General features: G+C 36.7%; 4 protein-coding genes across 5 annotated transcripts; 3 read left to right on the plus strand and 1 right to left on the minus strand.

Moving 5' to 3' along the window:
- Window positions 1-10,653: 10,653 nt before the first annotated feature.
- Window positions 10,654-43,837, plus strand: LOC129271133 (zinc transporter 7-like). The gene is made up of 11 exons (XM_064106284.1): window positions 10,654-10,850; window positions 20,083-20,184; window positions 21,097-21,210; window positions 23,330-23,417; window positions 24,792-24,912; window positions 29,169-29,300; window positions 31,081-31,152; window positions 31,380-31,515; window positions 33,521-33,611; window positions 39,229-39,378; window positions 39,852-43,837. Exons 1-11 carry the CDS (start codon window positions 10,774-10,776, stop codon window positions 39,897-39,899), a joined length of 1,131 nt encoding a protein of 376 aa, XP_063962354.1. The 5' UTR covers window positions 10,654-10,773; the 3' UTR covers window positions 39,900-43,837.
- A 2,311-nt stretch (window positions 43,838-46,148) lies between these two features.
- LOC129271637 (diphthine methyl ester synthase-like) lies at window positions 46,149-53,489 on the minus strand. 2 transcript variants are annotated; one of them, XR_010295023.1, is made up of 7 exons: window positions 53,269-53,489; window positions 51,989-52,113; window positions 50,832-50,940; window positions 50,060-50,220; window positions 49,012-49,118; window positions 47,211-48,312; window positions 46,149-46,587 (listed from the first exon to the last, which is right to left on the minus strand). XR_010295023.1 is itself a non-coding variant. In XM_054908938.2 (6 exons), exons 1-6 carry the CDS (start codon window positions 53,401-53,403, stop codon window positions 48,092-48,094), a joined length of 858 nt encoding a protein of 285 aa, XP_054764913.2. In that variant the 5' UTR covers window positions 53,404-53,489; the 3' UTR covers window positions 47,158-48,091. The 2 variants fall into 2 exon arrangements, 1 of the variants encoding a protein (XP_054764913.2); XM_054908938.2 differs by lacking the exon at window positions 46,149-46,587 and having other exon boundaries at window positions 47,158-48,312.
- Window positions 53,490-53,701: 212 nt separating this feature from the next.
- On the plus strand, window positions 53,702-62,329 carry LOC129271134 (U6 snRNA-associated Sm-like protein LSm4). The gene is made up of 5 exons (XM_064107081.1): window positions 53,702-53,831; window positions 59,717-59,758; window positions 61,059-61,157; window positions 61,671-61,842; window positions 62,259-62,329. Exons 1-5 carry the CDS (start codon window positions 53,829-53,831, stop codon window positions 62,327-62,329), a joined length of 387 nt encoding a protein of 128 aa, XP_063963151.1. The 5' UTR covers window positions 53,702-53,828.
- A 36,303-nt stretch (window positions 62,330-98,632) lies between these two features.
- Window positions 98,633-102,465, plus strand: LOC135155900 (metalloprotease TIKI1-like). The gene is made up of 2 exons (XM_064106285.1): window positions 98,633-99,384; window positions 100,517-102,465. Exons 1-2 carry the CDS (start codon window positions 99,268-99,270, stop codon window positions 101,096-101,098), a joined length of 699 nt encoding a protein of 232 aa, XP_063962355.1. The 5' UTR covers window positions 98,633-99,267; the 3' UTR covers window positions 101,099-102,465.
- The last annotated feature ends 39,983 nt before the right edge of the window (window positions 102,466-142,448 follow it).

The following is a 142,448-nucleotide window of genomic DNA, read 5'->3' on the forward strand; positions in this document are numbered from 1 at the left end:
TTAAGTGGGGTACTGCAGTCAGTGAGAATAAAAAACATGGTTTTTCTCAGAATGGTCCAAAGTGGACCTAACCCCTTTTGCAACTAAACTCAATTATGTATGTATATACACTGTAAATGTGTTCTCTATATGCCACACCAGCATCTTTCAGTTAAATGCCTATCATGAATTTGTTTGATGGCTATATATTGTAATGGATTTGTTAGGATTACAGTAAATGTCAATATGCGAGTGAGCGAAGCGAGCGGGAAAATTTTCAATAGTTGGAAGACAGAATGATGACCGAAATCGTATTTCAAGGGGTGTGTAATTGTGGGAGAAATGCAGCGAGTGAGCATAGTGGGTGACCCTTGAAAAGTTGCTTTAGTCGTTTAATGATTATAATTACAGCTGATGATAAAAGTATATTATCAATAAATTAAACTACAGAAGAAAATGACAAATAAATATAAAGAGCATATAAGTATTAAACAGTCCATCCATATTGTGTTCAATAAAAACTCATTTGCTCACTGCTGATTAAAGGTGAGATGATAATGAAAAAGGGAATCATTTTATTATTATCGGGATTATGACTATCACAGGCAACAATATTATACTATATATCATACTGTAAGAATGCTTGTCTGTAAAATTGTATTTGATTTGTATTACTTTATATTACTTTGTATTATGTTTTGAATGGAAATGGAATAAAGAATTGAATTGAATTGAAATATTGCAGAAAGGAAAGATGTTGAATAATCTTTAATATTATTTCGAGAGGCGATGCAACATTCAAAATTTGGAACGGAATGATTTTGTCTATGTCATCATGCAGTAACTCGATCATCGCACTCTTAACATAAAGTATATAGTATACACATGGAGCTATTATAGCTCTATGGTATACATATATTTTTTGTACATTATCAGCCGCTTCCACAAAGATGCTAAAGGATAGTACATTCACGCCATTAAGTGTATTCAAAGGATGTTTTGATTGGTTTATGATCAAAGTTATAACCATATTTAAAATACATTGGTTACATATTATACAACTCATAAAAAATTGACGTATTATAACAAACTCTGATGATGCAGGGATAACATTTGCAATATATGCTAAACGCAGGGATTTGTCATGGCCAATGAACATCTGGTAAGATTAGATTGAGCGCGGGAGCGGAGCGACCGCGCGAGAAATTCTGCATTTTTAGATCCAAAATTGGGCAAATTTAAGCACTTTGACTGCATTTGAAGGTAAATCCACGCATTAACAGTAGTATTCATTATTTTGATGATTAAAAAATATCCTTTCTGTCTTGAAAAGTGGGTGGGGGGATGATTGTACATGCCATCCCCCCTCTCCGAAAAGTTTGGGGGATGTATTCCCCCGGAATTACGCCCGTGGTTCAGTTGAACCAGTATACTATATAGGCTATCTGCATAGTTGAACATAATTATTCTCACGCAATCTTAATGGTCAAAATATTCTATTCCCGGCGTGGGCGGCACCATAAAGACCCCCCCCCCCACACATACACACTTTTTGAAGCATTGAAAAGTCTTACGCAAGAAAAATGCCCTCTCGCGAACGTGTACAGTGTCCCTTTCACCTGAGAAGGACCCATTTCATATGTATGAGCAAGTGCCCCTTGCCTTCTTGTAAGTGCCCTTTCTCGAATCAGTACCCCTTTTTACCAAAGAAAAGTGCCCCTCACGTACGTGTTCTGTGCCCCTTTCATACCTGAGAATGACCCGTTAGCAAGTGCCCTTTTGCCTTGTACTATAGGTGCCCTTTCTCGTATCAGTGCCCCTCACGAATGTGTTCTGTGCCCCTTTCGACTGAGAAGGACCCGTTTTATGTGTGAACAAGTGCCCCTTGTCTTCTTGTTAGTGCCCTTTCTCGAATCAGTGCCCCTTTTTACCCAAGAAAAGTGCCCCTCATGAACGTGTTCTGTGCCCTTTTACCTGAGAAGGACCCGTTTTATGTGTTAACGCCCGGCGTGGGCGGCACCATAAAGAACACCCCCCCCCCCCCAATACACACTCTTTTGAAGCATTGAAAAAGTGCCCTTCTTACGCAAGAAAAATGCCCTCTCACGAACGTGTACTGTGCCCCTTTCACCTGAGAAGGACCCATTTTATGTGTATGAGTAAGTGCCCCTTGCCTTCTTGTAAGTGCCCTTTCTCGAATCAGTGCCCCTTTTTACCAAAAAAAGTGCCCCTCACGAACGTGTTCTGTGCCCCTTTCATACCTGAGAATGACCCGTTAGCAAGTGCCCTTTTACCTTCATAATAATTATATAGGTGCTTTTTCTAGTATCATGTGCCAGTGTTCTGTGCCCCTTTCGACCGAGAAGGACCCCCGTTTTATGTATGAGCAAGTGCCCCTTGCCTTCTTGTAAGTGTCCTTTCTCGAATCAGTGCTCCTCAGTTTTACCAAAGAAAAGTGCCCCTCATGAACGTGTTCTTTGCCCTTTCACCTGAGAAGGACCCGTTTTATGTGTTAACGCCCGGCGTGGGCGGCACCATAAAGAACCCCCCACACACACTTTTTGAAGCATTGAAAAAGTGCCCTTCTTACGCAAGAAAAATGCCCTCTCACGAACGTGTACTGTGCCCCTTTCACATGAGAAGGACCCATTTTATAAATATGTATGAGCAAGTGCCCCTTGCCTTCTTGTAAGTGCCCTTTCTCGAATCAGTGCTCCTTATTTTACCAAAGAAAAGTGCCCCTCACGAACGTGTTCTGTGCCCCTTTCAAACCTGAGAATGACCCGTTAGCAAGTGCCCTTTTGCCTTGTAATATAGGTGCCCTTTCTCGTATCAGTGCCAGTATTCTGTGCCCCTTTCGACTGACAAAGGACCCGTTTTATGTGTGAACAAGTGCCCCTTGCCTTCTTGTAAGTGCCCTTTCTCGTATCAGTGCCCCTTTTTACCCAAGAAAAATGCCCTCACACGAACGTGTCCTGTGCCCCTTTTACCTGAGAAGGACCCGTTTTATGTGTTAACGCCCGGCGTGGGCGGCACCATAAAGAACCCCCCCCCCACACACACACTTTTGAAGCATTGAAAAAGTGCCCTTCTTACGCAAGAAAAATGCTCTCTCACGAACGTGTCCTGTGCCCCTTTCACCTGAGAAGGACCCGTTTTATGTGTTAACGAGTGGGACCCGGTCCTTTAGAAAAAGAATAACAATATTCTAATGTTTATAATTTATGTTACTACTTAAAAAAAAACTTATAATATAGGTACCTTAAGTTTCATGAGTCATGTGAGTAGGGCGGATAAGGAGTGGCGTACAGATGGGGGGGGGGCTTGGGGGAATAGCCCCCCCCAAAAAAAAAAATTCATGACCAAGAAAAAGGAGAAAGGAAAGAAAAAGAGATGGGCGAAAATGTGATTTTCTGAATATTACATATGTCAAAATCTATCACAATATTGGATTTTCGTTATAAAAATGTCAAAATTTTTGCTCGCTCGCTTTGCTTTCTCGCAACTGCTAATGAATTTAATGTGATACGACATACCTAGCTGCCTAAATTTTTTGGGCTCATTTCGCCACTGTAATTAAGTTATTCGTTTTCTTTCAAATTCGCTCCGCCTTCCATGCGTCGATCATGGGTATAAACCTACATTATATAAGATTACCCCTTATACTCTTCATTCTTCCCTCCCGTTTCTCCTCTTTCCCCCTTTTCGCCCCTTGAAAAATAGGTGTGGGGGCGGCGCTCTCCCCTCCTCCTGAAATCGGTTGGACCGTTTGGACTCTAAACAGCTGTGCTTTTATACAGTGGTTATGCGGTCATTGAAGGTACCAGGCCGGGGGGATACAAAAGGCAAGTGATCCCAAGGCCCACTGCCCCCACTGGAGGGGGCAATTACGTTTTCCTTAGTGCCGACCATGGTGGGGTTTTTTTAAGACCACGAGAACAAGAATTGACCTCAGATGTTCAAATCTTTAAAAAAAGTTTTAACAATTTGTAGATCATTCTGCAAGGGAGCTTATCGACCAAGCAAGATTTTTTCGATGAAGAAGGAAACTTGTGAAAATGTGCACCAGAATCTATTTTAGATCGCGATGAAAATGAAAATATTGGCACTTCCACAAAATTACTACATGGGCTTGTATGCAAGAAAGCGGTGGCTGAGCAAGAACATTTTGTTGTTGTTGTTATTTTTTTTTAAGAGACCGTGACTCAGACCTCTTCTTTTAAACCTTATTTATTCTTTCTTTCCCCCTCTCAGTTTTGTTTTTCTCCACTTGTTTCTCATTTTATTGTTTCATACTATGCAGTCCTGATTGATAGATCACTTCGCTCGCATCAGAAACCTACATATTTTGGTAGCATTATCCAGCAAGTTGGGATGGGGGCAAGGACGCCGACTAGAAAAAAAAAGTGTTTTGGAGAATAATAGAGTGTAGGCCTATTTTAGAGCCTTACATCAGCTTGAATGATTCGTAGTTTATATATTGTTTATTTCTTCACTTCGATCATTTTTGGCAAAATTTCGAGGGCGGTGCATGGGGGAAAAGTAAAGTCACATTCGCCAGAGGATAATGATTGAAATTTACGTTTTTTATTAGATGCCTTGGCACAAAACTGGCAATTATGTAAAAAGGGGCATTTTGGGTGCAAACAGAACAAAATGAGGATGGCAAGAAATATTACACATATAGGCCTACTATAGGTATAGAAATGCTGATCGAAATCATGTAAAATTGTTTTGGATGAGGATATCGCCTGTTTGCATTTTCCGATTGTGCAAGATATTCTACGTGTAGTACGGGAGCCAGCAGGGGTCAGCATAGCTGAAAAGGTAGACAATTTTCATGTTAATGACGTGATTCCCCATATCACACAATGCAATGAATGGGGCGTCTGCCGTGTCCTAAGTGGTGGGTGTGGCCGTAGGGGCCCTAAAAAGAGGCCCCTAAATTGAGCTAGATCAGCTGGAAAGGTAACCACCTGAAACCAATGGGAAAGTGTTCGGCATAGTTCACTTGCACATGAATGACACTTGACTGACACTTTAAGTGGTGGGGCACCCCCGGCAGACGCCCCCAATTGGGGGCCCCAAATTGAGCTAGATCAGCTGGAAAGGTAACCACTTGAAACCAACAGGATAATGTTCGGCATAGTTCACTTGTACATGATTGACACTTAACTGACACTTTAAGTGGTGGGGCGCCCCCGGCAGACGCCCCAAAAACCCCGCCCCTCAATTTTTTTTAGTTAGATCAGCTGGGAAGGTAACCACCAGAAACCAACAGGAAAATGTTTGGAATAGTTCACTTGTACATGAATGACACTTTAAGTAGTGGGGCACCCCCCCCCCCCCGGCAGAAGCCCCCAATTTAGATCAGCTGGAATGAAATTCTTACACTATTCCTATCCTTTTCTCGTTGTTAGTTGTAGAACCCATCCATCTGTGTGCTAGTGATATGTGGGTGAGGTCCGGGGCGGAGCCCTCGTTACCTCTTTATATTAAGCCATTTTAAACCTTATAGAACAAATCCCAGGTATATCATTTACACAACACATTACTTCAACGCAGTTGCATAATAAACCTAATATTTTGAGGCGGCACAAATAGCAAATGTGGGAAATTGTTGCCAACGAGCAAAGCGAGCCAGAAAATTGAAATAAAATTCTAATTATGTGATAGTTTTTACATTATATTCAGCAAGTACATATATCATAGTTATTTTATTTTTCCCCAATCCATTTCCTGTCATTGTCATCTTAATTCATTTTCTTCCCCCTTGGCTGTGGAACCAAGCCCCCCATCCCATATACGCCGTGCTTCAACATAAAGCTCAATGCAGGAAGGTCCATACAGAAGCCCCATTATAGGGCCCTTTGGAGGTTACAGATGAAGAGCCCCTGCTGCATGAGGTCTGGGGCAAAGTCCCCGGTAGCTTTTGAGATTGTAGACATTAAGAAGCTTTTTACGGTAACTTTTGCCAGTGTAAAGTTTTACTTAAGTAGGGATATATAACATATATAGGAGGATGTGTCTTGACCTTGGCCTAGGACTTTTTTTGTCGTGGTTTAAAATTGATCAAGTTTATAATAGACTTCATACACAATGTTATACGGCATCCATTTTTCTTCACGTTCTTTGTTTTTAATCCTTGGCAGACCGGTCGTGTTATTAAGTTCTCTTTTTTTTTCTTGTCCCTTTTCTTCATTTTCAAATTTAGCTTTTGGCTCATTCCATTTTACCTTCATTTTCCGCTTATTTTTGCCTCTTTCTTTTCCTTTTATGTCAAATTTTTGTCATTTATTTGACTTTTTTACCAAACATGCTAGTGTAGGCTATTAGTATTTCGTGATGATTTGTTCTTTTTCATGAGTTTTCTATCCTTTTCCCGATTTCCTATCGTTTTTCCCTTTTTTATGTTCTTGCTTTCCCTTTTTCTTTAATTAACTTTTTCCCTTTCCCTTCTCTCCCCTTCCTCTTTTCCCCTTTTTCTTTCACTTCCCCTCCCTTTCTTTTCTTCCTTTTCTTTTTTTCTCCCTTTTCTCTTCCCCCTTTTTCCCCCGGTGAAATCCGCCAGGGGGCAGCCTGCTCCCCCTCCCCCGCCTGTTACGAGACTGGAGAAATTGCCTTGCGAACTACAAACAAATTAAGATTTGTGTGTGTCTGTGTGAGTGTGTAAATGCAATAACACAAGAAGGTTCATGGATTGTGATATGCTGTTGGTTTTTTATCTTCATGCATTTTCATTCTGAAATCGACTGGACTAATTTCTAAGTTCAGATAGTCGTTTCATAATTGTATCATTTTTTTAGTTATATTACTTACGACTTTTATGTAAGTCGTAAGTGAAAAAAGTATCTCTTCTGCCTTTTCTGTTTTCAGCCACTTCTCTTATCTGATATTGATACTGACTGTACAGTAGTAGAGCTGAACCTCATCCACAATATACATATATATGATTTTGGTTATGATCACCAATACGTTCAGGGCATTTTTACAGAGAGAAAAAAAATCACTGGTGCCAATAATAACAATTAATGATAGTGAGTATTCACCTGAAAATGTTGTTATCGTGATAATGTGATGATTCAAACTGCCACGGTATTCACAAGTTACTGGTAAATAATTGTTATTAACCCTAATGACGCAGATTTATCACATTACCTCAACATTCTCAGGCAAAGTATTGTTGAAATTGATTTTTTGTCTACCATATGAGGCTGACTAAAATGATTAGTTTTTTTGTCGAATTGTTGAGTTTACATTTTAAGGATGTTCCACAGTTAAAGTGAAATCCATGTCACTTTTACCAAACTTTGCACAGAGATAATTTATCACCTAAATATTCCAAATATGCAAAATATAAAATGGATCCATGCGCTTGATTTTCTGCTATAGAGCTTCAAACTTCACCCAAATGGATGTTTTTAAGAATTGCGCATTTAAAAAAAATTGCATTTTTAAACTCAATACAATCATTTTAAACCTCTATTACTCAGTCAAAATCCATGAAAATTTCATCAAATTTTGAAATATAGTTAATAATTGTATGCTCAAGATGGAGAATCTATTTATATTGCTATTTGTTTGCTCTTTTAAATCTGAAGTCTAAACAGCACTGTCAGTTCTTAAAAATGATGTGAATGATAACAAAAACCCAGTCTGTGAGACTGAGATTTCAGTAACAAACTTGAGAACTGAAATACAATAAATGCTGCACTTTATTCAACACCCATGTCATTTTCACCAAACTTTGCAAAGTTGTAGAGGAAATCATACCTAAGAGGTGCAAACATAAAAAAATAGGGGTTCATGTGCTTGTTTTCAAACTATCAGCACATTTTTTAGAGCAAATGTGCTTTTTAAAACAACAAAAACGTGGCAAATGCTTTGTATCCGTGTGAGGAAAAATTTCAAACCACTCTTCCATTTATTCAAACTCGGGGTAATATTCACTATACTTTGCAGCACTACAGAGTAAAGTTTTTTTAATTTGTAAAAGTATTGTTGGTCTATGGAATAATTCCAGTTTATTAGCTTCATAAAATAAAACATTGGATCAGCAGTTAGAGTGCATAATGAGAAAAATCGGCTCATACCTACAGCTGATTAATCACCTGTCCATCCATTGTGACGTCAGCGCGCAAACATAACTGTGGAACATCCTTAAATGTATTTACGTAACATGTTTTGATGTGTATATAGGAATGCATTTAAGCATTCAAAAAATTAGATATGTTCCTGCTGTTTTCTAATGCAGGGCAATATGTTTTATCAGAAAAATTAATTGATGTTTGACTTCTTTACTTCTTTCAAGGTCATGTCGAATTTCTGCTTTATTCGCATTCATTTCTGTTTGCATTGAAGCAATCGACACATGACTTTGGAGGTATGAAGGTTATTTTTTTTTATTATTTTTCTTTTATGGTTTCCTCTTATGTTCCGTTTCTCTTTTTCCATTCGTAATCTCTTTCTCATTCCCTTCCTTTTCCTACTCCTCTTTTAACTTATCATTGTCTTTCATTCTAATTCATACTCATTCATTAAATTATTAAGTTATGATAAAATGAATATGTATTCATTCATTTTTCATAAAACGTTTGAGCAAGTAGCATAGGTGTCCTCGTATTTGATAGTGGAGTCGAGTACATGGGAAAAATGGAATAGATAAAATGAAATTGAAAAAAAAGTATAGCATCAGATTCAGTCTCAATCTACTACCCCAAGCTCCTCTACAGCTTATGTAGAACATTTTCTAGTTGGTTTCATCATGGACCTATACTAGGTCCATGGTTTCATGTTGTTAATAAACTGATCTAGCTCAATCTCAGGGGGGGGGGGGGTGTCGGGATATGGGGGCATCTCCCGGGCTCCCCACCACTCAAAGTGTCAGTTAAAGGGATGCTCCGTGCTGAAAATATTTATATAAAAGTAATTCACAGAGCACAATGCTGAAAATTTCAACAAAATTAGATAGCAAATACCTAAGTTATTGAATTTTAAAGTTTAGCAATATTTTGTGAAAATAGTTATACGCACACCATCATGAATATTCATTAGGTGGGCTGATGTCACGTCCCCACTTTCCTTTTTCTTATGTTATTACATGACATCTTAATTGTTTAATTTGTTCATGACATGTATGAACAATGTGTCTCCTTTATAATGAAATGAGTTGCAGCTATGGATATAAAATGCCTTAAATCAGTTGTCAATCCAATTGTTTCAGTTCTTGGTAGAAAAAAATTTGAATAAACCTAATTTTATATAATAACACATAAAAGAACAAGTAGGGATGTGGCATCATCAATTTACTCATTGAATATTCATGAAGACATGCCTAGAACTATTTCACCGGAATAATGCAAATTGTCCGATTTTGATCAAATGTTCAGTGTTTTGTTTGTTTTATTTTTCTTTATCTGTTTAAATCATATTATTTTCAGCCGGGAGCATCACTTTAAGGGTAATTTATTCATTGTAACAGTGAACTAAGTGTCATTCATGTAACAGTGAACTGTCAAACATTTTCCTGGTAGTTTCATGTAGGAATTGCCAGCCGATCTAGCTCAACATTGGGGGGGGGGGGGGGGGATCAGGATTTTGGGGGCGTCTGCCGGGGGTCCCCCACCACTTAAAGTGTCAGTTAAGTGTCATTCATGTACAAGTGAACTATGCCGAACATTTTCCTGTTGGTTTCAGGTGGTTACCTTCCCAGCTGATCTAGCTAAATTTTTTGTGGGGCGGGGTTTTGGGGGCGTCTGCCGGGGGCGCCCCACCACTTAAAGTGTCAGTTAAGTGTTATTCATGTACAAGTGAACTATGCCGAACATTATCCTGTTGGTTTCAAGTGATTAATTTTCCAGCTGATCTAGCTCAATTTGGGGCCCCCAATTGGGGGCGTCTGCCGGGGGTGCCCCACCACTTAAAGTGTCAGTTTTAAAGTGTCATTCATGTACAAGTGAACTATGCCGAACATTTTCCTGTTGGTTTCAGGTGGTTACCTTTCCAGCTGATCTAGCTCAATTTAGGGGGCCTCCTTTTAGGGCCCCTACGGCCACACCCACTACTTAGGACACGGCAGACGCCCCATTCATTGCATTGTGTGATATGGGAAATCATGTCATTAACATGAAAATTTTCTACCTTTTCAGCTATGCTGACCCCTCCTGGCTCCTGCTCTAGTGGTAGCTAGCAATCGAAATCGACAACAGGTGAGAGGGGAGGAACCGAGGGGGGGGGGGGGGGTAAAGGGAATGATGAATTTGTTGGATGTTATCGGGATGTTCAACTACTTAGTATTCCATTAATATCAAACACTAACAGTAAAGCAAATGTCATCAATAATTTTATTGATATTCTGAGAAAGTCGGAATGCGACAAACCAGTGCAGAGGAAATGACTTAAATAATTATTCTACTAATTCATACGTCTTTTACTTAAAAAAACCGTTTAGATAAGTCAATTTGTACATAAACAAGGATATCATATTATCATGCAAGAGTTTTTTTCTATTAAAAAATATTGAAAAATATCGGATTTAATCAAATATGATAACTTTTGTGCAAATGATCATGTAATTTTTAGGATAGTTTAAACAGGGATTCGGTCAATAGCCTAATCGCATGATGTCAATACACGACCGGCGAAATAGCGGAAGCATTTTCATGCAACGTGTGCATACCGTAATATACCGTATACCATAAGTGAGGAATCCATTCTGCTTTCTAATTCTATACAAGCCGAAAGAGTTGCTGAATTCGAAATATCTTCTGTCTTTTTATAAATTTCAAAGGACTCATGCTACCTGTACACAAGAACGATGAGCTATACAAGCCTAGATTCAAATTATGGGCGAAACTTCAAGCGTGGTGGACGTAAGTATCTCATCGAAAATGTTAACTTTGCTTTCTCAACAGCTGTGCTTTTTTTGGTAGTCCTCTGCATGCAAGACCCATGGCCATGCCAGCGCCAGAGTACGGTGGCAGCCAGCCGGTCCCGACGGGGTAAAGTCCCATCGTGTGGTGGCAACGATTCTGCTGCTAATAATAGATCGATGTGCATGTGTGATTAGCCTGGAGGCTCCTAGTTCTGGAGAGTAAAAATCAGTCTTAAGTCTAGGCGGATCCAGGGGAGAGGCCCGGGCCCCCCTATTGGCGGAGCAAAAAAAAGAAAAAAAGGAAAGAAAAACAAAAAGGAAAAGAGAGGAGAAAAAAGAAGAAGAGGAAGACGAGTGAATAAAAAAATATTAAAATGAGGGGAAGACTTGGAAAATAAAAATAATCTTTCATGTCACTATATAAATTGTTCGCTCGCGCTCGCATTGCCTGTTAGGTCATTTACTTGTTCAATATGGAGCTTAAATACCAAGTTTGGAAATCAATATACAAAACATATTTCACCTTGGAAATCGAACTTTTAGTTGTGTGATTTACAAATTGATTTTGTTGTTTTGCATCACTTTATTGTGCGAAAAGCAATAAAGGAACAGTGTAAGAATGACAAAACGTATACATTTACAGAACAAAAGAGAGCCCAGCTCAGGACATGGTCACATTACTGACACAAGCAGGGCAGATTGACATAATGTTACAGTTACATAGTTAAACTACCAAATAAGATTAAAGTGCTCCGTAAAAATATCAGTTTTATGGTCTGAATATTAAAATTTTCTGCTCGCGCTGCGCGCTCGCAAATTTTGATTTATCAGGTACTTATTATTTTTGTGTATTCCATAAAGTTGTCAAAATATCAATTTTCAGGTCTGATTGTCAAAACGTATCAGCTAGCGATGCACGCTCGCATTTTGATTGGCGAGTTATGTGTTAATATCGATTACACAACAAACTACTTAAAATCTCCTTTTCATGGCAGTTTATCAACAATTTCGGCTCGCGATTTGCACTCGCATTATTTCCGCGCCCTCATTATGCATTAATAAATAAGATATCAATTTAATAATTAAATTGCCACTTTTGTTTCATCTCGCGCTTAGCAAGAGGAATAGAAAAATAGTCATCATTTTCATATGATTACATGTCCTAAGAATGTCCCGGTCCTATGTCAAAACTAAAAAATAATAATGATGAAAAATAGGCCTGACTTGAAACGGATATTTCAATATTCGGATACCCGACACTGAAAACCGGACGGCGGACGGGTATCCGAAATTTTACCCTGAAATATAAAAAATAATATCCATTTGCACTTATTTGAGTTATATTTAAGATTTTCAGTTATATTTGAGTTTTGAACCTATCCGATGATGGCGAGAGTCAGCGTGCGCTAATTAAAATATTTCTGAAAACCACGAAATTACGAGAAGCTGAATATTTTGGGTTGAATCTGTTTTGCAATCGGATTTGACTAATGTGAGTTAGTGTGAGGCTACGGCTACAAATGTAGATCGTATGACTGTGTAAGCTATGAGTAAATGACTATTATTTGAGTTATACAAGTCGGGCCTAGTTACGATCCCATTAAATGGTTGCGAGAGTATGTGTGTTTATTTTTTAGTTCCGATCGAATGAAATAAGATGCAATGAATTTGACCGAGGCGAGTGTAAGAGCGAGTCTACTATTACTAAAAGTTTCAAACCAGACAGGCCTACATCATTCAGCTCACGCACGTGCTGTCCTGTCTGGATGTGTCTGGAGTGAATCGTCCGATATATATTTGGTCACATTACACTCGCTACACCTTCAAATGGGATCGTACTTGGAATATTTTCATTTTCATGTTGGGTTTCTCCCCATTCCCCAAATTATAGCCAAGCTTCTCATTTCTCAACTTCTGAAACATAATCACACTTCTAACAAAGATTCAAGACAAGATTTAATCACAGTAACAGTAACTAATCACTTACATTCATCACCAGTAAGTTTTACTGCAAAACACGTCGATCCACAACCTACCACAATAATCATTATTAATGACAGTTCAAGAAAGAAAAGGGATGATTCATTATTTCGGATTTGATAAATAAATCAAAAGAAACAAAATAAAACGACCAATCAACATGTATTTGACGTTTACATGATTTCAAAATTATCTTCATTCTTCATTCATATCGAAAGTTGATGTTAGAAAAAAGTACTGAAAATGAATATTTTGTTACGCATTTCAATTTAAATGAATTACAAAAAACAACATGACACACGCAGCCAATATTCATTCGACGTTTTCATAGTTTAAAAAATAATCATCTTCATTTGTAACGAAAGTTGTCGTGAGAAAAAGGAGAATTCATTTTGTATTTGATGAATAAATTACAAGAAACAACATGACACACGCAATCAAAATTCATTCGACGTTTTCAACTTTTCATAGTTTCAAAAATAATCATCTTCATTGGTAACCAAAGTTGCTGTGAGAAAAAGTAGAATTCACTTTGCATTTGATGAATAAATTACAAAAAACAACATGACACACCCGAGTAACCCGATCAACATTTATTTGACGCTTAAATGGTTTCAAATTATCTTCATTTTTCACTTGCATTGGAAGTCGAGGTAAGAAAATATACGATGAGTTACGCATTTGAAATCATCAAAACATAAGACGGGAAAGAAAAACGATCTTAAGCGACACCATAGTAAAATCGCCATCGTTGTCAGAACGGAACTTTACTCCATTCACGGACGGTCATGCTCCAAAACTGATATGAGGTCATATTTCAAAACTGATATAAAAACGATGGTTTTCGGCAAGAATATATTACCGAAGAAGATTAATTGATATTGGTGATTATATTGGTTTTCGGCAAGAATATATTACCGAAGAAGATTAATTGATATTGGTGATTATATTGGCGACTAAAACTTATAAATTTTGTTGGTGAGTCTTACTAAATTTAATGAGTTTTTGTGACAGGAAAGTGGTGAATCAGTGTCCACGGATACCCGAACCCGAAAAATGAAAACCGTTATCCGTCCACGCGGGCGGAAACCGTTCGGATATCCGTTTGGTGGCAGCACTAATGAAAAATATCAGCACTTTATTAAGTGTGATCCATATCCACCTCACAATTTTCCTACAAATTGCTTGAAATATATAGCTGAAATTGACCCTTTTTTAGATCGGAATATCAAATATTTTATGCTCGCGCTCGCTTTGATTTTCATGATGAAAGATGTATTTAGAAGGCCTAGATTCTAGGATTAAATCTGAAACATGCGAGGCATCTGCTCGCGCTTTGCGTTCCCATTATTAATGTAGGAAGATCCCCTATTACTCATCCTTTTCATGATTTACAAAACATGAATTCATAGAATGTCCCGTTTTTAGGTCTAAATCTCGATTTTTTCTGCTCGCGCGAATTGTTTAGTTATATACAGCTATCCAGTTCACGATTACAAATATTGATTAAAATTTTCCATTCTTTATATAGAAATTTTCAGCTCGCGCTTCACACTCGCATTAATTGATTGTTGAAATATTTAACTTCTTCATGGCTAAGTGCAAGCAGTCCGTAACAGGTATGGGCCTACCTTATCGATCAGTTCAAAATGTATATAAAAATTTTCTGCTCGCGCTCGCATTATTAATGTTAGGAAGATCCCCAATTACTCATCCTTTCATTATTTACAAAAAAAGAATAGAGTGTCTCGTTTTTGTCTCGCCTGCATAGCAGAGCGAGACTATAGGCGCCGCTTTTCCGACGGAGGCGGCGGCGTCAACATAAAATCTTAACCTAAGGTTAAGTTTTTGAAATGACGTCATAACTTGGAAAGTATATGGACCTAGTTCATGAAACTTGGACATAAGGTTATTCAAGTATTACTGAACATCCTGCCTGAGTTTCAGGTCACATGACCAAGGTCAAAGGTCATTTAGGGTCAATGAACTTTGGCCAAGTTGGGGGTATTTGTTGAATTACCATCATAACTTTAAAAATTTATGAATCTAGTTCATGAAACTTGGACATTAGGTTAATCAAGTACCACTGAATATCCTGTGGGAGTTTCAGGTCACATGACCATGGTCAATGGTCATTTAAGGTCAATGAACTTTGGCCGTGTTGGGGGTATTTGTTAAATTACCATCCTAACTCTGAAAGTTTATGGATCTAGTTCATAAAACTTGGACAAAAGAGTAATCAAGTATCACTGAACATCCTGTACGAGTTTCGTGTCACATGACCATGGTCAAAGGTCATTAAAGGTCAATGAACTTTGGCCATGTTGGGGGTATTTGTTGAATTACCATCCTAACTCTGAAAGTTTATAGATCTAGTTCATAAAACTTGGGATATAAGAGTAATCAAGTATCACTGAACATCCCCTGTGAGTTTCAGGTCACAAAACCAAGGTCAAAGGTCAGTTAAGGTCAATAAACTTAGGCCATGTTGGGGTAATTGTTGAATTGCCATCATAACTTTGAAAGTTTATGGATAGAGTGAATGAAATGTGGACATGGGTGTAGTTGACAAGTCTTAAGTCACCGTTCAAATGTCATTTATGGTCAATGAACGTGGTATTATGTCATTACATGAATGGTGTTTTTGTGAATGATTATTTTATAGTAGTTTTCAAAGTTAGCACTGCTGCTATATTAAATCGTGTAATGCAGGCGAGACTGCCAGAGGCGTTCCACTTGTTAGGTCTAAATCTCGAAATTTTCAGCTCGCGCTTCGTGCTTGCATCAATTGTTATATACCTATTCTGTTTAAGTTACAAAAAGTGCATAGAATTTCCATTCTGGCGCTCGCATTATTTGATTGTTGAAATATGTAACGTCTTCATAGCTAACTGCAAGCAGGAGGTAGGCCTTCCTTTTCGATCAGTTCAAAACGTGTATCAAAAATTTCTGCTCGCGCTTCGCGTTTGTTGTATAGTTGCATACACATCTTTTTCTGGATAACAAACATTGCCTAGAATGTCCAAATTTTAGGAAAAAATAAATGAAATTTCCAAAAAAAAAATTACTCACGCTTTGCGCTCGCATTATATAAATAAGGATTATGATATTATATCTTTATGATGATTTAAAAGAATAAAGCTAAGAAGTAATTATTACGACTACCCCTTCAAAGAAAAAAAAAATCATGTTCGAGCGGCCAATCGGGGAAAATATGGCTGAAAAAAAAATTCCGGGCCCCCCCTATTGGCGAAGGCTGGATCCGCCCCTGCAAGTACTATACGTAGGCTTACTCTCAATGGAGTCTGGGTCGACATACCATTGCTCTACACACACCATACTTTTTCCCACAGTGAAACTAGACCTAAATCACACATTTTACTTAGGGTTTTGAGGCCAAACTTTAATACGTACCCCCCGAACACTCATTCTATGAACAAGGTTATGATAAGTTATAACCTTGTTCTCTGTTACTACTCCCTGTGTGGTGAAATAAGGTTGGCAATGTTTGGCTTATTTTCTCTATTTCTTTGGGACAAATGCTTGATTTTTTTACACTCTCAGTTTCCATTACAGCTATTCATCACACAATTTGATGAAAATTATTATTTTAACTATTAAACAATCAGCTTTACCATTTTCTTGAAATATGTGATCTGATATCCAAAAATTAAATTCCAAATTGCTGGTGCACGGTTCCAACTATCGATCGTCGTCATGTTTCTTTTTTCAGTTTATAATGAACTGAAAAGGGTAACACGAGCGTGACTGGCTAGTGCAATCGTATGCTGCAAGCTGCAAAAGAAACATGATGATCGATCGTTGGAACTGTACACCGGTTCTTTGGAATTTAATTTAATTTTAAGACAACGCTGGATATGCGTCCCTTTCAACGCACTCTTATCATTTCAATTACATTACAACGGTAAAGTGCAGAGCCTAGCCCCTGATATAGACCTGACACAATAAAACCCTATTCTTAAAAGAAATATCTCAATTTTCATGATTTTTGCTTTAGATGTCAGATTTGGACGATAATAAAAATATTGACTGGCTGTTCTTTCGGGGAACATCAAATATATTTGCCCTCATCTAAAAACTCGGGTCAATATGATTCTGTTACGGGCAATATATTTTGTGTTCTCCTCAAGACCAGTCAATATATAATTATTTTGCCAAGCTGCCATTTAATATATCGGAAGGTGATTAGTAATTATTCGTCTGCTAGACAGCTGAAATCCATTGTTTGAAGGAGTTTTAACATTTTTTTAAAATACTTTTTTAATTTCTACTACACCTGGAGGAGGAGGTGTAATGGAGCAAAACATTCTCCTGTCCAGCATAACAACAGACAACTTTCAGTCTGCATATAAATTTTGGTCTAATTTTTGTCTCGCCCACTGGAGGTGAAGGCGAGACTTGGGGATCCAAATGTCGTCCGTCCGTCACAAACCTAATGACACATAACTCCACAACCGTAAGTCGATTTCCAACCAAACTTGGATGGTAGATGGACTTGGGGGACCTGCATGTTATGCTGCAGTCGGAGGTCACATGGTAAGGTCAAAGGTCATTTTCAGGTCAACGTTAAAGTTTACATGCAAGACTCTCTTATGACACCTAACTCCGCAACCGTAAGTCGCATTTCATCCAAACTTGGATGGTAGATGGACTTGGGGGACCTGCATGTTATGCTGCAGTCGGAGGTCACATGGTTAGGTCAAAGGTCAGTTTGAGGTCAACGTTAAAGTTTACATGCAAGACTCTCTTATGCAAGGCTCCACATTAACTTTTTTTGGTGGTGGCCCGTTCGGGCCACCAAAACCATCAAATAATTTTTTTTGGTGGCCCGATATTAAAGTTTGGTGGCCCGAAAAATATGAAGAAACACATTAAAAATAAATAAAACAAACTTCTGAAGCCACTAAGTTACTTTCACTTTATCATCTTGTATGTAAACCTTGTTTGCTGTTATTTTACTTTGCTAATTGGCTTGTGGTAAAATATAAATTGTTTTTATCGTAAAAATGAAATGATTGAAAGAGAATGAATGAATTTTATTGTTCGCAGGTTGTGTGGACTTTTTTTTTAATCTCCGTATAGACACACACTCATATTGGTAAAGTAAATAAATAGTGCATAGCAAACTCAGATAGATGTACAAAACAATGGTTTTTCATTTCTTCCTCTTTGAATCCTAAAACATAGATTATGCAGGCCCCAAATCCAGTTTATTTCTGTTTTCTCTTTTGCAGCATATTATAGCAGGAGAAAGTCACAGAAAAATATGCTGCAAAATTAGAACAATGCATAAAAGGGGGAAACAAATGAAAATAATTTTCAAAAAGTATATTACAAAAAGAAAACAAAAATAAAAGAAATAAGTGAAATAAAACAAAAGAAAGAAAATTAATAAAGAAAAAACAAAGAACAGGGAAAAAAAGAAAAGAAAAATTTTAGCGAGAAAAAAAGAAAAGAAAGTGAAAGAAAAATGAATAAAACAAAATGAATATAAACATGGGGAAAAGGGGAAAATTAAAAAGCCATTACGAATATTTTTTAACAGCTGTGGCAACAGTCTATTCTGACTGGAATATAATTAAAAGCCAAGCAAATAATTTTCACTTACCTTCTGGGAATGGCACATTTCTATTTTTATATCCTTTATTTTATTTTTGTTTTTTTTTCAGTAGAAACATATTTTTTAATCAGGCATATTCAATGGGAAGGGGTATGAATGGTTTAACCACTGTAAAAAAAAATGAAAGAAAAAAAAATAAGAAGAAAACGGCAAAAGTTATATCTGGAAAAAAAGTGTGAGAAAAGTCCTTCCCTATATTTGCCAAAATGTTGGAAAAATTCACATTTCATATCAATGAAATGCCTTCCCAAAGTATTTACTTTCTCAAGAGTGGTTTAAGAAGTCGTTTATAAACAAGAAAGAAAGAAACTGTCTGTTTATTTTTGGCTAGAAAAGACACAGCTTCGAAAGAATTCAAAGAAACCAAGTATCAACATACATATTAATGCACGCGTGGGACTGTGATGTACTTGCCTATGTGTTTTTATGTGTATTAATTAATTTGGAAATCGGTCTTTTGTAGTCAAAAGAGAGGTCATAATTCCTCTTCTTAATGCTTGCAAATAATCAGGGTACACCAAATTTTCTTAATATAGACTGTAGAATGTCATTTCATTGGTGTAAAATGTGACTTTGACTCAGATTTTCAAAGTTCTGTGGAAGATTTCTTAGCAGCAACATTTTTTATCGCAGCTCCATCTAGAGCACAGCTGTATGCAGTGGCTTCATGCAAAGCTCACGCCAGCGGCTGGCTGGATAATAGCTACTGTATGCTATAGCTGCAGGCCTAATATGCAAACTTTGTGTGTAGATCAACAAAAAGGGCGCATGACGAACTGGGTTGCAATTTGAACTGTAGAAAGTTGATAAATGCGTGCAAAATCAGGAGAAAAATTGCGCTACTTTGAAAATTATTGGTTGCCCGATTCGGGCCACCAAAACTTAACATTTTATCAATAATGGTTGCCCGAGGTGAATTTCTGGTGGCCCCGGGCCACTGCTAATGTTGAGCCTTGTCTTATGACACCTAACTCCGCAACCGTAAGTTACTTTTCAACAAAACTTGGATGGTAGATGTACTTAGGCGACCTGCATGTTATGCTGCAGTCAGAGGTCACATGGTTAGGTCAAAGGTCATTTTCAGGTCAACGTTAAAGTTTACATGCAAGACTCTCTTATGACACCTAACTCCGCAACCGTAAGTCGCATTTCATCCAAACTTGGATGGTAGATGGACTTGGGGGACCTGCATGTTATGCTGCAGTCGGAGGTCACATGGTTAGGTCAAAGGTCAGTTTGAGGTCAACGTTAAAGTTTACATGCAAGACTCTCTTATGACACCTAACTCCGCAACCGTAAGTTACTTTTGAACAACAAAACTTGGATGGTAGATGTACTTAGGCGACCTGCATGTTATGCTGCAGTCAGAGGTCACCTGGTAAGGTCAAAGGTCATTTTCAGGTCAACATTAAAGTTTACGTGCAAGGCTCTTATGACAAGTGTTATTCCATCCCAGTCATTTCACAATGAAGTTTCGATATAATTCTCTTGCGTGCCCTCGCAAATCACGATATTTCTGGTCATTTTCATAAGTGGGCGAGACACAAAATTGCTTTTGCCTTGTTTCTTATGAAATTATTTTTTCTCAAATTTCTTTCCTCCAATTCAGGATCATCTACACAGATGTGACATCCCGGAACCTCTTTTTCTTCTTAATTCTGAATCTATCCTTTGCATTTGTAGAGCTGAGTTATGGCATTTGGTCAAACAGGTAATTTGTTTAATTTTATTTTGTAAACTACTCCTCATGTGTGTCTATTAAAGTTGCAATGGAATTAGTTTGACCTCTAATCTAAAATGTAGTTTCATTTTTGCAGATTTACAACACATATTAACATCATATTTCACTAAACAAAGTTTGTAGCAACTGTAAATTTACATATTTGGCCATCCTTATTCCTCGCCATACATTTTCAAGATTTTTTTTACTCGCGTATTTGAGAAAAAAGTATTTTCCTTTTATTCCATTGATTCCTATTCATTAGATACCTTGGGCTGGATTCAATTTAAAAATATTTATTTAAAAAATAATGAGGTAAAAACTATGATCCACAGTTTAACAAGTACAGTGGATAGAGCAATATTTGGCTGATTTTGTTTTATTGGCCCACATACATGTGTATTAAAGGTATACAAGGAAAAGATAGATAAAGTAGATATTATTGAATGACATGTATTATAGAAAAAGAAGGTTTTTAGATAATTCCAGTAATCTAATATTTTGTTTTAGGAGTATTGATCTTGAGTAATTTATCAGTTGCCTTGTTTCACTTCAATATGTTCATGAAACCTTGCTTTGAAATCTGTTCTACACTGCAAAAAGGCCGGTGTTAATTTAACACCAGCCTGGTATCTATATAGGAAAAGACCAGAGAGGTGTTGAAACAACACTGGTTTGGCGTTAGGCTAAGCCCAATTTGGCATTTAAGCAACACCAACTAGTGTTTAACCAATATCGGTTTGATTCACAACTGGTGTTGATTCAACACTTTTCTGTTTTCCAATATAGATAACAGGCTGGTGTTAAATTAACACCGGTGTTTTTGCAGTGTACATTCATGAAATCTCATGCTAGAAATATTTATGAAAACTTTTGTCTTATTTTTTTTTCTTATTCATGTAGCCTTGGCCTCATCTCCGACTCCTTCCATATGTTCTTTGACTGCACTGCCTTACTCGCCGGTCTGGTTGCTTCTATCATCTCAAAGTGGAGAGCCAATGATAAATTCTCTTATGGGTAAGAAAAGGGGGAATCACCATTTGGTCTCCACCCACATCATCTACTTTCTCTGCTGTCTCAAGGTCTAACCTTAGTATACATGTATATAGTGTATTTTTGGTTGGCGTAATGCCAATTCGTCCAATTACCAACTCCTCTGCTATCATTTGGTCTACCATCAGCTGGTCCACTATCCACATGGTCTAATTGCCATTTCGTCCACCCACCATTTCGTCTAATAACCAGTTGGTCCAATAGCCATTTCATCCATGTACCATTTGGTCTAAATGGACTATTAAAGTGTTAATTGGGCAAAATTAATGAAAATAAAATGAGTATTAGAACGACCGGTTATGAGATGAAGTGGTCATAGACGAAGTGATGATAGGACCAAATGGTTATTGGACCAAATGGTTGTTAGACGAATTGTTGATGTATGGGATGGCATTAGACTAAATGAAAGTAGACCATGTGATGAGTAGACGAGTTGGCAATAAACGAATCGAAAATTTAGCATTTGTATGCTGACCATGTGGTCAAATTGCTCTTTAGCCCTTCTATTTTGTCTAATATCCAGTTGAAATGCTATTCAGTTTAACTCTACATAGTCTGTATGATTAGATAAACTGCTTATGAACTAAATTTTAATTTAACAGAGTGGAAAATAATAGGTAGATAAAGTGGATATTAGACGAATTGATCATTAACCCAAGTGGGAATTAGACCAAGTATATAGTAGACCAAATGGGATAAGCCCATGTGGTATCTGGGAAGTAGACCAACTGCTTGTAGACCAAGTGATAAATCCGTAAGCAAGTTGGAACTGGTCCTGATGTACCGTGTGCTTGTAATTATTTTAAAAAAATCCTCTAGCTGGTGTGTATTGTTTGTATAATATTTATATTATACTGGATGGCTCAGAATGGAATACCAGAAATATTCCAAGAGTTTGGGTAAATATTCCACGAATCGCAGATGAGTGGAATATTTCTGGTATTTCATGAAATAAAGCCATCCAATAGAATTATCATCTATCCCACCGCCCCTCCCCCCCCAAAAAAAAAAGAGGGAGAAATTTGATTTAACAAGTCATATGCACTTATCACATTATGCCATTATCACTTCATAGGATCAAATTTGTTCGTTGACATGCATGTAGTTCATTATGACGTCATTGAGCGTAGTTGTGCTCTATGCTGCGTATCGCATTGCTTTCATTGTTGTACGTGTTGTATATTTCACGCATTCGCGCACGTGCCTTAAACTGTTGAATATGCTCTCATATTCAATAGCAAATTTTGTACAGGAGCCTATGGAATATTCATCAAATTTTTGTCCTTTTTCTGATGCTGCACGGGCAATTGATGCAGACCAAAATACGCATTTTATAATGCATCGCTAAAACACTCTATATAGATGATAATTCACAATATTCAGATTTTGTAGTGTGTGAGTAAGGTCTGCCAACATTGGTATTGATTTCATTAAAGGTCAGATTTGAATAGATTCCTTATGAAGGGATTATGTGGCTTAGGATGGGATGAATTGGCTTTAAATAGATTAACTTCTATCAGTTTGCTGGATAATTGCACATTTGTCTATGTATCAGGGGTGGTGCCTCACCATGCCATGAGTATTTTCATAGGGTTGGGGGAGGGTGAATACAAAAAGTTTGTTTTCATTTATTCATTTTTTCTTGATGACAAAACTATGGCATTATAATTGTTAAACAACACATCACTTTTTCCAATTTACCCTCCCTTCTTCGTTATTCCTCCCCCTTTTCTACAAATTTCTATTGATATATTTGTTTATTTCTAGTCACATGATCAAAGTTAAAGGTCTTTTTAGGTCAACAAATGTACATGTCGTATTTTATAGTAAAATATGTTTTATCTTCGTTTTTTTTCAGTCAACACTGTTGCTATATTTGATTGCATTATGCAGGCAAAACTACCAGAGGCCTTCCACTTTTTTCCCCTCATTTTTTTTGGCTTTTATTCCCCACTATTTTATAAGGGGGGCATCACCCTCATAGTGGCTTCCCTTTTGATGTATATTGTTACCATTCTTAAATGTTGAAACCACAAGGACAGTGTATTTATACATTTTTATTTGCTTCTCTAAATTCCTGCAGATATGTTCGAATGGAAATTTTAGCTGGATTTGTGAACGCTCTATTCCTTCTCTTCATTGCATTCTTCATTTTCTCTGAAGCTGTCGAGGTAAGTCTCAAGAATTATTTTTTCCTGCTTATTTTAGAAGGCAAATTTCATTCTTGGTATCGGGGACTAGTCTTCCCCGATGCTAATTTATTAAAGTGTCAAAGTTTAGTCTGTACTTGCAGGCTAGTCTATGCCCATATTAATCCCATTGTTTTTTGTATAGTGCATAATGCAGAGTCTGAATGTAGAGACTAGATTCACCCTGGGTTTGGAGCCTGGTCTCAAGCCTTGACAATATTATGGGTGATTTCAAGTCCGGTGTTGTCCTTGGTGTTGGTGTTGAAATTTGGATTGCTTTTCCTAGCTCCAAAACTTATTCTGAGTTTGTAAACCTGATCCAGATCACATTATTGACATCTCAACAACTAGTAAGTGACTTTTCGGGACCATCTTCATTTTATGTTTGGTGTTATATTTGTGTAAAAATTGACCTAACACCAACACCAAAAGGTCAACACTGAACTTGAAATCACCCAATATATATGTTGAAAGTATTAAATTTGAGTATGTGCTTGCAGACTAATCTCGAGCCATATTGAATATTCATGACACTTTTGAGGCACTGTACTAAAAGTTAGCTGTGTCTGTGATGGAAGCCTCTTGTTATTTTACCCCTAATCCTCCCATTCGGGGGGGGGGGGGGGTGGCAGTGAAAGGCATATAGTGTCTCTATGCTAGGATTCAACTGCACCATGCATCTTTCATGGCAGCTATCATCCTTTATTCTCTTCTGTATTTTTTCTGTGATGAATTTGAGGGTGCAAAGACGATTGCGAGATTCCTGCATGAAAGATGCAGCTCTTGAATTGCAAGATCATATCATCTGAAAATTTATTAGATCTCACTTAGAATTAAATCTGGGTTTTTGTGAATCATTGCTATTGCTTTTATCTACATGTACATTTGGTGGGATTCCTCGCTCACCGATCTGTTGGATTTTCAGCAAAATTATGCATTTTGGGCCGTTTGGCAAAACTTTCCAATAGTGTCGGGCAAAATGGCCAAAAAGGGTGTAAATGCTCCTCATGGCAACGATCCATGATTTTCTATATATTTTCATACTTTGAAAAAAAAATGGATACAAGACAACTATTCAAAATGGGTATAAAAATAAGCAGAATTGTAATGAAGAGTTACCAATTTGCATTTTTAAATATATGTTGCATTGTTGTTAAAGAGTGTAATTATAAGTTCAGGGTAAAGAGGTTTACATGTTTAGTGATGAATGACATCAAATACTGCAGTATAAATGGTATCATTTTCAGTAAAGTTTTCCTCTTTGTAATCATATTTTGTTTCGGATTGCTATAATTTAGGATAAGTAGAATCCGTTCTTATGTTAAATCTTTTCTATTGTTTTTTTTTTATTTACAGAGAGCTGTGGAGCCGCCTGAAGTCCGTCATGAGAGGTTATTTATTGTCTCAGTCCTTGGGCTCATCGTGAATTTAGTCGGTATTTTCGCCTTTGGTCATGGGCATTCGCACGGTGGAGGAGGTAAGCTTTATGAACCCTGTAACACAAAGAAATTGATCGTACACATTTTTTTGTGATTGATTGCAATGACCATGATATACACTCAATTGTAAAAATCAATCATACAATCATTCACTAAGCTTTGTGTTACGGTACCCTGTTTGATTTTGAATACACTAACCTCATGATAACACCATTTTCACAATAGAGTATCTGCTTATTAAAGACATATATGTTATGTGACAGATTGAATGTGGATGTATTAGGTGCCATGTGTGTCAAGCATTTTGTTGTATCTTTTGTTTATGTATATAATCCAAACATTTATTCAGAATATGTCAGAAAGAGGATTAGGTAACAATAAAAACAAATTAATATGTGTTTATAGGTAGTAACTTTGCCCTGGATTGAAAATAAAAGTAACCAATTTAGCTGCTAATTCAATCATATTTACAATCCCATAGGTGAGACAAGGATGGTCAGATCTTTATAAGACAGCAGTCACATATTCATCAAGATGTCTGTGATAAGGGTACCATTAAGAATTCTTCTGGCAGGCATGGTCTCTGTGTGCTGCATGCTGCTGCGCTGGGCCACGCATGCGATCTGCCTGCCTTGGTGCTCGCAGCCACGTTGTATGGCGAACCGTGATTACTTGCTGCATGTTTTGATAGTTCAGGTATTGTTGATTATACTCCATCAGAAGCAAATTTGTCTGCTTCAGATTTATATTGCTTTTGTTCTGATATTGCATAGAACTCTCACGAAAAAAGCTTTCCTTGAATTTTGCCACTGACTCGCATAATGAATAAATGTTTGGTGCTGCACATTCGGGAAATAGCATTAAACATATACATACTGGAGCTTTTCTACCTGCACTCATCGGAGTGAAATGGCTTTAATGATCAGAATGTTCATGAGATTATTTATTTGTGTGATTTTACTCTGCTGAGCTTCAGTATATCTGTCTTTAATGCTATTTTCAGACTTGAATAATATGTTATTCTTATAAATCACAACTTATACCATGATAGGGTTAAGAAAGCTATAGTAGGCCTACTAGTAAGTCATTCAAGAGTTTATAAGAGATTGGACCATGTTATTTTGCTCAATGCCATACCTTAAATTATCCCTGGTGTTCCAAGTTGAACTAATTTTCCTATAACCCCAATGAAATTTTTGGTCAAAATTTGCATTCAAATGCTTGTTAAACCAAGGATTTTTATCTGCAAGATCATTTTTGTCTCACCTGCATAGCAGAGTGAGACTATAGGCGCCGCTTTTCCGACGGCGACGGCGTCAACACCAAATCTTAACCTGAGGTTAAGTTTTTGAAATGACAGCATAAATTAGAAAGTATATGGACCTAGTTCATGAAAGTTGGCCATAAGGTTAATCAAGTATTACTGAACATCCTGCCTGAGTTTCATGTCACATGACCAAGGTCAAAGGTCATTTAGGGTCAATGAACTTAGACCATGTTGGGGGAATCAACATCAAAATCTTAACCTAAGGTTAAGTTTTTGAAATGTCATCATAACTTAGAAAATATATGGACCTAGTTCATGAAACTTATACATAAGGTTAATCAAGTATCACTGAACATACTGCATGAGTTTCACGTCACATGACCAAGGTCAAAGGTCATTTAGGGTCAATGAACTTTGGCCAAATTGGGGGTATCTGTTGAATTACCATCATAACTTTGAAAGTTTATGGATCTGATTCATGAAACTTGGACATAATAGTAATCAAGTATTACTGAACATCCTGTGCAAGTTTCAGGTCACATGATCAAGGTCAAAGGTCATTTAGGGTCAATGAACTTTGGCCAAATTGGGGTATTTGTTGAATTACAGCCATAAATTTGAAAGTGTGTTGGTCTAGTTCATAAAACTTGGACATAAGAGTAATCAGGTATCACTGAACATCCTGTGCGAGTTTCAGGTCACATGATCAAGGTCAAAGGTCATGTAAGGTCAAAGAACTTTGGCCACGTTGCTGGTACATGTATTTGTTGAATTGCCATCATATCTCTTTAAGTGTATTGGTCTAGTTCATAAAACGTGGAAATAAGAGTAACCAAGTATCACTGAACATCTTGTGCGAGTCATAGTAGTTTTCAAAATCAGCACTGCTGCTATATTGAATCGCGTGATGCAGGTGAGACGGCCAGAGGCATTCCACTTGTTTATCTTTAGCTGATGGTATTTTGAGAGAGAAATTTTTAGCTCTGAAGGCACTCATGTACATGTATAATGTGAATGTGGTAAAGGTATGTTCCGTTTTGATGACCCTCTTTTTTCAAAAGCTGTTTATAAAGTGTTTATAAACTCATGCGTAACTTTAAACAGGCTTTATTGAACAGGAGTACTGTGTATGAAACATGGCATTAATACTAGCATTTGTTTTTCATTTTTACTAATGAAGTACATAGTTAACATATTTGTTCTAACTTCTAATGAGTAAATAGATTTTTTTATTTAGACTGCTGTTTGTATATATGAATGTATGAGACCAAAGTTCAAAATTGATTGATGGTATGGAATTCAAGTGATGTCACTCTACTCTACGTGTAGCTTCTTAATAGGATTAATGCTGATTTACGTATAAAATATTTGTATTAAATGCATTCATGTCCTGCATTCTATGCCATCACTTTTCAATTACCATGCCTTTGTCTCTTCATTTTATGATTTTCATCATTTATTTTTCTTTATTTTAAATTTCTTCATTTTTCTCTTTCTCTTTATCATTTTTGTTATTTTTTCTTTTCAGTTCTCATTCTTGTTCTCTTTGTCTTTTTGTCTCGCCTGCAATAAGCACCGCTTTTCCAGCGGTGACAGCGTAATCAAGTATTACTGATCATCTTGCATGAGTCTGAGGTCATATAGTCAAGGTCAAAGGTCGTTTAGGGTCAATAAGCCCAGTAATTTATATATGAATGGTGTTTTTGTGAGTAATTATTTATCTTAGTTGTTTTCAAAGTCAGCACTGCTATATTTAATCATGTAATGCAGGAGAAATTGCCAGAGGCGTTCCGCTCGTTTACCTTTCTTTTTCAATTTTTTTTTAATGATCTCTTTAATTTTTCTAGTTCTATTCTTTCTCTTGCTGTTTGTTCCTCGTTCTCTCTCTCTTTATGGACCAGTTTTGCTTCCTTCTTTTAACTTTTGTTTTGATGTTTTTCTTTCTCTTCGTTTTGTATACATCAATTATCAGTCTGTCTCTCCCCCCCCTCTCTCTCTCTCTCTCTCTCAGACTTTATACATAAACCTTTTTACCATGCATACCGGAACATTTTTAAAAGTCATTATGTGGGCGAATTAAAGGAAGAATTATGGGAATGAAATATGCTGCATTCGTAATCGAGGGCCTGTAACACAAAACTTAGTGATTGGTTAAATTGTTGATATGAACGATTGATTTCATAGAGTGATTAATACCTTCATCAATCACTAATGATTGGTTAAATTGTTTATATGAACGATTGATTTCATAGAGTGATTAATACCTTCATCAATCATAGAAAAAGACCTTATGATCAATTGCCTTGCTTTGTGATATGGGTATCAGACTCCCAGTCATTACAGTGTTGTATTGAGATTTGAGAACTAACAATTTCACCCTCAAAACTGAAAGGAGACGCTTTTAAAAAACTAAAAAGGGTGCTCTAGGCAGGAAATAATATGATTTGAAGAACTGGAGTAAACTGTTATGATGTCTCTCTGACTTTTATTTTGTATTGTGTCATACGAAAATTAGTAATTCTAATTTTTGCTCAAAGAGCGTTGACAATTGTTGACTACATGTAGATTTCTGCTTTATTGTGTAAGATGATCATTTCTGTGACCTCATATTTTGATGATATTGTGTCTCTACATGTGCAAATTTTTGTTTCAGATAATCAAGGTATAAACATCAGGCAGGAAAATGGGGATGTGATATCATCTGCTCACTCATTGTGTTTTCATGTTGACAAGCATGTTTCACCAAATAATGCAAAACATTTACAATTCAATACTTTTCATTATTTTTCATTTTATTTCGATGAAATTTTTGATGTTTTGTTTATTTGATTATATAGTCATTCTTCAATTAATTTCAGCCTGGAGTACCTATTTCATATTTAATTTTAAGCTAATTATTCTTATCCCTTTCCTCAGCCTGGAGTACCCATTTCATAAATAAATGTAATCTGTTTATTCATATCGTATTCAGTCAGCTTGGAGTAGCCCTTTAATAGATAGTTAATATTTTATTATTTAATTCTTTAGGTCATGGTCACAGTCACGACACTCCGGCCAATGGCGGTCATGGTCACTCACACGTAGAGAGCTTGAGCCATTCTTTGGCCAAAGACAGTCATGGTCATGGTCATTCACATGGTGGACATGGGCATAGTCATGGTGAGTGACCACTAATAGTTCCATACAACTAAATGTTCTTATCCTGAGGAGGAAGAGGAGGAGCAGGAGGAGAAGAAGAAGGATGAAGAGAAGGAGGAGGAGAAGGAGGAGGTGAAGGGGAAAGAGAATGAGGAGGAGAAGGATGATGAGATGGAGGAGGAGGAGAAAGAGGAGGAGGAGAAGGATGAGAAGGAAGAGATGGATGATGAGATGGAGAAGGAGGAGAAAGAGAAGGAGGAGGAGAAAGAGGAGGAGGAGGAGAAAGAGGAGGAGGAGATGGAGGAGGTGAATGGGAAAGAGAATGAGGAGGTAAAGAAGGAGGAGGAGAAAGAGAAGAAGAAGGAGGAGGAATAGACAAATGTTGAGAATGATAATGATAAGGGAGAGGAGAAGAAGGAGGTGGATGAAGATATTGAAGGAGGATGTGAAGAAGTAAATTGGGGAGGGGAAGAAGGAGAAGGAAGAGGAAGGAGGAGGAAGAGCAAAATGAAAAGGAGAAGAATGATGGGAGGTGGAATGAGCAGAAGGAAGGAGATTGTGGAGGAGGAGTATCTGTGGAAGAAGGAGGTAGGATTCATATCATAGCAAGAGAAGGAGGAGAAGAAAAAGGAGAAATGAAGATAAGTAGAAAAACAAGGAGAAATCAGTGGTGGAGAATTTAGAGGTACATGACACTTTGAAATACATCACAATCATCTTTATATTGATCATTAGTGCTGTTGTCGATAGGCCTCATATCAACATTGATGTCGACATACAAAGGATTTTCAATGTTTCAGCCATGTCGACATGCACGCACCCACATCGACATGTAAACATGAAATAAAAAGGGGGCTAGCCTATTAGTCACGAGTGTAAAGCTTACCTGAAAAGTTAGAAGCATTTATCCACATTAATTGGGGCAATTAAAAGGTTTATTCTGCTTAGCAGCGCATTAAATTTAAAAAGAAAGCCTGCAAGCTGCGCGGCAGCAGAAATACTTCAGTGCGGGGCCCTAGCCCGAGCTCTAGCTCTATGCATATGCAGCGCGCTATAGCACTAGCGAGCGTAGCATGCACCGTACCCATCACTATTCACAGTGCTTGATAATACGCTGCTCCTCAATGTATTACATGTACTTTTCACATAGACGTGAGCACCAGCGAACACATATTTTTGTCAAAGTTGTGACCGCCGTAATTGAGCGCTTCATTTCACTGCATTGCACTGATCGCCACAGAAGAGGTACTGAAATTATCGATCAATTTTTATTGTCAATTTGAGGAGCTTGCGTTTCCAGCGCGTATACCAGCGTATAAACAATGATCACTGTTGCAATCGGTGATTCTCAAATTGGCTGCGAGTATTATTGTGCAATACTTTCGAGACCGGATCGTGGTACAAAAACTTGAATCTCCAGAATAAATGTCGATTAAATCAGTGATTTTGGAATTGAATTCACTCTAGCTTAGTCAAAATATGTTTTCCCAAACTGAGCCTGTATTATAGATCTAGATCTAGTGTGGGGATATCACTCGTGTCAAGGTGAATACATTTGATTGAGAGAGTGTTATGTGCTACGATTGAATAATTGTTAGGGAGCGTAGGGCTAGGCTAAATTACAGTCCCTTTTTCACATCGACATTGTCGATGTCGGGATTAATATTTAAGCGACATGTCGACATGGATTTTTGTTCCCGACAACAGCACTATTGATCACTGATGTTACCTGCTATTAATACCATGATGTTGTTATTTTGTAATTATTCTGTATGATCTTTTTTATCTATGTGACCAACAGGTTTAGGTTACAAGGATGAAGATTCAGAACACCAGCACACGCCACAAGGAAGCTCAAAACAAATCCTGAAAGGTAAGATGATGGAATAAAATCTGTTAATTAGTATCATCTGCCTAATAGCTACAGTACCATGACTCCAGGGATAAAAATATGTTTTCCCCGTCTGAAATGCAGCAAAGCTTTTCTAAAGAATTGGGTTTGTTTTACTGAACCATGAATTACATGTATATCACAAAGAATAAAAGTTCCATTATTAGTATATTGATATGCATTATTCTTATCATTTGATCTTCTTGCAGGTGTATTTCTTCATATTTTGGCGGATACTTTAGGTAGTGTTGGTGTGATTATATCAGCCCTTCTCATAGAGTACTTTGGTTGGATGTGGGTTGATCCAGTATGTTCCATGTTTATAGCTGTGCTTATTATGGTCAGGTAAGTGTTGCATGTGGAATGAGTTCATATTTACGAGGGGCCCGTCTTACTAAGTGTTGGGATTGATCCGATCAATCGCAAGTATGGAAAACCAGCTAAGTCAACATATAAAATGCATGTCTGTTGAAAAAAAATTCTCGATATGAATGTATATCCATAAATTCATTGATTTCTTGACAATTTGGTGTGTTCTCCTTTGTTTAAAAAGGACATTTTGCAAATTTCCTGTAGAAAAAATTGACACTGATGGATTTCCATAGAGTTACGATTGATTGGATCAAACGTAACTTTTTGAAAGTGGGGCTCTGGTCTATAAGCAGTTGGTCTACTTCTCAGCTAGTCTAATGCCACATTGACTAAGCCCGTTTCGTCTACTCTCAATTTTGTCTAATATCCATTTGGTCGATACTACACTTGGTGTAATACCCATTTAGTCTAATGCCCAGTTGGTCTAATGCCCACTTCATCGAATTATTATTTTTACTTTGTGAAATATTAATTTGATTCACTACCAGTTCATCAGAACATAGACTGAATGGTTCAAGGCCAAGTTGATATTGGATGAAATAGGTATAGCCTAATTGGAAATTTGACAAAATGGTAGATTTGGTAATTAGACCAACTGGTTAGTAGATGATCTTGTTGTGGAATGAGTAGGATGGGATGAGACCAATCAGAAAGTAGAAAAAGCGAGGGTAGACCAATCAGCAATTTTCCTGTGTAACATTTGTGATTTGATTTTGTATTTGACTCTTCACCTCAAAGCCCACTTAAAACTGGCCAAAATGGACTGTACTATTATTATTAAATTTGCAGATCCTTGAGCTTTAAAGGAGAATGAAACTCTTGAAGCAAGTTAGCTTTTGTGAAAGCAGAAAAATCAAAGAATAAGATCAACAAAAGTTTGAGTAAAATAGGACTAGCAATAGAAGAGTTATGAGCATTTGAATGTCGAGATCACTAATGCTATGGAGCTCCTCCCATTGGCAATGCGACCAAGATCTATGATGTTACAGATGAACAACTCTCCCCTTTTGGACGCTGAAAATATACACCAAAACATCTCTTTTTGCTCATTCTAATCATATGACAAATGATTCATCAATGATATAATGTTGTGAAACCTCTGTACTTGTCCTCTCATAAAGAGAACACCTCACCTTGTGATAGACTCTATAAAAGTGGGAATATAAGTGAAATAAGTACTAAAGTAATGAGGGAGTTGTACGTGTGTGACATCACAGATCTTGATCGCATTGCCAATGGGAGGATCTACATGGCATTAGTGATGTCAATATTCAAATGCTCATAACTTTCTTATTATTCATTCAAACTTTCAACAATATGTTTCTTTGATTTTTCTCTTTGATATGGATTCAGCTGGTTTCAAGGGTTTCATTCTCCTTTAAGTGAAATATTGTAATCTGTCGAATTGATTAAATATAACCCACACAAGTACTGGATTAAATGTAGAAGATTTTCAGTGAGAGCTTCAAAGAAAAAGGAGAAAATGAGGTTGAAGTATGAGTATCATCATCATCAGTATCATTAGTATCATGACAGTAGTGGTGCTGATGGTGACACTGAATCCCCACCACCACCACTGTCATCACCACCACCACTGTCACCACCACTGTCATCACCACCACCACCACTGTCATCACCACCACCACTGTCATCACCACCACCACTGTCATCACCACCACCACTGTCATCACCACCACCTCCAGTGTCATCATCACCACCACCACCACCACTGTCATCACCAGCACCACCGTTATCACCAGCACCACCGTCATCATCACCACCACCTTCACCACCACCATCACCACCACCATCATCATAACCATCAACACCAACATCACCTTCACCACCACTCATGACCTGCCACCATCAATCACCACCAGTATCATTATTTCCACCGACACCACCTTTGCCACCATCCATGACCTACTTCCATCAATCGCCATAATCATTATGATGATTAATTCTTTTATCATTCCAGTGTCTTGCCATTGCTGGTTGATACAATCAGTATTCTAATGATGAGGACTCCTAGCGAGATAGAGCTAGAGCTACCAAGCTGCTATCAGAAGGTAAGATGGACTCTATACCCAGTGGCGTATAAGCCAACCACCCCCAAGTTCATTCAAGCTGTTCCTTATTGTCAAATCTGTAAAAATTGAAATAATGTATAATTCAAACAATAAAAAACTAAAGAAATAGTGAGTGAGGGACATCATCAACTCTCTCATTTGCATATCACTGATTTGTGCATATAACTCTTTTCTGAAAAATAAGCGAAACTTTAAAATGTGATAACTTTCTTATTTTACATCTGATGTTGATGAAATTTTCAGGATTATGCTAGTTCGATTTTTCTCTAATTATTCAAATCAACGTTTTTCAGGGGTGAACTTGACCTTTAAGTGTAGATGAGGACATAACTGTCCTACGCTGCAATTTCAAATTTTGTGCGGAAGATGTGACTCCACTGAGAGCATTCCCATAGCAACAAAACCACTTTACGTGAAGTGGTTCTGGAAACCAGTTCAGGAGATGGTGATAGGGATACCAGTGAATTGATCTTCTAATCTTGTTTTCTAAACTGGTTTAAGGTAAACCGGTTCAAGAAAGTACATGAGAACTGGGTCTTATTTCCCCATGAACAGGGACTCGATTTTAAGGCGCGCGAGAGCGATCGCGCGCTACATGCGCGCCTTAATCCATTTTTGGTAGCGCGATTAATAGCGCGCCTCGCGATAGCTGACCTGCGCGAAAATGCCTAAAGTCGCCCTCGAAATCACCCAAAATCATGCTTTCGGGAACGACATAAAATCTGAATGTCGCCCCCGAAATTATTGCCGAGTGATAACAACTCAACGGCCCACTAGTGCCATATGCTCGAGCTCCGCTTACCATTTAAAAACCATCCAAAATCCACACTCAAAATCACGAATAAGCCTTAAAAGTAGCGAGTAGCGCAGTTTCAAATTCCGAAGTTGCGTTATTTTTTCTGTACCACGTATTTCCATACACATGGTATACCAGGTATGGAAAAAAAAAATCAACGCAACGGTCGGGAAAGAGTTGCATGTATAGGGGTCCATTATGACTACCACCGTGTGCCATTTCGAATGCACATGTTTCCCCTACAGATATCACAATTCTGTGATAAAATAATTCGAATTACACAGGAAATAAATCCCAGAGTCTAGTAACCTAGCATTGGTGAGTTGTCATTCGGCTTTGCTTTTCAAAACGGCTTATTAACTTCCAAAATAAGTTATCTAATTTATCAATTATAACTAAAAAATCATGTTTTCTTTTTCTAGGGGATGAGGTATTATATCAGACAATAAATCATCAAACAAAGCTCCATCTTTTTTACAAGGACGGCGGCAGGCTCACGCATTGGCGCTTTTACTAGCTAGCCAGTTGGAGCTCTGTCTCTCTGCCACACGTACGTGCAGTCGCCGCTGGCTAACGTCAGCTTAATGGACGACGCCATATTGCCAGATTCAGGCAGATTTGGCCCGCGCCCTCTCCGGCTAAAGCTCGAACGCCATTCACCCATACACTAATTCCCCTTGATTACCGTTGTTAAAAACCTCTGTCATATCTTATCCAGCATTTTTATGAATTAGCGATTGATGTTTTTCCGTTTATCAGATATCCTTCATTATACACATATTTTTTTCATATTTATAACATTTTTATTTTAATCACAATTTTAGTCCAAACGCGGGTCAGTTTTTGTTAACCCACGTTGTTTGTGCATGCCCACGTATAGCCTTACGCGTATTGAAAGGAATGATGTTGGGTCGAAAAACAGAATTGTTATTGTTTGTTCCTTGTTTGTTGGGGATGAAACTATGATGGCGACCAGTCACGTTTGACTGTACTGCCAAATAGTTAAGATTAATTAATTAAGGTCAAGGTGAGATAAGAGAAATGAGCAAGGGGCATTGTGGTGGGGGAGGGGGAGAGGGAGAGGGGGGGGGGTTACGAGGGCCGAGTGGGGATACAGTTTCATCATGCAGTACAGGGCGTCGATGAACACTTTTATTTTTTTCTCCAAAATATGGAAAGTGACAGAATAATCAGAAAAAGGTTGATTGGTTCTGATTTTGAAAAAAAAACAGAATTTATCAAGATTGCTGTTATTCTTCATGGTTGTAGAATTTAATTTAGTTTCTCTGATAAGTATAATTCTTTCAAACAACTCAAATTTTGATTAATCGTATTTCATTTATTTCACTCTTTTCTTTCGCCTCGTTTTTTTTTCTTCCAAAAAACCAGGGAGCTGAAAAATATGAGAGCTAGAACCTAAAGATATGGGGTAGCTATGACGTTGGAGGGGGCGCAGCCTCATGCACTTGCAGATCCAAATAAATTTTCACAGGGGACACTTAGAGTAGCCCCTATTTCTTTAATATTATTTTTACAAGCAAAAAGAAGTCAATGAAGACATCAGGCCACCGACAGCTGCCTCGTCAAAGGGGGGGGGGGGGGGGCGGTCGATCATTTTGAGTATTTTTTTTTTCATTTTGTCCTCAATAAGGGGGGGGGTTCAATTAATTCTATATACACTTCTATTGTCTTTATATATGGGGGGGGGGTCTGCTACTGAGCATGTTTTTAAAAGGGCTTAATAAGGGGCTTAATACAACATAAATTGTACGATTTAATACAATAAAATGTATCATCGAGGTTAATACTAAATTAATACATAATTAATAATTGTTTTAATTGAAAATGAAAATAATAAAGGCACCCATAGATCTTAACATCTCATAAATACAGGCCTAAACCTGTATTGGAAGTTGAACAGGCATAAAGTATAAATGTTTAGCTATATAGCTGATGCTTTGATCCCGCAACCAAATAATGTTATCATAAACTAGTAGATGTTATATCAGTCATGTCAGTGGCGTAACAAGTGAAAATAATTGAGGGTACTACGATATGGCGTATCAGGCAAAATTTATAAAATATATAGTTGCAAGCAAGCGACATAAGCATAATTTTGACTTTTGGTTACAAAAATCCAATTGAACAATTTCGCAAGATTCTCTTACCTTTTCCTTTTTTTTTCTTGTTCGTGAATTGGGGACCCACCCCCCCCCCCATACAGCACCACTCTTTGTTGTCACTGTCTAAAATTTGATTTAAACTTTGAGAATTTGAATTTCTTATCTAAGTAATCCAAAGGGATAAGACAAAAATATTTGCAGATTACTTATTTCAAAGTATTTTTATACCTATAACTCCCCAACTCTGCTCTAGCTGCACTGCACGTTGCCTAACGGCCTTCCACCAAAGGGCCAGGCCGACTCGCCCCGTGAGCAAGTGACCGCGTTCGCGTAAGTTCACCCGAAGCCATGACTAAATTCTGACCATAAACATCACCTAACTAATCACTCTCTGACAATATTTCAAAGTATCTTTTATTACAGTCGATCCTTTGGGCCATTAAACGATAATATTTCCAATGTTATCATGACAAACAATTTTAATGAGATAGTGGCATTGTAGAAAAAACAAATTTATAAGCACGAAATGGCACCAGATAAATCATCAAACATACAGCGCAGCGTTCGGGACTGGTGAGTGGTACGGCTCTCTTGGAGTTTTCGCCCCGACGAATTCGGCGAAAACGCTACCATTGCGCCGTGCGAATGTTCAATCTGCGGCTCTCAATCAGAGACTTGAATGTCTCTTTTTGCATTATCGAAAATGTATCATAGACTTTGTTTGATTTGTTTACAAGTAAGTTGCATATCCGTCGTGATAATTAGGAAAATCCATGATGTCTTCTTCTAATTCTGTAAAAATTACCTCTTCAAAGTGCCTGTGTCAGAAAATTGCCGGAAATCGTAAAAACTTGCCTAAAATGTCTCTTTTTGAAAGTTCATCCATGGTCTGGAAAAAAATGTTATAATTTATGTAGACGTATACCGTAAACAAATACATCCTCGATCACTGAAATGAAGTGTTTGCTAAGCTTTTATATCTCAGACCGCGTTACCATGGCAACTTGGGAAAACCTTTATTTTTTACTAATAAAATTCTGGTTTTAAGGGTCATTTTAGAGACATAAAACTAACCATATTTTGAAGTATTGGGTTTAAATTTCACATAAAACTGAATTATCTATGTTTATACTTTCGTATATGAATATTCATATTTCTTGTAGAATCCTAGTTTTTGATTGGTCAATGTTTCAGTCATGGATAATAACTGAGCGTTAAAAAATCTGAAAATGCGCATTTTATCGGCAACCAACAAGCAAGATGGCGGAACACATTAAGTTGGCGCTATGCACGTACGTGGCCAGAGCTCTGGGGGACAATTCGCTCAGTAAAGGCCTCAATGATGGTGATTTTCTGTTTCAGACAGAGTTTACATTTCAGGAATATTATTCAAAACTGCCAATAAAGTTTGATGATTTCTTCATTGTCATGTATATTTAAGTTCTTAATGAATACATTCTCACCAAATTTAGACTCCCCCATAGAGAAATTAAATTTTCATGGAGATCTGCGTTTTCAAAGAACTTCAGGAAAAGTTAGGGTTTGTGGGCCTTTATTACATGTACATGGCTGACTAGGGTATTGTACTGGAATAAATGGAGTAGAAATTAGATATTGAATTCATTTATATCCAAGTCCAACTCACAGTCACACACACACTCACAAACCCACACACACCCACCCATCCACACACACCCACATCCAAGATTCTAAACATGATAAATAACTTTAAAAATCATACAATATTAAACAAAAAGTAATAATTCCTTAATAAGTGAACAGGTATTCCTCAAAATACAAAAAAGTAGCATTTAAAAAGAGCCCCCGAAATTTGACAAAAAAATTAAAATGGAGCCCCCGAAAAAAAAAAAAAAAATTGTCAGTGACTTAACTTTTAGCCAAAGTCAAAACCTAACTAAAACAGGTTTTACAACACACAATCTTATTACAATACATTGTAAAACAATTATAAATACTTCCTTCGGTTGTTGATTGTAATTTTATAGTACATACATTTCCTCCATCCATTTTGTTAATTGGGCAAAAAGCTCCCCTTGTATGTTGAAGAAGAGCTTTTTGAAGTGCTCCTCTACCGCTCTCCTTAAAAGTTCTAGGAGAGCTTTTTATTGCTCCCCTTATAATTATAAAACCGAGTCCCTGCATGAAAACTGATGACAATGTGCCTCTATTTAAAGTTTGTTGATTTTTTAAACATGAGATTCAATTAAAATTCACTTTGTGATTGTTGCTACAACTTAAAGGTAAAAGACAGTAGTTGCTGCAAACAATTATTTCATGAGGAAGTCTTTTAAATCAAGGTTAATTGTCACCATATTATCATACATCTAAATCTGGTATGATAATGTAAACTTATCTTAGTAAAATCATGAAATCTTAGCTCAAAATCAATAATTCAGTTCACCAACGCAGAAAAGCATATGTGGGACAGTGTATTAATATTGCTTCAAAAAATGCCCAACATTTGATGGAATTCTGTGCTTATTTTGCTCATTTCTCAGCTATTACGCATGTTATTTAATTTTATACATACAAACACTTTGGTGGTAATTTCATTGGATTCTGTTTGAACTCATTTTGAGATCATTACCACAACTGGTATTTAACTTTAAATGGAATATAATGTTCAACTTCAATTTCTCCTGTTTCATACACACAGGTAGCAAACCTCGAGGGTGTGTACAGTATTCAAGATAAACATTTTTGGACTCTCTGCACCGACGTCTATGTTGGTACAATGAAGCTGGAGGTCGGACCCAACGCTGACATCAAATACATCATTACTCAGACTCATAACATTTTTTCACAGGTAAGCAACAAGAATTGAGTCCTTTTTTGTGGTGATAAAGCAAGATATATTAGAGTAAAGTTTGATTGCATTCAAGGATATCTTTCCTATGTCCTTTCCTATGTCCGTCATACCTTTACTATCCAAATGGTATTGATTTACGTAGTTAGATTCCTCAAAGTACATGTAGTGTTGAAGATGGAAACCATTTTTGTTTGGTTTTATTCCATTATTTCAATACGAACTGAAATCGTTATTTTAGCTAACATGAAAATTGTGCAATGCTTGTGCATTAAAAGTGAATTTTTGCATTACTGTATTGCAATATGCTGTTATGTGTATTTATTTAGACATTATCCATCATGTTTAAGATATACATGTTTAAGATATACAAGTATGAGAGTTTTTTCTTTCCTCTAAAAGACAATAAAAGACAGTAGAAGTTGATTTTGTTTTATAAAAAATCTCTTTATTCATTATTTCCTACATTCTAGGCCGGTGTTAGGCAGCTTTATGTGCAGACTGATTACAGCAGCGTATGATGATAACTCCGACCAAATCTTCTTTTAATACTTGCCCATAACAACGTGATGAGTGATACCTCAGCAAACAATGTCATATAGTGGACTCGGCTCTTCAGGTGCACCATACTGTGACAGGAAGACTGATGGGTGGATTGATGATTGGGTCTTCATTTACTTTCCATTTTGTCTCATCTCACATGGTCTGGTCCTACTTCGTCTACATCCAGTTAATCTACTTAACATTTGGTCTCATTGCCATTTACCATTAATAGAAATAATATGTAACGCTTATATAGCGCTTAACTGCATACTATAACCCTGACTTCAGCACGGCGACCCTGATCGGGCACTCGAGGATTCAAGGAATTCCTTCCTATCTCAGGTACCCATTTACTACACCTGGGTGGAGAGTGCCAAAGGATGCGAGTGCTGCGGTGGGATTTGAACCCCGGACTTTGTGGTTCAAAGCGCGGAGACTTATCCACTGAGCCACAACACCTCTACAAGTTTTCTCCTCTTCATCTAATGTCCACTTGGTCTGACACCACAAATGGTTGGGTGAAACCTTAATGAAACAATTTTCATTTTACAAAATAACAAATATTAAGTAAACTAAGTAGAAATTAGACCAGCTGGGCATTACACTAATGGAAATTAGACTAAGTGAGTATTAGACCAGACAGCAATTAGACCAAATAGGTTTTGCCCATGTGGTTTTAGACTATCTGAGGAGTAGACCAACTGTTTGTAGAACAAGTTTATAAAAGACAGATGCTTCCTCAAATGTTGGACTATTTGTATTTATTTTGACAAGTCAACTTTACTGAAGTTAAATCTAATGTGACTGCAGAAATCAGTTTCAGAGAAATTCAAAATTTATGTGGTTTGTGCCTGTGAATTTTATAGGTGTCCTCAACTCGACATTAAAGCTGAATCGATGGAATGACAGAATTAGCTTCAATTCAGGAGAAAAACTGAGTTTGAAAACAACAGAATGTAAAGATTATATCTAAATCAACATAAGTCTCTGATTTGATATTTGACGTCAGTGAAAGTGACGGGGGCTGAGTTGATTAAACTCATAACTTTATACTTAAATACTAGGAAGAATTCTATTGAATTCTGAAATAATGTTCGTATGTGTCAAGATATTTCTACACTTATTATTTTGGTAGCCTTGTGGTATGGTGTCTAGACACACTCCGTTTGATTACAAGATAATGGGTTCGAGTACCACCAGTGTCATTCCTTCCCACCAGTAAAAAAATCATCTACATTGTACTGCACCGGACTCATAGTTGATTGGTATCTGGAAGAGATTTGGAATTCCTTGATATGCTTGTGTATCAAGATGGTAATAGAAAGTTTTAGTTTTGCAAGTGTACATATAATGAACTGCTACATAGTGATATCATCTCAAGGTGCAGAGGCCAGTGGTCTCTCCCTCGTCCACTATCAAAACCAAGAATGTGAAACAATGATTCTCGTGTTGTGTATCTAGGGCTATGTAACGCAAAGAATAGCTATCAATTGCTAAATGAACTGACCAATCAGTATCAATGTTACACACGCATTTGGTTTAAAATACTGATCAGGGACCGATCAGTGCGGTTCTTTCATATTTGCAATCCATCACAAACCTTTGTGTTACGGAGCCTAGGACGCACTTCACTAGCATCTACAGGCTTTCACATGTGTGACGTCATTGTAAGCCGATTTCCCTTGGTTGTAACAGTTTAAAGTAATCTAAAGGTTTTAACTGTAGTCAGTGGGTCCACCCGACTCTTTTATATGTGTACTCTATCTGATACACACACAAACTCGATAACTACTTAGTGATGTGTACTCTATCTGATACACACACGAACTCGATAACTACTAAGTGACTGAGCATGACTGCTTGGTTTGTAGTCACAACCACAACTGACTTTATTACATACACTGTACATGGCTACATAATGTGGCATGGTGATAATGGAAGTATGAACCAGATGGAGAGAACAAGGGGTTGTTCATGATGGGGGTAATACAGTATGGTCAATGATTACATAATAGGTCTGGAGGATGGAGACATGGATGAAGGTGAGCCTGGGAACAGGTAAAACAGTAGGTGAGATTATGAGGCTTGAGGGCTTGAATGAATGACATGATAGAATGAGAGGATGACTTGATGAAGAATGAAATGTGTGTATGAACACAATACCGATATTGACATGGTGTTGCCATTCCTGAACTCTTATGATAATAACACCTTGAGCACTGACCTCTGTAGAGTGGAAAGGAGTGTTCAACATCATGATCATTATTCTTACTAACATCCTTGGTTGCTGTAATTTTGATAAGATTCTTTTTCTTCTGCTATACATATATTTCATATTTATTCTTAAATGCCTTTTAACATCAATATATTTTTGGTGTGGGTGAATGCTAATGAGGAAAAAATTTAGTTCAAACCAACAATGACTATGACGTTCTTTTGTGTTGCAGTGATATTGTAAATTCCATTTCTCAGAACCAAAATTAGAAATTCTCTGCACGTAGTGAATTCTTTTTAGAATTCTGGGTATGTGGTGTGATCTGTGCCTAGGAATTTATCTAGCTCTGGCATTTCATTCCAAAACATGTACAATGAATAGGGGTCATCCAGATGAACCACTGCATAGTGGTTTCGTGAATACTGTGGGTATCATGGTGGGTTTCCAAGAAATCTGAAGATAATGATGACAAATATAATATGTGTAGACCATTGGGCATGGACCTGTCCACGGAGGATTATCTATTGTTACTGGGGGTGCTGTGACAAAGTTCAGCATCCCCAGTAAAAATAGAATAATCCTCTATGGCCAGGTCCCTGCCATTGTGCATGAGACTCCTGCATAATAGACTCTTGCACATCCCCTCAAAATCTCTTTCTGTATCACAGCCTATACTCGTATAATGTAATTATATACACAATGCCTGGTGACCTCACGCCAAGCCTTGGTTCCCTGTCTGAAATCACACATAATGTGGCCTTTGAACTTGTCATGTCTGCATGCACGTTGGCACTTTAGGATGTTGTTAGGTTTAACTTTTCGTTAAACACCCCCCACCCCCCATGTAAACTCTCAATCAAAGCATATGTCATATTGGTTTTATTCTTTCAAAACCGTCATTCCACAATTATTTGTTTATGACTAATTATACAGGTTCCTTAAAATATGCTGCATGTTTGCCAACTCATCCATATTTTTTTCTTTTTCATGACAATATTAGTATTCAATATCTCAGTAACATTTTAGTATTATTGCCAATTTGAGGATCAGTATGTTTGTAAATCAGTTTTTACACCCCAGAATGTTGCTTTCCAGTAGTCCGACCTCTCTTGTTCTAACCTGATGTTCAATATGTAACAATGCTGAAATTGAAATGTTTTCTTGACTGATTAAAAGCCTTGAATGCAGTGACAGTAGTGACAATATTGTACAGGGAACATACTGGAATTTTTTAATGGTCACATATTTTTCCTTCCTTTTTTATGAGCGGTGATGTAACCACCTGTAAAGGTTACGACAGGAAGTGGCAGCTTTGGGATAATTGGCATAAAACTGATCATAAGTGCTCTCATATTTTCTAAACTCCATGAAATGTCCATTCGAGACATCATTTGACGTTATTATTGAATATATTCAACTGATATTTTTCCAGCTTATTGATTTGTACATGTACAAACAATCTGGGAATGGCATTTCTTTTCAGTTATATGTGGTCCCGTTTACATCAGATATTTTTCAAGTTTTTCATATCAAGTTAGTTCTATATTTGATTTTGAATATTGTACCGCTATCTACCCAAGTTTAGTAAATGGGTACATGGCAGAAATATTTATTCCTTTTCCTTAACGCTTGTCTGTGACGGCCGGGCCACATAAAACCAAGGTAATGATGACGATTATAGCCTTGTGCACTCAACAGAATGGATAAGTGCACTTTATTATTTGCATTATCATTATTATTTAAAATATTATTTTTTCTATTTGAAAAGAAACATGCATTCTGTTTATCCTTGACCCTTATGAATTTCTATTTGTACTGTTCTGTTGTCTCTTGTAACTTGAATAGAATTAGAATTTCAGTACTATTAGAAAAATACTGGCTTATCTTATGTTTAGTTTTACATTGTTCTAGGTGTTTCTTTCCTCATCCATATTTTTTGTGGCCGTTTCCAGACTCTATTTGTTAGCATATCTGTGGTGCTTTACTTTGAATTGGAGAATTCAAAAAAAAAAAGAGACAGGTACGGTTTCATTCAGTGCTTGTTATATTGATATTTCATAGTTTTTTTGAATAAATATTTATAAATACACTATCAAGAATAATTTTAATTTACCACACTGAATTTCAATTGCTACTTTTTGATTTTCTACTTCTTCTATGAATTATAACTTTTATTAACAAAAAAGTTTATGCTAGGTTTTATTATCATACATCATGTATTAGTTCTCAAAGTGCAATCATTACATAACCTCATGGGGAGCATTTCATGAAACAAAAAGTCATTTTCACTGACTATTGTTATCAGCTACCAAAATCCTTGCATCTGATTGGTTGATTGTAACTTTTTCAGTGAAAATCACTGGCTATTTGTTATATGAAATGGCTCCCATGGTCATGACCTGCAGTGTTTTTATTAAGATTCATATCCAGGCAGTTGAGACATAAATATTATCTTCATTTTTATCTTATTTTTACTTCAAAGAGGTTGTAAAGACATATTTTAAAAGCATTTTCTTTAGCCTAATATATATATATTTTTGTCTGCTCCTGTCCGAAGCAAGTCCATTATCATGTGTTTGGGTGGGATATTTAGTGAGAATTTAAAAGGGAGAATGTAATTTTAAGTGGGTGTTTTGTTTTATCCTGACACTAACAACGGCTCTCATGACTTACAGAGAAATAGGGCTTTGAATTGTGCATTGTGATCTAGTGAGGTTTAATGGAGGCCCAAATCTCTTGATTGCGTAATTCTACCCAAGTGTCAGTTTGGTGAAATTCCAATAATGAATTAAGAATATGGACATATATTATTGTTTTGGGGCAAGTACCAAGATAACTTCACATTTTTGTGGAAATGATCTCGATTTCATTTTAATCATGGAATGTCCATAAATCTGTAAGTTACACTTTACTTTTTTGTAGATCAGCTGAGCCCCCCTGTTTTGTTGATTTGGCAATAATTTTACTTGTGGAATGGTCAACTTATGTAAGGTCCAGTGTATTATATTTCAATCCATTCCATGACATTGTGGTAGATACAGAAATTGTCTCTCCTATCATTGAAATCCCATCAGGCTTTAACATGTGGCAATTGGCGTTGTTCAGACCTCGACCCTGTTGTAGAAGAGTCACAATCAAATCCAACACCAAAAATCAAATGCAAATCAATTCTCAACCAATCAGGAGCTTACATTGAGAACTTCGATTTGATTTCTTCAGTTGCCATTGATTGCAACTCTTTTTTGGAACAGGGCTCTACAGTGCATATAAAAAAACGGGACAGTTTTGAAAAGTCGATCAAAAGTTTGTTTCAAAGTATGTCTATATTTTTATGTTAATAGATGCTCTGATGTCTTATCTTTCAAATGCCATTTTGAAAAATGAGTTTTGTTCATGCTTGAGCGAACACGAAACGTTTTTTGTCAGGGGTTCAAAAAAGGTTTGCGCCAAATGGCATAAAAGTAGAAAATATTGACCATCAGACTTCTTGCTAGTTTTTATTCAACTTGCTCTCATTTGCTACTTTCTGCATCAATTATGTTCATACTTGGTACATATGATAGTGAAGTGATTGATAATTTTGATCATACCGATGGTGTGGCTGAATGGTAGCTATGCGATCTGGGCCCCCATCTTACAAAGAGTTGCGACTGATCTGATCAACCACAACTTCAAAGCCAGTGACGTCAGAATCTAAAATGCATGTTTGTCCAAAATGTTTTCTGGATATGATGTATGTTCATACATTCATTGTCTTGACAATTTGATGTGCTCCTCTTTGTTTACAAAAGGACTTTGTGCAAAATTTTGGTTGGAAAATTATGACAATGATGGATTTCCATACAGTTAAGATTGATCGAATCAATATTAACTCTTTGCAGGACTCGGAACTGCTTCTTTTAATTAATTCAGGAAACTGACTGAAAGAAGTCTTAGTATTTGCTCATGTAGGTTGCCAGTACAGCATTAAAAAAAAACACATTTACTCTTCAGTTTTTCTTATATTTATTTTCTCTCAACATATCTATGACTGAATTTTTGATCATGTGATCTATAAGTGAACAAAATTTAGTTTATATTTGATCTATGCCATCTCTACAGTGGACTAAATATATCACTTTTTACTGTAGCTAAATCTATAGGAAGATTTTATACTTGAGTTGAACCTACACAATCAGAATGTAGATCACTCTTAGACAAGATTAATATGGAAACCAATCATGTGAATCTGTATTGCGATTACATGCTCTTTGCAGAGTTTCCATGACTACAAGTAGTAAAGTTATGTTCAAGGGACTTTGTATGTGTGTATACTTATACTGTTCTGATTCTATGGACCTAAATGATGTATCTGCCTTCACAATGAACTTGCTGTAAATACTTAACATCTATTATAGAAAAAACTTCATATTGTATATAACTTATCTTTTGTTTTAAAGGAGAATGAAACCCTTGAAACCAGCTGAATCCATATCAAAGAGAAAAATCAAAGTAACATATTGTTGAAAGTTTGAGGAAGATTGAATGAATAATAAGAAAGTTATGAGCATTTGAATATTGAGATCACTAATACCATGAAGATCCTCCCATTGGCAATGCGACCAAGATCTGTGATGTCACACACGTACAACTCCCTCACTACTTTAGTACTTATTTCTCTTATATTCTCACTTTTATAGAGTCTATCACAAGGTGAGGTGTTCTCTTTATGAGAGGACAAGTACAGAGGTTTCACAACATTATATCATTGATGAATCGTTTGTCATATGATTAGAATGAGCAAAAAGAGATGTTTTGGGGTATATTTTCAGTGTCCAAAAGGGGAGAGTTGTTCATCTGTGACATCATAGATCTTGGTCGCATTGCCAATGGGAGGATCTCCGTAGCATTAGTGATCTCGACATTCAAATGCTCATAACTCTTCTATTTCTAGTCCTATTTTACTCAAACTTTTGTTGATCTTATTCTTTGATTTTTCTGCTTTCACAAAAGCTAACTTGCTCCAAGAGTTTCATTCTCCATTAATGTCTAATGCCTATTTGTTAATTGGACATGAGATTTGATAGAATGGGACAGAAGTACATGAATATTCAAAAGTGGGTGATTTCAAGTTCTGTGCTAGTTTTGGTGTTGGGATCATGATTGAGATTTCCCTCTTAGCTCTAGCATCCCCTTTCCCTTTTCTGAGTTTATCCAAATGATCAAAATCACACTATTTAAATTCCAAAACCTAGTGAGGTTCATCCCAAAACCAACTTCATTTCAAATTTGGTGGAAAATTTAGTGATGGAAAAATCTGCCCAATAGCAACACCAAATACCAAACAGCCCATTACACAGTGAGAACGGGGAGCAAGAAAGTAAACTAGGGAAATGAGAGAGGGGGGGGGGGGAGATAGGGTTTGGGAGGGTAAAGTTTACTATGCCTTTTGCAAAATGTGAATTCTATCTATTTCCATACCTTACAAAAAATTAAATTTTCTTCTTACGATAAAATTGGGTGATAAAATAATATATTTACTTCAATACAAGAACATGAAAGAATACTATTCTTAAAGATGTTATTCAAACAAACTTTACACAGTGAGAAAGGGGGAATGGCAAAGGAGAGAAGAATGACAGAGGGCTGTAAGATATAGAATGGGAGGAGAGAAAGAGTGGGGAAAATAAGAGCGGAAGAGAGGGGGAAGGAAAGAGAGAGAGAGGGGGGGAGAGAACAAAATGGAAGGGAGATGAGTGAGAATAAGGTAGGAATAAGAGAGAAAAGGAGAGGGAGAGATGGGATACGGTCTAATAAAGGAGTAATGAAAACAAAAGAGATTGATATGAGATACTTATATCTAGAGGTAGAGAATAGAATTTGACAGAAATATAAGAAAGTCAGAGAACAGGAAAAACATTGAAGGAGGAAAACGACAGAAAGAAATACATATATAAATTACAATCATAATCTATGCTATCTGCTTTCTTGAAGTAATGCATCGAAAATGGAAGGAGTAACAGCAAACTGCTTTAACATTTCAAGCTCAACGGGATGCATGTGACCAGCGATGACCAATGAGTGAAGAGGATCCCCAAGGTCAACAGAGGTCAGCTCTCGTAGCGTCCCAGATATGATTTGTTGAGTGTCAGAACCTACTCTAGCGACCCCTATACAAATTGCATCTTCAGTGTAGGCTGTTGGTAGAGAAAAAAAGGTGAAATACTCAATCATAATCAAAATAAATAATTTGAAATGGGACTTTATCTTAAACCATTTATTTCTCAAATATTAAGACATATTTCTGTAGCCTAAAATTATAGATTTATTTTGTGGATGTTTGTTCCTATTTTTATCAATATTATATGATGTATAATCTTAAGTGTAAAATCTAAGAAAATAAGGCATAGCCCATCAATAGGGTTTACTTAATGAAACCATAATTAAAATCAGTGGTTAGCTATTGAACTTGCCAAATGAGATTAATATTTCTTACAGTAATTTTCTTTTATTTATCTTAATTATTTTCTACTCAAATTATTCAGAGAATGGTGGTAATGATAAATTGAATTAAAAGAAATAGTGTTCTTACAAGTTGAGACAAAACACCAAAATAATGCTGATTAAAGTGCTTTAAAAGTGATTTATTTGGATCATAATTGCAAAAGAAAATTTGAAAGTCATGCAGCTAATTTCTATCTAGACAATCCGTGACATTGGTCATTTCTTTGATTTTGCATATGAATAGAAAACCATGGCAACCCAACTCCTTCATTTCTAACAACATCTATAGCGACCATCAACCATAAAGTCACTTAATTTATACAGGCCTTCAAATTTGAGATTTTTGAAAATATTTGAAGGGAGGAGGAGGTAATCTGATCATGCTCATTTACCTGTATAATCATCTCCCCTCTCTTTCCTCTGGTCCAAAATTTCAAGAAGTTGAGATGCTGCCTGTGGTACTGTAAGGAAGCGAGGTGGCTCAAAGATCTTACGCCCTCTACAGACAATAAATGAGAAACATCAAGCATATTAGTATTCACGTAAGCATGTATCAAGGGTGTTTCTGTCCCAAATGTTCATCTTAGAGTGTATATAGCCTTAGTTGCAAGATGAAAAATGTTTGATATTTTAAGCAAGGCAAAACCAGTAAGTTTCAGGGAAAAACACTAAACAATTAAGGAGATCTCTCAATTACACAATTTATCATAACATAAATGTTGTTGGTGTAAAAATCAAGGATACGTTGAAAATTTCTGGGGTTTTCAGTTGTTATCCTGACAGTTTTAGTTGTTATTTGTTATACTTTGAATACAAGGGCATTTCAAAAGCAATCCTTTGCGGACAACAGATAATTTTTTTCATGGTTTTCTTCCCAAATAATTGGACAGCTCATAATAATTGTATCAATCTACCCATGGCTGGAGTTTCCCCTTTAAATAATTTTCCCCCTAAATGGTAACTAATGACAGGCTAATACCACTTTCATGACTTCAAACTTCATGATCTCAAACAGTCCAAATTCAGTGGTGACCAGAATAGTGCAGATATGACAAAAAAATTGCACTCATGACTTATGAAATTGTCAGCATTATTTGAGAATCCTATTCATGAATTCAAAGATGAGATCAAGTACAGATCAAGTGCAAATCAAGCCCTTCCTCCCCAGGGACTGTTTGTACAAAACTGTTGTAGCAGAAGTATTTGTACAAACACATAAAAATTACCACATGATTGTGATTTTGGGCATGGTGAGCCCCCCCACTCCCCACTTTCAACTTTCAAATCCGTTCCACAGCCCCTGCTCCGAATAGCAGCTCTCCAATAATCTGAATTATTTTGGTCCTAGACCTTTCAAGACTAAAAATAAGCCACATACAGTCCGCATCCAATCAGCATTCATGAATTCATGAAAGAGGGGTTTACTAGTGACAAACTCACTTGATAAGATTCTCTATACTCTGCTCCTTCATCTTGATGTCGAGAAGACAGAGCGTGTGAAGGCCTCTTGATCGATTGGATGCAATCTTATCATAGTAACTATCCGGTTTCCATGTATCCGTCCAAAACACTATCGAGATGGTCTCTCCGTAATTGTAGAGCTGAATGTAAATTATAATCAATAACCATTATTGTTATTTATATGGAGGGTACGTGTATTTAGGCAAGAATAACATCCGCTTGTCTCGGTTATGAGTACTCAAACTAGACTCCGCTAGTTGTTAATGTTTCATGGTTTACATATGTATGTACATAGAAAGCAATCATGTCTGGTGCCCCCCCCCCCCCGCAGCACCAGGATGAAGAGGGGGGTGGGGGAGACAACCTAAAGGTGACATCACTTTTGTCTCAATGGAATGACTGGGGTAATATAGACTTCAATGACACAGAACTCTCTTCTGATTAATTTTTCTCTTTCTTCCTCCTACTTAATAATAGAGGGGTGGTCGCCCCTGATAGTCCAGTGCTTAAAGAGTTAAACCTTGACCACACAATCAAGAGTCTGATGAAATTAACTCTGGTGTCATTTTCAATGGCATACTTTCCAATATCACAGTTGCCACCACTTTTAAGGACCCGCACCCATGCAAGGACAGAAAAAGTTAAAACTTATGCCACAGTTTACACTTGTGAAACCGACCCCAGACCAATAAAAGCTATTAGGTTACTTCCAATGAAATACCATAGGTCGGCATTACACCAAAATACAAACCTGCAAACCACAGCAACCGATTGCATTCATGATAGAAGCATTATGGATGACCTTGTAATCAATCCCTTCCTGCTTGGCTCGTAGTACCAAGTCTGTATGTGTAGTTGCTCTGCAAAAAGCAATAATAATAACTCAATATGAATTATTTTTCAAAAATTGATTTCACCCCAACAGGTTGATTTAAATAGGAAAAGAAAAACAATTTCATTAAAGATTCAATGCAATATGAGAAAAATTATGGTATTTTAAATATTCATTTAGTTTCATAAACCAGTTGGTTAACTGTCACTTGGTCTACACCATGGAACTAATGTTGTAATAGGTCCATGGTCTACACCCACTTTGTCTACTTTCCATTTGGTCTCACTCCACATTGGTCTAATCCTCTTTCATTTAAATCCTGTAAGCGTTAATCCTCAAGTAAAAAGAATGAGAATGCAGGTATACCCAAATAATGACAATGCACTTGAAGTATTAAAAAAATAAATTTTTAGAGGACATGATTTGAAAGTCAGGGCACAAACATTCTATATGATGGTGTTGCTGAGATATCAATGAGACTCCTTTCTTAGATGGGGTCTATGAGTATCAAAATACATGGTCTCCAGAAAGAATCTGAATGCAAAAGAAAAATGCCATATATGGTTTCTGGCACAGTAATTTATGGCAAAGTGCAGTAAGGTTTGTAACACTTTGCTTCCAAAAGCACTATGGCAACTGTCTAAATCTTTGTTTAACACAGCAGTAGTGGATCATTCTGGTAGGACAATAGTTGAGAAGGTGCAAGCCATTGAGAGTCATTGTGTATCAATTGATAGAGATTTTGTGTTGGCAATTTCAACTCTGGTGTTGACCTTTTGGTGCTGGAGTTGTGCCTATTTGTAGGAGAGCACAGCACCAAACCTAACATGAAGCTGGGATGAATCTCACTAGGTGTTCAGCACTCGATGTGATTCAGATCATCATTGTAAACTCAGATTATTAGTGTTGAAGCGAGGGAAGGCAATCTTTAATGCGATTCTAACATTGACACTAGCACCAACACTAGGGCCTAATCAACACCAAACTTGAAATTATCAAATGATTCGACTTTATAACTCTGTCTGATCAGAATGTTATGCCCCCACTGGTTAAACACCCTTAACTTTAAGTCTTACCCGAACGGATCTCCAACAACCAAAAATGCGATATCCTCTGTCCTAGCACCTTCAAAGATCTCATCTGATCCTTGTTCAACCAGGTCACGGTCTGCTAAAATGATTTCACGTCCATAGTACTCCTCCTGTTACAAGGAAAGTGTTAACACAGGAAACATGTTAAATGCAATAGATGGAATTTTCTATGTTAAAAAAAAAAAAAATCAATATGAACATTGTATGCACGTATCGAGTGGACCTTCCTAATAGCAACAATGATGTGTGTTGCTATCTACGTTCGTTGCATGCAATGTTTTGAAATCGGCCGTGAATAATACGTGTGAGGAATTTGATACTGGCCCAAAATCACCAATTTTGAGGATAACCGGAGGATGGAAACGGAGTGAAATACGGGTGTAGAGTAAGATATTAAGTTATTCATCTTTCTCGTTAATTTTTTTTTCTTCAATTTTTACGATAAAAATGATTTCCATCCCCCCTTTGTGACTCGGTATATCCGAACTGGTTCACCGTCTCGAAGTTCAGGTAGGTGGAGTGTACTGTAGTGTAGCGGTAGTGAAGTGGAGTGGAGCCTGCACGAACTTCGCTTGAGGTACATACACGCTAGACAGCTGGCAGCCGTCTGTTTTGAGGAGTTTTTTAACATGTTTTTATTTTTTAAATTTCTCCTCATACACAGACGGCTCGCTATCGTGCAGCCACCATTAGGGGACTTACAATGCAAAATCCCCCGTCGGGGCTCTTCAATTTTTGTCTTTAATAATTCAAACTTTTGAAAATTAACGCGACCGAAATTCAAATTAATATGCCCTCTTGGCATTAATTGCCAAAAAAATGGGGAAAATCAAGTTAAAAGGAACAAAAACAGTGACTTACCTCGGCTGTCGCGCAACTTCACTGCCCTGTTTTATCCGAACTTAATACACATAAACATATGGCCATTGAGTCCCCGTACAGATCGCGCTAGAACTTCGGTCTCTGTATAGTGTATTTGGTGAGTGAAGCCAATTCGCCAACGGAGTTCAGCTGAACAACCAACATAACAGAGACCGAAGCTTTTGGTCTACACACACGCCTGCAGCAATAAATATCCCGATTGAGGAGTTTGCCTGCATTAACAGGAAGAAGAAAGTCTAATGCAAATCCGTTTGTCTCAGTCCGTGGTCGTGCAAATATCGCCAGTACCTACCTCGCGATCGCGGGCGGGTGCGGCAGGCAGGGCAACCTTCCTGCTCCGCGCTGCTGCAGCTGCATGAGCCATGGCATGAAGTTTAACTTACCAGTGCTTCTTTGCCTACGGTCAAAATAGATGTGTAAGCCTCTAAATAAACACGTTTGGCCTTCTTTACGGCTTCCAATCCTTTTACTGTAATATCTTTAACATCCCCAAGGCCCAAACCGATTAGAAACAACATTTTGTGACGTGACGTGTCAGGTTTTCAGTCTTCACGTGCCGGTAACAGAAAATCCACCATCAAACAAAGGGGGGTTTCCCTTTTCCAACTGTTATCCTCACTCAGTATATGTGAAATTATATTTTACTGAATTTTTTTTGGGTAATATTTATTTATATTTTTATTCAAAATAATAACAATTTTACAATAAAAATATTATTTGTTAGCGCTCAAGCTACCAAATTTTTTATTTGATTAATAAACTGAATAGATAAGAGCACATTGTCCTTACTAATTTTCGTTTGTAACGTTAGATCGATTGATTGACGACAGAGGTCAGAGCTGAGACCGGCCCGAGGAATTTTTGTAAATCTTGAGTTGAAAGGACGAAATCTTCATCTTCGAAATACATTTTCTTCTAGATTTATTTACATTGTTACATCGTGATGGTGAGATGACTTGTTTATGTTTATGTGTAATAAATTTGGAATGTTATATTCTTGGTCTTGGACTTGGACTTGAAGTTGGGGAGATGCACGGACACGGCACGGTGCACGGTGCGGCACGGACGCCGGACGGTCCAGTCCAGCGGCGCAGCGCCCAGCCTCAGCCCCAGGGCCAGGCCATGCTCAGCATCATGCCCTACTTCAGGCTCACTCACACATGCATGCGAGGTTAGCTATAGACTAGTATAGTCACGTATTGTATTACCGGACACTATTATGATTCCGGACGCGCATATTACTGCGTTCTAAAACAAATTCGTATCGTAAGACTTCCGCAATTCAATTTCACAGAGCAATACATAGAACAAGATTGCAAAAACAAGGCGAAAAATCCAACTTTTACCTAATCATCTCTAAAAATGACAGAAAATGCTTAAAATATCATATAACATAGTTTTGTATTAACAATTGATATATTTTCTAACGGAAATATGGGCCTGATTTGCCGAATTTCAATCTCGTCCACTCCGATCGAATGATGAGGTGTGGTGTATTGTGGGTGATCGTCGACGGCTAGTTCTCAAGGTACCCGTGCGCGAGGTTTACCATGAGTAGAGCCCTCGATCGGCAGCACATCGATAGAACTTGATGAGCGTCACGTTACGAACGCGAGCATAATATTATTGGAAAGTGCCATGGAACATGCAGCTAACAAGACAAAATAAAATAAGTTATCAAACACGAATTTATTACCAACATCTGCTCAGATTCGATATAAAAAAAGCAAATAATACTTAGAAATTACTCATGATATGATATAAGAAGAAAAAAATCACAAAAATTTGTTCTTACATCATTATAATCAAGGATATCTTTACCCGTCCGGCGCGCGTCCGGAATCACAATGTAATTTGTCGCGCACGAAAATAATTGTTTTTCGTGGAGGGGTATACGGCAAGTGCGATGCAAAGAAAATGGTTGGTAAATATAAAATAATTTTATCATATTCATAATTTTCATAATATTTGTAATAGCAAGTGTGAATTTTTCTTGATTGTATTTCCTCTAGTTGTCATTTTTAAAGCACTGAAATAAAGGTGTCCGGCAATAGGATACACTGCCATACTAACCTTGCACAACGCATGTGATTTGACCATGAATTTTGACATTTTCATTCATCACACAAATGTGAATAAAACACGCCAAAACCTAGTTCTAGTATATTCACTACATTATTTAGTACATAATTATCAACTAACTTAATTTTATTAAAAAATATATTTGAAATTATTTATAAATATGATTTTTTAACGCTTACCTCCAAATTTCACTGCAAATTTCGGCCAAGATACTCCGTCCGGATACTGCGGTGGAAATTACGCAAACAATCGAAATGCGAATTTTTCCTATCTAACATAACAGTCTCGATTCAAGTCGTCGGCACATAATACTATATATATAGGAAATTGTATGGAAAGTTCCCCCAAGTCTGCGCAGTCCCCCTTGTCTGCGCACACGCGTATCTGCGTGATTCTAGTAAAAGAAGATACGCAACGAGCACGAACTTTACACATGCAATACATAGACAGGTATTCATAAAAAAATCAGACTCAATATGGTGGAAAAATAATGAATTTAGGGCATTTCATGTGTCGGCCTCAAAATGCAGCCTTTCTCATCAAAATCCCTGAATCGTGTGCAAAGTGAATGAGTGCGCAGACATGGGGTACCATTTTTTTTTCAATCTGAAAATGACTGCCCAAGGTTTTTTCAAGAAAATCCTATATTTTCTTTCATGTTTGTCTCGCCCACCGGAGGTGAAGGCAAGACTTAGGGATCCAAATGTCGTCTGTCGTCCGTCCGTCACAAACCTTATGACACATAACTCCGCAACTGTAAGTCACTTTTCAGCCAAACTTGGATGGTAGATGGACTTAGGGGACCTGCATGTTATGCTGCAGTCTGAGGTCACATGGTAAGGTCAAAGGTCATTTTCAGGTCAACGTTAAGGTTTGCATGCAAGACTATCTTATGACACCTAACTCCGCAACTGTAAGTCACTTTTCAACCAAACTTGGATGATAGATGGGCTTTGGGGACCTGCATATTATGCTGCAGTTGGAGGTCACATGATAAGGTCATTTTCAGGTCAACGTTAAAGTTAACATGCAGGACTCTCTTATGACACGTAACTCTGCAACCGTAAGTCGCTTTTCGACCAAACTTGGGTTGTACGTGTACTTAGGAGACCTGCATGTTATTGCATTTGGAGGTCACATGGTATGGTCAAAGTTCATTTTGAGGTCAACATTAAAGTTTATGGGCAAGACTCTTATGACGAGTGTTATTCCATCCCAGTCATTTCACAATGAAGTTTTTATACAATTCTGTTACGTGCCCTCGCAAATCACAACATTTCTGGTTATTTTTATAAGTGGGCGAGACACAAAATCGCTTATGCCTTGTTTAATGAGAAATTTGGTACACTTACCCTTAAAAATATAAGGAACATTATTAACTGAAAGATTTTGTGAAATAAGAAGAAATTCATGTTAAATCTTAACTCAAATTGTTAGGTGCGCAGACTTGGGGCCCACCATCATACAAAAAAATCAACAGGTTGCATCTCATGTAGGCTACTTATAGGTGAAGTACGCCATCTTTTGACAAGATGATAATGAAAGTGGACTGAACGAGCAAGAAAATAATGCTGAGCGCCTAGAATGCAGCTAGCAGTACAAGCTTCAGAACCATATTACAAACCGGCTAAATAAATAATATTGCGCGCCCTCTTTAGGCCAAAATTGATTTCGTCGCTGACCGAAGGGTATCTACGTGAAGATCAAGAAAAAATACATTTTTTTAAAACAAACTGCAAAGAGAAGTCACCAAAGGATCCATATGGAACTTGTCATAGCACAATGTGAAATTCTAACTTTAGAGTTATAATCATTTATTTGGGCAAAAGCCCATGAAAGATTTGCATGTGTCCAGGCTTGCATGTGTCACATGCATTTGATATTCCTTCGCATGCGAGATGAAATGAACCGAATGGGTGCCTCAGGCTCAACTTCAATCTTCATCAAGTGATGTTAGGCTCCAACCCACTTCACTACCGCTACACTAGACAGCTGGCAGCCGTCTGTTTCGAGGAGTTTTTAACATTTTTAAAAATTTCTCCTCGTACACAGAAGGCTCTCGATCGTGCAGCCGCCATAATTTAGTTTAGGGGGTAAACAATGCAAAATCCCCCTGAAGGGGCACATCGATTTTTGTCTTTATTTCATAAAAATATATAAAAAGATCTGGACCAAAATAAAGATTATTATTCTGTTTTGGCCTGAAATACACCAAAACGGGGGAAAAATACTGGATAAACTTAAAAGGACAAAAACAGTGACTTATTTGGCTGTCGCGCAACTCCCACTCCCTGGTTTATCCGAACTTAATAATACATAAACATATGGCCATTGAGTCCCTGTACAGATTGAGTTAGAACTTCGGTCTCTGTAATTGGTGAGTGGAGCCAACGGAGTTCAGCGGAACAACCAATATAACAGAGACCGAAGCTTTTGGTCTACCGCTACACACCTACCCGAACATCAAGGTACAAAAATAGCAGCTCAATTCATGAATATTCATGATAGGACTAAAGATCGGGATTGTTATGCATCAGATCTCGATCTCTTATACTATTTTCATGAATTGAGCACTCATCCAGGAACAAGGTTATATAGCCAGGAATTGAGCTGCGAGTTATGCGCATGAGCAATTTGCGTTAGCGATGTTTTGGAATCGGCAGTGAAATTCACACGTTCACTGTGAATTGATACGTGTGAGGAAACCAATACTGGCTCTAAGACTAAATCACTAATTTTGAGACTGATAGAAGCGTGGAAAAGAAGTGAAACTACATGTACTGTATATGAAATGTAAGATGAGCTGTTACAAATGAATTGTAAGGTCATTTTGTTGCATAAGTTTTATATTTTCCCCCCATAAATTCCACCTTTGTCACTCGGAGTATCAGAGCGAGTTTTGTACCTTGATGTTTGGGTAGGTGTAGCAGTGTGAAGTGGAGCCTACACGAACATCACTTGAAGTTGAGGTAGCCATGCCCATGCCATGGACCATGGCACCGGCACTGGGCATTCAGAGCGTGGATCCCAGTGCCGTTGCGCTGGCGTGGTCCTGGGATGAGGTAGCCAGGAGGCTCACTAGAGAGTAAAAATCATTCACTAACGTGTGCTTACTCTCCATGGAGCCAGGGATTATGCCTATCATGTGCGTATAGGATTGGCAAAATTGAAACTTTCACCTCCGAGATTCTCCTTTCCCTGTAAAAGTTAAATGACATATTGCAGATTAACGTGACATGTTTAGCATTTTTTGTTCTAAAATTGTTTTTCACAAAATGAAATTTGCATCAATGTTTGTTTAATATATTTGGGCAAGAGTTCCATGTGCACCCCCATTAAAATTGAAAGTAAAAACATGGAGAAGGTTAGTAGGCCTAGACTGATAAATCTGCTGTTTCGGAGGAGTTTTTCAACATTTTCTAACTTTTTGTCCTACACAGACGGATGACGGCCATTGGGCTCATAATGGTGGAGCAAACAACCGCTGCTTAACTACAGCGTCTATGGAGAAAGGGTGTGCTTTTGCACCCTCCTCGATTACTCCTAAATTTTGCTTTTTGACGGGGGAAGAAATAATGAAGATAAGATTTATATATCAAATACAATCAGCTACCACCTTTTTGAAAAATATGCTGGAAAATAGTGAATTTTGATTACAAACGATCGGGATCAGCCACGTTCTTCGATCACCGTCAGCTACAGCAATCCAGCTGATTGGCTGGCACGTTGGTACGCTCAGCTGTAGCTGCGTTGACGGCGATCGAGCAATCAAAGAACCTGGCTGATCCTGATTTGTTTGTCATCAAAATTCGCTTTTTTCTGGTAAATGTGGATTTTCTAGGGAATCCACCTTTGTTTACCATGATCTACATGCAAGTGAGTCTATACAGTCCTTGTGTGGGCTCCGTGATGAAAAGACAATGTCAAAATTATAGAAATATCATCACAGCGTCCTCTAGGCCAATGTAGCCCCAAATGAGCTAGAACTTCATTTCCGACAGTTAGACCTCTATACATTAATATTGATATCATATTTTAACACAAATACATTAAAAAATTATGAGAAGATGCCAGGATGTAACTTACCGATGTTTACATCGCCATCTTGTCCTCTTTGTTAGTAGCTTAGCTATGACACGCATAGAGGGCAGCGACATCATGCCATCCTCTACAGATATATGCGTGATTCTACATGAATTTTGATTGCTCCAGTCAGGCACAATATATTTTGAAACTACGTCCCAGTGAGGATAATTTGTTTTATTCCCCCCTACTGGACATAGACGGCAATTATGCAAATTGAGAGTGCTAAAATGTTTCCCCCTGTTCACCGTCTATTTGTTATGACTTGCCATCTTCCTGTAATTATAATAACATTGCGAAACCTGATACATTTACATTGACTAGCACACTTGGGGCTGGCCAAGAAAACGAAAGTCTATGTTTACTAGCCCAAGAATGTCATCTGATTGATGCCTCCCAGGCTTCCATTGATTTTTGTTTCTTCCATGCATCGAATTTGAAATTTAAGATGACTGAAAATATGAAATTGATTCAAAATGGGGCAGTATGGGTTGATATAGACTCAATATTCTATCAGTTTGAAGATTCAACATTCTATCAGTTTGAAGATGTTCATAACAGCAGACTTTGTGAGTTTCATAATACGTGCGCACCAATGGCAATATTCATGGCATGCCATGTTAATTCTAATGTCTATGTTTGTTTCTCTTTGTATTCCACTCACAGTTGCCCCTTTCTCTGTTAAGAACTGCTCAAAACCACCCTATGGTAAGTCACACTCTAGTAAATCTATTTTTTAGGCGGTGCTGCAACAGCCCGAGTTTGCTCAATCTTGAGATTTTAGCCCGATTAGCACTCTTTGCGATTAATCTCGAGATTCAAGAAACCTTGTCTCCACCATCGCAAGAAGAGCGATTCCTGCTCGAGCAAGGCATCGATGCATTATGGTCTGATGCCGTGAATAAATAATCCAGAGTGCGTCTGCACCTGCGAATTAGCGGGATAATTTGTAAAATAGCGCGCTATTTTGCAAATAATCCCAAGTTGACTGGGGATTGCAATCTCGAGATGAATCCAGCGAAGTAGCGCGATAATTGTGTCTCCATTACGAATAATCTTGTCTCCATTACAAATAATCTTGAGATTGTTCAGATCAGGATAATTTGCCGGATCAGAAATAGCGCGCTAATTTGAAAACTTGGGCTGATGCAGATGGCCCTATTGACTTCCATTGTTTTTGTGATGATTTGTCTTGTCAAATATTATAAATATAAAGTTTCATTTTTCAATGTGAAAGTAATAGGATCGAATCAAACTATGATCATGTCATGTTTTATTATTCATTGTTTGATACTGCATATGTCTTTTTACTCTGGGTTTTTTCTTATATAAATATTATCTTTTCAAACCCCATTAAGAACTTCCTGATGAATGAAATATATTTAGTTGAATATTAGATGTCTTTGATAGGGCAGCTCTTTCCGAGGGGGGGGGGGGATGGTTCTTAGTATAAATTAGTATGATACATATATGCCATGGTTTTTTCCCATTTCCAGTCTAAATTTCCGTTCCAGAGCATCACCAATTCAGAGAGTCATAGAAATTCCTTTTTTTTTTCGTTCCGGACATCCTCAAATTTGTGATTTCTAGTTCCAATGCACGCCTATTATTAACTACTCAACCGGTCGGAGCGGCAAGCTTGATCAGCGCCGGGCAACAAAAATCCGCGCCCGCAGCTAGCTTGCACGCGCTAGCTCGATATGAATCTAGCAAGACGTGCGCGCGTTTTTTTCCATAGCCACTACAAATTACACCTACAATCTAATGAGTTCCGGAGACCCTTTTGTGATGTGGTCAGTTCTAGAGCATTGCATTTTTAGCAATCGTTGACCCAAGAGCCGTTCTAGAGACCCCCGTTTTAAGATTTAGTTCCAGAGCCCCCTATTTTCGTTTTTGGTGCAGCACATAGGTATCTTATAATTTGAGTACCCCCCCCCCCCCCCCCCCCCGGGAACTCATTGCAAATGTTTTACTTCTCCTGTCTATCTGTTGTTAAATATTCCTGCAGCTGGTGGAACTGAAAAATGGTGAGACATACAACGGTCATCTTGTTGCATGTGATAACTGGATGAATATCAACCTTAGAGAAGTCATCTGCACATCAAGGGTAAGGAGTACCCTATTGATGAATTGATTGTGGTTTTGGTGGTGATGATGATGATGATAGTGACGATGATTGTGATGATGATGATGATAATGATGGTGGTGGTAATGATGATGATGATGGTGGTGATGATGATGATGACATAAAATTGGTTATGATGATGAGGGTGAAGATGATGATGGTAACTATGAAGATAGTGATGATGATGAGGATGTGATAATGATGGAAGAAAAAGCTCACAAGTTTTAATTTTGATATTCTATGAGCTTTTATAATTGTACCATACGTAAAACCCATTTTACCACTGCATATCTGGTACCCCAAAGTTGCATATATTTGGTGCCCCAAATTTGCATAAATTTGCATATTTTCAAATTTTTCTTTATTAATGAAATTTAAAAATCATAATTTGAGCTTTCTTATCCAACCAAAGATAACTTCTTGAAATAGAGATGAAATTTTGACTTCTAGGGTGAACTTTTCTCGGACTGACCCCCTTTTGACCTTTGACCTTAGGATGGGGACCGGTTCTGGAAGATGCCAGAGTGTTACATCAGAGGAAGCACTATCAAATATCTCAGGATACCAGACGAGGTCATTGACATGGTCAAGGATGACATCGTATCTAAAGGTCGCGGCCGAGGAGGTGGTGGTCGAGGAAGGGGTCGTGGTGGATCTGGCAGGGGAGGTGAGTTCTTGCTTTTATAATACTTGTTTCTTTAGTTTTCGTTCAAGTACCTATTCTAGTCAACAATTTAGGTTGTACTTTAAATCAACCATCATGTTACCCCTTGAATCACGTTTTTCAAAGATATTTAGTTCAAACCTCGGTTGCATTTGATGATTTTGATCACTCTTTGCCCGTTGTAAAAATAATTGTCTTCCCAGATGCAAACAGAAAATGCTGAAAAAGATACGTTTGTAAAGGCAATATGGTGGAGCCACTTGCATTTTGCATTTTACATAGCAGCATAAATGCCACAATTAACCGAACTTTGGGCTGGTTGGCCACTCTTCTATCCAAATCAAGGATTCTGTACTGTTCATTACAAATGCTGCCCTCACTGTTCATAAACCATTTATCAATGTTTCCATTTCCTGAAGGAGAATGTCTCCCTCTACTGTTGGATTTACTCACACATGCTGTTACTGCTGTGTCGTCATATGAGTGTTGATGGTAGTAAACTGTATTCAAACTTGACATTCATGTGTATGCATCTCTCCATGCAAGATATCAGTCAATAAAAATTGTTCTTTATGACTCAGGAAATGGGAAAATGATTGTAAACTAAATGTAGTTCAAGAAGATTGTTTACATAGTACATTTTAATAGCTGTAGTAGAGATTGGAAAGTGATTTAAGAAACTGGAAGAGGGGGAGAGGGGAGATAGAGAAAGGGGGCAGGGGAAAAATGAAAAGAATAACAAATAATGGGAAGAGAGATTAAGATTGAGGGGGATGAGGTGAAAATGGGAGAGAGAGAGAGAGCGAGGGGGGGGGGGGTAGTTACAGACACAATATAACCAAAGCAGGTTTTGAGACCAGAAGTTTGAGGGAGCAAGTCCCATTTTGCATCTTGTCACCTCCATTATTTCCCATTGTAACTTCTAGGGTGCAGATTTTTTTAGTCTTACTGTATGATGGGGTGACCATAATTTGCGCACATGTTAGAAATTATCATGAAATTGATTTTCAATCAAAAATTTCTCACAGTTCATACAAAAATTATTAAAAATCATTAATACCAAACGTAAGGCAAGATCATAAAGTCGATTTCGCTTGACGTAATTATAAAGTAGGTCAAGGGTTTCGCTGTTATTGCGATCTCAAAATTCCATGGCGATTGACTAATTCGCGCTCAGCCAAAAAAGTGTCATATAAAAGTGTGACCTTATTTTGCGCATGATAGTTTAGCAAAGCTTTAGAAAAGAAATCAAGCAGACAAAGGTGAGATAATCGTTTCAGATGGAGGTTAAAATGCCAAAAATTTAGATGGTATCACATTTTGCTTGATTGGAGACCTCTGCTTGCAAACTGGCGATTTCTTGATACTTGTCGAGAAGTTCAGATTTTCTCTGAGCGGACGCAAAAGGCAACAAAATTTGCCGATGTTTTGCCAATAATTTTACAAATTGAGACCTTCCCTTCAAGTAAATTACCATACTGAGTAATTTTGGGTTGCTTAAATTTTTTCTGTTGGTGATATTAGTTTTTCAAGATATTGAGATATTTGACCGTGTACAAAATTAGGTAACGTGCGAATTATTGGTCACACCACCATACAACAAATACATTTATACCTTTGCAAGCAACAAATTTCTAACTCACTGTGCCAAGTTCAGGGGCTCTTTCATAAAGAGTTGCACTTGTTGTAACTTTGCCATTATGGCAACTCCCATGGTATACCTGTTTTTTTATTGGCTTTTGAGCACTGTTGCCATGGTAGTTGCCATAATATGGCAAAGTTACAACAGTTGTAACTCTTTATGAAACAGGCCCTAGTACACGTTCCCCATTTGACTGTGATATTATGAAAATCCAGACAACTTATGCAATTGTTTCTTTCTTTCTGGGGGGTGGGTGCCAACTAGAAGAAGGGTAAAAGATGAAGGGTAATGTATGGAGGATAGATTGATAATGAGAAGACAGAAGATTTGGATGGGATGTGCATCTTCAATGTAATATCAGTCAGAAATGATTAGAAAAATTCCCAGACCAATCTTCAATTTCCATTACGTATGTAACTTTATGAGAACAACAATGTGGCTTTTGAAATGTCTATTAACGCAAATTATTTCACTATCTAGTCAAAAATGCAAATCCTATATATTTTTTTGAGTCGTCAACAATTGCATTCCAAATAAATTGGTATTTCTTCCGAGGTAAGGGTACGTGAACAATGTATGAGGTTTATGCCTGAAGCACACCTGTACATTACAGGTTACATCCTAACTGTTTGATTTTTTGTTTTCTTCTACATTCATAATACAATAGGCCTACTTTTGAAATGTATTAATTTATTAAAAAAAACTTTTTTGTGTGTGTAATATATGGTATAGTGAATTAAAGCTAGGCCGATAATGTCTCAGTAATTTTCAAAGGTACAAATGATATGTACAGATTAACTGTTATTCATTCAACATTGTAATAAGTTGCCAAAGTAGGACTGTCATGTGCCTGAAGGTCATGATGGCCCCAAAAACAAAGCTGATGAAATACAATAATAAACAATTTAGCAGAATGTAGATAATTATGTACATGAAATGTACGTTTAATCAACCCTGCTGCACTATTTGTGTACATGCTTTCGCTTGCACCTTAAGTGATTTTCCAGGAATGCATCTAAAATCATCACATCGTTACATTCAATTTAAGAATAAGTTGGGGCACAATGACTCTTTGATGGGTTGATTTATTGCAGTCTGATTCTCTACTAATTAGATTTAGAACTTGGTCTTCTTGCGACACCTTAAAAATCCATAATTTATCAGATGTTTTCTAATGACATCAAGACCATGTTTTCTTCTTCACCTTCCTCTAATTACTCCCTCCACCCCACAATCAATAAAAAATTGTTGAAGTGGTGCTGTTTTGAGTTTGTTTCAAGAAAAAAATTATCTGATTAGTTTGTCTGATAATCTGCATGTTTGCTTCGTTGCATCCCCCTCCCCCGCCAATAATCGTTATAACCTCATCAAGAAATTTCCCCTGATTACCAAGTCTGGAATAGCGCGGGTTTGTCCCGCCAATAATCGTCAAAAACTCATCAGAAATTAGGCAATTATTTCGCCAGGGGTGATCAGGGCAGGTTGATGAGCCTGCCACCTGGGTCGCCCTTGATTGGGACTGTTTGATGTCGCCGATAGAAAACCTACTAATCTCTGGAAATGTTACGATTGTTGGGTAGGGTGTACTGTTCTGTTGTAGGCAAAGCTTGGTAATGCATTCCGTACTTGCCTACTTGCAATAAAATTGACATGGGAGATCATTAAGGGAAACCATGACGATTGCAAGCCCAGCTTTCCATGGAAAGTTAGTTTCTGGAGAGATGAGACGAGTAATGATTACAAAGTAAAGATTTCATATAGCTCTCTCCTTCCTGCTTGATTGAACATCATAGATTTGCCTACATCTGTCTCATTAGGAATATATTTGTAAATTATGAGAATTTGTTCAGGCTTACAATACCTGATAATTGTAGTTCAGGCATTCACATCTGCCTGCACTAGTAATGAGCTTGCATTCTTGTTGCTATGGTAAATTCACCTTCTCCTTGCCTGAAATCAATGGTTCTGAAAATTTGTTTTAAACTGCAAAATGATATCTTATGACCTTGGAGAAATCTATGTAAAGTTCTCTCAATTTTGAAAAGTAAACATATTGCACTTTGCAATGATTATTTCAGGGATATCAGTTACAATGTAGAATAATTTTCTTTAAGACTTGCAAAGTACCTGGTATTTTCTGACAAGTAAAATATAAAGAATGCTAATAATTCAAAGGATTTCCGCAGGGCTTTTTTTTTTATAAAGTGTTTTTTTCTCAGAAAAAATACAAAGACTAGTAGTAGTCTACCAAGGAAAAGTTGATGTCTTTTGACACACTAATTGATGTCCTTGTAGGAAACCTTTTAAATATGTTGTTGGTATCAGTTAAAAGAGATTTAAGTACAATGCAATCCTCCTTTCTGGGAAACCTTACAAATTCATGTGATCATGCAGAATGTTTGGAGATAAATTGAGGTTTGGCCAATACATGCTTCGTCTACTTTCTGTGATGTCTCACCCCACATGGTCTAATCCTACTTCGTCTACAACCACTTGGTCTACTAACCAGTTGGTCTACTAACCATTTGGTCTAATTGCTGTGAAGCACATTCACCATTTTGTCCAACTTCTAATTTATCGGCTATACAGATTTCATCTAATATCCACTTGGTATAATATCACTTAATATATTTTTTTAAAGATTTTTTATAGACAATTTTTAAGATTTAATGAATCAGATTTTCATATGACAAAGTAAAAAATTATATGTAGACAAAATGGAAATTAGATCAATACTATAGAATAAAAAAAAAATGATGATTGGACTAACTTGGTAACAGGCCAATTGTAATGTAGACCAAAAGGCAATTAGGCCAAAGTGATAGTAGACCAAATTGTCCATGTGGTATTAGACTATCTCGTCGGCGGTCATCCAAACCGTCGTATCTCACATACGACAGTGCAAACCCATTTCAGAGAAAATGGACTTGAAAGTTTACTATAATTTTCACACTTAGTTCCCCAGCCTTACAACATATTCATTGCTTGAAAAATGCATGGTTGGAAAGACCAAGAAACTATGGCAAAAGAGCTTCATGCTTGTAATTTCGGTTTGAGTGACTAAGATTATATAAAAAAGCGATATGACATTTTGACTGACCGCGATCAGTCAAAACGTTGTATCGCTTTTCACGTGCAAAGTCAACGCAGTGCCCAGAGCAGATACGACGGTTTAGTTGACCGCGCGCATCGAAGTCATGGTCAGTCAAAACATCATATCGCTCTCCTACAGTACACATTTCCAATGGGATTTGCGCATTTTATTAAAAAATTGTATGGCATCGCCGTGAAAATCCTCTCATATCTCAGAAAATAAAATAAATTGTTGCCTAAAAATTTAGTTATGGATAGAGTGGGACTTGTACTTTCATTTTCTGCAAAAATCCCAAAATCAATTTCTTTTGGACCAAAATTGACTGATACGACAGTTCGGATGACCGCCGACGATCTGAGAAGTAGACTAACTGCTATAAGTGAATATGAAAATTAAGCCTACCCGTTTTGAGGATTTGGGGTTGTTGGGGGAGGGTATTTTTGGTCCAAATGGAAGTACCTAAATACTTGCGACTTGTAAAACTATTTTTGTATTAAAGTTTGATGAGCACTCACTCATCTTCAATAAAAATAATTCAAGTGCTAGTTTGAGTCCAGAAATAGATGCAAAGCATGTAAAAAAAACTCTTGAATGAAGGGACACAACTTCAGCATCGTACATCGGTTCAGTATTAAAATGCCATCAGTTTTCCTTTTCTTTGACATCACTGATGAGATTATAGGAAAGTAACATGGAATCCATTGATTTCTGTTTTCTTTGTTAGTAGTTGTCAGCAAAATGATTCTAAGATTTTTTTCTGAAACTTGTTTTCTTTTGGTCAAGAGACTCTTTTCTTTGATCTGCAGTACTTTGTGAGGTCTGCTGAGCGTTGACGTTTGATGTTCATGCCAAATTACATGACATTACAAAACCAAAGCAATCCTGTAGAAGTGATCTGTTGATTACAACGAACCACCTAATAAACTGACAATGTTTTTCGATGAGCATTTATGGGGAACATCTCATGATACAAATAGCAAGTTTTATTGACGGCTGTTATAAGCTACCGAAATCCTTGCATTTGATTGGCCCAGAACAAATTATTCAGTGAAATGAAAATTGATTTGTTTTCATCTCATCGTCAAACCTGAGGTGAGAATCCAATGCATAAATAATGGAATGTATAAATTCAATCAAATTATCTTTATCACTTGGACTAAAGATAATTTCATAGCTGTTTTGAGCTGCAGACTGGGATATTTTTGATATGGAATTTACATTGGTTTATGATCACTCTATGTTATAGTTTAGTCAAGATGCTTGCCACAAAAGCAGCAATATTTTCATATGGTTGAAAAGATTGAAATTGTAAATAAATTTTGTGAATATCCATCTTCATTGAGATACAGTGGTGCTCAAAAGTTAGTGAAACCCACAAAAAAATGAACATATAGTTTTTAAAGTGTTCAAGTTCTGCCATGTTTTAGATATTTAGTTGTGAAATCAGGTGATAAAATATTACATTCAGTCAATTTTTTTTTTCTAGGCTTGCCAAATATTGTACTTGTAGTGTTGTTGTCTCCATTCAACACTCAACATGAAGGAGTGTATTTTGCAGTGGGGTTCACTACCTTTTGAGCACAACTGTAAAGAACCCAATGATTTCATTGCTTGGTTGGCCGAAGGGCGATATGCTGTGGGTATGCAGCTCAGGGTAGGAAATAATTTTTATCTTTAGGGGCTATCTATTTTTCCACATTGGGGCAATTACAGTCTTTTAGGGGCAATTTTTTTCATTGTAAGAGCTATTTTTAGGGGAAACAAGAAATTATGCAGTAAATGCAAATATAATTATTCTGAATCGTTAGAATATTGATTTTCTAAATAATTTTGAATATTTGTGACAGATCTTGGGGTGACTCTAGAAAGAATGGTCGCCCCAAAGCATGCATTTTGAGGGAAAGGTGCTATTAAGGCTGTCATGTATTTCCTGTAGGACTGGCATAAGGCTGTTACTTAGGTGTGTGTGATACGCATAATGTACAGCGTGTTCAAGAGTTAACACCTTCCTTCTCTACATGATAGGTTAAGATGGGTCGACATGGGGTGGGATAGTATCTATGCAGAAAGGACATTGTTGGTAGACCGGCCGTACATGTATTGTCGTACAATTGACTTGGGGTGGAACAGTATCTATGCATCAGGAACATTGTTGGTAGACCGGTCTCACATAGATCCTTTCATCAACTTTGTAAGAACAGGGTCTGTACAGTGTCTTACAATGGGTTAAGACGGGCTTGACATGGGGTGGAACAGTATCTATGCATCAGGGACATTGTCCTGTATGGTATGCCTTGATGAAATCAGACCTAGCAACTCATCGATAGAGACGGGATGAATGTCAGGATAACGCTACATCTCATGTCTCTGAGAAAACATTCTACCCCCATCTCATTTTCTGACCCAGTTATTTCAGAGAAGATAAGAATGTTATGCCCGTTTCATGATTAGAGCCTAGGAGGTGTAAAGAATATCACACCCAGGCATAATAGCAATTAAAGTTCCAATTTAGTTTGGTTAGACCTTCAGTTTGTTTTTGTTATTGTTTTCTTTTTCCTTCTTCAATTGGTCAGAAGTAAGACAAAAAGCAACAGAACTGAGATAACATTCAACCACTCCTCTTCTCAATTTCTTACCCAGAATAATATTCTAAAGACGATCAGAATGTTATTGTGTTTCAGGTAAAACAAAACAAAAGGAATCACAGAATAGCATTTTTAAAGTCAAATTTTATGCCTTCAAGATGGGTCTGCATTACAGCTCCTTGTTTTGGTTTATTTCCAATTCGTTTAATGCCAATTCGTCCAATTGCCAACTCGTCTACTGTCATTTGGTCTACCATCAGTTTGTCCACTCACCATATAGTCTACTTTCATTTAGTCTAATGCCATTCTGTCTGATAACCAGTTGGTCCAATGGCATTTTAGTCCATATACCATTTGGTATATAAATTGAATTGAGTGTTATATTGTGCAAAATGAATGGATATTAGACCAAATGGTCATAGACGAAATGGTGATTAGACGAAGTGATGATTGGACCAAATGGTTAATGGACCAAATGCTTGTTAGATGAAATGTTGATGGACGGAATGACATTAGACTAAATGAAAGTAGACCATGTGGTGAGTGGACAAGTTTATAGCAGTAGACAAATTGGCAATTTACTCTTGTTTTCAGCAGGTTGGTAAAGGTGGAGAGTAGCAAAATGTAGATAGTTGCCTTGCCAAAGAACCAAATCTTAGATCTCTGAATTATAATACTTTTTCTTTTTACACCTTGACTGCTGTGATTTATACTCCTGTTTATATGTTCATGGTCGTATTCTGCCTTGGGGGACACCATCTAATGCGACACAGGGGTTTAGCGGTATATCCAAGCTAAGACGCCTATTTTACAGCTTGCCCGCCTCCTCTCGTCTGCTGTGTTAAGCCCACACGAGGGCAGCAGCCATGGATGTAATCCCATCATTCTCCATTGTTTTATCTGGGCATGCCGATGTCAAGCCAGGGACCGGTGTCATATGGACATGATGGTATGCGACAAGGATGTATTGCGTTAGGAAAAGGAATATGGAGGGAAGGAAGGGGGAGGATGGGGGGGTGTGAAAATGTGAAGATATCGGTTTCTCAAGATGCAGATAGGGAGAGAACCTTTGATGATTGGAGGAGGGAGAGGAGTAAGAGGTGAAGTGGAGGCTGAGAAATAAAGAGAAGAAAATAAAGACAGATACAGACAAACATAAGAAAGAAAAACGAAAATTAAAACTGCAGAAAAAAGGGGGAAAGAACAAGCAGGGGAAGAGAAGAAGAAAAAAAAGAGAGAATGGTTTTATGATTAATCCAAATGTATTTTAAAAGAGAAAGACAAAGATAGAAGGGGGGCTCTAGTATAAGGAAATCAGGAATGTAATTAGGTTTCATAATGATAAAGAGATTATGAATGATGAAGGAGGGGGTCGAGAGAAAGAGATGGGTTGGGATGGGTTAGAAGAGAGGAGGGGGCATGTTTTCTTCAACGGATGTGGACTTGTGAGCATGCATGAATGTGATAGTGATGAATACCACACAGAAGTGATTCAGAGTTTTCACAATTTTTAAAGGTGCTCAAGCCACCATAACATGCCATTAAGAATTGGAACTCATAAATGTCAGAATTAAAAAATAGATATTAGGTGTATACATGAAAATGGAAGCTTTAATGTCTTATCATGAGAAAAATATGAAATCAGAACAACAAAAATCATAAAGATCTGCTTGACCACATATCTGAGAACCATTGTTTTTTTTTCAATGAGTTAACTTTGATTACCGGTATTCAAAATATTGTCTCAAATTCCATGTAGTTCCAGTGCTTGCTCAACTTTAGAGAGTTTAAGTTTACATTTAAAGAGTTGAGATTGGTAAGCCATCAAGGGGATTTTTTTTTTCATTTGATTGCAAAATTTATTTCAAAATTTGATGGCGTACAAGGGGTTCCATTACATTACACACTATATGTATCCAGAAAAGAAAACTTATTAAATTCACATTACCAATGAAATGCAAGGGTACTTTATCAAGTCTTGAGTAAGACTTCTTAAACTCTTGGGATAGTTATATGGCATAGCAAAATAGGATCTTGAAAAATACTCAAATCTGTCATACAGACACTTGAAATCTGTATAACTTTGTAGTAAAAAGCTATTAATTTGGCAGTAGGAATATTCAAGTGCATATTTTTGTGTAGTTTGAAACTATATCATCTGGAAATACGTAGAAATAGAAACGGTTGTATAGCTTGTATTAGAATTGAGGGAAAAACACTTAAAATCGTTTTCTCTTGAATGAAAGTCTATTGAGGCAAAAAGAAAAGTAATATAGGTGCTTTCAGACCGACTTGATCACCAGAATGCCTTTAAACTTTATATACAAGAACTTGTTCAGGCTTCAAAATGCCTGATAATCATTTTCTACATTCATGCCCACCTGAACCAGACCCTTTTGAAGTAAGTTTTTCAAGTTTTGAGCATCGACAATATTATTGTCTGAGTAGTGCAAAAGTGCATGTGATTCAAAATTGCGTGTTCAGCAAGCCACAACCAATCGTGGCGAGTTTGTGAACACACCCTCTGCAGCATACTTGCTTGGATTGGAGAGTTTTCATCATTTGCCTTCACAATAAAGACAACTTGCAATCTTGGAAAAAAATTCTATGAAAATTCTCATAATTTCTTATAATTTTGACAAGTACTTAAAGGGGAATCCAGCCTTGGCCATAAAATGTTGCGTTGGGAAGGAGAAAAATAAATTAAACAGAATGGTGCAAGTTTGAAAGAAATCGGACAAGCAATAAGAAAGTTATCTGCTTTAAAATTGATATCACTAATACTATGTAGATTTCAAATTGGCAACTGGGTAAGTAAATTATGACAAGGGGCAAGGACAACTTTCCCATAGGCCATGTACTTCATTATCAGGGATTTGTGGTTTTCTCCTAAGTACCCATTCCCCTTGGGCAGTAATCTAATTATAACCCAGGTAGTATATTGTTTTATGTCCTCATGAAAGAAAAATATAATTTGAAATATAACTTTTGGGAAAAATGACATTTTAGCCATAATATGTATTGGAGTACATAGAAGAGTAGTCCTTGCCTTACATCACTATGACATCCCATATGCGGCCAATTTGAAGTCTCCATGGGTATAGTGATTACCAATATTTACAACTTTTAAAAATTCATAACTTTCTTGTTGTTTGTCCAATATTGTTCAAACTTTCACCTATCAACTTGTCTGATTTTTCTTTTCCTTATAAAAACAAGTTTTTATTTGGGTTGGATTCCCCTTTAAATGATAACAGTTATTTTCCGTTTCTTTTGGGAATATTACAAGTACTTTGCTATCACCCTATCAAAAATATGTTGTATTATGGTAAATTCTTTGATCAGAGACTACAGTGTACAGGTATTCTCAGTTTTTGAGTTGGTGTTAAAGCACCGTAGGTACATATTTTTAAAGAGAATTGTTTGGTGGATAGTTTTTTGATGAAGAGTGCTTATCCTCTGACTTGCTTGTCTGTCTGTCACTCATGAGAATATTTCAAGTGCTAATTGGATCCCTTGAGAGAGGAGAATTTTCTTTCAGAAAATAATTGTTTTTTATTATTTCATTTGTGTTTTTAACAGGTGTTGAATGAAATATTCTGTTTACTTTTCATATGGGATTTGAACACCAATCAACATTTTGAAGAGAAACACTTCAATGTCATGTATTTATAGTAAATGAACCAACAAGGTCCATAATTATTGAAAGGATAGAGAGAGTATCTGAGATGATGAGATGAAGGCAGACAAAGACTTTGTGAGCAAGAGGAGGGAGAGAATGGGGAGGAAGAAGGAAAAGAAGAAGAAGGGGAGGATGAGAAGGAGGAGGAGAAAGGAAGGAGGAGAAGAAGGAGGAGAAGAAGAAGGAGAAGAAGAAGAAGATGAAGAAGGAGGAGAAGGAGAAGAAGAAGGAGGAGGAGAAGAAGAAGAAAAGAGAAGAAGGAGAGAGAAGAAGAAGGAGAAGGAGGAGAAGAAGAAGAAGGAGGAGGAGAAGAAGAAAAAGACGAAGAAGAGAGAAGAGAGAAGCCGAAGAAGAGAGAAGAGAAAAGAGAAGGAGAAGAAGAAGAAGAGGAGAAGTAGGAGGAGGAGAAGAAGGAGAAAGAGGAGAAGAAGAAGGAGAAAGAGGAGGGGAGGGGAGGAAGGAAGGAATTGGAATAGGATGGTCAGAAAGAAAAGAAAGAACAAGGAAAAGAAGAGGAAGAATCAGAAGAAGATATGAAGGAAGGAGATGGGGAAAAATAAACAAAATATTAAAATAGCGTGAATGTATTCCAAGGGGTCAAAAGGGAGAGATTTCTTAAGAATATTGACACCAGAAAAGGAGAGGTGTGGTACAATATTCACATTAGAGAAAAGGATGTAGGGACAAGAGAGTCAGAGACTGTGCATATGAATGGAAAATGAGATAAAATGCGAATTATGTGATTTTGATAGGTTTCCTACAATACAAGGCTTAGCCGTAAATTATCATTAATCAATTTGAGAATGATACAAGTTATTGTATTAAAGGTCGCACCAGGAAGGTCACCGATGAACAAATAATACTCTTCTTTGTAGTTTGTACACAAATGTTTGACAGTGAGTGAACCCGGCTGGGTTGATAGACTGTGTGTTTGACCCAGGCTGGCAACTGAACCCTTGGACCTCCTGTTCATGAGCTGGGCACTCTACCAATGCCAACTATATATCGTGATGTCCTAATATGTTAGAACCGATTTAGTATGAATTTTGAATTTTTATGCCGATTAAATATTAGTGTGAAAGATCTGACAGTGGTAGACTCTACACCAGGTACATTTGTCAAGGAACAAAGAATCCTTTTATTCTCTTGATGTCTCTGTCTCTATTGTGTATCTTGGTGGTCTGGAGGAGCATCATTCTTCTCTGACAAGAGATCTCTTTCATTTTATTATTCCCTTACCTGTCTGAGATACTGGAGGAATAATACATTCTTTTCCCCTATCAGAGGTAAATCACCCTTCCTTCTTTCATGACTTTATAAATTACCCTGTGGATCTTTGCAATCTGATGATGTGATTTCCATATGGATGAAAGAAAAGGGTATGGAGTGTACAGCACAATATGATTATGATGATGATGTTGATGGGTGACGATGATGATGATGAGGGTGATGATGATGATTATGATGATAATTATGATTTATAGGTTAATAGTTTTGGTAGACATTTTTAGACTTACACAAAATTCTTGAAAATGCAAATAAATTATGTGCTTATATTTGGGAAAAAATGGTGCATTGTGGGTTCATATCTTGGCTACCCTTTTTCCAATCTCACTCTAGGGATGTCACTCCTCAATGTGACATTAGTGTTGTGTCTCTTTAAATTGGTTTTAATAATCAGTAAATCCAGTGAGTGAAATGAAAAAGTAAAAAAAAATTATCAAATGAATTAATATTAGCAACTCAGGCATTCATCAAAAGTTCTTTACTCACGTGCTCTTTCAATTAGTTAAATTACATTAATTAACATCTCGGTCACTGGTTATGTATTATTACAAAGCTTATTAGAAAGCAGTCATTATTATTATTTTTTTTAAGAATCTTAATGGAATCTTTTTTTAAGAATTTTATCGGGGAGACTGAAAAAAAAAAGTTTTCTGGTATACTGGTTGTCAATCAAACAATGCATTTAAAAAGGGACTCATATTAACCGAATCACATATCACTGATAATTTTTTTTTTTTAAACAAGTTTATTTTTCCTCCCCCCCCCCCTAAAAAAAAGGATCATTTTGCTATTTTGACGGACCTGATCTGTGAAGGTTTTCCACAGCAGCTAGAGCTAATACAAATTGAATTTCATGCAGAGTTTGGCCAATTACTGAGACTTAAATTGCGCAAATACGGAGATGCCTTTTCCTATTTTTGACAACCTGTTAGTACGACTTTGTCACAATGTATCCATCATTGATATTTTATTCAAGGTTGAGTTCAAATTTAATAAATTACACCAAAATGAATATCATCTGTTTTGTATCCATGCCCAAGGATGAAAAGAAATCTGCTGTTGTGATGCTTTTCTGAAAGTAGCATGTGCAGAGTTATAGCTAAAGGATAACTGGCATAAAACTTGCAGAAGCTTAGCTATACCCTTTTATCCCCTTACCAATACCAACAAATCTATTTTTACAAAGCGGAACCCCTTTTTTACATTTTATAAGGGTTATTTTGTAGATTTCTGGGTTTATTGCCCCTCTCCTGTACAGTAATTTTAAGCTGGATGTTCCCCTTTAATGACCCATCTTGTAATAGCAGGGCTATAACCCCTCCACCCCTATACCACATTACATACAAGTATAGTTTTACAGACATGCTTGTTTTCTGTTGATATGCTCAAAGCACAATCTAGCCCCTTCTCCTGTAACAAAGAGACGAGGTTAATTCTTTTCTTAGTCAAGAAACTCAAGTCGCTACTCTTGACCTTTGTGTCTGACGACTTGTTTTCAGACGGGTTCACCTGATCAAGGTATACCTCTAATCTTTCCTCCGAACATCTTCTGGCGCTTTGCTGGAAAGTTCAGGTGAGAAGCGGGTGACAGGAGGAGATGAAGAAATATCAGCTGCCAATTGAAAATATTTGAGAGTTACTATAAGATCAAGCTAACTAGTTTTAAAGAAATGCTGTAAGACACAGGGGCTGCGGAATCGGGGGGGGGGGGGGGCAGGGGGGGGGGGGGGGGCTGTGGGCTTCATCCCCTCACCTTTTTTTTCCAAAATTGTGTACAAAAGTGTGAAAGTACTATCTGATCATGGAGCTATAATTTTTTTGCATGGTCAGCCCCCTCCCCACATGCTTACAAAACTGTTCCACAGTCTGTGACAAACAAATTGCAAACAAAGTTTTCAACTGCCATAGAGACTGCAGGCACCTGCAACTTTTCTAATGAAGAAAGCAGGTTCGGCACCTTCTAAAACAAATCCATTTTTTGAATGAAATTTTGTTGTTTTGAGTATTAAATTATTATTATTTTTTTTACAACTCTGAAAATTGGTTTCCAGAAATATTCAATTCATGAACAAACAATTCATGACATGACTTCTGTAATAAAACAAATTATAATCAAACAAACATTGCTTGATTTGTTTTTGAGGAAAGTATTTGCAGATCCATTAAGAGAAACTTGACACTGGAAATCTTCCAAGGTCTTTTGAGTTGGTGAGGAAAGCCCTGAATATGGAACTGTAATCTATCCCGATTGCACAATCCTCTAATAAATGTCAGTTGATTTGTCCAAGTCAGCAGGATATCCCTGGTGTTGGCTGGACCCTGACTGGGGTTCCCAGCGGGTATTCGGGAAGTGGGTTTCAAGCTCAACTGTCCCCTCGTTGACATCTACAAGGAGGGACAGATATTGCTCTCCAATCCTAATATTTTCGTCCCCTCCATATATTTTTAGGCAATCTAAAAAAACAGAATACCCGGTATACTCTGATCGGGATATTTACCCTGATGTACCCCGATCAGAAAATACCAGGTATGTAATGCCACTATGAACGCAAATTACTTGTTGTATTCCTAAAAACAAATTACTTATAATATTCCCAAAAGAAAATTACTCAGTGGCGTAACAGGCGGGGGGCAGGGGGGGCAAGGTGCCCCCCCTGGCGGATTTCACCGGGAAAATAAAAAAAACGGGGGAAAAAAAAAAGGGAGGGAGACAGAAAGGGAAAGGGGAAGGAAAGGGAAAAGGTAAGGAGGAAAAGGAAACGGAAAGGGAAAAGCGAAAAGAAAACAAAGAATTTTTTTTATGGAAAGGAAAGAAAGCGGGAAAAGGAACTTAAGAAGAACATTTCAGAAATAACAAATCATTCCGAAATAGGCCTATGTAATGCAATAACATGATGGGAAATAAATTAAAAGATGACAAAGTGGCAAACAATACCGGGAAACGAAGGTAGAATGCCTTAGTCAAAAGCCACATTGGAAAACAAAGAAAAGGGACAAGAAAAACATATTAATAACCCGACCGGGCTGCCGAGGATTGAAAATAAAGAGCGAGGAGAAAGATGGACAGCACACAACATTGTGCTATAAGCTTGCTAAATATGCAATTAAGCTACCGGGGCTTTGCCCCAGACCCCACGCAGTAGGGGCTCTTCATCTATAACCTTCAAATGGATCTATAACGCCCCCTGTAGGGACCCTTCTTTCAATCACTGGCGTACAGGCAGGGGGGTGTCTTGGTTCCACACCCAAGAGGAAATCAAAAGAAATTATAGTAGACAACATATTACGAAATGAATGGAAACAATGAAATGTGTTATTTGCTGAATATAATAGAAAAATCTATCACATAATTATAATTTAATATCAATAGGCATTTATATTTCTAGCTCGCTTTGCTCGCTTGGAGCTTTTTACAAATTTTCCCACATTGCTATGTTTTGCCCCCTCAAAATATTTGGTTCATTACGCAATTGGGTAGAATAAAGGTGTTGTGTAAAAGCTATATTCTGTATATACCAGCGATTTGATTAGAAATAGCAGCAATATGCGAGGTTTAAATGGCTTTGATATAAAAAAGTTCCGGGAGCTCCGCCCCGGACCCCAACCGCATAGCGCTGCAGTATCTGAGTATGGAAGGGTTGGACCATGGCCAAAAAAGTTCTACAACCAAGAACAAAAAAAGAGGTAAGAAGAACAAAGGAAAAATGTAGGATATGATTTATTTACTGAATATTATGTCAAAGAATATCTCAAAGTTAGATTCTCATGAAAAGGTGATTTTTTTTCTCGCTCGCTTTGCTCACTCTTTAGCACATGCGCCATACTGCACTCCTCATTTTTTTGTACTCTTCAAGCTACTGCCGCAAAGAATCATGTTCACAGTGGCGTACAGACCACAAAAAAGGAATGGAAAGAGAGAAGATTGAAGTATATTATTCTCCGGATCAAAATCACAAAATTTGTTTTTTGTATCAAAATGTCAAAAAAATTTGCTCGCTCGCTTCGCTCGCTCGCAACTTTTTTTAAAGATTAATTCTGCCCAATACGCAATTTCTGACCCTCTCAAAATTGTCGCCTTATTACACCATAATGCCTGTTCATACCATGATATGACCGGGAAATTTTTTGCTCTTGCCCCCCCCCCCCCCCCCGGCCACCGACCCCTGTTATGCCGCTGAAATTACTTGTAATATTCCCCAAAGGAAAATACCTGTTAAATGGGTATATGCAAAATTTAGAGGCAGTGATTTTCCGTTTCAAAAAATGGTCTTTTCCGTTTCTGAAAATCTGTAATTAGGTGGTCTGTCTATGACAGATCACCTCTTATGTTTGTCCGAATTTTCTTTCTTTATTTATTTATTTCTTATTTTTATTTCCTCCATTTCTTGTGGACAGCAAATCTCAGAAAGTTCATATTCAATAATCATCAAAATATCAGCACATATCAACATCAATAAGACCTCAATTCTGCAAGAATCTTAATGTCATGACGTCATCATGACGTCATCTAGACGCCATTTTGTAAAATCACATTATCAATCATATCTCCATTATCAATTATCAAAAATAAATCAAATTCACATGACATAAACTTCAGATCAAGGGTCATCAGGTCATGTCATCAAAAATCACCTGAAGGTCACGACGCGCGCGTACGCGCGCGTCAAAATTTTAAAATGCTAAAAATCACTTTTTGACCAAAACAGAGTACGTTTTAGGTCATTTTAAGCATTTCAAAAAATTGCGCGCGCAAACGTATGCGCGCGCGTTTCCGCGCGTAACGCCTCAATGCAACTCAGAAACACCGTTTTTTTTTATTTCATTGCATTGATCATATAATTTTGAGCAATTTGATACCTTGATCAACCTTCTACGACCATTAATAAGGAAATTAACACCCGTTAAAGTTTGCAGCACGTGTGCGCGCGAGCTCTCACTATAGGCCATATATGGGCAAAAACATGCCTATAGAAAATCCGCTGTAGCTCTTCAGAACGCATGGGGACCCCCAATTTTTTTTTCATATTTTGATAGAGTATGAACTAGAGATATAATTTCATGTCTCATTTGACCCTCAAGTATATTATGACGTCATCAAAATGGCGTCGGAATTCAAAAAATCCATTTTGCCTATTATGACGTCATTATAATTATGCAAATCTTGCTCTAACTCCGTGAATATTGGTCAATTTTCACCCAATTTTTGATATGTTGTAGCTTAGTTCTTACTCTTTCTGAGTTATTGCCTTTATTTTTCATTTTGATAGACAAATCATCCTCAAAAATTGCAAATAATAATGGCATGTCATTTTTACTCATTTTGCGTGTAATCTCTATGGGACATGACTTTTTCTCAAAACTAGATTCTACATTCTTCTATTTCGTAAGCCATATCTCCAATTTTTGTTGCTAGTTATCCCTGAGCTTTTAGTATGTTGTAGCTGAGATTCTAAGCTTTCGGTTGCGTTTCCTTCATTTTCCGATCAGATGTCGGGATCATGCCCGTAATTCACTTGCAAGATTGGATTTGAGATTCTGGTGTTTTGCTTACGTGTTAAGTCTATGGGAAATATTCTAGCTCAATCGGTTAGGCGTCAGACTTACTTCTCATTCCATCATGCAGGCAGGGGTTCGAGTCCGCGGGTGAACATGATTTTTTTTTTTTTTTTTTTTTTTTAGCTATCTTGTACGAAAGACCATTAGTGCCACGGAGAAAAAAAAATACTATTTCTACTAATCTGTTATAACAGATTACGGTATTTCTACTAATCTGTTTAAACAGATTATAATCTGTAATAACAGATTACGGTATTTCTACTAATCTGTTATAACAGATTACGATATTTCTACTAATCTGTTTAAACAGATTATAATCTGTTATAACAGATTACGGTATTTCTACTAATCTGTTATAACAGATTACGGTATTTCTACTAATCTGTTATAACAGATTACGGTATTTCTACTAATCTGTTATAACAGATTACGGTATTTCTACTAATCTGTTATAACAGATTACGATATTTCTACTAATCTGTTTAAACAGATTATAATCTGTTATAACAGATTACGGTATTTCTACTAATCTGTTATAACAGATTACGGTATTTCTACTAATCTGTTATAACAGATTACGGTATTTCTACTAATCTGTTATAACAGATTACGATATTTCTACTAATCTGTTTAAACAGATTATAATCTGTTATAACAGATTACGGTATTTCTACTAATCTGTTATAACAGATTACGGTATTTCTACTAATCTGTTATAACAGATTACGGTATTTCTACTAATCTGTTATAACAGATTATAATCTGTTTAAACAGATTAGTAGAAATATCGTAATCTGTTATAACAGATTAGTAGAAATACCGTAATCTGTTATAACAGATTAGTAGAAATACCGTAATCTGTTATAACAGATTAGTAGAAATACCGTAATCTGTTATAACAGATTAGTAGAAATACCGAAATCTGTTATAACAGATTATAATCTGTTTAAACAGATTAGTAGAAATACCGTAATCTGTTATAACAGATTAGTAGAAATAGTGTTTTTTTTTCTCCGTGGCACTAATGGTCTTTCGTAATCTTGCCCACGATCAATTATAAGAATTCTAACAAATAATAGCTAAAATATTGCAAAATAAAACAGATTATAATTACTTTTTTATATCATATCTATTTATCTGTCTGTCTATCTACCTACATGACATATCTATCTCTCTGTCTAATATATATCTTTCTGTTTGAATACGTCCCTCTCTCTCTATCTATCCATATGTCTGTCTGTCTATCTACCTACATTGTATATCTATCTGTCTGTTTATCTCTCACTCTCTCTCTCTGTCTAATATATATGTATCTATCTGTTTAGATATGTCTATCTATCTATCCATCCATCTGCCTGTCTCTATCTATCTATCTATCTATATATCTATCTATCTATCTGTCTGTCTGTCTCTCTATCTATCTATCTATCTGTCTATCTATCTATCTATCTATATGTCTGTCTCTCTATTCATCTATATGTCTGTCTCTCTATCTATCTCTGTCTCGATCTCTATCAATCTATATGTCTGTCTCTGTATCTATCTATATGTCTATCTATCTATCTATCTATCTATCTATCTATATATCTATCTATATGTCTGTCTCTCTATCTATCTATATTTCTGTCTCTCTGTCTATCTATATGTTTGTCTATCTATATGTCTGTCTATCTATCCATGAAGCTATCACGAGAAGGAGAACCATCTTCCAATTTCTCTCTTAATCCTTTGTTATCGCTTCCTTCGGGCGAAGGAACGATATCTAACATCAATTGGCGAGCCGCCAGGCGAAAGTTAGAGCCCGCTTACATAACGCGATAGGACCACGCAGCATGAAGCTATTACGAGATAGCTCGTAATAGCTTCATGATATGTCTGTCTCTCTATCTATATATATGTCTGTCTATCTATCTGTCTATCTATCTATCTGTCTGTCTCTCTTTCTATCTATATGTTTATATATGTTTTATTAATATAACCACCAATCATCTCTCTATCTATCTATATATCTATATATCTATCAATCTATCTCTCTATCTATAAGTCTGTCTCTCTATCTATCTATATGTCTGTCTCTCTATCTATATGTCTGTCTCTCTATATCTATCTATATATGTCTATGTTTTATTAATATAACCACCTATAATTTATCTCTCCATCCATCACTCCATCCATCTAATATAATTATCTTTCTTGTATGTATCTGTTTGATTATGTAAATCTGTTTGTCTATCTATTTTTTAATCTAATATCTGTTTAAATATTTTTTTCCTGTTTATCTATCTATACGACAGACCACCTAATTCGTCCGCATGACGAATTAAAATCTAGTTCCGTTTCAACTTGATCTAAAAATGGAAATTCCGTTTTGTCACTGAAAATGTACACTGCAAAAACCTGAATTCCATTTTGCAAAGGTGAATTACATGAAAACTGTAAGAACCAAACGGAATTTCCGTTTTATTTACCGGTAAAACGGAAAATCACTGTCCCTAAAAATTACAAGAAATTTCGTGGACATATTTTCCAAGGTTGCCGGCATTCTCACAGTGTAAAAGCAAATTACAAGAATTATCCCATCCAGTGATTATGCTTTGTATTTTATATTATATTTTAAAAAAATTCATTGGTAACATATATCCCTTGAAGAAGTACGTCTAAGAGGCTGTTCTCACTCAGTTCCTTAAACTAGTTTAGTGGAAACTAGTTTAGTGGAAACTAGTTTAACGCTAAGTGAGAACGGTCGAAGCGCTCTTGGAAGCGCTCTTCCAAACCAGTTTGGAAGACCACCTCGCGATGTAGTTTTCAAGATCGCTTCGCATCGGAAAAGTGGTTTTAGCGTAAGTGAGGACACAACCGTTCTTCGGGAAGCGATCTTCGCACATTTTGAGCGCGCTACTCCACACGACAGGTGTAGAATGCCTAAGCTGCGGTTTCGAATTTCGCGCGAAACGTGTCTCCCCACTGAGAGCGTTTCCATAGCAACAAGAGCGCTATACGTGAAGTGATTTTGAAAACCACTTTCGTGTGATCAAGTGAGAACGCTAGCAAAGCGATCTTCCAAACTGGCTTTCTGAACCGGTTCCCAGTAAACTAGTTTTAGGAACGTAGTGAGAACAGCCTCTAAGGCTACCAGATTTCATCATACACGAGCACAAAGTTCAAGGCTTGCTCAATTATTTCCTCTCGAACTGGGCTGAACCCGACCACAAGTCCCGGGCCAGGGATCCCCTTTCAGAAACCAATTGAAATTCAGATCGCATGTTAGGACAGCTTGTAGACATATGTTGGTGGCTGAGCGGAACGAGATGGGGATGAGGTGGGATTGATGGAATGCCATGGGGGGAGAGCAAACTTGTTACTCAAGACCAGAAATGAGCGTGGTGGCTGAGGGGAACGAGATGGGGATGAGGTGGGGGTAACAGAACGAGAGGGGTGAATAAACTGGTTACTTTAATAAAGGACAAGTCCACCCCAACAAAAATTTGATTTGAAGAAAAAGAGAAAAACCCAACAAGCATAACACTGAAAAATTCATCAAAATCAGATGTAAAATAAGAAAGTTATGACATTTTAAAGTTTTGCTTAATTTCACAGAACAGTTTCATGCAAATGAGGAGACTGATGACGTCATCCACTTACTATTTCTTTTGTATTTTATTACATGAAATATGAAATATTCTAATTTTCTCCTCATTGTCAAGTGAAACAACGATTAATTCCTCCCTGAACATGTGGAATTAGCATTGTTTAATACAATATGGTTCAGTCAAGTTGGTCCTTATTGTCAAATATGAAATATTGTATAATTCAAACACTAAAAAAAAAGAAATAGTGAGTGAAGGACATCGTCGACTGTCTGATGTGCATGTCAGTGAATTATGCATATCACTGTTTTGTGAAAACTAAGCAAAACTTTAAAATGTCATAACTTTCTTATTTTACATCCGATTTGGATGAATTTTCAGCGTTATGCTAGTTTGATTTTTCTCTATTTATTCAAATCAACATTTTGCTGAGGTGGACTTGACCTTTAACACCAGAAACAAGGGTACAAACTAGAAAATGATATGCAAACTTTTATTGATGGTGGTTATGTAGCAAAGAGCAACTCTGTGAACCCCAGTCCTATTTCATGAAATTTGTTATCAGTGACATATTAAAAGCCACTGTTATAAACTATTAAATGAATATTTCAATTTGCGAAGTAAAATTTTGTAAGAGACTTCTAGCATTTATATTGTTATTAATAATTAAATTGATTTGTAATATGTAATCATATGCACATGGTTTACCTCATAAGGATTTAGCATGTAGGCATAATTTCTCATTGATGCAAGAAAACAGACATGAGAAGTGGAAATGTGTTGTTATGATCAAAGACTTTCAAAATTCCTGTATTTTTGATAGATAAATAGAATACCCTTGAAGCAAGTGATATTTTAAGTATTAAACCTATAACTATAAGCTTCCATATCAACTCCTTAGTAACTACTATTATCAGCCCCAAGTTTAACCTATATTTCGAATTCCAATGATAATTCCCCTCTTTGACTTTGATCATCTGTTCTCATCGATTAAAAGTTGATACTCTATGACCTGACAGCAATTATATCAGGATTTTAAGTCGATTACGAGGAGATTATGGAGATCTCCATGCTCGATAGAGGCAGGTACAAACAAATTCTTTATTAGGCTAGAGTTCTCGTAGGAACGTCAGGAAAAGGAATTTTTCCTTTGGAATGATGATGTGCTTTCATCGCTATGGCAGTGGCTTGGTGATATGAATAGAATGAATTCTGCTCCAGTACCTATGAAAGGCTTTAGATGGGTCAAGTTGTATTATATTTGGATCAGGGAGGAAACATATTCTACTTCTATTTTTGTGGCATCTTGAAATATCTGTGTTTTCACAGATGAATCTTTATACAGTCTTTTTTTCAAGCAAAGTGACTTCCAATCAAGCAGCTATTGGTACTTGTACATGTTCTTGCTAAAACTACCTCACAGAGGAGGTGTATTTTGGGGGGTGCATTTTCAACACTCGGGGGGCCACCTGGTTTTAGTACTCAATAGGGTACTCAAAAGGGAACTCGATAGGGAAAGGGTCTCGGAAAGGGTGGTGCCAAGCGTCATCGCAAGGGCCTACGAGACAACATCTAAGGTATCACAAAGTCTTGTCATTTAGCATTATGGCTTGTTCTAACTCCCACTATCCTGTTTTTAAGGGATGCTCCGGGCTGAAAGTATTTATATTCAAATGAATAGAGTAAAATTCACAGAGCTAAATGCTGAAAATTTCATCAAAATGGGATAACAAAGTTATTATTGAATTTTAAACTCTAGCGATATTTTGTGAAAATAGCTATATGCACATCGTCATGAATATTCATTATGTGGGCTGATGATGTCACATCCCCACTTTCCTTTTTCTACTGTTATTACATGAAGACATAGTTTTTATTTTTTCATACATGTGTAAACAATATGTCTCCTTTATAATGAAGTTGCAGCAATGAATGTCTAATGCTCAGTTGTCAATCAATTTTTTCTGTTCTTGATGACAAAAAATTGAATAAAATAAAAAAAAGTACAAGTGGGGATATGACATAATCAATTTGCTCACTGAATATTCATGAAGAAATGCCTAGAACTGTTTCACCGGAATAATGCAAATCTTTAGAATACCATAAATCTGTTATTCCTTCTCCGATTTTGATCAAATTTTCAGTGTTTTGTTTGTCTGATTTTTCTTTATCTGTTTAAATCGTATTATTACGTATATACGGAGCCTTTAAAGTGCCATCGACTTGACGACTTGGCAAGATACTTTATCTTGCCATGTCGACATAATAACCTTATTATGTCGACATAACGAGATACGTTATCTTGCCAAGTTGACTTATTGAAAAGTTATATGTCGACATGGCGAGATATTTTATCTTGCCAAGTTGACTTATAAAAAGTTATATGTCAACTTGGCTAGATATTTGGACTCTCGCCTGGCCTTGACACTTCATATACGTAAGTATAAGGCACAGTTATCTTGAAATAACATTACAATTTTGGTGAATCAGTTATATCTAAGAGCTATAAATCAAGTTACTTCAGACAAGGTTTTAGCAAATGAGTCTCAGAAATAAGCTTAATTTAGAACGCTGACAATCACTATCACACATAAGCCCACCAGTGCACACATAGTTATCATATAACTTGAAAAAGGGCCTTGTTCATTGATAAAATGCATTTGATTTGCTCCTCCTAAACAAATCATTTTATACACAATATTCATTATGCATACAGAAACTTGTCATCCAATTTATTCTGTTCCAATTAATTTTTTCTATTATTTTATGACTTGAATATATCGTAGTGTCAGTGCAAGAACGCCCTTAGCAAAACATTTTTGCACACCCCATCGGGGCAGAAATGCCATTACCCAATGCCCTTATGCGTGCTGTTTAGGGCTTTTTTTGGCGCATGCGATGTGCGAAATTGTGGTGTTAGGGGCATTCTTGCACCGACACAATGATATCTTTATCAGATCTAAGACCCGAAGTATTCTTTAAAAAAGCTTAATTCGGAGATTAATATTTTGCATAATAGGCGTATATCACATTGGAAATATAAAATGTGATTTCTGTGGTCGACCTACCTTGGTTTGTGTTCGTGTGAACGGTGTGATGATGATATTTGTTGATAACTGACTATGCTATGTTGATTGATCTCGAATATACTCAATTAGGGAATTTAAAAGTGAAATCATAAAATTTCTAGTGTTATTATATGAGATAAGATCAAGATATTGGATTTTTATGGAAATAACATTGTTCAAGTGCAACATTTTGTAATGGTATTGGTAAGAGAGTCTTGTAGGTACTAAATGTATAAAGAGGAAAGAGCCCTCTGCATGCTGCAGTAACCAGATCCAGCTTTTCCCCATGTTTGACCCCCGATGACCCCTCCTTCCTGGAGCTGTTTGATTAATAAACACCAGTGGTCATTTGTCCATTTACTTCTGTTTGACTTGTGGGTGCAATTTGTCTTGAGCTTGACATGTTTGGGGGAAGTTGAATGCCACCCCAAACAATCCAGCCATTCTTTTATCCCATGTTGAACTACAAATCCCTCAGGTAATTGATGGCATCTTGGTCAATGTTATAAGCTACTGTCAAAGGGGTGAGGTCCTTCCCCCTCTGTGTACTTTCCTGGAGTCTTGTTCTGTTTGAACTGTGACTGTTAAATGATGAAGAGTGGGCTCCTCGTTATTATTAATAAAGGTTAGAAGCCAAATGTCAAATGATGATTCTACTCTCAAGTGATTGTTACCATCTTAGTGAATCATCTGATATGAAAGGGTGAAAATCTTTCCTTTCTGTAGTATTTTCCTTTCCTGGAGTTTCCTTCTCTTTGGATGATGAATCTGGAGGGAAGTGGTTAACTTCAAACTTGGCTTACTTCATAAGGTGGTTTCAGACCGCCTCGAAGTTCGTAAGTTCCAGGTATTCTCTTATCGGGAAATTTACCCGATCAGAAAATACCAGGTATTTTGGTAATGTGAAAGCAAACTACGCGTAATTTCCCCGAAAGAAAATACCCGCTAAATAGTAGGTACTTGGCGAAATTACGAGAACTTTCGCGGGGATTTTCCCAAGGTCGCAGGTATTTTGGCAATGTGAAAGCAATTTACGGGAACTTTTAGCCCAGCGTGTCGTTGGGCGCGGGCGCCGTGGGTGGCTGCTGGGCTAGTGATTTTGAATCTCGCGCCTTGCCTGCTTATAGAGACCATACTGCGCATGCTCGTAACTTCAGGAACTTATCCCGAAGGGTATGTTTCGGGGCGGTGTGAATGCAGGAATAATTAATGGGTATTTTTTAGCCTAAAAAAGTTCTCGTAATTAAACAGGGATTCTTATGATCGAGGCGGTTTGAAACCACCTATTGTCAACTTCAGTTGTAGTCAACATTTGAAACTTTGATTCCACCCTGTAGGTGGTATCTTTATAAATGCTATAATATAGAAAGGTCAATTTACGACCAAAAATACCCTTACCTGGAACAAATTGCAACAAATGATTTTTCAACGGTTTTTTGTACTATTTGACCTCAGGAATAAGATACTAAAAATCTACCAAAATCTGCATCCGGGGAAAGTGGTTATTTTCAAGATGGCCGCCATTCACTGAAAATGGATACAACTGACTTATTATCCACCCTAGAATAATATTTTGGTTCATAATCCATGGTCTAGGGGTAAAAGGAAAAATGTTGATACAGGCTAAAGTGAATTATAGCCCCTCCAGTGTACCTGGCAAATCCAAGATGGCGCCCAAAATGGCTGCCGTAGACTGAAATTCCACAATTCATCTAAGTGGCTTTAATTTGGGTTTCATGCAATGGTTTTTAGTGTGAAGTAGTACATTGGAACAAGTTACAAGGACAGCCAGTGGTCTGGTGTGTCCAAAAATCCAAGATGGCTTCCAAAAATGGAGTTTAAATGGCTGTTCATAATTAAAATGGACATAGTTCATTTCATATCCGCCTGGGACATAATGATTTTGGTGTCTATACCATGTTTTCAATGGTCAACTAAGACATTGGGACATTGGTCCAGTATGTTCAAAAATCCAAAATGGCTTCCAAAAATGCAGTCTAAAATTGCAGTTACTACTTTGAAAAACAGACATAGTTTGTTCAATATCCAGAAATATGATTTTTATGTCTATGCCATGGTTAAATGGGTCAAATAATACATTGGGACAAGTTACAAGGAAAGTCAGTGGTCTGGTATGTGCAAAAATTTGCGATGGTTTCCAAGAAATTATTCTAAATTGACTGCTGTTACTTAAAGCAGGCATAGCTTATTTCATATCGGCCTGGGAGATGCGATTTTGGTGGCTAAACCACTGGTTTCAAGGGTCAAAATATTCATGTAGGACAAGTTTTAAGGACAGTCAGTGGTCTGGTATGACCAAAAATCCAATATGGCTTCCAAAAATTGATTCTTAAATGGCTGCTGATACTTAAAAGTGGCATAGCTCATTTTATATCCGCCTGTGATTTGATTTCGGTGTCTAAACTATGGTTTTAAGGGTCAAATCATATATTAGGACAAGTTACAATGACAGTCAGTGATCTAGTATGTCCAAAATTTCAAGATGGCTTCCAAAAATGGAGCAAAAATATGTCTGATGTTACTTATAAAAGGACATAGTTTGTACAATATCTGTCTGGGGAATATGAGTTCGGTGTCTAAACCATGGTTTAAAGGGTCAAGTAATACACTAGGGTAAGTTACAAGACCAGTCAGTTGTATGTATGTTTAAAAAAAATCCAAGATGACTTCAAAAATGGGTTGAAACTTGACTGTTGTTACTTAAAATTATACATAGTTTATTAGAAATACCCCTTGGAGGTATGATTTTACTGTCTACACCAGAGTTTAAAGGGTCAAGTAATACAAAGGACAGTCAGATGTCAGGTATGTCCAAAAATTGAAGATGGCTTTAAAAGATGGGGGTCTTGAATAACTGTTGTTACTTAAAATTGGATATAGAACATTACAAATACACATTGGGGATATTATTTTGGTATCTATACACTAGGGTTTCAAGGCCAAAAATACTTTGTGACTGGTTACCATGATATGCAATTATCCATTTTGCCTTAAAATACAAGTTGGCTGTAAAAATGGGTTTTAAAGTGACTGCTGTTACTTAAAAATTGACATAGTTCATACAATATCCGCCTGTGAGAAATAATCTTGGTGCCTACATTTAAATGCATGGGGATAAATTATCATATCGTTTAATGAGTTGTTAACAGCACCCATAATGAAATTTTAGAAACCGCCATGGATTTTTTTGACAAAATGGAATACTAACCATCCTTGTTACTTGTCCGAATGTATCATTTGACCCTTCATTCCAAAATTTAAACACCAACATTATTTCTTACAGATATAGATATTGCAGAACTCTGACCATTATTGAGTGATATGAGTCGTTTTAAATGCCTTTTTGAAAACCCTCTTGGACAACTGCATATCCATGTAACCAGTCTGAACGTATTATTTCAACCATGAAACCATATAGTATGGACACCGAAATCATATCTCCTTGGTGGATTTTAAATGAACTATGTCAATTTTTGTCTCACCTGCATAGCAGAGTGAGACTATAGGCGCCGCTTTTCCGACGGCGACGGCGGCGGCGGCGGCGGCGGCGTCAACACCAAATCTTAACCTGAGGTTAAGTTTTTGAAATGACAGCATAACTTAGAAAGTATATGGACCTAGTTCATGAAACTTGGCCATAAGGTTAATCAAGTATTACTGAACATCCTGCCTGAGTTTCATGTCACATGACCAAGGTCAAAGGTCATTTAGGGTCAATGAACTTAGACCATGTTGGGGGAATCAACATCAAAATCTTAACCTAAGGTTAAGTTTTTGAAATGTCATCATAACTTAGAAAATATATGGACCTAGTTCATGAAACTTATACATAAGGTTAATCAAGTATCACTGAACATCCTGCATGAGTTTCACATCACATGACCAAGGTCAAAGGTCATTTAGGGTCAATGAACTTTGGCCGAATTGGGGGTATCTGTTGAATTACCATCATTACTTTGAAAGTTTATGGATCTGATTCATGAAACTTGGACATAATAGTAATCAAGTATTACTGAACATCCTGTGCAAGTTTCAGGTCATATGATCAAGGTCAAAGGTCATTTAGGGTCAATGAACTTTGGCCAAATTGGGGTATTTGTTGAATTACAGCCATAAATTTGAAAGTGTGTTGGTCTAGTTCATAAAACTTGGACATAATAGTAATCAAGTATCACTGAACATCCTGTGCGAGTTTCAGGTCACATGATCAAGGTCAAAGGTCATGTAAGGTCAAAGAACTTTGGCCACGTTGGGGGTATTTGTTGAATTGCCATCATATGAGTGTATTGGTCTAGTTCATAAAACGTGGAAATAAGAGTAACCAAGTATCACTGAACATCTTGTGCGAGTTATAGTAGTTTTCAAAATCAGCACTGCTGCTATATTGAATCGCGTGATGCAGGTGAGACGGCCAGAGGCATTCCACTTGTTAAAGTAACAGCAGTCATTTTAGACTCCGATTTTTTAGAAGTCATCTTGGAATTTCGACATACTGGACCACTGACTGTCCTTGTAACTAATTTTCTTACTTTTAAAACCATGGTAAAGACATCAAAATCATATACCCTTGACGTATTTTACATGAGCTATATCCATTTGTTAATACCAGCGGCTAATTTATACTATTTTTTAAGCCACTGTGGACCTTTTGACACACTTGACCACCCATCGTCCTTGTAACTTATCCCAATGTATTATTTGACCCATTTAACCACGGTATAGGCAATAAAAATCATATTCCTGGATATTGAACAAAATATGTTGTTTTTTTTTAAGTAGAAACAGCATTTTTTTAAATCCATTTTTGGAAGCCATCTTGGATTTTTTAACATACTGGACCACTGACTGTCCCTGTAACTTGTCCCAATGTATTATTTGACAATTGAAAGCATGGTCTAGACACCGAAATCATATCTCCCAGGTGGATATTATATGAGCTATGTCAATTTTAAACTCAATTTTTTTATACCATCTTGGATTTTTGGAAACACCAGACCACTGGCTGTCCTTGTAACTTGTACCGATGTACTACTTCATCATCAAAACCATTGAATAAAAACAAAATTAAAGCCACTTAAGTAAGTAATAGATGAATTTGGGTTTTTTTAGCCCCCGGCAGCCATTTTGGGCGCCATCTTAGAATTTCCTGGTACCCATGAGTGCTAATATTCACTCTAACAGTCTAACTTGTATCAATAAATTCATTTACCCACTGGACCATGGAATATGGACCCAAATAGGATTCCAGGGTGGATAATGAGAGAGTTATATCCATTTTCAGTGAATGGCGGCCATCTTGGACACCATCTTAAAAATAACTACTTTCCCATATGCGGATTTTGGTAGATTTTTAGTATGTTATTCCTGAGGTCAAATAGTAAAAAAAAACGTTGAAAAATTATTAGTTGCAATTTGTTCCGGGTCAAACCATATATTGATCCGTCTAAATAAGCTACTGTCAAAGGGTGAGGTCCTTTCCCCTCTTTGTGCTTTCGTGGAGTCTCTGTCCGTTTGGATGATGACTAATGGAGAAGAGTGGCCTTCATCACCAACTCCAAATTTTGAATCAGACTGTGAAATGGTGATTCTATTATACCAATGTGATAAGCTACTGTCAAAGGGTGGGGTCTTTCCCCTCTTAGTACTTTCCTGGGGTCTCGGTCTATTTGGACAGTGACTAATCATGGAGAGTGGTCTTCATAGACCAACCTAAAAGTTAGGATCAAGGTGTTAGAATCTAATGATGATTCACTCACCCCTTTGGCAGTCACCTGCTTCTGGTATTCAAGAAGGCCTTTCTTTGCACCTTGGGGTCCATTGTGTCAAAAGTTATCATGAAACTTGCAACCCTGTCCTAATGACATATAAAGAGAGCAAGATAGATTTTTTTTTTTTATGAAAATGGAAAATAATGAGCAAATAGTGAGTGATATGCCCATAAGTAAAGTTAATTCAGATCTAATTTCAGACTGAATATGAATTCAGGTCCACTTTTCTATACAAATGCTAGTTGTCATCTTCCTATTAAAAAAAAAATATTTACACAAAATATATACAAGAATTTGTTTTAGTTCATTTTGGGACTAATCACATGCCCAGAAAAGATATTTGGTGTACTGTGAAGCATCAATGTTGATTCATCTTGAAATCATATTAATTAGCCTTTTTTATATAGCAATTTTTTTAAAGCTTTCACTGCAGGATTAAAAAGGGTGATTGAGTCGAAAAGTATTGCCTAATTCAACCTATTCTAAACTCAATGAAATTAAATGACAACTTCCATCTTTTCTTGTCTTTATTTCCCTTGCTGCAGGTGCATTTGGTCGAGGTGGTGGTGGTCGTGGAGGAGGACGAGGTGATGGCAAGAGGGGTGGAAGAGGAGGACCACCAAAGTCATAGCAGATCATCATCATTATCAGTGTAGTTTGTGATTTATGTTAGCTTTGATACTTCTGATCCATCCTAAAGGAATTTCCCTCCCCTTGGGTAATAGTCTGAACACTTGGACAGTATTAAAGAGAGGTACCCATATAAATCTTTCACATTGCAGTTAGGTAATTTTTCATAGTTGATTGAAAGTAACGCCCAAATTTACGCGAGATTAGTAACTCTTTTTGGCGCCAAATCATATTCTCAATAATTTTGATTTCCATCATCTGTGACCCCTAAGATAAAAATTAATGATAATTGTGATTTGCCCATCACCTTCACCAACAGTGATTATTTGCTTACTAACCAGAACAATTAATACTGCCAAACCCAAATGAAACAGAAACGGCACAATGACGTTGACCTTTAATCATACTTTATAAGTGATTCTGGCCAAGGTTTAAGGCCTATTTCATATCTTTCCAATGCAAGTTAAAAGTAAGATCTCAAATATACACCATCATATGTGGTTGATACAAGTGTGTAATTACCCAATAGCTGCTTGTACCAAAGTAACCCAGATAGCTACTATTGATTGGTATACAGTTTTGAGTATTTAAAATGTAAATTATTTTTGGGGGAAAGTTAGCAAATTTTCCTTTAAATTACTCTTGATTTGATCACAGTTTGCGACAGGTGTAGAAGAAACTCATTACCAAATATCTGAAAATTCTTTATACAGATATCATTTTTACTTTTTTTCTATACTGAATTTAGATTATGAATGATACAGGTAAGAACTATATATTGTTTTTTTTTTTTAAAAGGTTATGATAATTGTAAATTAAGGGGTTTACACAATTGACTGTGCAATTATTTGCAACCATTGTGATATGTTTGTTATCAATTGTAACCAATGATCACACAAAAAAGTGTGAAAGCCCTTTTAACTAAGTTGCACTTGGACCAAATAGGTATCCTCATATTTCTCCCTTTGACGATGTGATAAATGACATGGGGTCAAGTAATTGATTTGTTAAAAACCAGGGGCTGTTTCATAAAGCTGTTCGTAAGTTAAGAGTTACATTATAAGAACGACTGGTGATCCTTTCTTGTGGTAAATGATATTCACCATTAAATGTTCATTGGTGATATTTTAGCGCATAAGAAAATTTCACCATTCGTTCTTAAAGTTGCTCTTAACTTACGAACAGCTTTATGAAGCACCCACCTGGTGGGTGTTTCATAAAGCTGTTGGTAAGATACGAATGACTTTACGCACGACTGGTGATCCTTTCTTGTGCTTAGTGATATCCCTATATAATTGATGTAGGACCGAAGAACATATTCCAGTCGTGCTTAAAGTTGTGCATAACTTTACGAACAGTTTTATGAAACACCCCCCTGGATAGAAGAGATAATGTTTTGGCAATGGGTTAATATTTAGATTTATTTTCATGTGTAGGCCCACTTAGTTGCAAGTCAGAGATACATGTATTCATTGTTTTCCCAAAACATTTTTAATTTGCTGGGCATTCAGTGCACAATTTCAATCATTTCCTATTCCTCTGATGTGGATCATGGTATCAGAAGTATACATTATGTGTCAACTGTCTTTTGTAAATATATGTTTTTGTATTAAATATAATGCAAGATCTCAACCTGTGTGGTGTATGACTGTGTTTACAGAAGTAAAGATTCTATAAGTATAATTAATTCAGTCCAATTAGGGTGGGAAAATTAAATAATGGAAATGATGGTGAAGAGAGAAAACCAAGGAGGAGGATTCTGGACAAGACAGTGAAAGTGGGACACTAGAAGAAGAGAGAGGTATAGGAAAGGGTTAAAGTAAGAAGATAAAAGTTCAAGATGGGTTTTCTGGAAAGAGATTTGTCAGAAGTGAAAAAAGATGGGGAAGAGAGAAAGAAGAAAATTATGGAGACTCTTGGAAAGGAAATGTTAAAGGGAGATAAAAGGGATGGAAAGACAAAAGCAGAACAACAACAAATGAAAGAGGGTTTAAGATAGAGAGAATGGGAAGAGACACTGAAGGAATAACACTGAATAATGAATAATTACAAGAATTCAGACTTGATTGAAAGAAGTGAAGTGATGAATAAAGGAAAAATTTAAACCATGGCAAGGAAGAGAGAAGTAGTAACTATATAATTTGTGACTGTGGGAAAATAAAGATTATAGAAACATGAGAAAGTAACAAATGAAATTGAACAGGGAAAAATAAAATGGGGGTATTGGGGATAAAGTGGATAAAAACTGGTAAGATGTGCTAAAGCATAGAATAAGAAGCAATACAAGAATAAGTATATAATTGTAAATACCCCCCCCCCAAAAAAAAAAAAAAAGATTAAATCAAATGTTCAGATCATGGACGTTGATGGTATCATGATGGTATGAAGCGATAAAGAGGCAAAGATAAAATGTTCTTTGTTTCAAGGATAATAAATTGGAACTTTGTGGTGCATCTGCTTGTCCTCATCACAAACATAATGAACAAGAGAATAGTGTCCAATGATATGTTAGAAATTTTAAACATGAATGGTTGAGTTTTTAAATAATCCCTGTCTGTATTTGGCGTCAGAATGCACTTCTCTTTAAACAAGCCTCAAATCTCATGGTCACTGCCATCAGACACTGTTTTGGATATGGAATGAAAGAAGAGACTAAACGAAAGTAGGTTGGTCTAGCCCGATGAGGATCAATAAATAAACAATATCCATGCCGATGAAAGTGAATATGACATCAATGGCAATGGTCAATGATGAAGAGGTCAAAGGTCACATAGTTCTGGCACTCAATGTCACACCCACGGGTGTAAATGAATTCATAATAGCAAGCGAGATATCTGAATGATATAATATCAATATTTTGGAAGTGAAAGACCTTGTAAAACGAGAGTGGGTTTTTTTTCTGAATGAAGAGGGTGTACACGTATCAGGTTTAACATGGTTAAGACTGAAGCATCAGAAGAGGGGTGGGGGTAAATAGAAGACGGAAAAGGTATATGAAAGAGCAACAATAAAGTAAAAGAGAAGTCCCGTACGATAAACAGGGAAAGTGGAGTAGTTTATGAAGAAGAATGAAATATTTTGAGAAGTGAAAGAAGATAAAGAAGGAGGAAAAGTAAAATATCGAATGAAACTATAAATAAGTTGTTTTGATTTTAACGTAGAGGGCTTAAGAATGAACCGTGAATAATTATTGACATGGTACATTTTCACGTCGTCTTTAATGTTTGTAGTTTCAAGTGTTTACGACCATTAATTCTCGTTTATGATCAGTCAATTAATAATCAGTCCAATAGTTTAATCGCTTGTTTGTCTCTGTGTTATCTTTATACATCAATTAGTAAAGTCATCAAACACTGCTCTCCGAGAACGGCAGCTCGTCAAGCGTTGCTAAGAGATGGAGAAAATAATTAAGAGACAGCTTGCGTGATTGCATGAGGTTCTTAATTTCAAACACCATTATTTTCCGACCATCGGATAAGATTTTCAAGAGGCCTAACTATACCACTGTTTGTTGTATTCTATTCAAATGTAATGACCTGACGTTTTATATAACTTTGAACAGCATGATGAACTTCCCAACACGGAGAATGTTTCACTCTTCCAGAGACCTTTTAGACTTAATCATTCAAATTTCACGAATATGAAATTTGTTCATGTTCAGTTCGTTTGAGCGTCCACCAGAGGCGGATACCGGCGCTGTATAAGAACCCATCATCATCATCATCTGAGCTCAGCACAATATCTTTATTCAAAAGAAATGAAATCAATAGACGAAATTTGAAAATGAAGTGAACACAATTGAAGAATATTTATTCTCTTGACCAATAATGTCAATATGCTGATCTGAATCATTATGATAAATTGATGATGGTTAATTTTAGCAAAATTAAAGTTATACAAAAGTGAAATATGTGAAACATTTTCCCTTAAAGGCCAAACTGCAAGTTGATTTGAATAAATAGAGAAAATTTAATAAGCACAACACTGAGAAAATCATAAAACCGGTAATCTAAAAGTTTCTCTTGCATGCACAACCCCATTGGTTTGCAAATGTAGGAACAATGACGTCACACACTCACTTTCCTTTTGTATATCAAATTAGTCATTATGTACGATTTGTCATTTACAAGGCTTCACGATCATGATTGGACAGGGCAAGGGCAATTAAAGGGGGTGGGTACTCCAGGCTGAAAATATTATGACTTGAATAGAAAGAAAAATCAGACAAACTAAACACTGAAATTTAATAAAAATCGGACAAGGAGTAACAAAGTTATGACATTTTAAAGCTTTACATTATTTTGATGAAACAATCCTATGCGTCCTCATGAATATGCAATCAGCAAGTTGATGATGTCATACCCCCACTTGTTCTTTTGTATTTTATTATTCAAAATTATATTCATTCGAATTTCGACCACGAAAAATTAAAAAATAATGAATTGACATGTGATTTGATGCATAAGATATTCATTACTGCTTTTGTTACAAAGGAGGTATATCATTATGAAAAAAAACCCGGTTTCATGTAATAACAAGAAAAAGGAAAGTGGAGACCGACATCATCTTACCTAAATGAATAGGCCTATAACTATTTTCACAAAATATTGCTCAACTTTAAAAATTAATTAGCGTCATGATTGGACTTTGATGAAATTTTCAGCGTTTTGGTGAACTTTACTCTTTTTATTCAAGTAAAATTATTTTCAACCGGGAGTACCCATTTAACTACCCAAGTTCGAATTTACCAAATTTAATATGAAATTCCTTGTCACTGAATTTAGATTTTGAAATTAAAGCAAAATGAGAAGAGGAAATGAAAGTTAACTTTGCAAACAGGGGCGGATCCAGGATTTTCCAAGGGGGGGGGGGGCGGGGGCACATTTCCCCGAGGAAAAATTTTACAAGAAAAAAAAAGCTCTTTACTTTTCAAAGGGGGGGGGGCACACTTCTGTTTTAAGAGCATTTTTACATTAATAATGTCAATTGTGCCTCTCAAAGGGGGGGGGGGGGGGGGCACGGACCGGCTTTGCCCCCCCCCCCCCTGGATCCGCCAGTGTTTGCAAATTATAGTTGAATACACGATAGTCCAAACAGACCGGAGTTTCTCCTTTTTATATTTGCTGTTGACTTTCAACTCTTCTTGTCGAAGTGATGTGTCGGTGTCAGCTCAAAGGAAACGGCCAAGACCTTGCATAAAACCACGAAATGACCTTTTAGAAACACCTTGCCGAGTTTCCTTTCATCGATGGCATTGTCAAAAACGGTGTTCAAATTTACAAGCTTCACCTTTTTTTTTTGACCGAACCAATTAGATAAACGATATGTGCGCGCAATATTTACTCCTCCGCTAGCGGCTTGATTTGGAATGGTTCTCGTTTGTTCGCGATGTGATTCCCAAAGGTGGCTTTACGAAACTGGTAATGAGCCAGTTGCTAACTGCCGTGATAATTGCTTCATTATCACCTCCATGAAAAAAAATTCAGAGAAAATTTTGTTTTCTCGCGAAAAAAACAACGAAAATACAATAGGCGTGGAATTTTTGAGTATCACTTCATTCATTCTCTTGCCTCGTAATCATAATTGCATAGTCTTTGTATTGAAACGCCATATATTCATCAATGACACACAAAAAATAACAACCAAATACCTTATATAATAAATTTGAAATAAAAAAGGGATTGTAAATTATTATTTTATTTTCATACAAAAATTACTGTCCATAATGAAGTAAGCCGACTAAAAAATAAGTCGAATTTTTTGTCAAAATTATTATTTGCAAGGGACCGCCTGAATTTATAGACTAACCACTAGCATAACAAACTCTCGTGGCGAAGAGCTGGCGCTCAGCTCAGCGCATCGAAATGACCACCAATACTAGCCCCGCGAATTCGATCGAAAACAGTAGTTGATGCGAAAGTCATCACACAGTCTGGACTGTTTTGCCCCGACCAAGCTTATTCCGAAAGCTTCTTGGATTTCTTTTGATGTTGATAACTCGATCTGCGATCGCCAATTTGTGAACATTTCCGCTCAGTACACATTTACTTCACTTGATTCTTGAGTGAGCTATTCATGGTTCTATGGTAAGGAGTTTATTCTACAGACCAGTGGTCAATAGACGGCTTGTTTGTTGTTTCGGCCAACTATACCACTTTTGAACGGGGAACACTGGGCTTCGCTACAACGCAAAATCTGGAATAGTTCCATTACCAGAGATGATTCTTTGATCTTCGCATAATCTTCTCCCAGGGAAAATTCCTTTGATTTATAATATGGATAATTCAGATGAGATCTGGAATACACTTCGAACACAACTGCTGTCTCTTATTTCGCTTGAGTGAAATAGTTGGCGACCTTTTGTCGGCGAGTCTCTCCCACCACTGGCGCAGGAGTCAAACACTGCTGGTCTCCACCGGAGTTGATCGGCTTGCAGCGGGTTCTCTCACCCGGAGCTCTGGCGTGCTGTGAATCGACTGTCCGTGTAGTGGAGGGGACGTGTACAGCCATGCTGTGGTGGGATATAGTCGTTGTCTTAGTGCTGGTTTTCTTGCCTTGGCCGTGGGGTGTTGCTTCAAATATGCAACACCTTCGAGAGCAGCTCAACTGTCATACTCATACACAGGTTAGACTATTATTGTCATAATCGTTTACCTTATTTTGAAGTATCTTCGTGATCAAAAGTAATGACAAGACGGAATGGAAAGAAAGATTACTATTCGATTAAAAAAAAAATATATATTGATATGCTCAAAATTGTTGATCAGCCTCCGGGGTAGGCCTATGTCTATTTACTTTTTAGTTGATTGACATTTCAATTTAAAATACTTCAATTTTATTTACTTACGAACCAAACAAATGCTTGAAGAAACTTTCATTTTCAACAAGACAAAGTATTTGGTAAGGTTCATGATCCATGCTCGTTTTCGTAACCTATAGTACCCAGAATTTGTAGATATAAAAAGAAAGTCACGCTTTTGGTGAGTGAACGAAAATTCTCCAGAATTATACATATATTGTCATTAGTTTTAGTCTGTGCAAATGCACATGCACTTATCTCATTAAGTTGGAAAATCAATTTTCTTGGCTCCTGTTACGTCGTGATTAATTCCGCACGCTGAAATGATCCCCTTTATTCTCCCTCCTTTCTCTTATCCACTCATCCAACGATAAAAGGGTTTTTGTTCGACTTTTGTTGAGGTATTTTCAAAGCCCCCCCCCCCCCCTTTTACCTTTCTTTCTTCAGCACAGGTTTTCCTTCTTAGTGCATTGGTGTTTTGTTTGTGGAACCCTTTAAACCACATCCTCGCAAGTAATTTTGGCCATGTTTTCTAATTGTACATCACCTTTGGTCCTTACTGCCTCACGCGAAAGATGTAAAAACATAGTACAACGGACCGACATAATCCTAACCTACAATGAACTTGAAAACTCTATTTTGGAATTAAAATTTTCTCTAAATTTAGTTATTTTCTATAGTTCAAAAATATGATTGCCGAATTTTGGTTTGAACGCTCTCAAAAGTCTTTCTCCTTGTACCTTTTAAAGGATGATGGATCGATGAGCCAAAACATTGCTTTGTGGGACTGCTTGATAATTAAGGGTTAATCGAGTCTCTCATTCATACTCCATAATGCTTCTTGTCTCTCATGCTCATCACCTCCTATTATATCTCGCAGTTGTCATTGTTTCTTGCACGTCAATCACCACCTTGAACACGTAATTGACGGGATTTACCTTTCTTTAATTTCTTTCAGGGAACAAATTCGTTTTTATGGCAAGTTCGACGACATCCGCCTGCCTATTTTCTGGGGACAATACACGTACCATACACACGTGTGTGGGATTATATTCCTCAAAATACCAAAGTTGCTTTCCAGGAAAGCGAAAATATATTTGTCGAACTGGATCTCACGGATCCCAACACGATGTCGGAGTTGGCGAACTGTCAGTTGTTGCCAAACGGGGAAAACCTGAGCGATGTCCTACCACATGGTATGTACCGGAGATTAAAAACTCATTTGCAGTATGTGAAGCGGATGATGCCGCAGTGGTTGAGCGCTGATCAACGAGGTCGATCGTTCTATGCCGATTACCTCTTCGAAGCCATCGTCGGCAACTGGGAACGAAAAAGACCTATTTGGGTCATGCTTGTCATCGATTCGTTGACGGAAGCCGACATTAAATCGAGGGAAATACCAGTTTTGGATTTATATTTGGCCCAGGAGGCCACGAGACGCAATAAAAGAACCGGGGCTGTTGAACAAGTTGAAGAACAATGCATTCCTCTCAATGGATTAAACTTCACGCAGGTAAGTTTATTGTTGTTGTTGTCTTGACAAGGCAGAAAAGTGTGGAAGTGTAGTGAAAATCTGGAAAAGAGTTTGTGTTCGGTGTTAATCGTTTAAGCAGTGATTGGTGATTGTTTTGGCGCGGTTGTCTTTGATGGGCACTAATGATGATACATTAGAGGTTATAAATTCGATTAGGATGTTCGGGCTGTTCCGATTTGAGTGTGTCGCGATGTACATGCGTGCGAAGAGCACTTTTCACAACTTGTTATGATTATTGTTCACCATCAAAGGAACGCAGCGTGTTTTTGACGATTCCAACTGCGAAACTGGTGTGTAAATAGTGAGAGGAAATTCTCACGATTCGCAAGAAAAACTCGCTCTCGAGTCTTTGAAACGTCTGTCCGACATTTCCGATTTTCTTTTTTTACACATATTTAGCGCTGGTTTACCGACTCTATTCAGAAATATGTTTTTTGACATGATTCCGATCTGTTCATGTTTTTATGTGAAAGAAAATTTTAATCTTCCATGTTCTGAATACCCTTCCGTTTGTGAGACCTTGGGTGTTCCTTAGAACACGTCCTCTCCCATGGACAATGGTAAGGAATTTGATCAACAGGCCGTATAATGATTTCAATAGCCGGTAACACCACCCTTCTAATTTAGACGGCATTAGCGCTCCTTTAGAAACCCGATCAACTGGATAAGTTTTGGGGAACATAAAGAGCTTCGCAGCAAAAGGGATTTCGATTTTCGGGTGTGCTGAAAAAAAAGAGAGAGGTGGTCGGTTGCAGCGGTGGAGAAAAACACGCATTTACCGGACACTCGAGAAAGGAATGGAAATTAGGGTGTAAAAATCGGCTGAAATGGGGAGTATTGAATATCAGATCGGAGGGTTGACTTTCAAGTTCCATTTCAAGGAACTATTGACGAACTTCTCTTCAGCCCTTACGATGACCGCTCAAAGTGCAAGGCCCGCTTCGCGACAGCAAACGGGGAATTCTTCGCGCCATGACCTTGTCTGTTTGCATCTAATTAAAAGCACGAGCCTTCTCTATTTTGTAATTCTTTGAAGTTACCGACTTTGTAAGAGAATGAGACACTTAACAAGGCTGGTGCCATGCCAGAAGGTCGATGGATAACTGAATAAACGATAAAACATAAGCTTTCCATGGCTCGGCATGTAGTTTATGTGATGACTGATTTTTATCTCTTCTTCAGCAGAAGATGTTGACCTACTCGGTGGTGGCGTTTTGCATAGTATGTCTCGGTAATGTAAAGGGGAATTCTTTCGGATGCTAGGGTTTTAGTGACAGTATAGGGAAAATGTTACAGTAGTTTAGAATGAATCATAATGATTTGATATTATTAATATATGAAAATACAATCAAAGAAAAGGGAATGGTAAATAGCCATGGAAAAGAAAAAAAAAAAACTCTTTATTTTTTATTTGTCGATGTTTCTAGGGCAGTCATGGCAGTCAGATACCACATGGATTAAACCTATTTTGTTGAGGCCTAATTACTGTTTGGTCTACAGCACATTTGGTCTAATCAGTGTTTGGTCTATTTTGGTCTAATGCCCACTTAGTCTAAGTCTAATTACCCTGTTCAATTTCACTTCATTTTATTATAACTTTTTAAAATGAAATTTGGTTCATTAACAATTTAGCCCTGTCTAAACCTATAGAAAAATAGGTGTTAAGTGGATATAATGTATATGTAAGTGACAATGGAAAGGCCTATACCCTAAATTACTATACCCTAACTTGAAAATAGATAAAATGGGCTAAATGGATATTTCATGTAGACCAAAAACATCAAATGGTAAGTAGACAAACTGATTGTAGATGCGAATTAGGAATCGACAATGTGAGGTGAGATCAAATGAAAAATAGACTAGAGTGAGTTTAAATCAATTGACAATCTACCAATATTGAATTGATCATGAGTGTAATAAGTCTAATTGTAAGTTAAGTTTTTAGTTGATTGTAGAAGCATGGTATGATGACGAATGATGATGTACATTGTATTACATGTAGGCTTATGTATCATGTAAAATGATAATTCATTAAAGAATTCTAATTTGAAAAGGTAATATAAAATAAGGTTACCATTTATTAGTTTTAAAAATACCCCTCTTTTCCTATATAACATTAAACTCTTTATTAAGAAAGATAAAATGAGTTTCACATTTTACTCATGATATCTGAACAGATGTTATCTTGACCCCATTTGCCTTGGTGTGCAGCCATGCTAATATCAAATCTAATTATCGAAAAATTGATTCTTTCCGAGCTGAATTGAATTTGAAATTGATTTGGGAAATGTGCACACAATCATTAGAATATCCAGGGTTGTATGTAAAAAGACAAAGTTGCAATTTGCTTTACAGTAAGAATAATGTGTAATATTAATTTGTAAGTCCTGTGAGATATAAATTTCATTAAAAGAACAAGATTTTTTCCCCAATAATGCCTTGATACTTCTCTGTGTATAAATGAAGAAAATGCTTTTCTTTCTTCCTTTACAATGCAATATTCAATTTCTAGGTAGTTTGTGAGGAAAATATATCATTCTCACTTTTTGTCAAAGGTTGTCTTTCTACACGTAAAGCTTGCTATAATTCCACCATACGTTGAACAATAATTCATTTCATTAGAATTTTTCACTAATGGCGAAAATATAAATACTCTGCCAATTGTTTTGTTTTATTTACTTCTGTTGGATATATACTTCAAATAATTTGCATTTTATTAAACCATATGAGTTGGAAACTGGATATATCCATGTACATTCGTAAGAATTATTTATGGAATTGTACCTTTATATTTTGCTTTTGATATCCTTTATTTGTCTATTACAAATCCCACCGCTGCCACCAATATTCTATTTATGAAGGTGCAACTAGCTCTATGGCATGAAAGTTTTATGTTTAGTTCCCACATCTACCTTCATGGTTCTTATGAAATTCTGGTACTGAGAATTAGTTTTGCCTGCTATTTGGGAGAGAATGAAGAAATAGGGGTGGGCTATTCCACGGTTACTCACGTTACATTTGGAGACACCTTGACTCATACTTAGTGCTGTAACTCCATTATTATTGATAGGAACTAAACATCTCTTTATCACAACAAAGTATACAATCTGACTATCCTTTGTATAAAAACAAAATTTGGGAAATTTTATTATGCTCCTGGCAAATCTTTGGAATGTGTCGGTTACTCACGTTACATGATTTGGACATGCTTAAAATGAAAAGTCGACATAAGTGAAAAGTCTACTCATACAAGGCTTTTATGAAAGTTATTTATATCTATTTCAAAGAAGTATATTAGGGAGACATACTTTGTACATAATTAAAAAAATAAAGAACACATGGTTTTTACTTGGGGTGCAGATAATATGGTTACTCACGTTACGGTTACTCACATTACATTTTGTCCATGTATGGTTAACAACACAAATGTCATTAAAAATTCAATAATGCGTGTAAAATTCATTGCTAGGAACATCAAAAAGAGATTTTATACAAAAAATTGGAACAATTGGAGCTTTATTAGGGAGTAAGAGGGAAAAGTATGATTTTGCTTACTAATTATGCATAAATTAGCATTATTGCTTAATACCAATTTGCATGAAATAAATTACTGATAGTATTGTAGATTATGTCCAAGACAACCTGCGTGCAAATTTTCGGCGTGATCGTGCAGCCAAAGGCCGAGATCTCAAGGGGGGCCTAGGAGGCCCCCCACCCCCCCCCCCCCCCCCCGAGCCATATTAACTCCCAAAATACCCCAGCCTAGATAGGGTTACAGGTAAGGACATTCAATGTGTTGTTCGAACACTCTTTAAAGTTTGGTTAATTGAAATTAAGCCTTACTAATGCACTCTCGCATTGTGAATACTTCTACTAATATTTAATTTTTTGTGTGATTGTATGACCACTGATATTTTGATGAACAAAGAGTCACATCAAAGAGGTGTACCCTCATTTTGCTTTTAATTAATCAAAAATAACTTCACAACTCACATTGAGACTTAAAACTTGACATCCCACAGAAAATGTTACCTAACTGCATAATTTTTACTGGTTACTCACATTACATGATGGTTACTCACGTTACAAAGTTACTCACGTTACAGTTTTTCTTCATCATTTTTATAAAAAATTGTACTTTTTAATGATTTTGTTAGTCATCACTGTGTCAAAGATTGTTTGAAGGAAGAGAATTTAAAATCCCACCAATTAATTGTGCAGAATTTTTCTCTCAGAAAACAAAGTCAGTTTTTTCGGTTACTCACGTTACATCACCTGACCAGGTTGCAATATTCATTTTTTAATGAGTACTACAAATTTACTTGAAAAGCTGTTGTGTATTTTAGGTAATTTGACTCTTCTAAACTTCAGAAATATATAAAGTGGTATGTTGTTGCAATAACAAAATGGTAATAAGGCATATTTCATTTTTCACTATTTTTCTTGTATTTTGGTACAGAATGGAAGACACAACTTTTGACAATTTTTTTCCAAAGTATACATATGAAAATAAACTTTTTATTTCTTGTTCCTGAAACTATCAAGCATGAAGGACTTAAAGTATTAAAAAATTCAAGAAAATATTGAATTTGAATTTTTAAGCTCATGTCCATCAACCTGTGGAATTGCCCGGGTACATGTAGGGGTGGTGTTGGGGGGGGGGTTATGGGAAATCAGTATGATGTATCCCACCGCTGCTACCATATGTGATGTCATTGAAGCGAAATTGATCTATTCTCTGTAGGCTTATTAATGCAGAATAATGGTAGTTACTTGATACTGTCTTTTTATTAAAGGCCATTAATCCGTAAAAAAAGGGGACATAAAAGATATGTCATTGAGGAAAGATTTTAATAAGAACAAATCTTCATCGTTAAAAAAAATTACTTTAGTAGAGTATGTAGTATGTAGATGAAGGTCTGGTAGAATAATTTGATTGCAATGTCAACACGATGATGTGCTTGTTAATTTCAGGACTTTCCTCATGAACACATCATTCATTTTATATAGAATTTGGATGAAAATATGGAATTCATACGGATAGGTAGACTAACATAATTTTCTGTTATATCCAAAACCCAAATGTAAAGAAAATATACATGTGTAAGCTATAAAGCATTGAGGTGGTTTATTGAAATATATTAAATAATTGTAGCATTACTGTAAAAAATGAGATTGAATAGGTATTTTTGAAGGGCAGCTCTCCTTTGGGGGAAGAAAATGATATATGTGGCAAAAGAAAATTACACAAAAGCATTGAAAGTGTAAGGGAGTGGTCAATCTTGAGTTAAAAGGATCATATTCTTGGGACTCTGGCCCTACTTGCATTGCTGATTTAAGTAGTTGCTCCTGGCTCTGTTGTTCTCAAGTAGTGATAACCCAGAAAGTGGTCTCTAATAGCCGAGTCTGTGCCCCTTGCAGAATTTTGTTACCTCCGAAATCTCCTTAAATGTCCTCAGGAACCAGTTGATGTTTTCATTCCGCTCCGAATTTGGGTCAAATTTATTTTTGTACGGCCTGGATGTAAGCTTGTGAAAGAAGCGGGGTCGGGAGAAGGTCGGATCTCGTTGAATAGTCGCCTCTGAAAACATGTTTCCCATTTGATCTGTGGATCAACAACTGTGTCATCTTGAATTGGTAGGAACAAGGAGCTTGGTAGGAACTGCTTCCAAGCTGCTGCCTCACTGGAGGGGGAAATCTGTAAAGGAGAAAAAGGAAAGAGAAGAGGTTTGATTCAGAAATTGCCAAGTCTCCCAAACAAGGGAATTAGCTCGCTCTAATAACACAACATGTAAATTGTGTACACTGAAAGCTTGGAAAAAATCATAGACCATTATTAACCAAGGCTCGTGGGAATAAAAAAGAAGTAAGATTAAAGAATGAAAGAAGGACGTGACCGGATTTTTCATTTTCCATCATTAGGTTACTTGACAGGGGCTGACGTTTAACTATGTGAAAGAGGAAATAATGTCCATTTAAATTTGTTCTGAGTAACAAAGTGTCTTTATTTCTCAAAGGCCTTTGTTAATTTGTTCACACCTGCAAAATTTTGCATCTCTATTATTTGTGTACTATTAAATAACACTTCTTTATTTCCATGCTCATAAAAAAAGTAAGGAGGGGATTTGCAGACTGCACTCTGACACTGGGAACTTGATAGAATTGTGATTTGAAATTGTTAATTATGATGAACAGGATTTCACAACCCATACCAGCCCCCACACCCTCTTACCCACATCACACAAAGCCACATAACAGTAATTGCAGCAGAAATTATAAAAACAACAACAAAAGGTGGATGGCTCAAATTTTACAGAAGAAAAAACAACATTGAAGCACAGTAGAATTCTCCATTTGTGAATGATATAACATCAGGAAGTAGACAAATATGAGTAAATAGTTTTCCACTTCAGTGAAATTAATGTTAGTTAGTCCATATCCAATTCAAGATGAAGAAGTCGAAATAAGTAGGCCTATTGCTTGTCCTTGCTCTGCCTGTTCGCTAGTTAGTATGGAACGAGAGCTGTGGTAGACAGATTAGAAATTACTGAAATATTTTACACCGAGGCTCCCATGAAGTCTGAATGGATAACATGATAGGCTAATGAAGTGGGAGTGTGAATACAAAATGGACTACAGGAGTACAGGGTGACTCAAAATAAGTATTAAAAAAAAAGATGTATTGTGTGTAGTGTATGGTTTTCTATAATCCAGGTGTGTTAGTGTGATTCTGATCTTCTTATTCAAGAATGTTTCGAACCCTGAGATAATAGTATAATGGTATCAATATGAAAGTCACTGTGAGATTGGATCTCAAGAAATTCTGAGTATTGATTGAATGACTCAAGAAAATGTGATGGCATTACATGTAAATCTTGGGTATATGGGCCCAAACCACAAAAGGGAACTTCAAAATTTATGTAAAGGGTATTTTAAGAAAATGGGCATCAACTAGGAGAAAGGAAGTGTGGCATGGTTATGACATGATAAAATGTACAATTAGTCATGTGAAGATATACATGTAGGGTGCTTCAAAAAAAATATGTGACTGAAAAATGGAGTTTAACTGTGAAACCAGTCATTCAGGGTAATGCAGTGGAAGTAAATGAAATGAGTTTCAGTTGGAAATATCTGGTTGATATGATACATGTATAAAAGTAGGAATTTTTTGGAGGCACATGTTTATACAGACTCTCAGATAAGTTCACTTAGTTTTTGCGATGACCCTATTTAATCAAGGATTTATCGCATATTATGATTCCTTGCAAAGGCTGGCATGAATACTTGTAGGTGAATCACTTACAAAATTCTGAGCTGTACTCACAGATCCATTCTTCAGAAGATAATGATCAGGCATGGGTGAAAATCGATGGTGGGTACAGGGTACATGTATTATATGATCCGTATCTATTTCACAGCGTAGGACTAACTCACAGATGTGAAATGATTTGTGAATTGGCGGTTGATTAAATTGCCCTTCATCGTTGAGTGGACGAAGGATGCTTTTCCCTGGGGGATGACACATGGATGGTCAAGGATTGAGGTCAGCCAAGGTCATGTCAAGTTCATGGAAGGATAAGGTCTGGTGCATGGGTAGCAATCACAGGGAAGGGGGGGTACTAATTCCCTTGAATTATGAACAGTAGCCTACATGTATGAGAGAGGGCTGTTGCATCCCCCTTCTCTAATATGCTTTTCACACTGCACTTTTTGTCCTAAATTGGTGGGGCTAAGGGGGGGTCTTAGCCCAACCAATTTCCCGGGGTTAAGCTTAGCCCACTTCGTTTTCACACTACGTTTTAGCAAAGTGGGCTAGCACGGTAAATGGTACGGTACTATCTGGCCCTGCAAAAAAGCAGGGTAAGCCGGCTTATTGTGGTGCTAGCACCACAATTGCGGTGCTAAGAGGTGCAGTGTGAAATGAAACAGGGCTAAGCAAAAGCGGGGCTAAGCATTAGCCAATCACAGAAGTCGAAATTGCACGTTAATCGCGCTCTGTATGGTAAAATCATCAATATTTATGAGCTGTGTGATTGCCCGGGGTTAAGGCGTCAACCCAGGCTAAGCAATAGTACGGGGTTAAGAAAGACAGTGTGAATCGAAAAAAGATAGTATGGGGTTAAGGATAGTCCGGGGTTAAGGATAGTATGGGGTTAAGGAAATGCAGTGTGAAATGCATAATTAGGGACTGCAAATCTCACAAAATTGCCACGTAAATTCTGTCAGATCTATACTGAATTTACTCTGTCTGACGATATATAATGTTCTACTAAAATGTTAATGAATTGATTTTGAGAGAGGTTATTACAGGCTTTTTCTGCTCAGTGTGGATACATGTGCTCTTGGCATGCATGTACTACAAGAACCCACACCATTCCTGCGATGATTCCACAAACTGTGCCCAGCTGGTTACAGAGCCTGGACTGTCAATCTCCCCCACGAGTTGCTGCGGATGCCGGATACGATAACATGAAAGTCTGATAAGTCTGTCCTCTATCAACTGGAGATCTGAACGTTTTGAGCACTCGAAAGCTTTGGAGAGCCTTTCTCCATCCCCCTGTCAATCGAAGATATGGCTGATACCCTAATTGCCGCATTTTGTGTTCTTAATGTCTTTTTATGTACATAGAGGTTGTATTTTCCTGTGTCCTGTTTGCAAACAAGAAGAGCCAACCCCTTTACATCTCAAGTAACATATTGCTATTTCACTGAGTGGGCCTCCCATGTATGGTAAAGACTGTTTTTAGTATTCGGTAATCGGTATCATATTATTACCTCAGCTGTAGCTGCCATTGGCACTAAAGCATTCAATGAATAATTACCACCTGGTACCCATTCACCTCACCTGGGTTAAGTGCGGCACGTCGTGGTAAATTTCTTGCTGAAGGAAATTACACCGTTGCTGGGATATGATATCCCAGTGGGGTATGAACCCTTGGCCCTCTGATTGAAAGACACAAGTCAGAACCACTAGAACTACATGTACTGTACAGGCGCCCAGCCGCCCAAATATACATTTTTTTATTTGTTGGCTCTTGGAAAGGAGCAAGACTATATTATTTCATTTTAGAAACAATGATTGTTCATTTAACACTTTCTGGAGTATATTGTATGCTTCATTTCAATCATGTCTATAGTACCATGACCTATCCTGGACTTCTGAATCTGTAGTACTCTTAAAGTAGACAGCTCTCTTCAATTGAGAGTGATTTGGGCTTGTCAAGAGAGGTCAAGTTCATGTGGATAAGGGTTTTAGTTCACCTATATTCTGGACTCTCTGGAGGGCAAAGACATCCATGCCCATTCACACTGGACAACTGCAGTTCTTGACCCTTGACTAAAGTTATCGTGAAATGCTTTGGAATTTTATTAATTTGATCTGGCTCATTGAAAACTATACCTGTAGGCCTATGTAATTGTATTGATTTTAGGTAAAAAAAAATACATGTTTACTTGTAATTTATTTTAGACCATGTCTTTCATACATAATCAATGTTTTCAGTGATGATTTAGTTTTTCATTTCATCCAACTATGAATCCAAACTTTGAAAATGATTATTCTTTTGATTTGCCAAATATAATTCCACTTCAATTGAACAAGGTAAACAACATTTTAAAACAGTCCAAAGACTGACAAATACAAAATTTACAAATTGTTAAGAATATAGTTTGCTTTCGCAGTTTGGTCAGTACGGTTAATTATAGGCATAATTTGTGTTTCGTTACATGTACATCAAAAGTCAACTTTCCCGAAAATTGTTGCTTGATTTTCTGAGATGTATGCTAGAATGAATGAATTACTGACAGATCAAGATGGTAATATCCTGGTACCATATATGTATGTCTTACATTTAGATTAATGTTGACTTGTGATCAAATGTTTACCTTTTTGATACAGTTTAAGCATGAGCAAACATGTACTGTGTCCAGTGCTAACATGGGTATCAGTTTAATGACCTAGCCTTCTTATACAATGTGAGATGATTATTAATAGGGGATTTGGTCACTCCAAAAGATTGGCTTTAAAAAAACCTTTGTCAACTTTGATTTATGACCATACTTAGCAGAGATTATCGTCATAATTCTATAGTTGATTGCTGGTATTAGGAAGGTTATCATTACACTTTAGCAAATCTTAACCCATTCAACATGGCTATGTGTCTAAGTATGTGTGTGAGAAAAGGACTTATGACTTTGGCAGTTGAAGTCTTAACCAGTTTGGGTGTTTGTCCTCAGTGTGGAGGTTAAGATATCAAAGAGTTAGCTTTTGTGATGGTTATCAATATAAAGTACAGATATAATGGGTACTTGTGCAAGATGTGGTGGCGGCGAAGGCTCATCTTCGTAAAGTTAGTAGCAATATACATTGAGAAAGGCTTGATATCTGAGGCTATTTCAATTTACCAGGGAATGGCTTCAAATAGGGGTTATGGGGCGGGTAGAGCTAAACTTGCTTTGCTTCTTTCTCCTGTAACCGCATTGTATGGCAATGTACAACTGCGATTCTCTGGCGTGTGCTTGCGGCAAATTTGATATCAATCTGGACTTGATGAATAAAAAGAGGATGGAAAACTGGGGATTATCTGCGGAGTAGTTTTGTCTTTCATTGCCATTCAATGGGCCTCAGAGTCATTTGTCATTGCTGGGACGCCATACTTCACGTGGAGCAGAATGGGATCAAGGGAAACCCTTTGTCATCTTACCAGACAGTTCTTTCGTTCGTTCTTATTTCTTTCATCTCCCTCAACAGATGAGCTAGTGCTGTGGGATTACGACAATTCGCCCCAGACCTAGGAAGGGGTGTTAAAGGTGGGGGGGGGGGGGGGGGGGGGCAAACATCCTTGCTCTTTAATACATCACACATTTGAAAATGTTCCAATTGAATCAGAAGATAAGAATACCATATGAATAAGTTCAGGGTATTCATGAATCCTGATACTTCTAGTCTACTTGGTACATGTATTATTCAAGCTAATTTGGTGTTAACCAGGTTCAGGCAAAAATCATGATTTGAAATGACTATGTAGCACTGAAAGTTTTAATTATTTATCTTTTGATTTTTTTTAATTGTAAGTCTTATAAAGTATATGTAGTTCTAAATTAATGGCAAAATTGAGTTAATAATCGTTGTAGCAAATTATATTGCTTTGTTCTTTAAGGTGTATGTCTGAGCTTTTCTTCAGGGGAAAAGTTGAAGTTCATGGTTTTGTTTAGTACAGATCATATTTCTTCAAGCACATGATATCTGTTTAGAACTGTATTTTTAAAATTGTACAGAAGGAATTCCAATTGATTTTCTAAAAATTTTTTTTACATTACTATACCTGGCCCTGGTCCCTGTTATGTTATAATACAATCAATTGCACAAGCACAAATAATTGTGTCTGTAAATCTTTGGAAATTCATGAACAAAAGAATAATATTAATTTCAAATGTTGTTTGAATCTGATATGGGATCCTCATAATTTAGCACAACTTACAGCAAATTTTATTCTGTGCAATCTGCAGACATTATCAGTCTTGATGAGCCCCTATAAGTTGATCCTCTGCATATATTCTGTAGGGATTTAATCAATGCCAAAGAATTGAAAGAATTCTCTATTCGATCGAGGGCATTGATCATATGTAATTACATTGGCAGGTTGATATCCGGACCAACATACCAAGCTTAGGAAATGATACTGGTCAGAGATGTATTGAATGATGCTTAAATATCTTCAGAAATCTTAATGATCTCTTTTGTTGAATCAACGAGATCCTGATGAGCTGACCGTTAAAAGGGAATGCATCGGAGTCTATTGAAATTTCTCTTCATTTCCTTTTTTAATTCATGCTCGAATTAGGACTAGTTGGGATAATGAAAGATATCCTTATTAAACCATCATAATATATCTGTAGCTATGAATAAGATTTTTAACTAGGGGGTTTGGGACCGTTCTGAAGATTAGAAGCCATTGCAATGGCCTATTTGAGGGGTATTTTTACTTAAGCCTCATGAATTTTATTTGGGTGGTATTTACCGGCGCATAATTTAATCATTTGAATTATTCAAATGTTTTTTAAGGTTATGACCTCTTCAAAATGCAATTATTTGATCTTATTTTTGTTAAATTTGTTATTTGATTGAATTAACTGGTTTCGTTTGTTTGCTAATCAGCTTCAGTAGGCTATTATTTATCCATTAATGTATTTAATTCAGTCTAGTGTTATATTTCTTTAGTCATACCTGTACATGTATATTCATTAATTTATCATTTATCTACATGTATAATATCTTTTAGTTATACCATTAATGCAGATATTTATTATTTGTCTGTTACTCATTTCTTTTAATATTCATTAATTTGATTTTTCTTCTGCGAGCCCTAGTATCAAAGATTTAGAATAATTGTAATATAATGAAATATTCCTTTTTAGTCACTTTAAATCTTGTATTTATAAGGAAACCATGCATGAACCTCATTCTCCTAGATAGAAAGGCCTAAATGACATAAAAGTAGGTCATAACAGGGTCATTGACCATCTTCACTTCCCTTTGGAGTAGAAATCAAAGAATATCATGATTATCAGATCTCTGCCCAATGACTAGGCATGTATAATGGATATAAAGTCGTTTTGGTGACTTTCAATCAGGACAATTCATTTTACTAGGAAAAAAATATTAGAAATGAGGACTTCAATTTATGAATACTCTTGCTCCAAATATACACATGGGGTTGAAGGAGCTTGATTGAGATTGAGAAGTACTTCCAATTTCCTTGGTATAGTTTCACTTTCCAATGCAGAAGAGGGGTATTGATTGGAATCAACAAATTACTCTGCCCGCCCGCTCAACCCCTGCCTTCGGTAGTAAGACTTAACCACATCTTTCTATTCGTAGTTTTACAAAGTCATCTTCAATTTTTGCAGCTATTAGCCTTCTTCTATCTCCGTGCGGTTGTCTATTCCGGTCTGATGGGTTTGGCGTGTCATTAGACCGTCTCGTGCCAATTTGGGGTATCTTGAGCAGAAGGCGATCACTCGTCCTGTTGATGTCCGAGTGAGAGCTAGTTGCATTTATTTGGCGGTTTCTTTTGTGCTATTATTAAAATGATTGTGAAAGTACCATTTGACATTTTTAGTATAGATTTAACCCAATTTGAAATTCATCTTAACCTGATTAAATGAGTAAGTTTGAAGGGGCCTGGGTGGTGTGTGTGTACATTGCCACTAGAAATTATTCTATGCTAAGATTTATAGAGAGACTTATTTTTGATAAGTTTTACTTGAATTAGAATTTTGAATTTGAATTTGGAAATTTGATTATTGAATTTTGATCTTTGAATTTGAAATTTGAATTTGAATTCAAATTTTGGTTCTGAATAAAAATTTGAATATTGAATTTATTTGGCAACAGCAGCATTGAAATATAGTAAATCATATCAATAGCTGCATGTAATAATGAGCAAGGCCCTAAAATGTAACTTGCCCAGTTTCCCTGGTAGATCGGCACTCCATCCACTGGTGCACCTTGCTTAAAAATTATTGCATTATTCTCGTAATGTTATTCTTATGAAGCTAAATTCATTAAATGATTCATATTCAAAGATCGGTAATTAGTCAAAAATTATTTATCCTTGTAGTGGAGACATCCCCTTTTGCTTCATCCCTGATTAATCTTCCAATGAAGCATGGTCTGAATGATATTGAGTAGCAACTGATGCGCAATTTCCTTCTACCGGAAGAGTTCATTCTGTATCATCTTTGATGATGTTATAGCAGAGCAATGATGGAATGCCAGTCATCGTCCTTAAAACATTCAAAGATGAGTGACTCGAAATGTCTGTTTGGGTTGCTTTCAGTTTAATTTTGTTTAAAACTATTTGAATATTAAATGCATTTTCTCTTTGTGAACCAAACTTCTACTCATTATCCTATTTTTCTCTTCATTTTCATCTTTCTATACTGCCCCCTTCTTTGTGTCATCCTTTTCTTTCATCACCCTTCATCTCCCCATTCATTCGTCATTTTCTCTCTTAAACTTTCCACTGCCCCCCTGCATCTTCTTCCCTTTTTTCCACCACCCCTTCTTTCACATCCTTATTTATTGTCCCCCCCCCCCATCGCTTCTCTTCATCTACTCTCTTTCCTTTCTTTTTTTTTGTTCATCCCATTTCCTTTCCCTCCAGTTTTCCTTTCTTTCCATCCCTCCATCTCTACCTCCTCCTGCCATTTTACCTTCAGTCTACATGTATCTTGTACACTTTACATGTAGGTACCGTATGCCTTTTGTTTGCAATTCATCTCCCCCCTATATACTCAATAAGGTTTTCCCCTTATCCCTGACATAGACAGTACTAGGAAGCATTTTCTTGTTCTTTTCTTGGTTTATCTTCTCTTCTCTCAGGAGGAGAGCGGTTGACTTCCTGACCTTCTTGTTCTTCCTATCAAGTTCAATATTGAAGCTAGTCTTCTCTCCAGCAGCATAGAAAATCAGGTCCTGACTGAAACAGAATCTATTATTGTTTTTTTTGTAAACCTTCACAGCTCTACTATCTGATTTAAGTCTTACACGTTACTAATGTTGAATAGCTGGCCTTGCACACAAAAAATCACATAAGTCCAATTCTTAGAAAGCTATAGTACAGCTATACAAGACAAGTTGATTAATTATTTTATTCTAATATTTTAAAGAAAGGCAAGTTATCTGGATTGGGCTTTACCTCTCAGTCTTAGAGTTTGGGGAGCACTATTTACAATGTAACACTCCTACATGCAGTTCTAGTATATTTTGCCAATATAGATGCAGTTGATAACTATCAATATTACCTTGTTATAATAGCACATTGAGAATAAAATGAAAATGGGCATTTGATGAGATGGAATTAGTGTTCTTGGGACATTGTCAGAAGATCGACTATTGATGTTCTTCAGAAGTGGTAGTCAAGTTGTGGACTTATTTTTTGTCAAAAAGGCTTAGGGCGAACCATCTCTTACAATATATGCATCAAGCTGACTGATGGTGTGAACTCCTGTTGCCCCTCTTGGGTTCACGTCATCGGTAGGCTTGATACGTCTAGTGACTAGTCGATGGTTTGCGCTACGTCTCTAGTCGATGGTTTGCGCTAGGTCTTTTTGGCAATTTTGAAAAGAGTTCAAAACTAGACTAAGAGCTCAAAGAGTTGTTTCGTCACTACCCCTTCCAAGAGAAGGCATACCAATAGAGTGAATGCAGGAGACTTTTGTGTCAAGTTTAGGGGTAATTCGAGAAATTGAATAAAACCCGTTTATTGCCAATAACTTACGGATATAGGCGAATGTTGAGAAGTCCTGCTGAGATTCAGTGTTGATGTAGGCTACCAGTAGAGTTCGGAGCATTCTTGCCTTAAGGCACATTGTCTAGTGTTATCTATGCCTCTCATGTATTAGGTCTAGACTCTTGTCTTCTACGTCTTATGTTGATTCAGGAACATCAACTTACAGAAGTAATTACATGGTCTTGAAAGTCTATGTGGAACATAGTGTAATAGAAAAATCCTTTATGAAATTTTGCAGTTAAAAATTGATTTGAATATCATCAACCTATTTGGAACAGATATAACAGATCAGTATCTGTATAGAACAGAACTAGATCATAGAAATAGCCTTTGTAATTGTGGTGATGATAATTATAAATGTAGCAATGGCATAAGATGAAAATTTGTTAGGGGAATGAGTTTTAGAAACATTGTGTGTTTGTTTATGCTTTAAATAAAAGTGGGAAAACAGTGTAACAAACTTTTACCTAAGATAGTACGCAGTGCAATACATATTTTTTCTGAAAGCAGAGTGCACACCCTGAGTATGATGGTCAAATCAACAATTCACTTTTCAGTATATGGAGAGGAATATAAAATTTTCAACTTTTGTGAAAATTTGCCCGCGTAGACTACATTGTACAATCGCAAAGGACATTTCATTTGAAAATTCAAATCCTTTACATCTGGTTCATTTATACCTCACTGTCACAATTGTGCCATGTGTTACAATTTGTACAAGAACATGACTTGTATCCCCTCCACACCATCCAAACCAACCTGCGTGACTTGTGCTCGTACACGCGGCTGCTGTATTGCGACCGCCTTTCTGCTTGTAAGCTGCTCCCTTCTACATCCATTTTTCTCTTAATCCAGATTGACGGCTTGATTGATACCTCCCAAAACCTAATTCTGTGGGTCCCACCTTCCCCTGACTTCTAAAAACCCAACCACGCAGGCTTAGAGAAATGTTAAATTCGTATCACCATATTTTCTCTGACAAGAGTGTTTTGTTCCATGACAATATTTTTCCCCGGAGGCGAGGGGGGCTAGCCGGGGAGAGGGTTGACGCACTGTAGGTTTATGGTCACAGTCATGAACTTGGACTTCCAGAAGTTTATTAAAGGTAGATACATCCCTCACATAAATTTTAAGTTTGCTGATAGCTGGTAACTAACTAGTGACTAGCCAGGGGTTAGCTTAATCGGCTACATGTAGTAATATTCATGTATTGTTTGCTAGCTTTTAATCGCTTAATAATTGCCTACCATGTCAGCCACGTACCTATGGCTAGTTACTACATGTACATGTAGCTTGTAGGAATCTTAGATTTTTCTAAGGGATTTATACTGGTAGGGCAAGTTAGGCCAATTTGGTCAAATCTTTGTATCAGCATGATTTCAGTGCAGTTAAGAAGAATGAGGCTATAATCTGACCAAGGAGATAGAGGTGATATCTCCTTGATTTGACCAGTCAAATATATGCTCCATAATCTTCATTAAATAAAAATTAACATTAACAGACACCAGGGCCCCATCTTACAAAGAGTTAAGATTGATCCAATCAATTGTAACTCTATGGAAATCCATTAGAGTCATAATTTTTTTCTACAGGAAATTTGCAAATGTCCTTTGTAAACGAAGGAGAAAACGAAGGAGAACACACCAAATTGTCAAGAAATCAATGACTTTATGGATTAACATTCACATCTAGAATTTTATTCGAACAAACATGCATTTAATATGTTGACGTTGCTGGCCGTCCATAGTTATGATTGATCGGATCAATCGAAACTCTTTGTAAGACGGGCCCCAGTATGCTATATCTGCATGTAGGCCTACTGTACATTTATGGCATCTCAGAAACTATCCATTTGTAAACAAATCGTTGCAATAATCGTTTGTTTTTGTGTTGAATAATTTTCCCTACAATTTTTGATATAATTTTAAGGGTCCCAGGCAATTCCACTTTTCATTCTACCATGGGTTGACAAACCTGAAGCTTGCCTTTAATGGTGCTTGTTGAATGGGATATGAAAACTCCATATTTTTTAGCTTCCTATTTCGGAGCATTTGTGTGGAAGTAATACCAGTCTGATAAAAAGACCCGGGGTATTAATCATTGTTCTACTTTACCTGGGTAGACAGGTCTTAAATTTCAATAGAAATTCCCCATTTCATCCATCATGAAGGATTATGTTTCTAAGTCAAATTCAGTTGCTTATTTGATGTTGTTGTGGGCGATTTTGATGTTTATTGTTTGTTGACTTCATGAAAGTTCACATGTACCCGAATCATGGATTATTATCCTGCTTGTGAGCTTACTGGGTTTTATTTATAGAGATATATGATGTAATTTGTAAAATAGACAAGTAATTAAATTGATATGGTACTTAATCATGGCATTTGTTAAGAAGAGGTACAACCAGGGGAAAACAATTTTTTATGGGGCTAGGTATGATGATGATGATGATGACGACGATGATGATGAGGAAGAGGAGGATGGTAATGGTGGAGGTGGTGGGAGTGATGATGATGATGTTGATGACTGATGATGATGATAATGTAATTCTGATTGTAATTACAGCTGTGTTAAAGAGATGCCATTGGTGGTGCTCATGATATCACAATATGCTTATTTTAAATCATTGATTCCATTTATCATCGTAATCATCTCTAGCATTAAAAAACTTCATTAAGGTGTGTGTATATATGCTTGTACCAGGAAACTCCCACTTCCCTGCTTGTACCAAATGTACAAAAATAGTAATTTCATCCTTTCCAACTTCATATTTTGTTCTTGCAGGAAATATTTGCTTTGAATCAAACATTGTGGCATCAGGAGAGAATAAGGGCAGGAACCATTAGACAGACGGCAACGTTAGAAGATCTTATATGGCATTATAACTGTGGGGATCTCAACTTAGCAACATTCAGCCAGGACACAGCTCAGGTAAGTGCATGCTATGGTGTCAAATCTAACACCAGTTGATGTCCCTTGAGGACCACACCGTGAGGTGTTGAAATTACACTGAGATTGAACATGGCACCAAAGACTGTCAAAGTAACAAATGTGTTGTAATATCCAGTTAGTGTCCTTGAGGACTACACCATGAGGTACACCCTAGAGATTAAACATTACACCAAAAAGTGTTAAAGTAACAAATGTGTTGTAATTACCAGTTGGTGTTCCTAGAGGACCACACCCTGATGTGTTAAAATTACACCTTAAAGATTGAAAATAATACCAAAAAGTGTTACAGTAACAAATATGCTGTCATAATCACTTGGTGTCCCTAGATGACCACACCCTGAGGTGTAAAAATTACACCCTAGAGATTGAACATAACACCAAAGAGTGTTACAGGAACAAATGTGTTGTCATAACCAGTCGGTGTCCCTAGGCTAGTGGACTACACCCAAGGTGTTAAAATTACACCATAGAGATGAACATAACACCAAATAGTGTTAAAGTAACAAAGGTGTTGGTAATATGTAGGCCTATACCAATGAGTGTTGAACTGATACGGCAAATGTAACACCGGAGTAAAACCAACCAAGCAAAGTACACCACAGTTTTCCACTTAATGTAATGGGGGAATTTAGAAAATCCCAGATTCCTAACAGTATTTCTGAGAATATAATTCTACTCCTCTGCAAAAAGCAGCCCCCAAAAGTCAGAGAACCTTTTTGTTAAACGAAAGGTGCTGTCACCCATTCTCTATTGGAAATGTTCAAATTACACAGGCATGCTCGCCAAAATCTCGATTCCCACTTTATTGCCTCTTTACCACCTATTTCAGTCCAAATACCCTCTAATTGAATCGCTTTCGACAAAACGTTGGTTTGGCAGAGATGTGACCCCCATCCACCTCTGTGTTTGCTGTTCACTGAATGGAGTGGTATTGAGGTGAAATGATCCGAGCCCATGCACTTTACTGAACACCAATTATGTGGCTCATTTACCAGTATGACTCAACTAGCCTGCAGGCTCAGACCCTGATTGAAACTTTGATCAAAAATTGGGTCTGCACACAAGACTATCCTAGATACAACTAGCCTTCTCAATTCCTTACCTAGAGGAATCTTATGCACACAAGTCACTGCCAGAGATTTGGGCTGGATATTCAGACCTTTTTCCTTGATTGAAGGGTTTGCCTATAACAAACAAGTATTGGCTTGCAGAATATAAAAGTTAAAACTCGTTCCCATTGCAAGAAAAACTTATAAACTTTGTATTCTTTTGAGAAAGTAAAAATAAAGAAAACTCATGACTGATGCCATAAAACCTTCACAAGTGCAGATTTCTAGGAATTTTGGCTCACACATTTATTTTAGTCCACTCGCATTGCTACAATAAAATTGTAATGCAACTTATTAGCATCCACTAGTGCACTTTGGGTGCTATGTCTCAACTTTTGTGAAAGTACCATATTATTTACACATGTCTGGGTTGGATTTTCTTATTGCCTTTTTGTTCAGACTTAAGCAATCAAATCATCCACAACATTTCATCTGGAAAAAAAGAATGTATTGGCACTGGACTTTGCATAAAATGGCAGCTTTCTTATTTTTATACAAAAGTGCAGTAGAGTATCACTAAAATCCTGTTCGAACTGCAAATGGTGTCTACTTTAAATAGGAAAGAAAATTTCCGCATAATTCTGAAAGAGTAGACAGGTCGCGACTAATGGCTTGGAATGTCTGAATATTTTATTGATCAGTCGTATTAAAATTCAACTTTGGAGTAGGCTTTATAAAAACTTCACCGCTTGCAAACTCATTAATTATGAAAATGAGAAAATATAGAAAGAACTCGACTCTCGGCTCACAGGCACGCTTGAGAGGAGCATGCCATAATGAATTGACGTTTAACATGCAGGTCGATCAAATCAACGTGTTTTTGACAGTGGTAAATATTCACTGAGTTATCACGTTGACACACTTCCACTTGCGCTAAGGTGTAGCAAACAATTCAATTGAGCCTTTCCAATTAAATTACAGCATGTTTGTGGTGACTTAATTGAACTTCTGTGCTCGTAAATGAATTATATGTCAATTTTCACTACAAGGAAACAATATAGAAAGATCACTTTTGAACTTGTAATGACCCTGTTTTGCAATTGTTCGTGGTAAATCTAATTCATTTATGATGTCAGTTTGGTGAGGCGTATTACATTTCACTTGAATTTAAATTGAAGATTTTAGACATGATCGATTGAACTTTGACCCTTAAAGTTGTATGGTTAAAGGCCAACACACACCTTACAACTGACCAATGATTCCATTTTACAACAAATAGTACTTTGCATTTAATCTTTCCTTTTTTATATTAAGTTTAGAATTAGATTACATGCATGTATGTGTGTCACTGTAATAGTGCAGAAGTCAAATGATGGAGAATCCTCTGGAAATTATAAAACCTTCCACCTGAACTGTCTTTTGAATTTTTCTTGTAAACTTGCACAGGTTCCGAGTATGCAAAATACCACCCTGACTCCGGAGGAGATTGAATTGGCCAATCAGATTGACCGTTATTTCCGTCACGAGTTGATCTATAAGAGGAATCGTCGGATGGCTATGAGGGTGAAGACGATACTGGAAGCCAAGCCGAAACAAAGTTTCTTCTTTGCGTTGGGCACAGGTGAGTTTCTGAACATGCATGGTCCCCAGGTAACAATGGATGTCAATGCAAGACAGTCGATACCGTCACAAGCTACTGAAATAGTGCATTGTGATTGGCTGATGTCAAATAAGTCATAACATTGTTATTAATACCAGGTTGTAGGGACAGGGTTTTACACCACACTATTTCACCTGTCATTTGTGGGTGCTAATTAAATTGCTAATAAAATTAAGTTTGGAAACTAACCATCTACAGGTAAACCTGCATAACTGGACCTTCTATTAGTTGAATATTTGCCGAAACATGTGTTATATATGCCTCTTCTAGGTAGAATTTCTCCTAAGTCGATCATATTTAACGTATGATCCCAAAAGATTTGACTTGGGTGAAGTTACCTGAAGTAGTATTATACCAATTAGCTATAACCAATACTTGTAACATCAGTGGAGACTCCATCATATGCATGAGGAATAGTTTGATGATGAACGTGACGCTGTGTCACCGAAGCACCCTTTCTAATGGATGAAGCTGAGAGGTCAGCCGTATATCATCAGTTTGGCCCATGCTGGCCGTGACGTCCAATAGGATTAAGATGTGAGTGCATGACAGCCAGGATGACATCCATGTGGTCTGTACTCCAAAGATGTAGGGCGTATCTAGTGTACTGGATGGGGAGGGAGGGGGCTTGTGAGGGCACAGAATAATCATTAAAAATGTGATAAAAATCACCCCTCCCTCCAAAACAGATTTTAAAATACGCTGCTGGTAGATGAATGTCGTGATGAGGTGCTGATTTATAAATAAAATAATTATCGGGGAATAGTGGGATGGGGGCACAATTTAATAAATGGAAATATTTGAAGGCCCCTTGCTCAAATACATTCAAATCAATCATCATGAGACAGTGTTAAATTACTAATAATGGATTTCTTATGAAGGGATGGGGGAGCAATCTTTAAACTTTAGAAATATGGAAAGTCACCCCCATAGGCTCCTACGAAACAGGAAAATCATAAAGCCATGCTTAATAGTAGATGAATGATGAGGATGAGGTGCTCATTTTTTAACAATTTTTTATCAAGGATTTATGAAAATTAAATTATCAAATACCTATGAGTTAAAGTTCATAGGAATGGATAGAGTGAAGAGGGGAGATAAATTTGATGTGAACATGGCATTGAGTGTACTTCTAGTCAAGAAATAGTCGTTATTTTTAATGTGTTTACAGAAAATCAAGAACACGTTAACTTTAATTTGTATAATGTAAATACATGAACAGGTGATATAAAATAATGACTCAAAAGTGATGATCAATAAGTTGATAGTGTTTATTCCCTTTATCATCTATCATTCTGTTATAGTAGAAGACAAATAGAAAGCAATCAAGAATTCTTTAGATTCAATGAGCATATTTCTATCTCTTTCTAAACGAACTCTAATTGAGGCACGCTGCGAACACATTGTAATGCAATCAAAGCGATCGTATTACCGCCATGACTTCCAGCGGCTGCGATCACGCAGCTAGATCAACACTTGGCTTGGGTAGCTGACGGTCGGCTTCAACGAGATGCTAAAACAATCACCCAATCAATTAGAAAAGCATACACGGAAGATTCTGAGATGTGCTGGGTGAACTTTCACGACCTTGGCGTTCGTGCTTGTGATACATATCGAGCTGAACAAACTAGTCCATCTAATCGACAAGGCAAACAAACTTGGAGCTCTTGTGGCAATTAAAATCTTGATTCAGATTTGAATGAGAATTGAGGGTTGGATGAGTTTTAATTGATTGATAATCATTTAGTCTTGTGTAAATGATTTTAATTATAATCATGGGATTAAGTGATTTAATAGATTTTGTTGGCCGAATTACCCTGATAGTTTCAAAGTGTAATTTCAAATCAACTATATTTCCACAGACATTAAACAGTTAAGTGTGGAGAGATTAAGAAAGCCCAATGGAAGTATAGGACTACAAATTGATCCCATAATTCACAGCAAATCTTATAAGTTCATAAAACAATAACAAGAAGAATGGGAGTTAAATAAATTTGAGGAACATATGCAAGAGAAAAGAAAAAGAGTTGTTAGAATCTGTTGATGAAGATAAAGACAGGTATATGTAATGATAGAGGTATTTAGTTTTAGTTGAGTGGGAAACCTCTAATTTTTGTCATTTTCTTTTTGTAGTGAAACATATGAGCCTACACTTGACTGTTCTTTTTCTTTTTACTTACATCATGTAATCAATAGGCTATGTCATAAGGCTTTTATGTCATTTCATATTCTCATTCAGAGTGAAGCACATTTTCCAGCCGGTTCCATTCATGTAATGTCACTTAGAAAAGCTCTGCTATGTTGCATTTGACAGGAAAAATATTTAGCATCTGAGTGATGAAGAAGAAGATGGTCTCGAGGAAAACCCCCTTACTTTATTCTGTCACTTCAAATCTTGCTTGATTTCTTCGCGATGAGTCACGGTCATTTCGTAACTCGGTCTACTTTAAATATTGATCATTGGTTCATTTCCGGTCGAGGGGATGGAGAGGAAGATTTGCTCTTGGGTACGTGCTAAGAATGATCTTAATACTCCATCAGAATGAAAGACTATACCTGCTGTAGGAATGTGTGTTACTGTGCTCTATGAGTAATGTGATATCAATGAAAGAAATCCAAATCTATGTCAAATATTAGTAGAATCTAGAATCACCATCCACTTCATCATAATGGGCAGTTTAAGAGTAAAATAGCAAGCGTCCATTTAGTCACCTATGGTTTGGCCTTGTAGCTGAGTAGCTAGGGGGATTGAGAATTTGACTTAACATCTTAGAAGTCATATTTTATGTAATATTAAAATGCTTGCTTGATTTATGACTATTTTCTGCAGGAACCAAATTCTGAATATTTGTAATAATCGCTCAAATAATTTTGAAGTTAATTTTTGAAGAATATTAGAGCAGAAAATTTGTCTTCAATCACTTTTTAACTCTCAACATGATGTGAATTTCTGAAAATATAAAAAGGAAGAACTATGATCGACTCTTCCATAAAACCTCTCACAACAGATTTGAATTCAGAGAAAGATTGTCTGCGATATATTCTCCAGATACAAAAGATTGAGGCCACAAGCAAAAGGCTTCAACTTAAAGTTGATGCTTGCTTAGGGCAATCCAATATGATTCATAGATTAGCTTACAGTGGATGATAATTGATCGTCTAGTTGTCTGAACAATCCTGCCCCAAGATAAATGAAGCGAGGAATGAAGCTAGGAGACATCTGTCTGTCTCTGGAAGGATTCTTCGGAGATGGAGATGAACGCATCACTCCCGGACCGGTGGAGTGAGATGTTTGGATTAGGCGGATGACCGAGATGAGAAGCAGGAGGAGAATAGGAATTTCTTGGTGAGGCGTCCTAAGAAACAGGATATTGCATGTTTGGAGTTTAGTGGACTATTATTAAAATCTGTCTTGGGGAATTCTCGGAAAGTAGTGGCCGAGTATAGAAGTGATGGGACAATATCTTAATTAGTCCTTTAGAGGTCCCTACAAACCAGGTCATGGTATTGTTTGCACTTTAGCATTAGCAGGCCATTATGATTATCTGATCTGGCAATACTTTAAATATGTGAATTGGAAATGAATGTCCAAACTCCAAAGTGTGACAAATTAAGGTGAAGAAGAATAGGAAAATTTCTTAGTTCCAAGAATTGGACAATTAAGATGTGGAGTTAACAAGCTATTATTAAGATCTGTTTGGGTTGATTCTTTGGAAAAGGTGACTTGTCTGAAGAGTTATAAAATAATAATATAGGATTTATAATGATATAGGATTTGTATAGCGCACGTATCCACCTTGCTAGGTGCTCAAGGCGCTTCTATATTACCCCGGCTAAGCTAATCTACCGATAAAGTGCGCACAGCTTTTTGAGAATTACTTCCTGCCGGTACCCATTTACCTCACCTGGGTCGAGTGCAGTACAGTGTGGATAAATTTCTTGCTGAAGGAAAACACGCCATGGCTAGGATTCGACCCACGACCCTCTGTTTGGAAGGCGACAGTCAAAACCACTAGACATTGATGCACCCACAAGTTATGAGTGAATGGGAGGAAGAGCTTGGGTTTTGATGAGCCTGAAAACACAGGGCACTTCTTTTGCAAGGCTTGGTACCTGATAGATGATTCCTTAGTGATGATCTCAAGCAATACATTATGAAAAGTAGAATGTTATTGTAATATTGTTATTTTTGCTTTCCATTGCTTTTCTTGAAGCATCTGAACAACAGGAAGATGATACCTCCTAGTTGTGTGAATTAAGCTTTCCAAAGAACTTGTTATCTCTTATGTCTTGGAAGACTATGGTAACAAGATGTGAATGGGGCCTTTCAAGAGTCTCACAGATAAGATAACAAATTGTTCAAGAGGCTTGTGATTAATGTTAGTTGGGAAATGATGAACGGATGTGCAATAGCCTTATGATTCATACAGATTAGCTTTGAAACATTTAACCAGTCAAAGTCGGTCATCTTATCCTGAAGAAGACAACGGATGTGAACGTGACCTCGGGACCAAGAATTTGATAAGAACTGTTCAATGAACTTTTGACAACCGATGATATCTGTTCTGTAGTCAACCGTGCTACATGTATATGGGCCAACTTCTACGAAATGTTTGTATCTCTGCACTGTAAAAAGTGCTGTGTTAAATATGACACCAGTGGGACTGCTCCCTCAGGCGTTAAAATACAGCACAGAGAATGTTATAACACCAATTTGGTGTTGAGCTGACACAATGAATTTAACTCTGGCGTAAGATGCTTGGGTTTGGCTCTCTTAACACTGGCTGGTGTACATTTTTGCACCACTGTTTCTGCTGTGTGTGGACCTGTGAGCACGTAGCAAAGGTGCGAGATCGCCAAGTAGAACTGAGAGTTTGGAATAATTGGAATCTAGTTTAATTGCCTTTGGGAAATGGAGGTATGATACATAATTGATAGTTAAGATGTCCAGGCAATTTTTATGGGTGTGAATGAGGTCAACTCCATCTAGAGGTGAGGGGCAGGGGGAATTGAATAGTGTTCATACTCAGCTGTGTTTAACGCTCCCCAAACGTATATTCAAAGCTCAGCTCACATTTTTTTTTTTTTTATGCATGATGTAGATTGAAATCATCAGCTGTCAGCCTGTCACTATTATAAAAATGGAAAGGTAGCTGTTAAAGAAACAATTATTTATTTTCTAATTATTTTTTTAATTTCTAAAATTGCAACTAAAAAATATATAGCAAGCGACCACCCCCCCTCAATGCAAGATGTTTGTATTCGAAATAGGATGTGGAGAAACAATCTGACTTGCTTTTATCATACATTCCAACCTGTGGACCTCTCCCAACCCCTCATGTAAGTGGTAGGAATGAATATGGGATGCAGAGAACTGGTAATGAACCTAGATTGCCTTCCTTACCATCCCCTTCCCACCCTCCTAACCCCACCCCTAACCCCTCATCTCATACCTTCTCCTTTCCCACCCTCCTCCTGCCCCCACCCCCTCTGCTCCTCCCTTCCCACCCCTAACCCTTCATTGTATACCTTCCTCCTTCCCACCCTTCTAACCCCACCCCTCATCCCATCCCTTCCCTTCCCTTCCCTTCCCCCACCCCTCACCCATCCTCTCATACCTTCCCTATTCCAACCTGTACCCCCATACCCCTTCCATCACCCTTCATCCATGGAGATGGCAGGCTTGACCGCATCACCCTATGCTAGAAGGTATGGGATGTTTAGTTTGCAAATGGGACGTAGCGATTTCAATGAAACCGTCCTGAGCAGCATGTCAAAAAGGTTTTTTTCTGTCGTAGGGTTTCTGAATTATTAGGAAAACTGACTAATCTATTTTTGGTGATGACATGGGCTATCTTTAGTTCAGTTGGAAAGTGCGCATTTGTAATTTTCATTTTTTTTCTATATAAAAAGCATTTAAACTGGAACGCTTGGTTTGAAAAGGACCACATTTGGTAAAGTTTTTATAATTTGGACTTTAATGCATCTTCAGGGCTCATAAACCTCTTTCAATTTGGACCTCTTCTATTTATATTTTTGTGTACAGATCAGTGTCAGGGCCATTTTACCTAGTAATTCTTTCACATATGTCAATTACATCCATCCCTCTTATTTTGTGAATAAATCTACCTTCCATCAAGAACCATAGGCCTATCAAAGCTATTGGAACTTTGATTCTTTGAAATTCCTAGTCCCAGTTGTGCAGTTTGATGTGGGTGGAAGTGGCCAAAACGCATCCATGGATGATGACATGCTGGGCTTCCGTTGGGCTGGTTAAAACGAGGGGGAGGAGCGGCATGAGATGGAATGCAATTAGGCTAGCGGGTGGTGACAGTGCGCAGTATCTGAGGAAAGATTGCTGCCAATAAGTCGTCCTCACTTCCTTTTCAATTTATTTCTATAGTTGCTGAACTTCTGAACTTATCCATTTCCTTTAATTCCTCCTACTCCCTGCTGCCATTTTTGCCATAAGGCCTATATGTATTTATTTGCTGCTATTATAATGAATTGGTGATTTCAAGGTCAGTGTTGAACGAGGTCCCCTAGACCCCTACCCCTCTCTTTCTTTCCTCATACCTACCACCAGAGGTTCATGTTGTAACAAATTACTGATTTTGTTACACACAAAACACAATTTTACAGAAGATTGTAGGTATATCATTGTTGATTTCCAAGTTATTGCCTGAATTATCTCCCGAATATAGTTGTCAGTATTGGTCATAGGTCCTTTCATATTTTCATAGCAGACAGAAATGCTGTCATGTTACTGACCCTTCCAAATTTCATAAAGATATTACTCGCGCAATTTAAAACAAATTCTTATTTCAAATTTAGTTGCCCCCTTCTAAGAAAATCATCAAAATCACCACCAATATCTGTTTCCCATCAATCCTGTCACTAAAATCAAAGAAGGATGAAGGAAACGACAGGTAATTTCACCAAAATCAAAACCAAGCTGTGATAAAAATCACTTTTTTTCCTCTGGACTTGAAGAATTAAAATTATTTTTTGAGCAGAAGTCAGCCACCCCCTCTCCCAGCTGGTGACCTTACATACCACAAAGTTGAAGTTCAGGTATTGAAGTTACCGATCAATATAAACACTCAAGGCGATGCATGCATCTAAGGTATCTTTCAATTTATGAATTATTTTTATTCCCTTCTCCCAGACCATCCATTTGGGATTACTGCGGGCGAAAGGAAACACCTTGTTGCCATAGACCGCCCTCTGTCCTGTCTTATCTCCGAGAGAACTTTTATGTAATTTCAGACATTTATTTGATATTTTCCTCCAAAATGCCCAGTGGTCATTGTTTGTACAGCCATCGTGTGGCAATGGGGCATCAAGGTATTCTAAGTTTTTGGATGTCAGAGTCTTCACCTCTTCATGTCCTTTCTTCATGCTATTTAAGTTTCAGCCATTTTTAGCTTGTTTTCCATCTTGCATCAGCGACGATGAACCACCCATTTGCCAGAGCCAGGAGCACGAAAACGATACTGTTTTTCTTTGAGAGATTCCGCCAGTATATAAATGCATTTTGCTTTTCGTTGAAAAATGGGGTCGAGTTCAATAATCTTTGCTGTTTTGGAGCCAGATTTACTCTTTTTAGCTATATTGCAATAATGAAAAAGAAAGGAATTCGATCCCATGTCTTCATTTTTGACAGCAAAAATTCAAGATTTAATATTGATTTGAGCAGACTTGTTTTTAAATTGACATTTGTTGTATTCAATATGTGCTATTTCAAAAAAACATGTTTTTTAGTGAGAAATTAATATGTGTATGTTTTTTTACATTACTTTTATTCCATCATTTGTCAGGTTTTATTAAATGCAGTTTAATTGGAAATATTTTGTAGCTTCTATATGTTGATATCTCCCTTATCTTCCCATCTTTATCACTTGCCCACTTTTGTTTTTCCTTGACAAAATTCAAACATCAGCTCTCGAAGGTTTGTCAATACTTCCTGTTCATTTATATTCCATTTTCTTTTAACATTTCAAAGAAGAATGCAATTTCTTTTCACAAAGGCTACTGGCATTATAGAAGGACATGAAAAGGCTAGTAAAAATGTGCAGCACTAACATTTTTTTGCAAAATAACAGAATGTGAAAATAAAACTTGAATCACAAAAGCTGTGCATAAATCTTCAACGGCACGAAGCTTATTGTTTGTTTCTCTCACCATGAGAAGGTCACAGCCACACTTTGAATACTGGTGCGAGATTTATTGCTTTTCCTAAATACTTGAAACCCAAACAAGCATAAATTTATTTCTTTCTTTTCAACCAGAGATGTAAGCTGAAATCATAGAATGTGTATATAAAACAGACATCTTGTTTACTTGGCTTCCATATCTCAGGTCTCAAGTGCGAAATGTCATGTTATTTTCTGGAACTTTTTACAGGATTGCTATGAAACATATCATTTTCTAAAATGCAAATAATGATAAATTTATGACTTATAGGGGAGAGTAGGATCTCCTTGAAGAAATGTCTGGGCTTAATTTATCGGTTACATTGCAGTAGGTTGATTGTGAGGTCAAAATTTCAAATGATGAAAGGAGGTATTTTTATAAGAATATGACAAGAAAATCAGCCAAGACGAAAAAAAAGACAAACTGATGAAGAAACAGGAAGTAGTCTGTCTGCAAGACTCAAATGGTATTAGTGGTGTGAAAGTTTTACATTATGTGCTAATGGTTGGAAGAAACAAATTATGATATTTCAGTTATTAAATGAATTAAATCATGTAGAAAAATTGAAAAAAAGGAGGTCACTCCATTTCTGAATCAGAATTGAGCCTGAGTAATTCCTTTACTCTGTAACTCCAGCAAATATAATGCATGGAGGTGGAATTTTTATTCTTTTCTAGTACTATAAGAATAATGAAGCTTGATCTGTTTAGAGGCCATTTGTTATGATCTTGAGCTTATCAAGCAATGAGGGGAAACCCTCTCGAAGTCTTTAAACTAAAAACACCCTTAATAGTAACTTGATTCTTTTGGACCCAAACTAGCTTTTGTCATGGATGGCAGTCTGTCATGTAAGCCCATGGCCATACAGAATAATGAATACCCAGCTATAGCTCATTTAGTATTAACTTGAACAAAGTTTTACACTCTTTTGTACTCTGATCCCCCTTTCTAATCATCCCCCAACAATAGGGGGGCAAATAGGGGTCCTGAACACTGCCCAGGGGTGCAGAATGTACCCCATGCACCTGCTTTCATGCCTATCGCAGGCATGGGTTCCAAATTGCATGCACATTAATGTAAGCTCGCTACATTCGTGTCATACACTAGTGTGAATAAAAGAGCTTTAACAATAAAGAGAAATCCCAGTTTTTAAGATTGAATGGTGGAAGAAAATATCGCAAAGTTGAAAATGTGGACTAACACAGACACACATGTCTGGGACTGCCCACGGGAGTTAAACCCGAACCAAGGAGTAACTCCTTGCCCGAACATTCTTGCTTTTTTGTAACATTTGAAGAGCAATCTATTTCAGTGGAACTTTTTACCGTGGAGGTGACATCTAAACTAGCAAATAACTTACAATGGTAGTGTTACCTAAATTCTCTTTTCACCAAATACAGACATATTCTAGTAGGATCCAAGGTATGGATTTGATACCCATTCAATTGGACTAGAAATTCTTGATCAAGAAATTAAATTTGACTTGAAAATGATTGATGTGTAGAGCTTGAACAATCATCCACTGTGGATGTTAGATACCATGTGAGGTTTCTATACAATCAATTAAAGATTGCAATCAGTATTGATTGTGTGGTAAAAACGTAGAAACCTTTAAAAGTTCAGAAATGGATGTCGTACTGCGTTGCGATAGTAATGTATTATTCTTGATTGGCATGATGGAGAGCTTCCATTCAATTTTATTCAAAGAAAAATCAGGATTCAAAGTTAAAGCTTTCAATTTCAAGTGTTTCTTTCTTAATTTTCCCAAGTTGATGGATTTTTAGTGCATGGTTAGTGTAATTGATGATTTTTTGTTTGTTTTGTGTGTGTGATTATATGTAATGTTGCTTCTGTAAAAATAACATAATCGGGTATGCATCTTGGTCCTATAACTGAATTTGTTTGAGCTATATGCCCAGACCAAAAATAACATGATATTAGTGATACATAAGGTTTCATCTAGTTACAAGGTTAGACCACTTTAGTTCATGTAATGATACCCATTCTGTTCCTAAAATCTCATTATGATAAAAGGAAGGTTGAAGGAAAGGGCTTTCTTATCAAATGAAAGAGTTGTGAATTTTGAAAAGCTGTTGTGAAGTTATTTGATATATTTTTTTACTTTGATTATTTGTTTCATGAGCATGAATCAACTTGTCTGGTCACTAAAAAAAACCCTCAAAATTTTGCTGCCCTCATTATACTACTAGACATTCTGATGAAATGAAAGCATCCTACCCAGTGGAGTTTGTATGCCCTTCCATGGACCTCCATCTACAGACAACATGCACATAACTACAGTCACTTCTGTAAAGCAAGACATAAGCTCTTTTCAAATGCAGAAGAAAATCATTCAAAATAAGGATTTTAAGGGGGAAATTTTGAATTAAGGAAAAGAAGATTATGTTGTTTTGGAGGTTTGATGATTTTGGAGATTTTATTCGGCATGGAAATTCAGACGGATAAGCAGATCTCTAGGGGTGGTAGATGGAGGAAGGAAGATGTAAAAATGTTCTCAAATCCTGTGAAGATGTTGGCCATTTGATCAGTTTACAATATGAAGACATAGAATAAATATCCATAAGTGTAGGGATGAGATTCCTCAGCTTATTCAAGCTAAATTAGCCACCCACTTTTAGGTCTTCAGAATGTTCCCGGTGTCTCTAAATAAATTCCATGCTCTATCACTTAACATTTTTATATTGCTTATAAACTTAATGTCCTGAATGAAAAGCCTCCTCTTACCCCCTAAACCTGCATTCAGACGAGATCAACTAGTGTTCTAAAGAAACAAGAAATTTGAGTTAACATTTCACATTCTATGTTATTCTTGCCCCTTTCCAGTAGAACATACAATGATGGTCATTGAAATATAGTATATACAACATGAAATACATATTAAATATCTCTATTTAAATTTATATGTTATTTTTTTATATGTTTCTTTGTAATGCTATACTCCTTAATCTATATATTCTCTTGTACTTGTTTTCTAAAAAATCTTTTGCTTTTCTTTGGAACTTTCTGTTTTGTTGGTGGGGTGTTCACACTTATGAGTATATATAGTATTTCCTTTATTATGTTTCTTTATATATTCATGTAGATGATTTTACTTATGTTTTTAAGTGTGAACAGTTTTTAATATATTATCTAGCAAGATCTGCCTCCTTAACTCGTTTTCATTTTGAGATTATCATCATCTTGTGTGGTATTATTTATTTGTAATGATTCTGCAATCATCACCTCTGTCCTTGTTTATTTTCTAGGACACAGTTCGCTTTCACTCTGACTGATACCTTAGTACAGCTATGTGTTTACTGCTCTGATCGATATTGTAAACAATAAACAAATGTTCTGCAGATATTGCCCCTACCCTACCCCTTTCGGGTGTAAATAGTGAAAAGACAGTGACAGTAATGGACATTACACCTCGAGAGTCAATGAAACACAGCATACCAGAAATATAAGTCTTAAAAGTCTTTATATTCAGGTTGTCTTCTAATGAAGTATAGGTCTATATGTTGTGTAGCACTAAAAATCGTACAGATTTTATTCAACGAAGAGGTCAAAATTTAGTTCTACATTTTGAAGGATAAGATTTATGAAAAACTTGATACAAAAATTATCTGTGTAACCCTATTTGCATTATTTTGAGATGATTTGAAGGAGCTAATTAGGCCTATACCAATTAAAGATTTAAATCTAAAAACTAATATTTGTAAGGTACTGACCATAATTAACTTCAAGTATGCCGTTATTAATTAGGTCAAGAATAAGATTAGATAACTATCCCAGTGCAAAGAGCTATATTAAATCAGAAGTATTTACAGTAGACTTGTGATAATAGTTCTAGTTTGCCAGTAGGGCACCACAAACTATGGTGTTATGCACAGGCCTATTTATTTATATATTTTCCATATCTTATGCTGTTACTCAGGTTTGCAATTTGTTAGTGTGATAATAATAACAATAGGTATATCACTCATTTATTTTATCTAAACTGAAGTAGCCCTCTACAATAGTGCTGCACAATGACCCCAGCCATAATGCACTGTATTTCAAAGAATAAATTCTTACCATGTCCCCATGTACATGTAATACCTCTTTTGGACTTAGTACTGAAGGAAATCAAGGCCTGAAGTAGGATTTGAATCTATGACCCAAGTAACTGACAGCTGTGAGAACCACTATAACATGATATGTCTGTAGGTCTTGTTTGGTCAACAAAACAATTTTTTTATATAGAGCATTTTGGTCAGCCAAAAATTTAGGCCAATAAAGACGTGGTTCATTTCCGACCAGAGTTGGCCTAACTTTGTTGGGGAAGTGTACATATACCATGGACCTACTACCTACTTGTAGTAGGTCCATGTATAGACCTTACGCACAATTGTAGGTTTTGTTGGATGTATTGGTGGTGGTGACTGGAGAGAAACATTTGGTTTTAGATCTTGATATCGATTGGAAGAGGTATAAGGGATTCACTTTGCTTGCTTCAGATGATCAACCTTGAAGCAGGTTAGATCTGGTGAATACCCACCTTTATTAATGACACAGAGTGGCTAATTGTAAAACTAGTATGATGCAGATGACACAGACTTTCATGTCTTTTGTTGTCATTGGCATGAAGAGGCGGAAGGAGTTGGGACAATCCTCTGACATCCACCATCGAAAGTTCTTGACCCTGTGATGTCCAGGGCTAAGTGTATGCACTTTGTTGGTTTAAACTGACATTTTCTCTTGGCCATCTGTTTAACAAGAGAGACTATTGGCCTGCTGGTACACATCAGTATCACATATACCTTTGAATGCCTTTACCAAACTTTAGTCACCCTTTAAATAAGAATACCACCTCTATTGTCTTGAAATATTTGTATTGAAAGGAGGTTTCATTTGATATATTTTTCAGAAAATTTTGATCCAGTTCTAACAGGGGGTCATGCACAGCTTTATTAAAAATGTAGCCCTATATAGGCTCATGATGTGTAGTTCTACATAGATGGCAGAAATCCTAAGACTATGTACAGGGGACATACCCTTTTTATTAATTTTTATGTCCAAATTACATTTCAAACTCTGTCAGAATAATTTAATAGCCTTGATCAAACAAATGGTACTGTAGGCCTAAATATTTTTATGTCAGAAGAGTTTCAAAAACAAGAGTGCTCCTTTAAACCGTTCAGCAGCAGTTTTGAAAGGGAATCCAATTACATGTGTGGTCTGCTCTTAAAAAGAAGAAATTACTTTAAATTGCTTTGTTGAAAAGCAGGGATTGAACCAAGGCTAAAAAGTAAGGACATTGTTCGGCTATCTTTAAAAGAGGGGGTAATTTTCATGGATTCCTTTGAAAATAGTTAATAGCTTTTGTTGTCCTAAGAGATCACTCCTTGGCTGAAATTTCTTCCACTTTACAACACAAGGTTCTTAACTGCACCATCTCCCTAGAGGATATTGTGTAAATTATATTTAAATAAAGTATTTAGTAGAGAAAATAATTATGAATAATTGACTCATTTGTAATGTCAGGCATCCTTTATCTCTACCCTTATGTTGTCATAACCCCCTACTTTGGACTTTCAGTACTTCTCAGAACTAAGTTAATTTTATTTTCTTCTTTTGTTCCATTATCCATACAATAACAAAGTTGACATTCCTTTGACAGAATAAAAAAGAAACAGATTATCTGAAATTGTCATCCATCAAAAAATCAATATAAGCAAATAAAACCTGTTGCTATGTATTTTTTATCATCATTGCTTGATTTCTAATCATAATACCCGTACAGTGTATAATAGGCTGAGTTAATTTTAGGATGATGACCGTCTTTGAATGAGCACTAAATCACTGCACAAGACCCTTCTTTGAAAGATTAGTAATAATTTAATCACCCCCTCAAAAAAAAACTATGGGAAAATGGAAAGATGGAACAGTTATAAGAATTATAAGAGATATTATAATCTAATATTTTTTTTTTTAGCAGTTGGAACCTCATTTATTTTCATGACTTTTGTCCCATGGGGGTATAGTTTTGGGCATTATATCGTCTTGAAGATTCAAGAGAATGAATGGTATCTCTTTTGTTCCTGAGGTTTTGTGAAAAATGACCCCTTTCTCAACATTCAACAATAATCTGGTAAATCTACATTATTTATGAATAGGTCTATACGAGAAAGAGTTGAAATCAGTTGCAACTTCATCCTCGACCAATCAAAAGCCTGCATTTCACACTTGCAATTGATTATTCTCATTGCATTTTAATTGCAACTCTTTCAAGAATGGCCCTCAGATCCTTTGTACAGGTTAATAATAATAATAATAGCGGTATATTTACCCAGGGTAGCCGCTTCAGTTCCGAAAACTGTTCTCCCAGCGGGCCCTGCAATTATTACCCCGGCTTTAGCTGGGCTGCCTAGGCGCTCAAGCATTCAAGGAATTAATCCTGCCGGGTACCCATTTACCTCACCTGGGTCGAGTGCAGCACAATGTGGATAAATTTCTTGCCGAAGGAAACTACGCCATGGCTGGGATTCGAACCCACGACCCTCTGTTTCAAAGTCCGAAGACTAATCCACTGGGCCACAACGCTCCAGGTTGTGTAATTACAATCGTTTGAAGATTCCGAGCTCAAATGGGTCCTACAAGTTTTGTATTGGAAATATTAACTGCAGATTGCCAATCCTATAATTTGTATTGATAAAATAAGTCTTCATTTGAGCATGTTCTAGTATAGAATCCATGGTTTGAGCGATATGCCAATGTGAGAGTATTGCACACATGTTGGTTACATTGGTTGAGAAAGTTATATACAGGTGAGACACATTTACCATGTGAGTGATGTTCACATGACAGACCATCAACTTAAATTTTAGCTTGCTGTTGTTAACTTCCCCAAAGCCGGTGTAATATTGAGCAACGATGTAAATACAGTGATGATTTAATACCAAAACTTTAGGCCCTGTATATTGAAAATAATACAAACTTGATGAGGCACTTGATGGGTGATTGAGGGATATCTTAACTGTTGGATGGGGGATGTTTGTCCCCCATTTTAGTAACAAGATAAATTTCCATGTAGTGTCAAATTGTTTGCTGAATGTAAATTCTGGAATTCTAGTGAATTTCAGAACATATCTGAGATGGGCTCAATATAATTATCACTATAGATAGATATGCTCAGGCATATCATGGACCTATTACAATAGGTCCATGGGCAAATTAAGCAATACCGACTAGAAAATTCAATAGACATCGGCACTGGGCCATGTGTCATAAAGCATAGTAATTTATCATGAGGGTGATTCTACAATTGATTGCATTGGTTATTGTGTATGGAGAAAGAAAGATTTTATATCATTATAGTTTTATATTTAGTAACTCCCTAAAAACAAAACAAACAAAAATCATTGCTTCATATGCCAAAACATGTATTGCTTTTTTTGAAGCCAGCTACATCCTCACAAACGTAAATCAACATTGTCTGTATAAAGTACTGTATATGGTGTAAAGAGAGGCACAGCTTTAGATGGTATGATTGTGAAAAGGAAATTGGAATGAAAACTCCATTAATATGTTGTCATATTTTTTTTGCAATATGATGTTAAGAAATGCTGGTATAGACCTAGCCTTTAATCAAGACCCTGTGTCTGATATGATCTTTAATATTAGCTGAACATCTGAATGAAGACTGATCACAAAACCAGTGATTATCAAAATTTTATATCACTACAGAAAAAAGGATGATAAAAATGAATTCAGAAATTAAGAATATCTTTGATTACACATTTTAGTAGGGGCATCTTTTCATACAATTTTTTTTTCTTCAATATTTGGTTTGCTTCCAAACAAAGTACCAATGAAGGAGGGTTACTGGACCAGCCGAATGATATAAATCTTGACTTTTGATTCTCTCTAACTCTCAGGCAGTTATCTCCAAAGTGATAAATTAAAAACGACTTCTGTGCAATCAGCTTTAATCTCCGAGCGACATCTTGTCTACCTGAGATAAGCCAGCTAAGAAGGTTGCTTTAATAATCTTCCAATGTCTTCTCATTTCATCCAATAGAAGACCGCGCGCTCCTGTCAAAGTCTGGTCTTGATTTTTTTGTTTTGGCTGGCTAATGTCGTAATGCTGGCTAATGTTTACAGGATGTCGTTAGTGTTAGCAGTAATTTGATTGACAATTTCTGGTTTCCTTGCAGACTAATTGAAAAGGAGTATTAAGAAGAGTGAAATCTCAAATTGAATCAAAGGACGTTCCCGATGATTGATTTGCTCACAAAGTGGAGTTGAAACACATATAGATTGCTTAGATAGACAGATTAGTTCCTTAATGTATATGTAATTATAGTCCACAATTTGATAATAATTCTAAGGAGTTTTTCGACCACCCCATTAAATGGATTTGGAAAAAAATATCATACTCATAATTTTCATAATGTATGTATTAATTTTTATCATTGATATCTGCTAATTGTAGAAAAAATCTTTAATATATTGGAACAAATATTTCTCATTTAATTTCAAGGTAATGATGGTGGACTTGCCCTTTAAAACTTCTTTGAAAATAAAGTTATACCATTTTTCATACCCACAGGCTTTGTACCATGGATAAAATGATATCCAAATTTTACCATTTCCGCATGCCGCCGGTTTCCTTGTATCAATACTACCATTGTCCACCTAGGAAGTATGTCCTTCTGTAATATATATTTGTAATAAAGCTTTGAATAAACATCACCGTATTATAGCATTATTTCAATGGTCCTGCCCCGGCCTTTGATAAAATGCCGCTGGTATTGTCTGCTTGTATTGTCTGATTTTATCTCTGAGAATGGGAAACATAATAGACCACTATATATCTACATCCCCTGATAGTTGAAAGGACTCGAGATAAAAGAAGCATTTTGTGAGAATATAATGAATAAAACGCAACACAGCAGCCGTTGATTGTTACATTGTAACAAAAATAAATATGGGTAGAAACGAGAAAGAGTGGTTTGTTCACTTTAAATCAGATTATTTTTTTCTTCAAATTGTTTGAAAGGATAGAAAACATAAAAGAACATCAAATCAAAGTTATTATTAGAGAGGAGTCTGATCCCCATTAGCCTGAATTTTCAAATTATCTTGCTAATTCTGATCTGGTAATTTATCCTGATTGGACATCTTGAGATTATTTGTAAGAAAGATTTGATTGTTGAGCTATTTCTGAGGATTCGTCTCTGGGAATTTTTGTGATTTTTTTTTCTTCAGGAAATTTGATGAATTCTTCATCAAATTCGCAAGCGAAGGCACTTTTTGTCATGCTTTTCGTTCAAGATAGATATTCTAACGATGGAGATAGACATAGTACCATATCATCACGTCTTTAAAAAAAAATATTCTAAAGTTTGCATGCTCATGGTTGCATCCCTCTATAAGCAAGAAAGCCCCCACCCAGTTGGTCTAATTTCTGTTTTGTACATTTTATTCCTATTTTACTTTGTCAAATGAAAATTTAATTTATAAACAATTCATCTAACCATATAGACCAAATGATGTTAGACCAAGTGGATAGGCCTATTAGGCAAACTGGGTAGGCCTACAGCCTAACTGGAAATTATATAAAATGGTAAATGGGCTTCATGGAAATAGACCAAATGACTAGTTGACAAACTGGTCATAGACAACAAAGTAGGATTTAAACCATATGAGATGAGACCTAAAGGAAAGTAAAACGAAACTGATGTAGACCTATTGGCAATTTACTGAGCAACCAAGGCTGATAAAGAACCACTTTATTAGTTGATAAATACAAGAGAGAGATAAATGTTAATGTGGGTCCTCAAAATGATTTAAATCATCCATGAGCTTTTGTAGACTGAAACCTTGTGAACTTAGATTTAAAAAAGATTGAGAAAAAATATCTCAACATTGTCATAAAGTATAGTTCAGTGTGTTATATAGCCTATATATCATACATACATACCTTTTTCCTCAATAATTAATTTCCCTTTTTATCTTGAATGACTGATTGTGGTTATTATTGCAAAAGTTAAAATATTATTCATACATTGTACGCGCTATGGTACTTTTTTTTTTAGCGCCTCTAAATATCCATTGTAATTATTTTTTATTATTGTGATTTGGCCATTAGTAACTCTCCATGTGTATTTGTTTCTGCTCATTATAAGTTAATTGTATTTTCATGTTTTCATGTTTGCTTTAATGAAAATCCTGGCTTTGAATATTAATGTAAAATCAGAACATAAACCAAAGAGATAGAGAGCAAAGATAGATTTGGTTTTGTTTGTCCAATTGGGTTTTGATCGTGTCTAGATTTGTGAATTGAAAGACGCGGTAAAAACGAGCAAAGCATTCCGAATGAGGTTTTTATTCTCTTATTTTACTTAAATTTTAGGGTTATCACCATATTTCTTCTCAGTCAATGGGCTATAAGTTACCGTTAGAAAAATTACCTCAAACAAGGAATTTCGGGTGTTGAAAATTGAAAAAACAGAAAGCAGATATCTGTGGCAATTTAGTGGAGTTATAGTATTGATTACAATACTGACTAGGATAGATGATTACGGCTGTGTTCAAGCTATACTATTTTACCATGATTCAAAGAAGTTTAATTCAAACCAAAGTTGCATTCAGTCATTTTGATTTTTTTTGCCATAAGTCATTAAGTTTAATGTTTTTCAAAATGATAACATGAAAAGCTGATTAAGGTGATTTTACAAAGCCATGGTTGTTAGAAAAATTCTATTGATACAACAAAGAGCTAATGGGTCATGATTGTATTACGTATCTTTTTACGTTTTGGACCTGTATTTCATATGTTCCAAGGTTGACATTTACAGTCTAGGACAAAATTAATTGATCTACAATACATAGGTAGTGCGTGGGCTTAAAACATGGGAAACTAGGATTGAATGCTCTTTCAAAATATCCATGTTTTCTGGTTTGATTTAATAATAATAATAGGCATTTATTGAGCGCCATCTATCTAGAAATATTCTATTCCGAGGAGGCACGTTGTTATTATTACTACCCCGGCTTTAGCTCGAGCTGCCTTTCAGCGCTCATGCATTCAAGGAATTAATCCTGCTGGGTACCCATTCACCTCACGTGGGTCGAGTGCAGCACAATGTGGATAAATTTCTTGCTGAAGGAAATAAGGCCATGGCTGGAATTTGTGAATCTTCTTCATGGCTGGGATTTGTGAATCTTCTTCTTGATTCTTGCTTAAGAAATTTGAGTGAACGTGCCCGTATATCAATTTAAGCATACTTGGAAAATATTTTTAACTTTTGAAACACCATCAGTTTATCTTTCAATAAAGCTGATTGGCCCCTCCAATTACATAGTATCAAATACAGAGGATTGAATTCCTTTGCTCACTGCTTCTGGTTATTTTTTCGTCTATTGTCTCGACATACAATCATTGGACCTCTATATGTATGATATCAAAATCATTCAGTGAAACAAATTAATCATTCTATTTGAAAGTATCGGGTGCATGATTTAACAAGATTGTTTTCACCCCCATTGGATTTCAGTCCATCTGTTGTGTTAATTCTTTGTGTCATGTTTATGGAAATATTCAGGTTTGTCGGTTTAAATAAGAGGGGAAAATTACCCACTTTACTTGATTCTTGAGGGATATTTTTTAAAATCCCAACTATTGCAGGATTGTCACAATGAACAACTGTTTACTTAGAATAAATAATAATCAAGGAAATATACTTTAAAACTGCAACAAATATTATACTCATCATATTATCATCATTATGCCCAACGAATAAGAAGAGATTACATTATATAATTAATGTTGCAAATCCACTTACTTCCAAATATATCTCCACTATAATCTAACTATATCATTAACCATCTTACGATAAATCTGTTTCAATCAAAATGGGAGTGTTATTAGTTCTGAAAGGATGTTACTTTTTGTGTATTCAAAGAATTATAATAAAACCGGATGAGAGAGAAAACATAAAAGAGCTTACATCCATTAGGGGATGAATATAAAGATACATTTGTTATCCAATACAGATTAAGTTAACATTAGATTTTTTGCCTCTATTTTTCAATGTGCTTTGGAACCTACTTATGGGCACTTAAATTTAAGCAGAATGTGTTAAGGTTGTTTAACTTAGATTTGGGATTACGTTTGATGCATGCCGCCTTTTCCCTTCTTTTTTTTCCATTCATCA

The sequence above is a fragment of the Lytechinus pictus genome, chromosome 11 (genome assembly GCF_037042905.1).
Source record: "Lytechinus pictus isolate F3 Inbred chromosome 11, Lp3.0, whole genome shotgun sequence".
NCBI lineage: Eukaryota > Metazoa > Echinodermata > Echinoidea > Temnopleuroida > Toxopneustidae > Lytechinus > Lytechinus pictus.

Coding starts and splice junctions, on each gene's coding strand:
- LOC129271637 (XM_054908938.2), bottom strand. CDS start 53,403: ATGTTGTTTCTAATCGGTTTGGGCCTTGGGGATGTTAAAGATATTACA. Junction 49,119..50,059: donor AGTATAGAGAATCTTATCAA/GTGAGTTTGTCA, acceptor TATTGTCTGTAG/AGGGCGTAAGATCTTTGAGC. Junction 48,313..49,011: donor GAGGGGAGATGATTATACAG/GTAAATGAGCAT, acceptor CTCTACCAACAG/CCTACACTGAAGATGCAATT.
- LOC129271133 (XM_064106284.1), top strand. CDS start 10,774: ATGCTACCTGTACACAAGAACGATGAGCTATACAAGCCTAGATTCAAA. Junction 24,913..29,168: donor GCATTCGCACGGTGGAGGAG/GTAAGCTTTATG, acceptor TTAATTCTTTAG/GTCATGGTCACAGTCACGAC. Junction 31,153..31,379: donor CTCAAAACAAATCCTGAAAG/GTAAGATGATGG, acceptor ATCTTCTTGCAG/GTGTATTTCTTCATATTTTG.
- LOC129271134 (XM_064107081.1), top strand. Junction 59,759..61,058: donor CTGCTCAAAACCACCCTATG/GTAAGTCACACT, acceptor ATATTCCTGCAG/CTGGTGGAACTGAAAAATGG. Junction 61,843..62,258: donor TGGTGGATCTGGCAGGGGAG/GTGAGTTCTTGC, acceptor CATTTCCTGAAG/GAGAATGTCTCCCTCTACTG.
- LOC135155900 (XM_064106285.1), top strand. CDS start 99,268: ATGCTGTGGTGGGATATAGTCGTTGTCTTAGTGCTGGTTTTCTTGCCT. Junction 99,385..100,516: donor ACTGTCATACTCATACACAG/GTTAGACTATTA, acceptor AATTTCTTTCAG/GGAACAAATTCGTTTTTATG.